This window comes from Pteropus medius, unplaced genomic scaffold (assembly GCF_902729225.1).
Source record: "Pteropus medius unplaced genomic scaffold, Ma_sr-lr_union100, whole genome shotgun sequence".
Taxonomy (NCBI): Eukaryota; Metazoa; Chordata; class Mammalia; order Chiroptera; family Pteropodidae; genus Pteropus; species Pteropus medius.
In genome coordinates, this window is record NW_024349519.1 from 2,757,692 (window position 1) to 2,901,870 (window position 144,179).

The window sequence follows — 144,179 nt, forward strand, 5'->3', positions numbered from 1 at the left end:
TTTGTCTACCAAGTTATCTCCTTTTCTCTAGTGTGTTTCTCTTGTTCATCTTGGCCTTTCTCTTTCATGCTGTCGTTTTCCTTAAAGGCCTAGTGACCAATAATTTGCTTCTCATGTTTATGAATATTGGTAAGTGCATGGATTGAGCTTTGGTTTCCTTTGTAATTGTGTTCAGTCTGGCTCTATATCGGTCAGAGTCCAAACAGGAAAACAGAAACCTTACTAGGTACTTCAAACATTAATATAGATCATATTTAATACAGAGATTCTTGATAAGATTTTTGGAAATTCTGGAGGAGCAAAAGTTACTCAAAGATTTCTTACCACAGGAAACTGCTACCATCTTCATGCTGAAAAGGGAAAATTTTACCCAAAGGCCAGGTCAGATGTGCTGCTAAGGCTCCTTCTTTTGGAGCCTAGTTGCCTGAGAGGGAGCCCAGTGATTTGATCTCAAGGGTTGGGAATGGGGTCTACAAATTCAAATGCTTTCACAGGCTTGGCAAGCCCCGTAATATATGAAGCAGGTGGGCCAGTGGGCATGAAATAACAAGGGTGATATGAACTGTGGCTCGCTGGAGAGTGAGCGCCAGGCCAAAAGGCATTTACATTTAATTTTTACAAAATATTATTCTTTTTAACAAAACTTATTTTCAGCCAGAGTCTATGTCTGTTGGTTTTCACTCCCCAAAATATTTTAAATATTTATCTTATTTTAAGATTAAACGAAGGCCTAATGTTCTACAGAGAGTGAGTTGTTTTTACTATTTATAGAGTTGAATATTAGCAACTTATATCTTATTTATCATTTTGTTATAATCATATATCATAGTATGATTTTTGTCATACTAGTTTAAGCATTTAGTTTATTCAGTTCTTTTGGAGGTATAGGAAAAGAATTCCATTCCTTTTAATATTTTATAGCCTGTTTTTGTAGCCCTGTCTGACAAACGAGCTGAAGTATCGTTATGATTTGGGTGCTTTCCAGATATGAATATCACTTTTCAGGCCATAAAAGGAGTGATAGGATCCTTGGCAAATGGACTAGAACTGACCGAACCTAGGATGGACTGACTTTATGCTGATTGAAGCAGTGGAGAAAAAAAAACACACACACACGAGAAAGCAAACTATCATACAATCCTTTGTATTTTTTTTGTACATTATTAAACTTATGGGGGGAAACTCATATCAACATCAAGCAATTATCTTTAATACTAGGAGAAAGGAATCAAGAGATTTTTGTGCCAAATACATGTCAGGAACTGTACATGTGTCGTTTTGTTTTTCTCAAATCAACCACATAAGGCAGGCATTTTAGCCCGTATTATGGATGGAAACCTGAGGCTTAGAGAATTTGAGTGGCTTGACCAATCAAACAGTTTTTAAGCAGTAGTTCTGCTATTCAAGTGTAAATTTGATTCCAACACTCAGGTTCTTTCCTGTACACCATACTATCTCTTTACGAAGTCAAGTTGGTGAGAAATTTCAAAAGACCTTAAACAAGTTCTCGAGAAAAGAGCATTTTTGAGAGCTGTCAATTTCCCCCTAAGTATTAAAAAGTATTAAAGTTTTAGACATTTTCCTGGTTCATTTGCAAGCAGAGCAATAGATGAGTAGAATTATTTTAACTTAACATCCACTTAGATAGCCATTGAGCCAAGTCAGGCATTGAAGATCACCTGGCAATCTTTGCTTTGTTCTGCAAATAGAGCAGTGATGACTCATGTGCAGAGCTGGTATTAGACCTAGTCACTCACACATGCACCCTGACCTGTGGTCCCCAGTGACTTACCATGTCTCTGAATGTTGACAGCCAGCCATCTCTAAAATCACAGCTAGGAATAGAAGGGAACCGAGAAACCAGATACTGCTCTCTACTTCCAGAACCCTCACAGCAGCATAATGGAGAAAAGAATAGGCCTTTAACAGGCAGCTGGGATGGCAGAGTTAAACAACCTGAAATGTAATTGTTCAAGGAGCAATTCGTCCTATGACCTGCAGTAAATAAGAGGCCCCTGAAACCTGGCAGCTCATGGACATGGTCTGGTTGTATTCCCTTTTAAGATCAACATGTTGATATACTTATGAGCATATAATGGACACTGCCTAATACCACTAATTGCCATGTAGTGTTAATCTTGGGCTTTATTCTTTCTGTGTGCTTTATGCTCCCTTAATTGGTTAATTAGACCAGCGCTGGCTGTGGAGGAGATAAATTAGCAGGTAAGTTAGCACTGTCTCCTGCATCTACTGGTAAGAGACTAGAAGCCCTACTATTCTATGAAGAACACAGCTCAGTTTTTCCTTAGCTACATCTTGGTTTGAAATTACGTATACCTAGAAGGCACTTCGTACTTATTAGTTTTAACTGAAAAGGTCCTAAATGGCTTCCCAGTATCTTCTCTTGCTGCTCTTTAATCCAGTGGTCCTCAAACTTCTGGCATGCATCAAAATCACCTGCTACCACCATGCCACCCTGAACGTGCCCAATCTCGGAAGCTAAGCAGGGTCGGGCCTGGTTAGTACTTGGATGGGAGACCACCTAGGAATACCAGGTGCTGTAGGTGTTTAAAAAAAAAAATCACCTGCTGGGCTTGTTAAACACAGAGTGCAGGATCCTCCCCTGGGAGCTTTCTATTCCCTAGGTCTAGGGTGGAGCCCCAAACTATGCATTTCCAGCAGGTTCCCAGGCGATGCTGATGATACCCGCCTGGGGGCTACACTTTGAACACTATCGCTCTAATCCATATATCAACGCTGCCCTAGAAGACAAAGGCGAGAGCAGTCCAGAGACCCAGCCTTGCAGGACTCCAGCACGGAAACTCGGGGCTTTGTGAAAAGAAACACCGAGGAAAAGCCAAACTCTCTGCTTTTTTTTTTTTCCTCTTCAAAATGAATAAAAATGGGAGAAAGCCACAATGACCCTTTACTTTAGTGGTTCTCAAAGTGTAGTTCCCCAACCGGAAGCATCAGCATCACCTGGGAATTTGTTAGGAATGCAAATTCTCAGGCCCCACCCCAGACTGGCTGAATCCGAAATTCTGGCGACAGAGCCCAGCAATCTGTGTTTTACAGGCCCCCAGGCACTGAAGTGGGACAACCACTGCTTTGAATCTATTCTCTATAAGGCAGTCAGAGTGACCTTTTTTTCATTGACCTTTTTTTATTGTTTTAATTATAGATTTACATGCAGTTGTAAGAAATAATATGGGGAGAGTCCTTGTACATTTCACACAGTTCTCGTCAATGGTAATATTTTGCAAAATTATAGTATAATGTCATAACCAGAATTTTAACATTGATATAAAATACTTATTCAGATCTTTGCAGTTTTACTTGTGGTAATGAGTATGTGTCTATGTGTATGTGTGTGTATATTAAGCTCTATGCAGTTTTATCATATGTGTACATTCATGCATCCACCACCACAGCCAAATTCCAACACCATAAAGATCCTTCAGTTTGTTCTTTTATACCTATATCCACAGCCCTCCCAAATAGCCCCCACCTTTCTCGTCCCTAACTCCTCGCAACCACTAAGCTGTTCTCCATTTCTCAAACTTTGTCATTTCAAAATGTTACATAAACGAAACCATACAGTATGTAACCTTTTGGAATTGGCTTTTTTTCACTCAGCTAAATTCCCTAGAGATACATTCAAATTATGTGTGTCAATGGTTTGTTCCTTTTTAAAAATTTTTTATTTTTTATTATTATTAAAAATTACTGGGGTGACACTGATCAATAAGTTTCAAGTGTACAATTCAACAGTATGTCGTATATATATTGCATTGTGTGTTCACTGCCCATAGTTAGATTTCTTTCCGTCACCACATATTTGACCCCTTTTACACCTATATACCCCCTGCCTTTCCCCTCCTCCTTTCCTTCTGGTAACCACTAATCCACTGTCTGTGTCCATGAGTCTCTGTTTGTTTGCCATGTTTGTTTGTTGCTTTTAGATTTATATCCCACATATGAGTGATATCATGTGGTTTTCAACTTTTCTGTCTGACTTATTTCGCTTAGCATGATTATCTCAAGATCCATCCATGTTGTCGCAAATGGCAGTATTTCATCTCTTCTTATAGCTGAGTAATATTCCATTGTATATATGGACCACATCTTTATCCAATCATCTTATTGCAGGACTCTTTGGTTGCTTCCATGTCCTGGCCACTGTGAATAATGCTGCTTTGAACCTTTTTATTGCTGAGTAGTCTCTATGGTAAATATGTACCGCAGTTTGTTTAATCATTCCTGTTGAAGGGCATCTAGATTGATTTCAATTTTTGACTATTAAATAATAAAGTGGCTATGAACATTCAAGTGCAGGTTTATGTGTAAGCATACTTTTTTATTTCTCTGGGGGTAAATATCTAAGAACGCGATTGCTATTTGCATGTTTAGTTTTATAAGAAACTCTCAAACTCTTTTTCAAACTATTTTTCTAAGTGGCTGTACCATTTACATTCCCACAGCAATGTATGAATGATCCAGTTTCTTTACATCCTCTCCAACATTGGGCGTTCTCACTATTTTTTGTTTTAGCCATTCTGATAGGTATGTAGTAATATCTCGTTGGGGTTTTAATTTACATTTCCCTGATAGCTAATGATATTGATCTCTTTGTGTGCTTATTTGCTTGCTATCTGTACATCTTTTTCAGTGACAATAATTTTATTATTTCGTTGTTGTTGCTGTTTTACTGTTGAGTTTTAAGAGTTCTTTATGTATACTTTGTTAAACATGTGGTTTGCAAACATTTTCTCCTGGTCTGTAGCTTGTCCTTTTATCTCCTTCACATAGCTTTCATAGAGCAAAAGCTTTTAATTTTTACGAGGCCCAATTTTTTTCATTTATGGAAAAATTATCCATAGAAAGCTTTTAAAACATATATACATATAGTGGTAAAATATACATGACATAGTGACCTTTTAAAATGCCTTTCTAGAGTGACCTTTTAGAACACAAATCTGATTATGTCGCCTCTCAGTTTAAAACCTTTTAAGAGTTACCTCCTACCTTTAAGATAAAGTTTACAACCCCTAATGTGGATTAAAACCCTTCACTATTCCACTGTGAGGCAACTCTTCTTGCACTTCAGCCAAACAGGAATTACTTTTAGTTCCTCTGAGGTATCTGGCTTTCTCTTTCTTCATTCTTCCTGGGAACATCTTCTATGCTCCCCTCACTTCTATAGTTCTTGCAGGTGTTAGCTGCTTTGCTGTGGTTCCCCTTCTATATATTTCTTAGCACTAACATCTATACTCAAAGTTCTCATCATGTGGAATTATAGGTGCACGTTTTTCTGCTTTCCCGGTTCTCTAAGCTCCTTGAAGGCAAGAACTATTTATTCATTGCTGTTTTTTCTTTGCTTGTCAAAATGCCTGCAGCACAAGGCTGCCAAGACCTAAGTAACTAACTGCCCAGATCTGCAGCCCTCCTCAGAGGACCACCCCACAGGAAAGGGAAACAAAACTTAACCAAAACTTTTACTCTGAAATTAACATCCCCCTTATCATCTCTGATCTGCTTTCAAAACATTCCACAATTACAAAGAAGCCTTTATTGTTGAGCACTTGTGTGGCATAGTATTCTGGCAAAGTGTTTTATAATTAGCTTGTTGATTATTTCACAAAACGCTTAAGGAGAAATATTCGCCCTCTCTCAGAGATCAGGGAACTGAGCCAAGAGAGATCAGAAAACTGCATCTAAAATCATGTGACAAATCATTAGCCCTCACCACAAAGTGTCTCTGTCTCCTTGGCTTTGACCCTGACATGTAACTGCTCATTGTACTGAGAAAATCCACGAAACTCAGGGGACACCCAGAGAGGTTTATCCAATAGAACTTTCTTTTTTGGACCATTAATAAACATTGAATGATCATTATTTTAAATGTCTGTTGAGTGTATGACTTGGACAAATACACGTTTACTTTTTAAATGTGTAATTGATATTCCTGTTTAAAGAGTCAGGTTCACTATGAGTCCTACTCATCATTAGTTTACTGAATAGTTTCTGGTTCATGGAACAGCCTCCGCAAATTAGTATAATTATTCCTACAGCTTCTATAATATTGAGAATAGTGAAAAATGTTCACAAATGGCACTGGTTCATTCTCCTTATTTTGCACAGTTTAATCTGAATCTCTTTTCTACTATTTGAGTGGAATTAAAGACATTCATCGTAACCCACTCACATTGTCAGATCAACCTGAGCCTTCAATAGTGGGCCCTTACAAAAGAAAGAAGGATCTACTCAAAGGCAATAGTAGGCAATAAAGAAAATAGTGGACAATCCCCCATACGGCCTGCTATTTTAGTTCTAAGGTAGTATATTCTGAGAGACTATACAGTCTCCTTTGAGGCAGCTGTGACTGGGACAAATGTAATATTAGAGCTCCTTCTTGGACCAAGGCTTGATTGTTCCTGGATCTCCATCCTTGCATTCTTATCCAGAAGGAGAAGACACAGGGAATAGGTCAGTCTCAACATCACGTGGACCAGTGAGCTAGGTACAGCAGCAGCCGCAGCATATCTCACCCCACATCCATTCATCAGAGCAGGACCTGCTCATCTCTGATCAATCTGTCCCAGGGCTATTGAGTCAGGAGCAGAAATTTACTTCCCACAGACTTGTTTTCTCCTAATCACACTCATAAACAGATTATAGGCTCAATGGTTTTATTTTGCTTATGAAGATAACAGTTAGCTAATAGTAGGATTTAAAAGATTCTTATAGTCTGGTTTTACTGACCAATAGAAAACTGTTGTTCATTTATTTACTCAACATATTCTTACTGAGAACTTCCTCTGATCCAGGCTCTATGTTTGGCACTGAGGATAGAATGATGAACAACATTAGCAGGACCTCTGTCCTCTTGAAGCTTACAGTCTAGTGGGGCAGGAGTCTAATATTAAACACTGATACAAGCACACACATACCTCTTTAAAGCCAGCCTATGTATGCGACATTGATCTGTTATAATACCATTTATATTTGAAACATTTTCCTTAAAAGATATACATACAGACACACACTCTCTTACACATAGCACATTATATATAAAACATTCTGTTGCAGTGCACTGTGGGTGTGTGTGTTTCCCCATGTCCAGTGAGAGCCAGCTCAGCCACTGGAGCATCAGGCTTAAGCAGCAAAATCCCTGAGCCTGCATGTCTTTCTTAGGATAGCAATATTTATGTTGCCTACATCCACATGGACTTGAATTCTGCCAATGACTTGAATGAGCTGGAAAGTGGATTCATCCCCAGAGCCTCCAGAAAGGAATGCAACCCTGTGAACACTTTAAACTTTGTAGGTCCCAGAAAGCCAGCCAAGCCTATTAGATTGCTTTGGAACAGTGAGATTATAATTAGTGTTCTTTTAAGATGCTGTTTTGATCATTTGTTACAGCAGCAACAGAAAACTAACACAGGAGTAAGGGCGTGAACACTAATCAAGAAATTATCACAAAATTCTAGCAAGAAATGTTGATGGTGTGGTCAAGGCAACAGTAGGAAGTGACTGATGAGAAGTGGTCAGATTCTGTACATATTTTGAAGGTAGAGCCTACATGATTTGCCATTGTGGTATACAATTAGGAGAAGCCAATGGTCACTTCAAGGTTTTTGGTTTAAGCAATTAAAAGAACAGAGTTTCCACTGAAATTGAGTCAACTGTGGGAAGAGAATTTTGTAAAGATGAATTTAGAGTGGTAGGTAGGAACTCAATTATACAGAGTTTTTTATGTTAAAATTTTTGAACATTATTTCAAAAATAAAGGGAAATTATTGAATACTTTTAAGTAGGCAAAGGTCAGAATCAGATTTGTATTTTTTTTTTTTTTTTTTTAAAGCACTCAGGAGCCCTCACGTGGTGAAACTGATGTAGTAAGCTTCATGCAACCAACCTAAGCAGGTAACTTACACATTTAGGAAGACCAGCAAAGACAGAGTCCCTCAAAGTGAGACCAAAGAGAGTCTCCTAGCTCCTTAGAACAGAATTTCTTAAATATAAGTAGTAAGATGAGAGACTGCTTCAAAGAAAAAATCCTCATAGGCGACTAGGATTTATTAAACCTATTTTAATTACAATGTTACTTAAATATGTAATAAAACTAGGCATAAACAATGTATATAGTTCTTATGCTACCATAAAACCAAATAAATTTACAAATTAAACACTAGGGAAAACACGTAACTCAAACTTAGAACATTAGCATACTATTACAGAAGATGTTCTTTTGCAGAAACTAAATAGCTAAAGCTTGATTTAGTAGTTGAAAGATATAGTCTCTCTTTTTTTTTACCATCAACAGTAAAAATGCAAATGTCTGTGCTCAAATGTGTTGTGAAAAGTAATGTTACTAACATCAAAGCTTCACTTGCTAGTAGTTCAAGACAATCAGATATCATATTAGTCAAATTTTACCAATGGACATCTTCAAATGGCATTTTTAATGAGGCACAATATGATAGTTCTGTAAAGTTCATTTCCTGACATGAAGATAATATAGCATTGCAACATCTTAGAAACATTCATTAACATGACATTATGACATTTAATAGTTTTGTTGAACATTCTTCATTATATATTTACCTCTTCACTTACCGCCAATGAACTATTATAAATAGATACATATGAAGGTAGAATTTATGTAATACACTACTTATAACACAGCACAGTCCCTTTTAAATTTAGCACGGCTATATGCAAAGAAGATATGGAGAAAAATGTAAAACCATAAGAATTAGAAAGGAAGAAACAAAATTGAAATTATTTGTAAAGGATGTGATTTTGTGCATAAGCACTGCAAAAGAAGATTCAGAAAACTGGTAGAAATAATAAAAGTTTAACAAAATTGCTGGAAATAAAAATCAAATATGCTGGCAGAGCCCTGTACCTGTCAGGAGGGGGTAACTTTTTCTTTTTCACACAAAGGCCTGAGGTCTTGGGTGGACAATTTGATATAGGGTGACAGATCAAGAAAATGTCCCTATCACACCATAGGGCTGGTCTCAGGAGGCCATCACTGCCACCTCCCTGATCACTGCAACCTGTAGGGTGACAAAGCAAGCACGGGCTCTGCCTACATCACTGGTGTTCCTGCCACCACTACCAGAGAGAGCATCCTCCGAGTCCCCGTGGCTCCAGGGTGGGGTGTGTTGGTGACAAATAAGTTACTTTTGGCTTTCACTTCAAAGGAGGTGGGGAAAGCAAGTCCCTGACATATTTCGCTCTAATAATGAACGCTTTAATAATATACCATCTGCTGAGACTCAAAAGGTAAGAAATTCCCCAAACGCAGGAAGGGGTTTCCAAGGCTAGGGAGCTAAGAAGAATACCCCAACACTTATTTGTTGTATCCTGTCTTTGTTTCTCCTTTAACTTTTGTTTTGACTTTATACTGGCATGCTAAAGTGCAGACAAGTGAGATGGTGCCTAAATACAATAGAAGACTAGAGGAAATCAGTTGAAAAAGGTTAGCCCATCAGTAAGGGAGGACGTTAACCAAAAAAAGAAATTAATTTTCCAATAATTGTACTGTCTTTCAGGCTACCGAGATTCATTCATACGGATCACCATGTGGTAAAAAGAGATATAGCAATTGAGGTGTTAGCTTAAAATGAAAGAACTGGATGTGATTAAGTTTAACTCAATATCTTATTTATTAAAGTTTAAACCTGTAATGTTATTGTCCCTTAGCCCCCACCGCCCCCACCCACAGGCCGAACTGCTACATATATGCTAGCAATATTGTATGTGTAGCATTATATATAGATATGTATGTAACAGTATATATATGTATATATAATGCATATGTATCAGTCTCCATTCTTGTGATTTTCTACTTTTCACTTTGCTTCTGTTTTCTCAATTTGTCTTTTATTTTACCTCTTTCCTTTCCCCCTTTCCCCCAGCACTATTAATTCAACCTGATATCATAGTAACATATATCTCAACCATCAGCCACATTTCCTTGATCTTGGTTCAATTAATTCAATAAATATTTATTATTTGCCTACTATGTGTTAAAAAGACATCAGTGACCAACAGATTCTCAAAGAAAAAGGCTTTACTTTTTACAAGCAAATACATGACACATATGGCCAGCTTAAGGTCATGTTCTAGGACTTAAATTTGGGAAGATTCAAGCAAAAATATGCATAGCTCTGCTCTTGTTTACATATTCCCTGTCTATTCTCTCTTTCCTACAACTCCTGTTCCTCCTCATCATCCTTCCTTTAAAGCCTCCTGCTCAATTCCATCCCCTTTCTGAGCAAGTGACCTCGCCTTCTACCTTTCAGTGAAAATAGAAGCTGTAAGGGTCACCCTCTCCCAGAGTCCCAACTTTCATACTGACATAAATAGGCGTGTAATTATTTGCTTCGCGTCTGCACATGTCTCCTGCTAAACAGAAAGCTCCATAAGATCAGAGAAGAAGCCTGTTCACCAGCATCCCTAGCACCCAGCACACAGTCTACCAGTGACTCCAGAGGTATCTGTTGCATAAAGAAACAAACATACTTCCTTCCTCTCATTTATAAGGTTTTTTTAAAAAAATAAAAGTTTTGTTTTTAATATAATGTATTATTATTATGATAGAAAACCAAAATAGGATCAAATTATATTAAAAGAAACGTTAAAGTCGTCCTCCCTGGTAAATTTCTCTGGCTCCCTTCCTCACCTCCTTTTCTCCAACTTCAGAAGCAAACTTCCTCCCTGAGCCCCAGATTTCATCCTCTTGCGTTCTCTTCTAGGAAGCACTTCTCCACGTGGACAAGTCAGGGAGGGGACCTTGGTGGAGCGGTTACTCAGAACAGCCAGGAGTTGCAACAGCTGAAGATGAGGCCAATAGTGTGGCCAAGGAGAACAGTGGCCTGGTGCCAGAGAAGCTAAATGAGTCATTGAATCTTAAGTGTGAGTGCAGGCTAAAGAAAATAAGAGGCAGAGTAAAAGGTGGAGAGAATGCAGCAGGAGGTAGGGAGCAGAAATGCAAGGCAAGACCAAGTCAGAGGGTCCAGAGCCACACAGATGGATGGAGAAGGGGTACCGAGAATGCATTTTATGTTGATTTGAGGGGAGCTTGCTAAGGGATGCACCAGCAAGTTAATGAGGGCTGGGCTGGCACCCTGACACCTCCTCAGAACTTCAACTCTATTAATTATCCTCTCTCTCCAGTACACTGGACATTTCCCTTTATTTTTCTTTCTCAGATTATAAATATGCTAAGCCTCTTTCACCTAAAAACAAAACAAAACGAACAGAAAACCTCTTTCTCAACCCTGTTTCCCCTTCAAACTACCCCACCCAATCTCCCTTCTGCTAATTCTGGACAAATTTCTTAAAAAAATAATATAGACCCACTTGATTATAATAGAACATAATCAGGATAATAATAATACTATAAACTCATTATTCTGTTAGTTCTGCCTTCTGTCCCACCGCTTTGCTGAAAACTGTCTTTGCCAAAGTCATCAATGACCTTCTCATTGCTATCATTAGATATAGATGACACGTTTTCATTTCTATCTGACTCTTTCTGGACTCTTTGGAGATCTGATGCTGTTGACCACTGCCTCCTCATTTGCTTCTCTGACATACCCCTCTGTTGGTTCTGCTTCCCTGTCTCTGCCTCGTCTTTTTCATCTTCTTTGTGAGACTCTACTTCTCCACTCACTTTTATCTATAGCTGCCTACGGATATCAGGTAACTTTGTGTGGTAGGCAACTGGCTGAATCTTCCCATTCCTGAGCAGTTAGTCATCCTGCTCAGGCACCATGTCCTGAAACAAAACCTGCTCTGTATTACTGTCCAGGATTGCTCCTATGTACTTTCAATTTTCTATTGCTATTTACACCAGCTCAGTGCTTCCTTTTTCTTACAAGAAAGCATTCTTGTCAGTCTTCGTATTATTGTGTGGTTACAGTTCATTAAGTAAGCACTTGCTATATGCCAGGAACTCAACTGGGTACTTCACTTTCACTTAGTTATTTATTAATTCAGTTATTTCTCTAGTCTGCAAATACTTACCGACTCTTACTATGGGTGCAGGCACTGTGGATATACACTTTTTAGTTATTACAATTAACTTGGAAGATAGCATCTTGTTATTTTATAGATGGTGAAACTGAGGCTGGGAGTTGTCCATCTTGGCTAGAGCTCTAAGAATAAGAGGCAGAACGGGGATTTGAATTCACAGTGCTTTTCATTTCACTAAAATACCTTCAAAATTCTATCTTTTTAAAATTTATTTTTATTTTTTTATTAGTTTCAGGTATACAGTACACTGGTTAGACATTTATATAGTTTATGAAATGATCCCCTCAATTACTCAATCACCTATCTGGCTCTACACATAGCCACTACAATACTATTGACTATATTCCGTACGCTGTACTCTACATCCTCATGACTATTTTTTAACTACTAATTTGTGCTTCTTCAACCCTTCACTTTTTCCTCTCAGTTTCCAAGCTCCCTCCTCTCTGGCAGTCAACGGATTGTCCTCTGAATCTGAGAGTCTGTTTTTGTTTAGTTTGTCCCTTTTGTTCCTTAGAGTCCACATATTAGTGAGATCATATGGTGTTTAGCTTTCTCTGTCTGACTTATTTCACTCAGCATAATAATCTCTAGTTCTATCCATGTTGTTGCAAATGGTAGGATTTCATGTTTTTGTGGCTGAGTAATATTCCATTGTATATATGAACCATAACTTTTTATCCAATCATCTTTCGATAGCCATTTAGGTTGCTTCCATATCTTGGCTATTGTGAATAACACTGCCATGCACATAGGCATGCATAGATCTTTACAAATTAGTGTTTTGGTTTCCCTTGGATAAATGCCCAGAAGTGCAATTTCTAAGTCAAAAGGTAGTTCCATTAAAAAAAAATTTTTTATTTTATTAAGCATCTTATGCCAAGAGCTTTTCCTTCCTTTATCATATTATACTAGAGAATCATTAGCCTATGGCCTGATGTTCTTTTCGAAACATAAGGGAGAATGATTTATAGCAATGAAAACTCAGAATTCTATAACTATGTTATCAGCATTATCACATTTGTTTCCACATGATCCAGCCAAGGCTACTTATAAATTATGCAACTTGAGATTTACTATTTATTTATTTTCTCTTAGAGCTTACAATATGTTAGTAGGGGGCAAGGAGGTGGGGAGACAATTAAATAAACAAGAGAATGTATTATTTTATCTGAGAAAAGTCCCAGGAAGGAAAAGAGTGCAGTTCTATATGAGCTAATAACAAAGAAACTTGACCCAGATTGGGGAGTCAGAGTAGCTTCCCTAAAGAAGTGATATGTGAGTCCAGATCTGTGTGATGAATAAAAATTAACCCTATAAATGGATGAAGAAGAGCTCTTCAGGATAAGGGAACAGCAAATGCAAAAGCGATGGGAAGAGGAAGAGGCATGATGCTTTCAAAATCTAAAAGGCCAGGGCATAGAGTAAGGGTAACAGAAGAGGCCAAGAGAGGTAGCCTGGGTCAGACTATGCAGACTATGCATCATTCTTTGTATCTGAAGAATCATAGTCCAGCAGGATGGGGTCTTATCATTAGATTTGTGTTCTGAGAAGTTCACTCTGGCTATAGTATAGAGAACCTGCTGGAGGAAGACTACATGGAGAATAGTTAGAAAGTTACTGCTGTAGTGTGAGCAAGAGATGATGTTTGTTTGGCCTAGTGGGGTGGTCACAGAAGAAAAGAGAAGTGAATCAATTTGGTACATATTTGAGAAGGTAGAATCAGTAGTACATGCTGACGGATTAAATAAGTAGTGATGGAGAATAAAGTGTCAAGTTTAAATCCTAGGCATCTGAGATGCCTAACTGAATGAATGATGATGCCATTTGCTGAGACACGGTTGAAGGTATGAACTTAGGAATCAATAGTGGAGTAGTTATAAAGTCTCGGGCATGAGTGAGAAATGTAGGGAAGAACTGGAATGAGCCTTCATTTAAAGAACTCACTTTCTAGTTATTTAAAGGAGAAACATTTTCTAAAGAAATTCATGTACTTCTTAAAATTTCTCTTAACCAAATTTTAAAATATTAACATCATTAAGAAGGTTAAAAAAAACTGCACCCATTTGGCCCTAAATACATCTGTCATGTTTTACTTATTTTTAAAAAAATTCCAGAGCATGCAAGATATAGGCATTTGTTTAAGTCTAGAGGTTGCTACATAGGTGTTTGTTATGTCTTTATTTTATATGAGTGAAATATTTCATAACGAAACAACAACAGTAACAATGAAATAGTCCAGGAAATAAAGCCTAAGCCAATAAAACATCAGGTCAGAAAATTAAGTTAAATACCAGAATATTAAATACCAGAAGCAGTTAAGGAAAAAATAAAGGATCAGAGATGTCACCAAGAAGCCCCAGTAGGAAAGGATTTAGGCCCAACCTTATAAGATGTACCCAGAAAGATTCTACTGATAATTTAGAGGAATTTCCAATATTGTAAAGACCATAACAAATAAAGTCTTGGCTCTATTTATATTTCAGGGTAATGAGAAGCAAGAAGTTGGCCAGTATTATTTACTTTGGCTGCACATAAAAGCCATTAACCTGGTTTAATGAATAGATGTTATTCTTGTGAATCTACATAAACAGGAATATTTAAAATTCGGAACTGAACTATGTCTGGAACGAGAGTAGTGATCCGTAAGTGATCCCTAATCAGAAACAGCTTTGGTGGTGCAATAGAATAATGAAATCACTGTCTCTCTCCCTAGTCACACCTATTACTACAACTACTATCCCTTCTTATCCACTACCCCCAAGAGGGGGCAAGGGGTGACTTTATGTATATATGTGAGATATTATATATATATTATATATGATATATATTTATACATATAAATCTCTATTTTTTTACATATAAATAACATAAATATAGTACTATATGATATTATGTTATATTATATATGATATCATATATTGTATCATACCATACGGTATTGTATTACCCTTGTATAGGAGTAAAACTGTATCTTAAAATAGGCAATAAATATTTATGAATGAGAGATTATACATTTTTAGGACATTAAAGTTTGTATAATGCCTTTATACACTAAATAGACATGCAGAAAGAAATGATGGGTGAGTGTATCCTTTGGGCTAATTTCATATTTTAAAAATTTATTTGTTCCAATTCATACAACCTAAATTGCTAATAAAATATTATAGTTTTACAAAGCACCTCCAGAATGGGATTGTTTTAACTAAAGTCTATTCGTGTACATCTCTTTGTTATATACTGTCCTTTATTCTTTTGTTTCATTTTTTTATTATTAAAATGGGAAAAGATACAAATTAATTTTATTGGCTATATAAAGCAGCACTTTATGTAAGTGAAAATAGAAATGAATGCTTTTTTGCAACTACTCGGGTTTCTATTTTCTTACAATCAGTTTTTTGTAGGACTGAAATGTTATGAGAAAACGGTCTGGAATGGCTGCCCCAGACTGCAGGTATGTGACCGTCTTCCAGCAGTTAGGACACTGTGGCCTTCCTCTCCCACCAGGGCCTCAGAAGTAACACAGCACTGTCGAATAATGCCCTTCTTCACCTTCAACCAGCCTTTGCCCATAGCAAACCCTTGATTTCCCACCTGCAGGATTAATCTCAATCCAGTTTAGAGGAATCTTATATTTGGGGACACTCCTTTCAGTCACCGGTGTACCCAGAGTTAAAAAGGCATTCCTACATTCTTTCTTCTATCTAGATTCTTCTTTGGGAACCTGCTACCACCTACTAGAATTTCCTCCTCTGCTACACCCCTGGCTTGGCTTTCTAGCTTCTCTGCACTACAGTGAGTTGTCACCAGACCCTTTACATACTGTATTGGGTCTGCTAGACCTGCCACCCTCCCAACACAGCCTTCAAAATCTGTCCCTGAGACCAGGGGGAGCCTGGTCTGGATGTTCTCTGTCTTAGTAGAAGCAAGAACCACTTGAAGAACCTCTTAAATATGTAGATTCCTGCTCATTGCAGAGATTCTGATTCAATAGGCCTGGAGTGGGATTAGGGAATTTTTCATAAGTACTCTGGAGAATTCTCATTCAGGTGGCCTTCCGGGGACGCTGCTTTGCAAAACACTGATCTGGTCCCAGGCCTCATACTGGTTGGCCCCATCCTGCTGAAATTTATTGACTAGGATTCTGAAGCAGGCAGCATCCATGTAACAGGTATGAACACTGAAAAACAAATAACCCGATCTTGTCTGGGACCTAAGCCATTCTCTGGCATTAGGAAAAGGCAAGAGCTGGCTTTCCAAATAGACATGCCTCAACCTGATACAATTTCAGGCATTATAAGATATAGCACAGTAGTTTCCAAACTTGCTCACAGATTAAAATGACCTGGGGTCTGTGGTTGAACTATAGATTCAGGGGCTACAGCCTGACATTACTAAATCAACTTCTCCAAAATGGAGTCTTGGAGTTTCTATTTTACCCCATGCTCCAGATGAATCTGGTGCAAACATGTGCGTGGACTTGTCAGTAATTAGGGTCTATAAGGGATACAGCATGTTCCTTCTTCGGTCCTGAAATTCCACAATTAGAGATTCATTCCTTTGGCTTAAAGGTTATTTTTTTATTCTGTTAATATTAAACATCTCTAGGAAAAAGGATTCCTTCAAATGCTGGAGAATAAGACTAATTAACATTGAACACTACCATGTTGCTTTGGGGAAGGTATTGAGATATGTTCCAATTATGTACCAGCTGGAACCATGCAGCTACTTCATTCTACATGTCATCATACATGCTTCTCAACACTGTCCTCCACCCACTCTCATTTAAAATAATTTTACTTATGTGTATACTTCCCTCTACTAGATTGCAAATGCTTAAGAAGAGAGAATGTCTAATTTGTCTCTGTCTTAGATATTATCTGGCATGTAAATGTTCAATAAATTGTTTCTTAATGCACAGAAGAGAGTACTTTAAATCTTCATACCTTAATGCCACTGAGTTTATCAGGCCTCTTCTCTGAGCAGGTTTTGATATAAAAAAAAAAGGGTGAGAATGTGAGGACACTGGGACATTTGTCCCAGCACACACACCAACCCTCATGGGGCAAGAGAAAGATGAAGACACATGAGACAGACTTCAAATGATCATCTTTTGTGCTGAGGTCAGTTCTAGAAAGGGTGATGCCTCTCTCATATCGGGATACCTCTTAGACTGCCATAATATAGCTCTTTTCGGGGCTTGCTCAGCAAGCAATAAGAGGAGGGTAACTCTCTGTGGGTTTGGTTTCAGTGGCACCTAAAGGCTTACTTGCCCTAAATATTTAGGCTGATGACACCTAAATAAGAACAAGTTTTTGATAAAATGAGAAAGGACAATAACTTTTGATGAGGTGTCCAGAGATTGGGATACTAGACCAGGGAGCAAAGTAGGGAGTTTGCCTTACTATATGGACAGAATGCTCTTTATAGTCCTGCAAAATATAGGACAGTGGGCAAGTATGCAGGGATCAGAGGACACTCAAAGAGAAAGCAGGGCAGTGTGTCAAAGTCAAATTTTATCCATTTTATTCTTCTAAGGACATCTTAAGAGGGGTAGGCTTAGGTAAAGAGAGGGGCCCTATGTAATGGAATGATTTTAAAATGAGAGCAAACAAAATATTATGTTTATGAGCAGAAAACTTAATTTGATGAGGATATTTGGAATTTATATTGGGAAACTAATGTCATGACCATCTCGACAACTTGTGTATGAACTCACCTTGGAACTGTGTGGCCAAGTTTACTTGGTGAGATTTTCCTTTTATGTTATAAGTTAAACTGCTAGCTTGAAAACTGGTTATGTTTAAAAATGTAACCTAGATCTGATGTGTGACTTTGTCCTTTACACATTAAATATTGCAACACATCTTTCCTAACATACTACATGCTGCAATATGTCAACATAAGGAAGAAATGAGAGGACTGACTGTGAATCTCAGCTTCAAATTGGCTTTCCCACTTTTTTGTTTGTTCGTTTCTTATTTAAGGGTTAAAAGAAACCTCTCTCTGTTTCATGGGCCAGACGCTCCTCAAAACGATTGCATGCAATGTCCCCACATGTGAGGTTCACTCCTTACTGACTCTCTCAGATGCTCTCTCCATTTTACAGTCTGGCTTATTACAAGAACCAGAACCTGTTCCCCTCTGAACTCTTGTGACAAATTGAACTAGCAGATTCCTCCCTCCCTGACCTCGCTCATCAGCAGAAAATCGGCCTCATAAAAGATTGCATCAAACCGGAACATTCCTTCCAGGGGCAAAGGAAGCAACACTGACAAATAGTGTACTATGATGTTTAGTGTGATGTGGCTGGCCGAAGGGAGGGCAGAAAAAGGGTCAAAAGCACTGTATTGGGGGTGGAGGTAGGATACTCTGTTATTCCTAAAGGATCAGGCAAAAGGTAGGGTAACTCTGGTTACCTCTAGAAGAGTAAATCCTATCTCTGCATGCCTGCTGACTCACAGGAGATCTAGCAACATGGACCAGTTAGCCATGGCTTTCACTGGTAGAGAGACGGAACTAGCATCAGGTTCCCGTGTTTATCCCATTTAGGAGACAGGAGTTTGTCTGCTTCTGGAGAGAAGGAGTAGAGAACACTGAGCAGAGACCAGGGCTTACTATCTAAGGCCTGATCCACTTGAGATGACTCCACCCCTCCTACCAAATCACAGGTGCCAACTCATGTTCTGCCTCAATGGCAGGCCTGGCTTTCCATGGCATATAAATATGCTAAAGTTGCTAGCTTCTTAAGAAACAACAACTTTCCTTGCACTCATCTTCAAAAGAGTCGTTTCCTAGGCAAGTCTTTCCCTAGGCCTAGTGCCTCCTTCCTTCAATGCAGTCTTCATCATTTTATATTTTTTAGTGTCACGCTTTGATTAAAATAATTCCTCCTACCAAATTATAAGCTCCACAAGGACAGGGATGTGCCTGGTTTTGCTCATGGTTCAGTCCCTAGCACTTAGCCCTTAGCCCTTAGAAGGTAACTGAAAAATGTCTGTTAAATCAGAGCATGAGCAAATGTGGATAGAACTAGCTTTTCTGAGGGGGAAGGTGGGAGTCGCCAGATTTGAACAGGGGACTACTTGTGGGCAGGCAGAATCCGGAGAGGAGAGATAGCTTAAATGAAGGCAGCATCCACAAAGGGTCAGAGCCTTCCTTTGTACAGTCAAATTAGTCAGAATTTCAAGCTTCCACCTTGAAAAGTGAGATGTGCCTCACTTTTCGGAACATGGTATATCTACATAGTCCTGCGTTTGTGGGCTATGGAAGTGCGATCAAGCAGAATGGCATGAACGAGAAGGGCCTGGACCTCCCACTTTGCTGAGAGCCTCAACAGAGAAGGGACTGGAAGAGTACTGGCCCCCCAAGTAGAATAGAAGATGGATTCCTCCTTGATCAGTGGCAGCTGCATGGAGTAGCCCAAAAGGTCCCAAGAGGATTAGACTTCTTCGACGTTTTACACAGGTTAGGAAGATGCCCCTCCAGACTGAAGTGCAATAAGGCCCTAAGTAAAACCAGGTTATAATTTTAAAGTCAATAAGTTCCAAATTCTTCTTCACAGCAATATTTCGATCTGAAATGTTTCTGTTGGATTAAATTCCACCCTGCTCTTTAAGAAAAATTTTACTCATCTTTTTAACTTCTCAAAAAACAGAGAAGCATCAACTGATTTACTCATCCACTTATTCATTTATTCATTCAGTAAATACATTTTGAAAAGGCATCTACAGAACTTACAGTCTCAAGAGGAACCATGAAAATGACCTATTACACAACGAGAACAAACGAAATAGTACTGCAGCACTGGGTCACCCAGAGGCGGGCAGATGATGGAGAATTAAGCACATGATTCTGACCTCTTTCACCCCATCCGCGTCCTACATTTGAAGACTAAAAGTTAAATGTTTTCATGAAAACTTGCAAGTCTTGTTTTATTTTAGATTCAGTCTTGTGAAGATTAGGAAATACATTAATAATAGTTTCCTGTTCTCCATCTCTTCAGAAGACAAGTAATAGGAAAGTAGGGTTTTGTTGTGGCAACAAGGAAATAAAAGAAGTGAATACCCAGAAACTGTGCAATTGTAGAATGTCAAGATCGCGCAGGACACAGGATCAAATGATCTTCCTTCCCTCTTGTACTAAGGATGAGGAAACAGGCCCAGGGAAATAGAATGAAGTTTTGGGGTAATTATGAGACTTTTTCATTAACAAATGATGTGTCGATAATCAGCATTTTCAATTTGAAAAAGGATATATGGCTTAAGTGCGTTAAGTAATTCATTTAACTCTTTAGATAACTCTATAAATAGGTACAATTGTCATCCCCAAATTACAGATGAGGAAACTGGAGCATGGATGGGTCAATACATTGTCTAATAATTATTAAACAGTTAATAAGTATCAGAGCTAGAAATTGAACCCAGGTAGTCTGGTTCCAGAAATCAGAAACCAAGCGTTTAACTGCACATGTTCTATCTTTGTACTTTGGAAAGAAAAAAAAAAAGTGTGTGTGTGTGTGTGTGTGTATAGGGCTAATTCTCATTAAACATGACTAGTTTTGATGATAAGCCCTTTTATTTTATTTTTCCAGATAAAGAAAATATAAAGTTAATATAGACATGAATAAGTTTCTAACTCTCTGAGGAAAGTCACCAAGTGTAAAATTTGCTTTTAGAGTAATTTGATATCATTTTCTCAAAGCTGCTATTGCGTTACCTGGCAATATAAAATCAATGTCAGTCTCTGTTCAAACACCAGTTGTGCAAAGCATGTCAGAGTAGCTGGTAGCCTGGCAGACTCAATCATGGATAACTTACCTGGGCATCAAAATGATAACTGGCAACCTAATCATGGTACCTGCCTCTTAACCTCAGAGAAAAAAAAATCAAGAGAAGGTACAAAACATCATTAGAGATAAATCACAGGTAACTTTATTTAACACCTCAGGCACAGAGAGTGTTTGTTATAATATGCAAATATAGGGGTTTACTTAATTCTTTCATTTACTCACTCATTCAACAAATGTCTGCGGAGTACCTCTGTGCCAAATGGTATGACAAACACTGGGAATAAGGAGACTGGCTGCTGAGGGGCTTGTAGTCTAGTAGGTGCCAAAATAGTATATTATGATGTGCTTCTGGAGCCTGGATGAGGGCAAAACTAATGATGGGACAGAATGGGGAGCTTTGGAATCACATACACTTAAGTTCTAAGTCTGATTCTGCCTTTTGCACGTTATCTAACTCATTCACTCTTTCTTTTCTCATCTGAAAAGTGAGGATAAAAACATCTCCCTTGCGGGGTAGTTGTAAGTACTAAATTCTATGTCCAATATATGCTAGTTCTCGTTTTCCACCCTTCTTCAAACTTCCCTAGGACTCCATGTCTCCAGCTTATCAAGAAGGAAAAGTAGCTGGAGGAGTTGGGAAAGGTTTCATTCACTTTAGTGGTGACATGTGAGCTGGGGCTTGAAAGATGAGTAAAAGGTGAAGTTCAGAGCCGGTAGCAAGGGCTTCCAGGAAGTGAGGACAGTGTGTTCAAAAGCATTAAGGCATGGGAGATAATGGCATTGGGGCGGAGGGGGCGGTCAGTGGTTTAAAATATAGGCTGTACAAGGGAGGTAGTTTACTGGTGCTCCGAGCATCAAGACGGAAAAGAAAGGTGGACACGACTGGTCAGCTGTCTGCATGTAGTGCCATTTCCAGACCAGAGAAACAAAAGCTGACCTCCCCAGCGCTGGGTGTTAAATACTATCACACTCTGCACGTTCTCCTCTCTGAACTATATCCAGGTGTAGTGTGGGCTCTGCTGGCCCTTTTCGTTTCCTAGATGGGACCTAGGAGTCTGGGCCCTGACATCTCAATCTTGGACACTAGAGTTAGATCTAAGATCCTAAATCAAGTCGGATATTTTTGTTTTGATATCCAGTATCTACTTGTTACATCATGTGTGAAACTGAGAAGGTGAGTGATCTATCCAAGTATCTTTTTCTTAGTGCCAGTAAGAAATAGTAGCCCATTTAGAGAACATTCACTAAAGAAACTCTACCATAAACATGTCATGGAATTACTCAGTTTCTCACAAAAAACAAATTCTAACTCATAGAAAAGAAAATCATTATACTGATATTAGAAGTTTATAGAGGCTTATGTAATTCTAATAAAGAGATAATTACTTTTATAGTAATTTTAAAAACCATTATTTTATAGCTAAGTATGCCATTTAGGGTTGGCTACATTGTAGGCAGAAAAAAGTAAGCAGTCTTAGTAAACAAAATGCTCAGAAAAAAGGAAGTTGAGCTGTGGAAGGGGAGACATTGAATTTGAAGTCAGAAAACCTGCTTCATGCTTCGTTTGTCATTTATTGGCTCTGTGTCTGAAATTACCTAACTTCTCTGAAACTCATTCTCCTCTCCCATTGGATGGGAAAAATGATAATACCTACATGATTGCCTTATTTTAGTATCAAGTAGCATAATATATTTAAAGGTGCTTTGTAACCTAAAGCCATTTTACTAATTCTAATAATTATTAATTGGAAAAATAACCTATGTTAAAAGTCTACTATCAAAGAAAAAATATTATACAAAAGCCCACTAAAATCACTGCTATCAAACTTTGTAATGATAATCCATAAACAAAGGAATTTCATTTGTATGGTGTTTGAAAAATAATTGTGTTCTATTTCTTTTCTAAGATGTTTATTTATACTAAAATTAGTAATAGCTGTTCTCTGGATCGTTAGACCTTAGAGACGTTCCTCCAAAAAGGGCTCATGATCATAGAGAAAAACTGCACACTCCATCTCAACCTAGAGAGACTGATTAAAACCTCTCACAATAACTTTTAACACAGTGTTTTCCACTGTGTTAAGTTACTGAAGCATAGAACTGTGTTTTCAAGTATTAGTTTTAGTTCGGAGAATATATTTTGGGAATATTTTAACATGGACTTTTCTTAAAACAAAAGCATCCACAACCAAACCAATAACCATTACTAGGACCAGTATGTTAATGTAATCATAGAGTGGAGAGCTTCAACAATTCAGCTTTGTCAAGGCGGTAGCAAATTCTAAGCTTTTTACTCTGTTGCATACATTTTACTTTCCTTCATCACTATGTCAGTTTGTAGCACTGTCTGAAAATAAGTCAGGAAAAGAACGTATTAAGAAATGTTCTCCATTTTTTGGATGGAGAAACCGAGTCACTAAGAACTTAAGTTACTTAGGCAAAGTCACACAGTTGGTAGGTGGTGGCTCTGAGATTTGACCTCAAGCTGCTCCAGAGCCAGGGAATGATCTGATGATAAATCAGAATGTGTTTTACAATGTGGTCCTGCCTTGATTATCATGTTGCTGGTTGGGAACGCTTCACATTCTTTCAAACACTGGTTTCAAATAAACCCTTGAGGATTGTTGGTTAGATTTTGCATAGCCATTGGTTCAAGTTTTTGACTGTAGCGCTGAAGACTGTAACTAACGAGTTGTTAGTTGGCTCATGTCACCCAGACATTACTTTGAGCTCTTCTAAAACTCCAATGATGTATAATAGCTACAACAGATGACAGACTTGAACTTTGTTCAGCACTTCGTTGCTTTATTGATGAATGCAACTCTTTTTACCTCACCTCACAACTGTTAATAATTAATATTAACTCACAGTTCTCTGGTAAATTAGGCAGAGAACCACTGTTTTTGATCTTTTCTGTCTAGTGAACACAGAGATGCCAAGAATTGATTAAATAAGCTGTGCATTAAAAAGTTGAGCAGCTGCACAGTAAATCTGCCGTAGAATTGCATTGATCCCATCTTCATTTGTATTTTCTCTGGAATGGCTTTTAGAAAGGTTGGTTTTACTTTTACTAAATCTCAGGTTAGAGAGAGAGAAATATCTATCTGTCTTGATCTCTCACTAATTCTCTACCAATCCTACAATTTTGACATTTTAGTAGCTTTACGAAAGACGCTTATATTTATTAAATAAGAATAAAATGATAGTGTAAAGATAATCTAGTTTCAACAAGTTTAAAGGAACTTCAAACTTCTTCTGATGTATTCTAATTTCATGAAATGGAAACTTGTTATGGCAGACTGAAGAGGTATACCACATTTGGTCATGCGGGGGATGACCAGCTTTCGTAAGACAAATATTTCTTATATACTCCTTTTAATTAATTAATTTGTTTTTAGATTCCAAAATGGTAACTCCAGTGAAGAAGGTATTTGTTGCATCATCCTTCTATTGAATTTTCATTGTCGGGTGGTTTTAGTACAATGCGATGTGCATGTGTGTTTGTGGGTTAATGTGTTTTTAATGTTCTTGACTATTACACATTATCTGGATGGATTTTTGTTTTTGTAATCCTGTTTCTTAAAGCCCTAAGCTGCTGCTGGTGTTTTAGTTAACGGGAACTGTAAATTAGATAGTTCTGGGTATGCGTGATATGAGGAAACAGTGAGGGTTGCCCATATGAATAAAATGAACTTGGATATTCAAGAATTCAGAAAGTAATTTGCGTTGCCTGGCGAGTTTGCTAAACTACGGGGTCAGATCTCCACAGTGAAATATTTTTTTCCCCTAAAGAATGACGTGTGAGTATTAAATAAACAGGGGATGGCGAACATATTTTCTATGTGGGCTTTTTTTGAAACAAAAACTTTGGTTAACATCAGAAAATGGTTTTAATGTAGTTTTCCTTAAAATGGTAGTAGTATCTTTAATACACAGACTTGAATTTGTAGCAATATTTATTATACCCTAATTCCTTCTTTGTATACATCAAAGATTATGCTTAAATTGGGATCCCAGAAAAAAAATTACTCCCACAAAAGCCCCCTAGCCATGGTCAAGTGCTAGCAAGTTATTCCCTGCATCCCTCTTGCATAAAGTGGCTTTAACTGTGAATGACAGGCTTTTCATTTGTACCCCTTTTACGAATGTTTATTTATTTATTTTTTCCTTTATGCGAAGTTCAGGTTTGACATCCCCAAACCCTGAAGGAAGTTTAGAGTCACCTACTGAAAAGACTCTTTTACTGACTTCAAAATGAAGATCCTTGCATAGAGGACATATCCAATAAACGTAACCTTGACTAATGAAGAAACTTAATCGTCCAAAAAACAAACAAACAAATAAACAAAAACCCAATCACACAAAGATCCTTGTTATTGGAGACCCAGGAAAAAGAGAGCAGGGGCTCGCAGCTCCCAGACTTGGCTCTAGGAGACAGCGGCCAACTCAGCCCCACCTGCGAGGATGCTTCTGTTTACATCTCAGGTTGCCGCCTGACGATTGGTGGCTGGGCTGGAAGGGAGGGTCCTCAGGAAACGCGACACTGGGGATGCTGCCCCCTATCACATGACGGAAATTTCCACTCTTAGAAAGGCAAAAAGAAAAGAAAGCAGGGTCTCTCAATTCACCCTTTTCCGATTCTTCCTCTGATCCCAATCGGGAGAGGGTAGAAAAAGAGGCGGGTGAGTGAAACTTTTTATATTATCTGTTAGACTTAAAGACTTGTCAATGTGAAAACTTGTGGCTGGATCCCTGGGTCCCAGCCGGGATGGGTGTGTGTGTGTGTGTGTGTGTGTGTGTGTGTGCGCGCGCGCGCGCGTGCATGGGGCCACAGCACACGTGTACAGCCCCGTCTCTCAACCCTCTGAGACTTAGGTTAGGCGTTGTCTTCATAACTTGTTGATAGTCCCAAATTCTTCTTATTATTTTTCAAAGGATCACACTTTGAGTGAGTTACTGCAGGCTAATGACCAGACTGACTAGAAATTAAATAAACCAGGGCACACGAAAGGAAAGGAGACTGGCTGGGAGGGCTCGAGTGACTCCCTTTGCAAAGAGAGGTGGCCGTGCCAAGGAGGAAGGAAGGGGGTGGCTGGGTTTGGGGGACCCCCGCCCCAACCCTGGATGCCCTCGGTGCGGGGTGTGGGGTTTGGGGGCATTGGCCCGCTTTCTCTCACCATGGCTGCGCCGCCTGCCTAGCTGAGGGGCGCGACCCGCTGGGAGTGTTGGCTCCGCGTTAGCTATGTATGGGGCTGGCAAGTTGTTACCTTAATTGCGGGACCGGTGCCGGTGTCCTCAGGGAGGGGACGTTGGGTGCAGGACTTAAAATAGACTGGTCGTCCCTGACAGCTGGGCTGCCCCGGAGGCCAGGGTTCCCCGGGTGGGGGCCTGCGGCCCGCGGAGCCCCCGGGGAGTGTCCTTCAGGGGAGGAGGAAGGCCAGAGCAGTGCTGGGTTGGGGGTCCTTGTCTCCCGAAGGGACCTGCTGGAGGACCGAGCCCGCAGTTCCGAGGGAGGCGTGCCGCGGGGTCAAATTGGGAAGCCTGGGGTTCGCTGGAAAGAAGGTGGGTGGTGTAGAAATGTCGAGCGCGAAAGGCAATGGAGTCGAGGGAACCGAGAGAGACGTCGGGGAAGAAAAGGGGTGAAGTCCAGGGGAGAGGGAGAAAGCGAGAATGATAAGAGGCCGGACCTCAGCAGGGTGGGAGTGGGAAGGAAAATGGAGAAATGAGAATGAGAAGGGAACGCGGACGCAGGGAGCTCCTGGAGGATGATTTGAGAGCACCTCCCAGTCCAGGAGAGGAGAGAAGTGAGCGCGGGGACCAGCCAGCGGTGCGCGGGGGACAGCGCTCGGCAAGGGGCTCTTCGCCTGGCGGAGGCGCAGGTGGCGCTGAGCCCCGAGTCGGTGCTGGGTGGGGATGGAGGCGCGGAAGTGGGGTCCGCGTGTCCCCTTGTTCCTCTCAGTGATCTAGCAGAGAGAGGTGGAAAGAGCGTCCCTTCCATGCGCGCCGGGACCAGCCCAGGACATGAGCACTGGACTGCTGATGGTTAGAAGAAAGGTAATGAATGAACTAAGCTGGGGAACTCAGGCCAGGGACACCTGGTCGCTGGTATGCCAGAGCGTGTGCGGTGGCGGGGGGCGGGGTGGTCGTGGTGTGAGGGGGCAGTAGTTGGGGGCTTCGAGATTGTTGGCGAGGACCGGGAGATCCCCAGGTCCTCAGTCCTCTGCAGAGCCTTTAGAAACCCGGGGCTCGTTCTACCAGAGGACAGTTGGCATTTGCTGTCTTTCTCAGCGAAAGTTGCATCTCGACCTGTCTCAGAGGGATCCTAGATTTCAGGAAAAGAGAGGAAGGAATGGCTGTGGCTTTGTAGCTACATGCGGACCGGGACCAGGCACTCCTCGCTGCTGTCTCCTCGCAGGGTGCCCCATCCCCCAAGGCTCCTGGACCTGCCGTCTTTGTTACCCACTTGGGAGAGATGTAGCTTCTCACTCTACAGGAAGGAGGGAGCAGCCAGGCCTTCACCGTGAATGGCCTGTTTCTCAATTTCCTGGTTTCTCATATTCATCTTTATTTGCTTCTGGGCAGCACAGACAATGATAGTGACTAAATTCTCTTATGTTGTAAAGAGAGCATCTACACCTAAATCACAATTTCCAGGACCTAGTAGCTAAGGCTACAGTTTGGGTTTGTTTCAGCTGTGGTTAAAGCCTTTTGTAGACCCTCATTTTTTTGGAGGGAGGAGTAGGGAAAATTAGCCCATGTATCCCTCCCCTCCTCCCCAAAGTGAATGAGCCTCCTAGTCAACAGAACTCTCATGCGGAACACAAGAAGCTGCAGTGTGTGTGTGTGTGTGTGTGTGTGTGTGTGGTGTGTGTAAAGGCCAGGCATAAAAGTAGAGAGAGAGAGAGAGAGAGAGAATTTGAGGTGTGAGCCTCTCATTCTAACAAATTAAGCAAGAGAAAGTCTATGTTTTGGGTAAAAGTTTATAAGGACAGAGGCACTAAAGAAAATATTCAATCTTCCCATATTACTGAATACCATACGTGTTCAGAGATAGGAAGCTTTTATTGGGCTGATTTTATCACAAACATCAAAAAGCAGGAAGACGGGTATAAGAGGATAAATAAGTTTCCAAGTGTAGGGATAGGAAGTGAGCTCTTCTGCCAGAGTATACAGTGGTCCAGGGAGGCTAGTCTCTACTAAATTAATGATTTTATACACACACACACACACACACACACACACACACACATATATGTATATATATACATATATATTAAAATATATTATATTATATATTTTATAGATTTATTTAAATATATATTTTATAGATTTAATATATATTTATATTATATATTTTATATATTTATAAATATGTAATATTTATAAATAGTTATGTATTAAATATATAATATATAATATATAATATATAAACACATATATATATATAAAATAGCCCGTATATATTACTAAGTGATTCTTTTCTGAAAACATTTACCCTTCTAAAGAACTTATGAGGTAGATTTTGCTATTATACCATTTCATAGATCAGGAAGTGGAGATGCACAGTGTGAAGAACACAGAACATCTTTGGAAGTTCTACTTGGACATCAATTATTCTTAAATGTAAATGAGCAATTCTCTCTCACTTTGCACTTTATCATGGGCAGAACTGGACAGATGACTTCTAGGGACCCAAAGCTGACCTCTCGAGCTATTACAGACTAATCCTATTCTAAGAAAGCCAATGACATAATCATGCAGCTAAAGGCTGAATCCTTGCAGCTTCAGGACTGGATTTTTTTTAAACAAGTGACATATGAGAAATGCATAGTATATCTATGGTTACCTAGCAGTTATCGAATGCTGAGAGCAAGTATAATAAATATAGCAGTTTATGGACTTCTGTGTTAAACGTTTTTCTTCTTTTATGTCATTGCCTTTGTTTATTTTCTTCAGTGTTTTTCAGGCATCTATTCCTTTTTTTCCTCTTATCTTTCATACTGACTACTAATATTTTCTAACTATTCTAAAACTTAAATCCTTCTTTATTTTTACTTTTTACATATCCAAGGCAATGATTTCTGTAAAAATCAAAGGTTTAATGAGGCTTAATGACTAGTTACATATTTTTAATATCTATCAAAAGAATTATATAAATTTTTAAAATATGTTTCTATGTATCACGTTCAGTCATCTTGCATGCCACTATTGCCTTGATGATATCTTGTCGGAAGGGTAAGGAGGGATGAGCATAGGGGAGAGACAAAAGAGAGGAAAGGAGGACTCTCTATGTCAGACTTTGAGCTAAGTCCTTTATATATGTGGATCAGGTCTAATCTTCACAAGATACTCCATAGGTGTTGGGTATCTCCATTCTACAGAGTAGGAAATTGAAGCCCGGAGAAACTAAGAAAAGAGCTAAGGGTCACACAGCTAGTAAGTGACAAGGCTGTTATCAGAACTATCTCCTTCTTATGCCAAAGTTCTTGCTTCCAATAAAAAGAGCAGTAAGAGAAAGACTACTAGGAGAACAAAAACTTAAGGGAAGCAGAGGCTTAGAAATGTGTTGCACAACAGAGTAGGATATGAGATGGGAGAATGGAAAAACCAAATCACTTTCATGTGACTGCTGGTCTTCCTTCCACTATTGTTGTAACGACTAAATTCCATTCATTCATTCCACAAACAATCACTGAGTATCATTTTCTCCAGAAACTATTAGAAAGTTTCTTTTATTTCTGTCTCTCTAGCACCTACCACAGTCCTGGGCAAATACTAGGTTCTCGAGAAATGTTTGTTAAATAAATGAATTAGTTTAGTAGGGGGAAGGCTAAATAAACAGTTGTACTAAAAGCATGTTAAGGTCCAGGGGAAAGTCAGATTTGAGCACTCTGCCACTAAATCTGGCTTAGAAAAGGGGTCAGAGAGCATTTCAAGACTGGGTGATGCCTGAGCTAGGTTTTGAAGCAGAAATGAAAGTTAGCCAGGCAAAGAAATGAAGGAAATGGGAAAGGATTCTCAATCGAGAGACCAGGCTGAACAGAAAGGAGAGGTTGGAAGCCACTTCTGGAATACAGGAAGTGGGGAATACAGGGGTGGAAGGAGGGGCTGGGAGGGAGGTGTGGTCTAGGAGGTCCTAGCACTTTCTCTCTGCAGGAGTCCCATAGCTTTCCCCCTCTCTTGAAGTTCAGAAGAGAACTGTACTAATAGGGAAGAAAATGACTGAATACAGTAAGTCCTCACTTTAATATGGTTGACAGGTTTTGCAACTTTAAGCAAAATGACATATAACAATAATTTTACCGTAGGCTAATTGATATAAACAAGAGTTAAGTTCCATTCAACAACATTGAATGAAAATACATTATTCGAGGACCTGCTATACAGGAATTAGCAATACATTTTATTATTTTATCATTTCATTATGGCCCTATAATAGAGAACTATAGTTATTAGATTCTTTATAATGTTAGTGTTTTAAAACCCATGTTCAAATAGAAAGACTAGACTTTGTTGTCCCCTGCATAGGAAAACCAAATTATTTTTCTGGTTCTCAAGGGTATAGTCTATTTTAGCATAGATACAATCAACACAGTCAAGAAAAAGACTTCCAAATAAATGCACTTCTGTGTTTTTCTTGAGAGGTAGCTGGGAGTGGGTATATGTGGAGAGGATTTCTCTCCTTATTTTAGGTTTTAGTGGTTTTATTTTTTATTTTAGTGTGTTATAGAGGAGTAGGAAGTAAAAATGTATTTTTTAAAAAATAAAGTGAGATGGGGAATGGAATAATAGTAAGGAATGTCACCCTCCTATCTCAAAAGTAGATGTTTATGCTAGTTAAGATTCTGGCTTTTGATAACAGACTTCGAAAACTTATTTCCAAATATCTCTCCTTTCATTAGGGATATTTTATACCAATTTTTTCATTCTTGGTCAGAGGTCTACATGCCTTGTCACCATTTTCATACTTACAAAATACTCTTAGTCGTATTGTTATTAGGAAGAGAATTCAAAGGGTAAATGAAATCTACAGATAACCCAAAACCTAATTTCAGTTAATAGATTAAACCCTCCACTTTTTAGCATTATATCCTTGGGCAAGTTTTCCAATATTTCTGAGCTTTAATCTCTTCATCTATAAAATCTGGATCATAATAGCATCTGCCTCATGAGATTAGTATGAGAATTGAATGAGTTAGACTAATGTAAAATGCTTAGACTAATGCCTGATACATAGTAAACACTCAGTGTGTGATAGCTGTTATTATTCATGTTATTACTTCTGCCACCCACAGCATTATTTGAAATGTTAACATATGCCTATACTAGATGTTCTTTTATAATGTGTTTTCCTTTAACTGTCATAACTAAAATGAAGGAAACAGAAGAGAGGAAAGGAAAAAGGGCTAAATAATACTTATGTAGGGTAGTTGAGCCCAGAGTAATGTCATTCCCTGTACTGTAAGTTTGAAATGTTCTCTTATTTCCTGTTGTCTATTTGCCCCTATTGCTCCTGATAAATCTAATGTGTTTCATCATTAAAATGAACGTCACCTCCAGTTCTCTTGTTTTTTCTCATTTTTATCTCTTTTGGCCACTGCTCTCACCCTGGTGCCTCACATAGTGCCTGGCATAAACAGATACTCATGCATGTTTGTTGAATGAATAAATGAAGAAAAATTTGTTTCTTTTTTTTTCTCACAATATATATTCTTCAACTAAACATTTTTTCATTAGAATATTAAAGGCCTTTAATTAAAGTGAATTTGTGCATTGTTTACAGTCAATCTGGATATTTTAAAATTAATTTATTTAAATCATTGTGCAATGTTGCACATGATTAAGCATGCGGGCTTGGGAGTCAAGGCATGTGGATATGAATCCTAGTTCCATCACAGAGTTGGGCTTCCTGGATTCAGATCTTGGCTCTATTGTTTGGACTTCTTGGGATCAAATTTTGGCTCTCCCACATTCTGAGTGAACTTGAGCAAGTCTCTTAACCTGACTGCTTAATTCTCGTCGTCTGTAAAATGAGGGAAATGGTTTCTATTTCATATGGATTTTATGAAGATTAAATGAATTAATGTGTATAGAACATTTAGATTCATACTTGGCACTTTGTGAGCATTAGAAGTATTTGTTAAATTAAAATTATTAAAAACTCTAGCTTTCTATATAGATATAATAATAGTGCCTACCTTATAGAATTGGTTTGATGATACTGCATGGCACATAATAAACACTCAATACATGTTACTATTACTCTTGCTATTTCTGTAAATCTTTATTTCTATTTTCTGCTATTAGGAGTTGGGGCCCTGACTTAGCCTTTTAATTTTTGGGTCCATTGAAAGTCTTATCGATTCTATCTTACCTTTCACACACATTTAATTTCGTCTACCCACCCTGTTTGTTCTGTCATTTCGCCTTGCGTCATTGGCGCCTTTTACATTGCATATTCCTCAGGACAAGGACTTTGATCTTTGTTTTGGCATAATTTTATAACATTGGGTACACTCACGATACTATAAAAATGTTAAAGAAGAAAAAGAAAAAAGACATTAACTCAACAAGAGACCACTTTGGCCGATAGCTGTCGGGCTGCTGCTCTGTCTGCAGTGTTTGCACTCCCGCCCACAGCACCTCAGCAATGGCTGGTGGCTAGTGGCTCCTGGCTCTAGGGTGACATGCACGTCCTGGTCAGCTGCTGGGGCGTGCGGGGCTGGGGAGCATGAGCTGGCTCTTGGAGCACAGGGAGGACCGCGGGAGGCCAACGCCTCGGGGACACAGCACTTCTCACAGGTTTGTCTGCTTTTGCTATGACTTCATTGAGAGACCCAGGCAAGTGAATGAGATGAACGTGGAAGAAGTTGTAAAAAACTAAAAGAAGAGGGCAGAGCGAGGGACTCATTACGGAGAGAGACTGTGGTAGCCCTTTCAGTTTTAAGAAACATTGCCTGCATGGCTACACATGCTATGGTCTTATTTTCTGCAATTTTTCCATATGAGAGGAATGTGGTATATGGATACAGAATGTTCTTATAAACTATATGGCCAAACTGACCTTGATTGTTAAAGTGATCTAACTAAAAGGATTTGTGTTTCAAGCCTTACTTTGTGAATACCTGAAAAGCAATCACATGGTTCAGAGCACTACATAAATGGAATGATTTTATTATAGTCCTGAGAACACATTTCATCACTATTTTATCCCTTCTTGTCCTTTGAAGCAATTCCTTAGTAACAGCACACTTAAAAATATATATCTGACTCTCTTTGGGGGCATGTGTTGCTATGCTATATTTATATTTGCTATACAGAGGAGTCCATACTGTTGGTTGCCATATATTTAACCTTTTTATTTTGCAGTAATCAAGATTTGCAGGAAGTTGCAAAGGTAACAGAGAGAGGCCCCCTATACTTTACATCCAGTTTCTTAAAATAGTTACTCAGACATAATTTTCTGACAATATCAACACCAGGAAATTAACATTGGCAAAATATATGTGTATAGTTTCTGTCATTTTACCACATGCAGATTTGTGCAGCCACTGCCACAACCGAGACACAGAAGAACTTCCACTGCACAAAGATCCCCTTGTGCTACAACTTTGTAGTCACAACCACCTCCTTCTCCCTACCCCTGGCAACCAGATGTTTTCCATCTCTATATTTTTATCATTTTGAGAACGTTACAGAAATGAAATCATATCGTATGTGATCTCTCTGCGACTGATTTTTTTTTTTTTATTTAGCATAATGCTCTTGAGCTCTATTCAAGTTGTTGTATCAATAATTGGGTCCTTTTATTGCCAAGTAGTATTCCAGTTGCTTGACTATATTTAGTAGTATAATTTTTTTCCCTCAATCGATATACTTATTTAGAATTTCAGTGGGATTAAAGAGGTGCTGAGACCATTTGGTGAGGTAAAAAGTGTGAGGACAAAATTTGAATAAGGTTTTCTTTTCACAGTGACATTTGTGTGTGATGGGGCAAAAGGATCTATATACTAGATCTTCATTTAATACAGAGGTCACTGGACGATTGGAAAGAAAAGAGATAGGGCAGAGAAAAGTATATATTTAGACAACAAGGTATAAAATCTAGCACCTTTAAAAATTTCCACGCCCATATAATAATCTATTCTTTGATTTTACTTTTAGGTAAGACAACTCAGATTTCTTGAAATTAGTGAAAACAATGTCTCTGCAATAGGGAACTCCTTGCCAGTCTATGCTCGGTCACATAGCTGGTAAGTCAGGTACACAGGCATGGCTGGAAATGACAGCAAATGGCTATTCAGTTTGACACACATCACAGAGAGTCAAAACAGCATCTTCAGCCCAAGGGCAGCTATCAAGGGTCCAGAGACTGTCAGTGTTATACTATTCTGTTCTTTCACCCCACCTGCCAGTGCGAGAAGCCTCTCCCAGAGGTGACTTCAATTAGGTTTTAAAATGAGAATATTATCCTTCACCTGAATGCTTACAAGCAAGGGTAACCTGAGCACTGTTGGCCGTAACTAGCTAAGGAAAGTATATCACTTCTGAAAAGTACCTAGAAGAGTTAGGTGCATCCCCTCCCTTCATCAGCACCCTTTGGGAAGCTCTCCCCTTTCCCCATCCCCCAGCAGAGGAGAGAACAAAATATCCACTACTATCTGCAAGTGTAAATACTTCTTTCAGTTTTTAGAATTTCACATTTAGGGCTTTCAGAGACAGATTGGTAATTCACAAATAACACAGGCTATCAGTAGGGAGCCCTGACTAAACCCAGTTTTAACTGAAGGCATTGCTCTAAATCTCCATTTTAATGATTTCTGTTACCAGAAAAATATTTCTTATCCCAAACCCAGCCAGAGAATAGAAGGTAGGTAGGGGATGCTATATGTCCGAAGGCTAAATATATAAAAGACTGACATAGTTAAAATAATTTATAACTCCTTTTATAGGCAAATTTGCTTTTTCTGAATCTTTTGAAATAGAATAGAATCCCTTGTGCTATCTTTATGATTTATTTTATTTTGTGTAAACAATAGATACCTCACATCACTTAGCAGGCTGTTCCTTTGGGTCCTATCTCCTGTGTGTGGACTATAAGGTGTCACAGCATGTGGTAGGGCACCTAACTCAGCCAGGTAACCTTGAGGGACTGAACACTTTGCTGCAAATCGGTAGACTGAACAAAAGACCCACTGAATTTTGTTTACTTCTCTGATATTATGCTGTTTACTTATTTGACTAATGATGACAGTCATTAGGGAGTGTGATAGGAAATGTAAACACGTAGACTATGGTTCTCAACACTGTAGGCATTGTTTTTTTAAGGGGTGATGGAAAGTTTTGTTTGTTTTCTAAACTTTTTTTAAGAGAAGAAATAGAGATTCGCAGAAAGAAAATTAAATAGAAATGCCTCGTGTACTATATCGATGTATCCAAATGTCAAGTATTAGTCGTACAATTATTTTCAGACAATTCTGTAGTACTGTAGCAGTATCCACACCTGGAAAAAGGGAACCAAATGCAATACTTTACATTAGTTTTTATACCAGAATTCCATAAAGTTTAAACTCCTTAACCTGGCAGTCAAGGTCAACCTCAGCCAGACTTAAACATTCCATTTGAGCTAAAGTAGACTTTAGTTATTTTGGTACTACTGGGGCCAAACCTCTGACCCCATTTCTTCTGTCTGGAACCCCCTCCTCTCTCTGAAGTCTTACCATTCTTCATGAACCCTGCTTTATTTGCCTCAGCTCTCCAGCTGAGCTCTCCAGTTCACTTCTATATTTCTTGAAGATGGTGATCTAGTTAGGAACAGTGTCCAACACAAAGTAGGTACCCAATGGTGATGGAATATCATTAGGAGCTGGGGTCTGCAGTCAGGCATGGGGGTGTAAGTCCTGGCTCAGCCAGTCACCAGCTTGGTCTTCGGGTAAGTTAGTCCATCTTTTTGAGTATCAGTGGCCTGACTCAAAAATGGGGGTAATAATAATAACTACCCCAATAGTGAAGGTATTACTCATTTGATAGATGTGAAGTGCTTGACACAGGGCTCTGCTATCATAAATATAATTATTACCAATGAGAACTTAAAAAAAAATGAGATTTCACACTCTACAAAATTAACAGAACTGTGGTCTGAGCAGAAATGCAGACCACAAAATTTGGTTCTCTGTGTCTCTCAACCCTTATTGCTGTGATAAGAAGAAAGGAACAGAATGCCTCTATGCTTGTCAACCAGAATGAGAGAATCTCTAGTTGCCCACCCACTGAGATTGGACACAAATAGATTGAACAGATTGAAAAAGAATGATTCTTCCCTTCTAAGATTTAATAGAAATATGTGTGGCTTGGCATACATTTTATTTTTGATAAGAGGTAATCAAATGATGAATGGATTTCTATAAAGAAGAGAACAAATGCTAGATATTAGCTTCAAAGAGTAATTAAAATAGCTTCATGTTGAGTCATCTATCCTTGAAGCTATTTACAAATACAACCTGTAGCCTTAGAAAAGTGAAAATTTCAACGAATTAACAAGTTGCTTGATCTATAAATACAAAAGTATTAGGTTTTCTGATATTCTCCTACAAATTGGTTGATGTTTCTCTGAAGCATGGCTTCAATCAAATCAAGGGCATAACAGTTAGCATTTTTTGGTTCTTTTTGGTTACACCGATGTCTAAACAAACCTCTTTTGTGTTTTAAATTACAGATCTAAAAATGATTGTTTAGACCACAACATGCAATTACAAACAGAACAACAATACTTTAAATAAATAGCAAGATAGATTGGGTTTGGAATAATGCTGTTACAAGCAGATTCTGATTTTATCCTATCCTGAGGCTACACCTTTGTTAAGTAATAATTACTTTTTGTTAAGTGATGGGAGATTTATGTGTGCAAGAATTTTAAAATAACAAACCCCTGAAGATGTCCTCAAAAATTAAGTGAGGTATATACATGCACATGGATATATACAAATTTCACAGTCACAGAAGAGGGAAATTCTGCTCAAAAGTCTTAGTTGTCTAGCTAAGAATATAGAAACACTTTCTGTTACATAATTAGGGAATGCAGTGTTCTGATTAAGAAGAAATAATACCTGCCATTGATTGTCAGTTTTCAAAGAATTAGAATACAGCAAGAGCCATTTTGAAGTTAAAATTTTATTGAATATAATTTAATCTTTCAATGTTTCAGAGTGCTTTAGGCTCTTCATTGTTAACTTCAGCTATGATGGCAAAACTCAAAAGTGCTAGTTAATAGAAATTTCTGATTAGCTGAAGAAATTTATAGGATCTTCCTTCTGCTTTCAAACTTTTGGGAAGAATATTTAGAAAAATATATGAAGTAGTTCTAAATTAGGAAGCTTAAACTTTTTTATTATGGAAAATTTCTAAAATATTCTAAAGGAGAGAATAGTATAATGAAAGTCCATCTTCATCCAGCTTCAACAATTACCAGTACTTGTCTGTTGTATTTCACCTATACGCACACCTTTCCTCCCTGCTACCCTTACCACAGTCATTACTAGATTATTTCCAAGCAAATTAAAGTTATCATATGATATGATCCATTCGAGATGCAGATGTATTGTAAAAAGATAAAGAAATCTTTAATAATAAGTATTATCACACTTTAAGTAAACTAGTATTTCCTTAATATTATCAAATTTCCAGGCAGCATTCAAATGTCTCTGATTATCTCTCTTTTTTGTTTTACCCTTTGTTTGAATCAGAATCCAGTCAGTGTTTACACACTTGTTGGTTGATATGTCTTTTAAATCTGTCTTAATCCTTAGGTTTAGCCATGCCTCATTTCTTTTTTTGTCCTTTTACAATTTATTTGATGATAAAACCAAGTCATGTTTCATAAATTTCTCATAATCTGAATTTTGTTGATTTACAGAACATTTAAAATTTCATCCTTAAACTCCAGTATTCTGCTAATTCAATCTCACAAAATTGCTTTTCTTTTAAAGAAAAATTGTACCTTGTCATTCCTTTTCCTGCTTCCTTGAGGATCCTCCAGCCTACATTTTGCTCAGTTTTGCCTGGTTTTGCCCAATCCTCCCTCTTACATCAATCTCCCATGATTTACCTAATGCCTCTTCCGATACAAATTGGCTGACCTGGAGTGCCCTTTCAATTAAAAAGTACTTTTCTGTTACTGGAATACACAGATATATTTACTAGGAAATTATATATTTGGGATTTGCTTTAAAATAATGGGGAGAGGGAGTGGTAGTTTAGTTATAATAGGATTGGCTATAGTTAACAACTGTTGAAGCTAGATAATGCATATGTGAGTTTTCACTATATTATTTCATCTACATTTGTATAAATTTGAAATTTTCCATAATAAGAAATAAAAATGAAATGCACCATTCTGCCTAAGCTAAGCAATGAAACATTTCACTTTTTAGGTCTATATTATAACACTTTTGCCAAGGATGATCAAAAAATCATGTCTAAGGAACAATGTACTATTTTTTCTCATTCTCCAAGTCTGGTTTGCCTAAAAATAAGTCAGTTTTAGAGTAAAAAACTCAGCATGTAAGTAATATTTATATTAAATATTATTTTAATTATTTTATATTATATTTTTATTATTTTATATTCAGTATTTACTATTTAGGTAATGAATTGGAATGATTGAAATGAGTTGGAATTGTAAGTTATGCAGAGGTGCTTCATAGGATTTTGTGATTGGTCTAAGCTGCCTTTCTTAAGGTTCTAGTGTGTGAGAACTCAATGACATACTCCTACAGTCTACCAATAGCTAATGAAGGACTCCTAGAAATGACCCAAACCATTCAATTATTCCATAAGAAAAGATGCTAGGATGGATTACGAAAGTCGCACTTACAAGCTTTTCTTGCTACTATGCCAGATGAACAGGCAGGTCTTATTTTCCAAGGTGAAAGTTAAAAGCAAACCTTTTCAAAATACCTGCCAACTTTTAACTTTAGTCTGATTTCTCTTTATTCTGTTCAATTACTGAAAAGACAGGAGAATTTAACATCTTATGTTTAAACTATCCACATATACTAGAAAACACTTTTTAAAGGAGCTTTAGCCTTTATTAATAATAATTTTCTATTACTTCATAGTATTATATTTAAGTAATTTATTTAATAGTTATTAATTTTTAACTGCAATTAGCTATGCAATGCCAAAATTTAAGACTCTAGAAACATTTTAGTGAACAAAAGATGAGAAGTTGAAATTTAATTGTATTTATTATTACCAATTTAAGCTATGAAACAATATCATTGGTGATATTTTTGCTTTTATGAGTGTAAAAGTATTTTACAGATTCACACAGGTTTGGCCCCAACCCTCTACATCATATCTTCCCCTTAAGTTGTTAAGTTACTCCACCTGGAATTCTCCTGTCATGTACTTTTTAGCAATTGGATCCTATCATCTGGTGAGAATTTATTCTACATGCAGTTCTCCGATCCCTCTGGGCTATTAAATACTACCGAGTCGCTTTTTAAAAAATTTTGATCAGAATTTAAATAAAAAGCCAATTGTTGCCCCTTTGTAATTCTCTCAATAAAGCTAATATTATATATGTATATATTTCTGTTTCTAGATTTGTAAATATTTTGCTTTACAAAAAAAATTAGAAAAACAATCAATAGCCTGTGTGGGTACATTTTTTTACTCCTTATTCTCCACCACAATTAACTAAGAAAAATAAATGAAGGCAACACATTTTTGAATAGGGAAAGTAAGGAAATGGTCAAGTGTGATAGGCTTCAAATTCCATGGCATTCAAACCCCCAAATATACCAAATATTGAGGCCAAAAAAAGACTCAGTCACCTGCCCACTTGACAATAAAGCACAGATCATTTTCTCAGAATAAAAATAGAAAAAAATATTTCACACTTGTTTTTTAGAAATAGGTATAGAGTAGTTTTGTTTTGGGTTCTTCAAGGTTTACTTTTAACTAATAAACTATAAGTATACTTAAAAAATATCAAGCAAAATAAAATAAAAATAAGGCATTTATATATCATGTTTTTTATAAAATGATAGTCATTAATCCAAATTCTTTCATTGCTATGGTTGTGTATTCTTTGTCAGAGTCACTGTAATGCATTCAAATACAATAAACTATTAAGATTCCTTTTGTAAATAATTTCCTTTTGGAAATATGCTAAGTATTTAGAAATATTCTTATGGTTTCATATGTAAATGTTACTCCTATATACATTTCCATGGTGCAGAATTATAATCTGTACCTGTACAACTAACATATTTTTGTATGTTTCTTTAAAAAAAAAATTCTCTTTATCTTAGAAACATGTATATGTTTTGTGTAGCAGTGGTTGCTATGGCAAGTCTGTATATTTTATTGGATACCAGACCAAGGTAGTGTTGGAGGCATCAAGACCATGTCAGCATTCCTGTTATAAATATTATCTATATTTTCAGGGTTTTCTATGTAGGAAATGTTAACTTCATAACAAGTTAACACAAGGCAATGAATACTGTCATGTGGCTGAATATTTTAAGAGTCCCACTAAAGAAAGCTATTTCTCCTGGGGATCTATGAATATTGTAAATAACAAAAGTCTGAGGACCATTCTTGGAATGTCTGTCAGTAGGCCTAGGAATTAAATTTGCCATCTTGTTTTCAGCCAAGAATATGGAAATAAATTTTGAATTGGGGTTTAGTTAATATATGATAACATTCTTCTGAATCAAAAATAATATACAGTTTAAGAGTAGGTTCTCATAAAAATATTAAGTACCTAGGCTACTTTATGTGGTTTACTGATTGAAAAATATACATAAAACCAACAACAGCAATTATTTAATTCTTACTAAATCCCAGGTCCTGTTCTAAGCTCTTTACATGTTATTATCTCACTTGCAGAAAAGTAATAAAGCATACATATGCCTTCTTTAGCTACTGTTCTGTGTGGAAGGAAGAAAGGAAGGAAGGAAGGAAGGAAGGAAGGAATAAAGGAAGGAAGGAAGGGAAGGAAGGAAGGAGAAGGAAGGAAGGAAGGAAGGAAGAAAGGAGCAAGCAATAGAATAAAAATAAGGAGACCTTAATTTACCAGTCTACTCAGTCTACTCAAGATATAAAATGAAGGCCATCTCCATATGATACATAGAGCTATAAAAAGAGAGTGAGATATGTATCCTGTAACCACTTAGAACTCTTAAAAAAGTTATTTCCTTCTCAAATTACTCAATACAGGAATACTATCTCTTGTGTGTTTTGCATCAATTATTCTCAAATAATTTCATTTGTCATAACACAGAATAAATGTAATTAGATAATGCAAAACTTTGAAAGAAAATTGTTTCTTAAACATTTTAGGTGAAAACTCATGTGCCACAAAGCTATTTATAACCTCACCTATTTCTGCACACTGAAAATGAACCTATATGTACTTAAATTTTTTCTCATGGATATATCTAAATATTTATGATAATGCACATAGGAACTGGATACTTTTATTTGCTGAAATCATAGGGGGAAAAGAATAAACAGAGCCTCAAATTTTTCACTAAGACTGAGTGATTTAGCTTCTCGAGGTAATCATAAAGAGATTTTTCTGTTAAGATGACATCTAAAACTGTTTCATTTTTTTGCCACATATTTCTAAATTCTTATATTAGTGTAATAAAAGTAAGTTATACTGGACATTAAAGAAACATTTAAATGTTGTTTCTTGTGACCAAACCATGACCAGAAAGCAGTGACTAAGATCCTACAGCATCTTTCAACAACTCACTACAGCTCATTTTCTCTATTTTGCATTATAGTTCTTGCTCCTGTTGATTCTTTTCATAATTGAGCATATGAGTGATAAAAAATCTTGTTTACTTAATGATTGTCCCTGGAAAACTAGTCTAGATAACTCTACATTGGACAATGAATAGTTCAGCAGACTAGTTATTATTATTCTACTACCAAATAGTGCTACTTATTAAAAAAAAAACGGAATTTGCCTTATAAAAATTAAACTAGGTTGTTGAGACCATCTGGATAGGTACTAATGACATCTATATTTATGTAATAAATATACTTCAACATTATTCTTTTTAGGAGGAAAACAGGGATTTATTCATGTCGATATATTTACACTTGTGTGAGAATAACTCAATGTTAGCAACCGGAAGACTAACTGTTGCTAACTATGTTAGCAACCGGAAGACTAACTGTTTGAAAGGGGAAGAGATGGAAAGAATGTAAAATACCAGAGTGAGATCCAACTTCCATTAGCATTATATTTATTCCCATTTGTACCTATACTACTCAACAGATTAAAGAAAACTGGTATATTTCTCAAATAGCATAGGAATATTTTATAAGAATACTAAAGATTTTTAAATTAATGTTCATTTTAATCTCTATGGAGTTTCTATTTTAAAACACCTGTGCATGTGTTTCCTTATCTAAATCTTAAAGAAAGAATTGAATTGAGCCTAATAAAGGATTTAACACTGCACACTTTTAGATGTCAGCTCAAATTATAAGCAGTCTTATCCAGGTTAACCTTAAATTAATGAGAAGTAGCATAGATGCATGTTTGTAAGACTTCCTTGTATTTGAGAGATGTAAAGATAGAAGATGCCCATCAATTATGAGGGTCCTGTTTGATCAAAAGCTGGATCAAAGAGAGCCAGTCATCCATTCATATTGCCAATTTATCCATGCGCTGATTCATGATGATTAAAAGGGTCTGAGATTTGAATCAGTTAAGATTAGTCCAAAATTATGTGGCTGACCAATTTGAGAATGAGTACTAAAATGCCCAGCAGTCTCAAATCCTAGAGTGTAAGCAAAATATAGGTCACTTACTTTGGCATTTGGAAAATGTGTCTTGGTATATCTTTGGGTCTTCATGTTTTGTTAATCTCATATTTTGTTAAAGAAAAATAACCCATAGAAAGACACATCAAACCCCTCCAAAATCTACCAGTACATTTGCATGTTTAAACACTGCCTCTGAGGACTGATTCAGGGGTAAATATGTACCATGGTGCTGTTCAGCTTCACAGGTTGGTTAATGTTAAACAAACACATATTGCAAACTATGTATTATTACATGGTTGTTTTCTGAGATTCCATGGGTCAGGGTCAAAAGCTGTTGTTTTCTAGCTTTTCTACAGCACTAATCAATAATTTAACAAATGAAATAATGATTTAATGAACAGTGACAATACACTTCTAAAGCAAAAGGTGTTGAAAGTAATTTAATTCTATGACCAAGTTTGCTAATGTCCAAATTGCCATATGAATGAATGGTAATAAAAAATACCTTTTACGTGTATAACACTTAAATATCCATTATTTCATTTAACCCTTGCAACTTCGTGTAATGTTTTTATGAGACCCAGTTTTAAAGAGAAAACTAAGTTCCAGAATATTTACATGACTTTACTTAATCAAAAAAGACTTATAAGTAGGTACCATATTAGGTTTTGAAGTTAGAGTTAATTTTTTAAATATTTACATGTAACCAATACTTATATAATGTTTACTCTGTACCAGAAACTCTTCTAAATGCTCTACAAATACTAACTTAGTTGATTCTAATAACAGCAGGTGCGGTAGGCATTATTATTATCTTCCTTGTACAGATGAGGAAACTGAGGCACAGAGATGGCAAACAATTCACCCAAAGTCAGACAGCTAATAAGTGATGGGAATCAGATTTAAGTCTAGGAAGTTGAGCTCCAGGATCTATACTAGTTAATCCTATGCTCTATTGAATAAGAAACGGTGTCTTCGAAGTCTAGAAGGGCAGACCTGTAGACCAATATGTTAGTTCAGCATGTAAGCACAACAACGCTTGTGGCCTAGAGGAGGGAATGATTAACTCTGTCTTATCTAAAGTCTCTAAGCTAGTAGGCAACAGAATGAGGATCACATCTGTATCTTTGAATTTGAACTCCAGTGTGATCTTCATTTCATAGGCAGCCCCATATTTGATAAAAGAATTTGGAATCACAGTGAGAAAACAACAATGCACTTATGGAAACATACATAGCATGTGAACCAAAGGATAAAAGCTGAGCTTCTTTGAATAAGAAAAAAAAAAGCACTATGATTCCTAATAGGCATAAATGTAAATATAGATACAGGTATGCAGATCTCTCTCTTCATATATGTAACATAAATATGTAATTTAACTTATATGTAGACACTGACAGAACTCTTGCATGTATCAGATCAACTGCAAAGCTTCCTAGTTAAGTCTTGTCACCATTCAGAAAAAAAACCAAGCCAGATGTTCGCCAGTAGAAGGAAAGCCTAAAGACATGGAAACACTCATGACCATCATCTGGATACATAATCGCTGTTCAGTGATTGCTAGCTAATTGAATTATTGCTTGAATGACTGACCAAAAACAGGAAAGAGGAAGAAAAACATAAAGACAAAAGACAATTCATTCTATTGTGCGCCTTTTAACTTCGATAAAAATTTTGATGAGAATTAGTTTAATTGAAATATTTAGAATCAGAATTTTATGACAACATATCAGAATTGTGTGTCCAACATGTCTCTACTGGACAACCACTTTGGTATTTCTTTGACCACTATACAAGTGTAGCTATCGCCTATTTACATTTCTAAGTTTTGTTGTCCAAACAGTGGCAAAAGGAGTTTCATTTGAAGAAAGAAGTAACTATTTCGCCAATCTGACCTATAGTCGTATTTATAAGTATATTTTTGGCACATAGTAGATCCTCAATAAATGAATGAGTGAATTTCACTTGCTCCTCCCAGTGGTCCTGTTTTAACCCAGCAATTATACACTTTTTTTTAAGTGAGTGATGGAGTTAGAACTTGAACCCAAATCTCTGGAATAGAAGTCCAATGCTAAGTGTTAGTATAACAAAGGAAGAAGAACCTGTTCAGTCGTTTAGATTCTTTGGGTGTCAGAAGATGTAGATTAGAAAGGATGAATAGAGACAGTTTCAAGACAAAAAAAAGTGAGCCTCTCAGGCTTCCTCTGAAAAAGCTAATGTTAAAGGTCTTAAGCAAGCTTCAAAGAAAATGTCATCAGCTTTTTAAACTCTGGACAAGGGCACAAGCAAAATTATGTACATAAATATGATTGTCTTATGCACATGTAAAAATCACCCATCATTATAAAGCAAATACCAGTTTTCCAGTTGTTACTTATCACTCTACACTAGACATTATAAAAAAAGAATGAGACTATAGGTGCATGAAAATTAAGACAATATTATTCAGTAAATTACTCAAAATTTACTATCAATCTTTACTTAGATATATTTTAAAGTAATTAAGAAAAGTTTAACTATGTTGAACCTTAAGTTCCAATTTAAAAATAATTTTCAAATATCTAGGAAGGACTAGAGAAAGTCAAGATTTCTGTAGTTAAAAATTCAATTCTTGTAAGTCTTGTAATTAGATGGGGTTTTTTTTTCATGTATTTTACATTATTTGAAGCAAAATACTTCATGAACCTGAACTTTTCTGTTCATGGCAAAATTATAATACAACAATCCTGTTGGTCCAAACACAAAGCAGAGACCCCAGCCAACATTAATAATCTTTCCAAGGACTCAGTGCAGGCAAGAATTGCCTTGTGTTACCCTGTGGTTTTTACTGTTTGCAGTATCCTTTATTATCACAAGTTCTAACAAAGCACATTTTCTTTACATAACTGAAATTTTGAGCTCTATGTGGCACCATCGGGCTGGTCTTTTTTATGAACTCATTTGAACTGAACAGAACAAAGAAAAGACATGGCATCCAAACGCCCCATGATCCCACCAATGTCCTCTCCTGTTGCATGTCTCAACATTCCAGGAACGACAGGTAGTCAAGAGCTGTTTCTCTTCTTTGCCTTGGCTCGTGCTGTCCCTCTAACATCCCATCTGCTCCCACCTCATTGCTCTTGGTCGGCTCCTGTTTATTCTTTCAGTCTGAGCCTAGCTGTTACCTTCCCCAGTAAGTCTCCTCTGTCCCTTTCAAGTTGAGTTGGGTGCCACACTTTTACCCCTCAGTTCTCACAGGCACTTTGCCCACGATATTATAGCATTGTGACCTACTTAAGCAATGGATTCCCTTGAGAGACCAGGGCTTCTTGAGAGCAGAGACTGTCTTATTTTTTTACTGTCTTTCTTGCCTTAGCTCCTACATAAAGGCTGGCACATAGGTATTCAATAATATTTACTGAATGAATCAATAAATACGACTCCTTATTGTGGTATAATAGAAATTGACTATCTCATAGCATTATGAAAAATTTTGAGGCTCCAAATATATTTTTTAAAAATCTTCATTTTCTCCGTAATATTTTGAGAGCTATTAGAGTGCTAATGGGGAAAAAATAATTCATCTTTCCAGAACAAACTGGACACGTATAATTTTACCTAGACTCTAAATAACTCATAAATGCCCATTCAGAATTGAAGATGTTTTAAGAAAGTTAATCTTTGCTGGTCAAGTACCCAAAATATTCTCACTAAAAATAAAGATTTAACTAGTGGCTAATGTCTGGGATTGATTAACAATAGTTACAAAACCTAAGAGATGAACTCTTTGTTTTTGTTTTTGTTTTGTTTTTTTAAATAACATTTATTAGTTTTCTCAGAGTGAAAGTAATTCAAACTTTTTAAAGGTTAGTTGGCAAATATAGATGAGAAAAAAATAAAAATTATCTACATTTTCACAATCTGGAAATAACCACTATTCATATTTTGATGTGTTCTTTCAGGCTGTGTTCTTCATATTTTGATGTGTTCTTTTCCTTTGCAAAAGTTTTTAGATATTAAATGCATAATTAAAAAAAACACAGGGATCATATTACTATTAGATTTTGTATCTTGCTTTTAAAAACTTATAATTTTGCCATGCCCTTATTATTATTTGAATATTCTTTGAACACGTGACTGGTAATTACTGCTTAGTATTCCAGGAAGGCCTGTCTCTATACAGGGACTAAAGCCCCTTGCACATAGCATGAGCATTCACACATAGCATGAGCATTCACTTTACCATTCACAATTGGCTCTGAACATAAGAAGGAACTACTGCATTTTAACATATGGCAGGATCCATCACTTAGAATAATTATTAGAATGTTTCTTGTTGCAATCTTTAAATAAATTCTAAATTATTTTATAGGCACAGATTGAATCAGTACCTTTAATAAAAACTTTCATTCATTCAACATTTATACAGTTCCTACTATGAACCAGGCATGGCCTAATATTAATCACAGGAGACAGACAAAAGAAATCATTTACAACTAATCTAAACTGGCTGTCTGGACATACTTGAATCCATACCCAAATCTCCTAAATATGCTATCTGCCCAAATGTCCCCCCTTTGTTGCTGTCCTTCTGAATGAGGTCAAGACATTTACTCTTTCTGAGTCAACTTTCCTATATTTAAAGAAAGACTAGCACTACCAGCTTTATACCCAGCCCTCAAGGAATTATAATTCCTAATTCACACAACCCATTAAGAACAAAGAGCTCAGTTAATTTTGCCATGCTGGGCACTGCTAACCCTTGTAGCAAAGGATGGGTACATCAGGTAATAAGCACTATGTGAGGAGTTCTGGCTGCATTATGGCCCAGCCCTGGAGTTGCTTACAGCCCTGCAGGGGAGGTAAATACCCCAGGCAGAAACCTGCCTCCTCATTTACTGAGGAGACCTGACTCAGAAAATCCTTCTTTGCAGGCACCAAAAAGTTCATTAGGAAATGTTAATGTCACTACTTATTATGTATCTCAAAATCCTTTGAAGAACACTTTATGGTGAACCTGCATTTGCTTTTTCGACATTCTGAATAGCATACTGAAAAAGCCAGCCCGAGCATATCGTTTGTTATTAGGGACACTAATTCTTTTACAGCATAAGTTTGTATTATCACCTTTTAAGAGAGCCTTCCCCGTTGCAAATCCTGCTGAGTGCTCTTCCCGCTCTCATCCTCATTACATCCAAGTCTATTGACTTGGCTTATTGGGTCACAGCTCGGGATACTGTTAGGGGTCCAAATTCAAGCAAGATGACAGATTTACAAAGTCCAATCATTGATGAAATAAAAAATCAGAACGCGTAAACATATTCTAGTAGGAAATTTGCTTTTTAAAGGAAAGAGATGGGTGAGAATCTGAAAGAGAGCAAAGGAAATTAATATGCTGTAGCCCAAAAAGAATGTAATTTTTAAAATCATCGATTGCTATTATTGAATTAGAAAGGCAGTTGACTCAACTAGCATTATATTAATATTGCATTCTATGCCAAAAAAAAAAAAAACTTAACAAGGTGATTTTGTTGTTTAGAAAGTGTAATAATAATTATTATAATTACACATCTCTTAGCAATGCTATCTACTCTAGCAGGGATTTTAAAGGGTAGGAATTATTCTCTAAAGCAAGCTTCTAAAAGCTCTAATTTAACATTTAGAATTTCAATACATCATTTAAGTTAGACTCAGCTGTAGGCCTCACAGACCTGTTTTCTTTCTTCACCATGATCTATCAGCTTAGGCAGAAACCAGGAATGAACTTGCAATACTATTTTCTCTGCGTCGTTTCAATGAGGGATCAGGACATGAAATTGACCAGAAGGATTTGAATTGCTTGTAAGGGGAAAAGTCAGAGAACAGAACATCATCAACATGAGCAGTCTCCTGTTCCCCCCCTTCCCCCACCACCACCATCAGCTGAGACTAAAAGAATTTTCTATTTAGGTCTGTGGTAAAGTCAGTAAATTTGTCAACCTGCACCAAACTTGTTTGCTAATTTTGCAACATAGTGGTTGACTATTCAAACATTTCCAAAATGCTCCATTGTATAACCGTAAAGGTGGTTTAGGCTGGGCTAAAGAGAGGGGGATGCCATCAACTAAAAGCCATGTCCTCAGCACGTGTAGGTCATTGCATTTCCCTTGGTCAGGAAAGTTTTTAGAACAGAAAAGCAGGGCCTCTCCCGGGAGCCTGAGCAGGGAAGTCTTTTGGGGCCTCGTATTCAGGAGGGCCCCAAATTTAGATTTTTAAAAGTTATCATCAAATGAGGTTATTCATAAAGTCATTTGTATTGTACGTATGTTAAGGTGTTATTTTGTTAAATGAGAAGATTAAAAATGTACTACAATTTAGTAATCCTGTTTTGGATTTTTAAAAATATATTTGGAACCTCAAAAAATAGAAGTGACCTAAGGTTCTATGGATATCTGAGAGGCTCTTCTAAGGGGAATTAGAAAATTGTTAATTTTTACTTTTATGTTTATAATTAATTTAGTAGGTGGCTCTTTTGGATAATATTCAATATTATCTCCTTTTATTCCTTATTTTTTATTCTGTAAATTGAGATTAATAATTACATAATCATGAAGAGATACAGCATAGCTAAGCTTTCATCACTTTGCAAGTGAGGTAGTAACTCAACTCACCTTCAGAATAACATGGAATTTTGCTATGTCAATGATTTAGGAAGATTTCTGTAAATTTTTTGCATGAATTTTCTTCTTTTTTAATGTAATCATATTAAGAGAGATGTAAATGAAGAATTTGGAGGGTCAAAGCATGACATTAAAAAAAATCACAAATTCTATTCATCGCTCTAAGCGTGAAGCACAAAAACCAGGGGGTAAATCCTCTGTTGAAAAGAAGTAATCAAAATCTTGTTTTTAATTGCGGTTGTGCTAGTGTCTTTCATTTTTAGGAATGACTTAGTAGGTCAGACAGACATTTATCTACTATACTATAAAAAGTTGTTGGATTAATGTGTTTTTTTTTTATATTTGGAAGCACTAATATTGGCTGTAGGATGAAGACAGATATATAATCTTGGGACTTGATCTGCTTTATTAGATTTTGAGTTTACTATAAAGTCTGAAAATGATAAAATGTAACTAACTCTTCTTGGAGAATAAGGCATGATAAAAACAGTGTGATGTAGAAAAATTAAAAAGAAACAGAAGCAAGAAAAAAGGTAAGTGACCTGAAAGGAAATTGAAGCAGGAGCCGTGTGAATGCAGATACAAAGGTAGTACCAAATTATTAATTTGGTTTCTTAGTCATCACTGTTTCTACTCATCTTCTTCCAATTTGGCTAAAACCAGATTCTACTTCCAAGTATTATTTTTTTCTATGACTATAATTAGAAATTTGGGTACAGTCATGATGAGAACAAGAAGTGTTCTCCCCAGTGTCTTCCCCAGTGTCATTGCAAAATGCCATGATGGTCTGGCTAAGAGATTTTTTTTTTTTTAAATTGTTGACCAATTTTGACTTGATCCAGCTGTACTTTCTCTTCAAAGACATTGTCGAAACAAGATGATCAATAATTTTTAAATATGGACAAGAAAAATTCTACTATAATGCATAAGTATGATCTGAATCACTTAATTTATTTTGAGCCGACAATTTTGTACTTTCAATAAATAACATATTGGAATATACATTCCAGGACCTTCTCTGTACTATTTGAAAATGATGGACACAGATTGATGGAAGGGGTGCTGAAGTCCATGAGTTATCACCATATATTGTCTTTCTCCATCTCTATTTTATTGCAAGTTTCTGTTCCTCATAGAATGATCACGTAAAATGTATAGCATGTATTGTTAGCTAGTGAAAGTGATAACTAGAAACAGTAGTACAAGAAAGAGTCAAACTACTGCTGACCCTAATTCAAATTCTTTCCATCTGCCTTTCCTTCTGCCATCATTCTCGGGCAGGTAAATGTTGCCAAAGCCAAACTATCAGTCAGCCTCCTCACTGTCCTCCTTGTCCTGGCCTCCATCTTTACCCCATCATCCCACTTGCACTGCTTCTCTTCTGATTTTCTTTAGAAACTTTCAAGAGATCCTCATCACTAAAAGTCTAGATTTCCTAGATTTAATGCCTATACCATTCTATTCTTCTATTTTTGCTCCAGAAAGTCTCCAGTGCAGCCAAACTGGTTCTCTCTGTTGCCAGAATATGTTTTTAGCATTTCTGCATTTTTCATCCAGGATGCCTCTCCTTTAACTCTCTACCTATTGGAATTTCACCTGGACTTTAATGCCCTCCTCAAGGTCCATGGGCTCCCTGAAGCCTCCTTGGGTGGCCTCAACCCCTGGGGACTCTTCTGTAGTCTTGGAGCATATTGTGCAATTCTAACATTAATTGTGTTACAGTCTGAGAAGCCAGGTATCCCTTTACTGGACATATCTTACCCCCTGCAACTCCCCTATACCTCTCTCCAGACCAAGTCTCACATACCTGTTCTTGGTGCCCCTTTATGAATTCCCTATGTGAAAGATCAGTTGAAGTGTTTATCTCATTGCTCAGAATTGCTTCATTATTCCCTACTCACATATTTTTCATTTTACTCATTTTGTAAAGTCTGTACATATTCTGGTCCATTACGTCTTTCTATGGTGATATTTGAATTAAATTGGAGCCTAACTGAATATGTTGTAAAAATCAAAAGAGTATAGATCTATTATCAAATATATATAAAATTATATCATGGTATAATTTTTAAGCAATATTCAGAACATGAAACTATAATGTTGTCTGTATTTTCCTTATGAAAGGAAAGTTACCATGAGTTTTGTCAAGACCAGACCATCCATTTCTTCATTAATTTTGGCATGTCAACTCTCTGTGGGGGTCGGGGAAGTAAAACAACAAACAATTTCCTAAACTATTTTAATTTAGCTAACTTTTGTTAAATTAGTGTTTGTATGTGTATATTTGATTTTTGAGTCATTGTTAGGAAGGTTTTGTGATAAGAATTTTGCAATTAGAGTAGGTTCAAAAGAAATATAATAGGACCCTTCATTGAAGTTTCCTATGTGTGTTTTTTATTTTAATTCAACATGGCAATTTACTATAATTATTTATTACATTTGAAGAAGAATAAAATTGTAGGGAAACCAAAACTATGAAATTTTTTTTTTTTTCATTTTTATTTTTTACACCTATAGCATCTGGTCTTACTAGGTGGTCTCCCATCCAAGTCCCAACCAGGCCCGACCTTGCTTAGCTTCAGAGATCAGATGGGATCGGGCTTATTCAGGGTGGCATGGTTATAGACTCCAAAACTATAAAATTTTAAAGAAGTAAAACTTTAGATATTTATCCATTTATCTCCATCTTATTTCATATGAAGATATCATAGTATAATATTCACATTTTGGAATACATTTATTCTTTTTCAGTTGACCCACTATCAAATGAGATTTTACTAGGATACAAGTATTTAATTTTCTAACAATTATTTCAGTTTTTTGCTTGCTTAATCTTATACTCATTTGGTAACTTTGCAAACAGAAAGAAATCTTAAATTGGAAAGATCACAATTAAATAATGGAAGTTATTTGAAAAGAAATATTCTTTAAATTTCTCTGAAACTAAAATTAGTGTATACTTGTTATCCCTTTTTTCCCCTAGACCATAATAATTTTTATCTGATAAGGGACTTAAACTAAAGGGCAACACTGAAAAATAAAGAACAAGTTAACTAAAAGGCAAATAAAAGTAAGTATATTGTATTAAAGTTAATAGACCAAATGAGCACATTTGACAAAGAAAAGAAAAATGGGACACCTCATCAATTGGACATTTTGTTTGTTTAATGTCTTGCATCAACTTAAGAATTTCTTACTCAAAGAACAATGTTTAATTGTTTCTTCTAGAAATAAGGAATTAATGCAACTGTAGTAATCTAGCATTTCTTCTGATTATCAGATTATTCATTCATGTTATAAAAATTTCTTTTCAATACATAAATTTTCAGTTTTAAAAATTAAAAATATATAAATTTCTTAATGTATAAAAATCTATTGAAAAGGCAAAGAACCCTTAATTCTGGATTGATTTTTAATGTTTTTCTCACCTCTCTTTCAGAATAAGTCTACTTGATACTTTTCGTAACAGAGTAAATTATTCGCCAACACATTTTAACTCTCTCTGATATGTGGAAAGCCAAGTAGATTTTTTTGAAAGGAGGAAAATGTCTGTTTAAATTTTTTTAAAAAACTCCAAACAGAATTCTGCTTACTCAGCACACCTCTGGAATGGTAGCAGTGGCTGACAGGGCTTATGATTTCCAACCTCATGCATGGCACCTTGAATAACTTAGTGCTATTTGGAAGTGTCTGTCATTCTACAACATTTTCTCTAAATAAGTCAATAATTCAAAAGAAAATAACTCTTATGTTGTATAATTAATATTTTTTATGCATTTCGATTATAGTATTTCATTTAACAGTCTGACTCCATAACTATATTATTGTTGTTTTACTTTGCCTTCAGTTCATAAATCTTTGAAAAATGACCATTTCAAGATTTATTAGTCAAACAACCTATAGTATCTTGATATAGAACGACACTACTCAAGGTAGAACTTTCAGTAAATGAGTATTTTGTTGTATAAAAGCCAAAATTCTAAAAGCAAATAGAAATTGGTGTAACCGGTGTTTAATCCAAATGTAAAACAGTAAACTGATTTAGCTTCTCTTTTTTTAAAGAGCTGACGCAAGTTGGACAGAGGGAGGTGTTGGGACGAGGTGGTGGTGGTGATTGGCTTGTCTCCCTCACGCCCACTGGTCTTTAAATCATTGTCTAGATGCCCAAAGTTTCATATAAGTCAATTCTGTTTTAGAGTTCTGCTATTCTGAACAGTTCCAGAAAGACTGAACAGTACTGGAGGAATAATTAAGGTAAAGTTCTTTTTACATGGATATATGCAGTGTTAAAATAATGTTTCCTTTCTTCTTTTTATGGTGTTGACTATTTATTACAAATTAAAATGCTTGAAAATACTACTTGGGTAATTTTTCTCATTAAAAAAAGATCAATTTACTATAATGTCAGACATTGAAATTATTTACCCAGATCCTGACTGCAGTGTTCTTTTGCAGATAATTTTAGGTTTGAGCATAAAATTAGGGCAGAGGATAATAGGAAAGGAAAACATGGCAAAACTGGCAGGCAACAAGAGTTTAGTTATTTACATCTCCTGATTAGTCACTGAATAAAGTGAAGAGTCAGCATAATTTGTCTTAGGAAAAAATATAAAGTTTTAGAAGTACATTCTCAATGTTATGACACTAAAGATTTTCTTTATCTTGAAAACAAAAACACCCACGAAAATTTAGACTAATCAAAGAAGGAACATTATATGCAACAGATGTGAAAGGCTGTGTTACTGTCAAATGAAAAAAAGAGTCATGTTTCGCCTTGTCTTCTTATATGACCATTTTAATGGAATATTTGTAGAGAAAATTTACTAGAAGAAACTGAGAAATTGAATAAAATGTAAGCATAGCTTTAGATCTTGAAGGACTAAAATCAAATATCTAAAACTAGAGCTATGACCAAATTTATTAATCGGACGGGGAGAATTCTCAGTGGATTTAGGTATTTTTGTATTTGGAGCATCTTACAGAGCATATGGTGATGGTTTTAATTAAATGCCCAGGTGATAACAAAAGTAAAAGTGCTTCATAACTCAGTGAAAAAATATTTGCCCTGATGATATATATTGTATTCACAGACAGTTGGCTGAAAAAAAGCTTTATTTTTGATAAACTGAAGAAATTGTCTAGAAAAGATTTCCATTTGTTTTACCAAGGCCAAGTTTTTCCAGTTATTCAGATGTATATTAAGAAAATATTTTGGGAATTTTTCTGCAAGTCTTTATATTTATACTCTTAGGAAGTATATCAGTAACATTTAAATACTGAGACATATAGTTTTGAGGGCTAAACTCTAGAGTTTTATTTAACCATGTTATACAGTATGCTTTATGGATTATTGAAGCTATTATTTGAAATATATGAGTTACTTTAAAGAAAGTGAAATTATTTATTTTCTGGGAAAAATAGTACCCTAGGGGTGGTTTACTATTGGTTATATAGAATGCAGACATTTTGGAATTTACTATATCCACATTTCATTATAGATTATTAAATATCATGTATTAACATGTATAGCATAAAGAGTTCACTATGTGAATATCATCTATGCTACATATCCCTGTACATTTGTGGAAACTAACTACTGTTTGGAGAAATAAGAAATAAATTTTGTGCAAGAATTTAAGATGTTTCTTAATGTTTAAGATGACTAGAGAATCTATGTCACCTAAAAGCAGAGCTAGAAAGTTTGTAAGCAAGACAACATATTCAGATTTTATGAATAGCCCTTTATATCTCAAGTGGTTGCTTTAATTCTTATATTAGCAAGCATGTAATATTCTTAGCAAAAGGAAAAGACCTCAGCATAGGGTTATTTATTTTAACTTTTCTGGTTCTCCCTAGATATTATTTCTAAGCTGTGTCTAAGCAGAGGAAAGGAATAAAAATGCTAACACATTAGCACCAGCAATAGGGAGTCATCAAGTAAATACCGTTCTGCTGTTATTGGCAGTTTCTTTTTTAGGATGTACCTCAGACTGTATGTAGTGATTGCTTTTTAATAAGTTAATTTCTGTGAAAAAATCATGCCAGAGACTAACAAGCCATCTGACTATCAATGTGTGACTAAAATGGCAGTGTTGGGGAAATTGTTTAAGAGAATTTAACATAAAAGTAATATTAGATCGTTTTTACTGTCAAAGTTATGTTCATATATCTCAGATACATGTTGGATGTAGATTTAAATCAGATCTTTGGATCCAAGGTAATTTAGCTTTTAGAAGTTTCATGACCAACTATATCCAGCTTGCTCAACAAAAGGGTAAATGACATATGAGCCTCTCTGCTACCTAAATCTAGTTTTCAGAGTAAATTGGTCACAACTGGGTTGGTATGAAAGACAAAATAGGTAGGGATGGTGGGAAATGCTCTGAAAATGTTAGCTCCCTTTTTACTTTTACTTATCAGGTAAAATAAATGTTTGCAGTAACTAGGGAAGGTCATAACTTTTGCCTTTTGACTCAAGGACAGTTTTGCTTTCCAGATTTGATGTCTTTCTTTGAAGTTAGACAACATAAGTAAAAATTTGAGAGATCTGCTTTTTTGAGAATTTCTTATCCTGTTTCTTAGGTACCTATTTAAACAAGACATTATAAGGTTTAATAACAAGAATTTGGATATAAAGAATCAGTAGTTAGGATATTTAGATATCTCTTAATAAATGTGATAAAACAGTCTTCTAATGGTGATAGTATTCTAAATATTTTTATTTCAAGTTTTAATTTTGCATCTTCATGAATGGGTGAACTGAAGCAATAGTGCAGAAGACTACACACTGGAATATCTAGTCTGTTTCTGAAAAATAATTTTGTATCACAGAGAAACTTAACTTCATTGGAGAGAAAGGCTAGAGTACACACAGTTCTGTCAAATCAAATTTGATTTTTCTATTAGAATAACTTTGAGCATTTGTTGTACAACAAAGCTGTTCTTTCTTCTGGTAACCAGAGGAAAACATTTCCATTTCTCTTTGAAATTATAAAGGAATAACAAGATTTCATACTTGTTTCTGTAAAGGAGATCATATAAAGTTGCACTGGTCTTAGTAGAATATAACACCCAGCACTGTGCTAGACGTTGAGAATATGTAGAGTCTGCAAACCTGGCATCATTTCCACCTTCATGAAGCTTTCTGCCTAGTGGAAGAAATAGGTATTTATCAAATAATGACACAACTAAAAATGTAAATGCAAAGTGTGATAAATACTGGATGATCTAGTTTAGATGTGGGCCTTTCTGACCATGTGACATTTAAAGATTTTTTCCAGGTTCTTTTAGCTAATTTTGAGAGACACCTGGGTTAAGAATGTGGGAAAGAGCATTCCGGGCAGAGGGAACAGCATGTTAAAAGATTCTGAGGTGGCAATGGGGACATGAAAGAAGCCTCATATATCCAGTTGGTAAGGGACTAAAAGCAGAGGACTAAAGAGCTATGTCTGAATTAAAGTATGTAGAGCCTTACAGCATATTAGAAAATCTCACTTTATTTTAAAAAGCGATGAGAAAATCATTTTGGGGCTTTAGCAAGTGGTCATTTGGAATAACATAATGGTCATGGAAAAAGAAGTAGATGAATTTTAAATAAATTTTGAAAAAAGGATTGATAGGACTTGGTGATAGATTAGATTTGGGAAGGGGGATTCAGGATAGAGTAAAGAGAAAACAATAAGAAGTTTTAAGCAAATGAGTGGTATGACATAAATTTTGTTTCCAAAAGATCACTCTGGTGGAGTCAGGTAGGCAAGAGAGGATTCAAGGACCTCAGTTAGGATTGTTACAATTGACAATGTAAGAAATGATGGTAACTTAGGCAAGAGTAATGGTGGAAGAAATGGAAGTAGACTAATTTGAGAAATAGTTTAGTTACTTGTAAAATCAACCAGACTTTGTAAAGGACTGGATTCCAGTGGTAAGAAAGAAAAATTTATAATAGAAGACTGGTATTTCTGGTTTGTGTAGCTGGATAAAGGGTGACAACATTCTTTGGATGGGAAAGATTGAAAGAAGAGGGAACTGTCACAAGTTAGATTTTGGACACTTTTATTTTATTTTTTAAAGCAATTAATTATTTAATTATTTCATTGAAGAAATTATTTTAATTTTTTCCCCATCTACCTTCCCCTCCCTCCTGCCCTCTGACGCATTGATTTTAAACCACCTTTGAAATATACAAGTGTATGTATCAATTAGGCCATGGGACACATGGAACTAGAAACCAGAGTAGAGGCCTGGGCCAAAGATGTAACTTGAAGAGTCCTTGGTGTATAGTCTTGGAAGTAGATTGGAAAAAGGAGGACTTAGGACCTAGCCTTGAGGAATTCAAGTAATAAGACAAAATGATGTTTTTTAAAAGGAAAAAACCCACAAAATTCTGAAAAATAATAGTGGGGTCATTAACAAAAGAAGTTTTGAAGAATCCCTAGAAGCCAGAAAGCAGATAGAGCTGGAAAAATCTGTGAAATAGAAAAATCTGGGACCAGAGGGTACTCAGTAGCAGTTCAAGTCAATATATACAGAGAGGAGGCATGGGTCGTGGGAAACCAATGATCATGTATTCACCAAAGACCATTAGTGATTAACTTAACCTCCAGCTGCTTTGTTCTCCCAGGAGGTTGGAGGGTGGGACTGAAAGTTCCAACCCTCTGATCACATGGTTGATTTTCCTGGCAACCAGCTCTCATCCTTAGGAGCATTCCAAAAGTTGCTTCACTAACTTAAACTCAAGTGTGTCTGAAAGGGACTCCTTTCACCTTTATCATTATTATTTCAGGAACTGGGAACAAAAACTAAAAACTAAATATTAATTTACTGTATTACATTAGTAGCTCTACCTGGAAACCAAGGATAAAGACCAAATATATATATCTTACTTTATCACAATATCACACAGCAGTTCAAATTTGTTAATTTGGATATGACATCAAGGAAATATCTCTGAACACTGAACAGAAATAGAACAATTTAGCAATATAGATTAAAAGGTCTAATACTGACTAAAGCAGTTTTTGGAGTAAATACAGGGGAAGAAACAGTTTTTAAATAGAATATTTTTCTGATTAGAGGAAAGATATGTCTCTTAATTAAATGGGTTCCCCACGTGCAGAGTTAGATAAATTTTTAAAATTACTCATACCTATTTACATTCTGGAGAAGTTTCTGATAATGATAAGGAGAAAAATTCTAAAGTCCTTCAGAAGGAAAAAATAATCAAAGAAATGAGAGTCAGACTCATCAGTGGAAGCCAGAAGTCAAGAGATAAGTGTCTTCCACATTATGAAGGGAAATTATTTTGAATCTAGAATTCAAACAATCAACCAAGTTCGAGGACAAATTAAAGACATTTTCCAACATGAAACAACTCAGAACTTTCGTTTGCAAACATGGACACATTGTGCGAAAAAAAAGTTATTCAAGGTGGTATTTCAGTACAATGCAAAACAAGTTGAAGAAAGAAGATGAAATGGCATTCAAGAAACATTGGCACTGACGAGAACCAGAAGATGAAGGAGCAAAACATTCAAAAGATAAAAAAGTATGGAAAATTCACTTTTTAAGTTTGAGTAATATAGGATCATATTTCATTTATTATAGTCAAATCTACCACTTGGCTCTTCGGGACATATTATTTACACAGTTATAATGTTGTAAGTCCTGATTACTCATTTTCAGTGATTAGTAAACAACCTGTAGAAAATGATGAGATTTGTTTTACAGAATAGTATGAAAATAATGTAAATCTCAACATTGTAAAAGTATTTCATTAACTAAAACAATTAGTGTGTGAGAAAGGAGAGAAAAAGGTATGCTAATTTTTTATCTTCCATAGGTACCTGTTGAGTTGATAAACCAAAGTCAGAGAAGTTTTAGTGAGTAATTTAAATTTAGAATGATTAACTTTAAATGAAGAACTTAAAACATAAACTGTCATTAGTGGTTGCTGCTGGGAAGTGAAATTGGTCTCTGTGATGGGTGAGAGAACCTTTTGTAGTTATTTAACACAAGTTTCTATTTTTCCTTTTAACCATGTCTTATGCATGTCTTAATTCTATTCTCTCTTGTGACTTTCAAGATTTTTCTTTTTATCTTTTATGTTTTATACTTACACTACTTCATATTAATGGATATATTCATTTTTCCCCTCCTGCTTGAAGTACTGTCTGCTTTTTTTAAATCCTGAGAACTATTATCTTTTTCAGTTCAGAGCAATTCTCTGCCATGATGGCCTTCTATTTTGTCTCTCCCTAGTCTCACAATTCTCTCATATTAGAATAACTATTGGAATATGTTTTAACTTCTTATTCTTATTCTCCCCCAATGTATTTTAACTTTATATTTTTCTTTCTTTATTTCTTTTTGATGTAATTTGAGTGATTTCCACAGATCTATCTTCCAGTTTCATTACTCTCCCTTCAGCTAAGTTTTCTTTATTCCAATTACTGCGATTTTTGTTTTGTTTTGTTTTGTTTTTTGTTTGTTTGTGTATTTTTTATAGTTCCTTTTTGGCTCTTCTTCAAACCAGCCTGATCTTTTATAATGTCCTTATTCCATGGTTGCTATTCATCATTTTGAATTTTTTTATTACTTTTTATTTATTAATTTTAAAGTCTCTTTTAAATTGATTTGCTATTTGTAGTTACTCATGTATGAATCATTTCTCATGCCTATCGACATTCATCCTGATGAGTTCCTATATGTTTTTTGTAACTTTTCGAATTTAGAGTGAGAACTCATCTGAAGTGTGAGTTGCCTTCCACAGATGTGATGCTGTACCCCTGAATTGTGTAAGCATTCCCAGGTGGAATTTTTTTCCCCCCATATTTTTCAGGAGATTTACAAATTTCATGAACTCTGAAACAATTTTTATATTAGTTTCCCTGATCAGCATTTTTTGTACCAAATGAGTAGTGCACATTTCAGAACCACACCTTCCAAGAGTGATCGTATTTCTCCCAATATAATGGTTCATCAAGAATTGAATGATTTAATAGTAAAAATTTCAGAAGAAATTTTATCAACAACATTTATTGCACTTTTTTTTTCACACAATGCCAGTCCACCCCTTTTCACTTTACAGTTGAGAAAAATGAGGTCCAAAGAATTTAAATAAGTTGTGCTGAGATCCAATGAATTAAAGGTGAGCAGAACCTAAAACCTGGATCTCTTCGTTGTTAAAATGCATTATAATTTTGTGTAGATGGTGATTGATGCTGATTCAAAGATAAATCTGTACTTCCTATTGTTACTATTCTTAACTTTGGCTTCCTGATGCAAGTGCCTGTAAAGTGACTCCCTACTCCTGGTCATATCCTGTGTTGCATGTTATCAAGCATTTTGGTGGTGTTAATTCTTTCATGTATAATTAGCAAATGAAAATGGTCATCTTCATATGTTACTGCTAGTAGAGATCTGCATTGGTGGATCTTCCTTTGTCAACAATTTATTTTTCTCTTCCTTTCTCTTAAGTCATGCAAACTGCTTACAAATAACTAAAGCTTCTTGAAGATTGCTGCTTTGTCTTAAGAGTTATTCCCGCCACCAGGGTGAACCTGCCTCTGTTCATATACATGGGCACTCCATAAACATTTGCTGATTTGGCAATTTATTAATAATTTTTTTCTCTTCCATTTTCCCTCTTTGTGTTGGGTAAAGGAAAGTTTGTGGGCATATTTATGTAAAGTTTTCAGGAGTATACTTACTTTCCAGGTCTTTACAGAGAGCATACACAAAATAGGTGATGCATATTCATTTATTTCATTTAAAGAAAATTACAATGATTTGTTTTGTGTTCTATTTGCAGAACAGAGAGTACTGGACACCAACACAAAGTGGAAGAACCTTAAGCTGAAGGTACAGTATATTGTTTACACTGAAGGAGCTCGTGTGTGGACAAGAAAGTGCTGACAGCTGAAATGGATCCTGTGGAACTGAGAAATGTCAACATCGAACCTGATGATGAGAGCAGCAGTGGAGAAAGTGCTCAAGATAGCTACACCAGCATGGAAAATTTAGAAAAGGCAGCAATGAGCAGGTACGAAGTTTAAAATGAACAGGTTCTATGGAAAAATAAGAAAGGAAAACAAGATTCTTGTCAGGAAGAATTAGATTTATTTCCTATTTGAGAGACAACAATGATATTGATGTTAACACATCAACTACCTGATCCTGAAGTACATATTATTATAGCATTTATATGTCAATCCTTTGGCGACTAGTTTAGAATTGAAGTTACAATGTTCCCATCCCCACTAATAATATATAATAATTTAAATTATATTAGCCTATCACTTTTCTTATCTTTTGGACCATTCTCTTTTACATTCCTCTTCTTTGACTATCCTCTCAATGTTGCTACATCTCCAGAGTTCTGTAGGGATAGTTTTCTAAATGCGTCTGATTCGCAAGCTCATTCATAACTGTGATGGTTTCATCCACTAAAGGTGTCTTCAGCTTGTTAGACTTCTCCACTGAACTCCAAATCATTTATATCCACTGTCTACAATACATCTCTACTGGATGACTCATGTTTGAATTGCCTCATTTATAACTAGATATAGTCAAACTTGTAATGCTAATATAGAACTTTTACAATTCCCTTCAAACCCGGCTCTTCTTCCAGTAATCCCCATCTGGTCAAAAGTCATTATCGTTCTGTAACTCAACCAAAAGAACCTAGTTGTCAACTTTGGCTCATTCCCTCCCCCAAATAGCACATTCAATATTTGACTATATCTAATTGGTTCTACCTCATTAATGCTTCAAATGCACCCTCTTCTCTGTATCCATTGTATTGTGATCTTACTTTAGGCTTTCATCCTCTCTCACCTGTCCATTAGAACAGCCCTAATTTGTCCCCCTGTCATACATTTTGTTCAACAACTCTACCTCCTTAAAAAGTAATCTTTTACAATTGCAAACTGACTCATGTGTCATCCCTGGATAAAGCCTTTCAGTGACTCCCCATTAACTATAAGATAAAGATGAAACTATACATTGCTTGGCATGGAAGGACCTTCATGATCTGTCCCTGACCTAGCTCTCCTGTCTTGGCTCTTGCCAGCTCTCTGTTGTACCCTATTCTCTAGCCTTGTTGAGCCACTCACAGCTCCCTGTGCCTTTATGCATTCTGCTCTGCCTGCCTGGAATGCCTTCTTGGTGTCACACAACCACCTTCCCTTTATTCTCTATCGACTCTACTCATCTTTATCTCAATATCAGGTCTCTTATGAAGACTTTTTCCAGATAGAAGCGGCCACCCTCTCCTTTGTGCACTCTTTTTCTCTATCCAGATATGCACAATGCCACTACCACAAGTTAATGGCTTCTGTGGCTCCAGCACATATCACACTGCCTAGTATGTAGTAGGTACACGATAGTTATTTGATAAGTAAATTAATTTCTTAAAAAAGGTTATATATTACAAATTATGCATGACTTAAGACACTCAGAAGGTTACACGTGAAACTAATATAATATTATATGTCAACGGTAATTGGAAAATAAATAATTATTTTTAAAAAGATACTTAGAAGGGACTTTTTGACCAAATCAAAGCCTGAAGTAGAAACTATTATCCTCAGACAAGGATGTCTCATTTCAATTACAATATCCAGAAAAGGCCATCAGGAGGAAGCACTGTTCTTCCTTTAAGGAGTCAGTGCAGTAAATTTTAGGGTTGTTGGATTAGAGAAGCCCTGGAGATGTAAATTATAGCACTTTCTAGCAGGAAAAAGAGTGTGATAAAACATGGGGCTTTGGAATCTGCATAGTAATTGCCTAACTTTGGAAAAGATATTTATCTTCCTTGAGCTTCAGAGAAAAATGCAGAATGGCAATCTAGCACCTACTTTCCTGAGGATAAAATGAGTACCTAGAATATAGATGATACTCAGTAAGCTTTCGTTATTCCTCCTCTATTTCATCTCTCAGTATATTGATCCAAATCTGAGGGCTCTTTTGTTTCTGAGAAGGATGCATATAGATATGAGCTCTGCAGAGGTGGCCAAGCTGACGAGGACACCATCCTAAGAACAGTCCTTACAGAGCCATTCCATTTGTTCCTCCAAAAGCCATAATGGGAAGAACAAGAATGCTTTTGTTACACTTCATACAACATGTTCTGGACAGCTCACAGGGATTTACTTTGTAACTCCTTCCTCAAACACAAGTCATCATTTCGCAATTTTATAATTATTTTTAAAAGATGGGTTTTGTTTCTGTTTTGGTTTGGATTGATCCCTTAAATGTAAATTTTTGAGAAATTCAATGTAATGCATCTATTTGAAATCATTGTACTTGTGTTTTCAATATATGTTGGGTTTGGTATCAAAACATTTAAGACAGTGGGCACATTTTTCATATTTTTTATCCAGTCTTGGCATGTTTTATGACTACAGCTCATCCCATGCCCAAATAAGAACATGCAAATGCCTCATAAAAGAAAATCTAATTACTTTCACATTCTAAATTTTAAAAACTACTCATGGACTAAAGGATTCTAGTTTATTGCTTAAGGTTAAAAAAATTAGAATGTTGGATATTCCAGAGTTCAAATCCAGAAGACACTTTTGTTTTTATAATCCTTATGCTCATTTCATCTTATTGTCTCAGATTCCAATTATGAATATTATATACCAGTCTTTATATAGCAAGTATATTAACTATAGACTATTTAAATACTGCACAAAAAGGGGGTGGGTGCAGAGATGGAAGAAGGCAGCATCGGAAAGCATGAGAAATAAGAAGAGAATGCCAGGAAAAGTTTCTAACTTGTATGTGCACCGTAAGGTTCTAGAAAACCCACTCTTTGGGTTCTAGAAAAGCACATAAAACTTTGTGATTTTGTCTTCTAGTTCTATCTACGCCTAACATTGTTCTCTATTCTCAAAAAGTAAACTTGTTACTTTTCTTCCTCACAAAATTATTTTCATGATTAGTTCCTATTATTAAAGATAATTTGTACAGATCTCTTATAGTTATTTTGTACTTTTTAAAAAATTTCTAAGGGTTATTTGAATAAAACACTCTCCAATTACTTAATCTTACTATCTTGTGCAAGAAATGCCCCCAAATTGCCATCTATCTGATTATAAAGCACTTTTAAGAAGCATTCATAGTTGAGCATTTCATATGACAGAAAAAAAGCCTGTGTGATATTTTATAGTGTCAAAATACAATGGTGGCAGCTGGACTCATTAGTCAAGCCTTCTGGAAATGTGGCTAGTACTAGATTCATATCCTCAAAACCCCTGACATGCAACTGCAGGAGCTGACCAGTATAGTTAAGGGGTGCGCAGCTTCCAGCCTGAGTTCACATAGACCACAGTCACAACGTTCCATTCATGAATAGTGACATTTTAAAGTCCTGCTTCCCTCTCAACTCTTCTACTAATTCATTGGCTTTTTAAATGTTTTTCTAGCTTTGTCTATTGTCTAATAACCCAAGCACATTTTCAGAGTAATTAAATACACGCACATGAAAATAACCAAACACAACACAGAGCTACCATTCAACCACTTCCCAGCAAGGGCTATGTGAATAAATTGGTGGAGCAGAAAAGTACCAGTTATAGGGCCCTGCCTGGGACTGCGTGGCACCATGGAAGACCCTAGACTTGCAGTCTGGTGCTGTGGGCATGCTTCTTCACTTATCTTAGTCACAGTTGCCTCATCTCTAGAGCAGGGGTGTGAAAGACCCTCTCATTGGGATATTTGAGCATCAAATGAAATGAAGATCACAGTGCCTAGGCATTTATAAATATTTATTGAATTAATAAAATCATCTGATTATGATGTGATAGTAGTTGAGAAACCTCAGTCATGACTCTGTAGCCTTCCTTTGGAAAGTCTCTAAATGGGAACAAAATTAGCTCTAATTATTTTCTTTCTTGCATAGTTAATGTGGAGAGGAGAAATGTGTCTTTAAAAAGTTTCAATTAAAAACAGTATTTTCTTCTTTTACAACTTCCTCTCTCCCTCCCAAAGTGTGTTCATAACTGGAGCTCAGTCTTTGGTCTGGAAGGAACACTAGCATGAAGGAGGAAAAGGAAAGAAAAGTTTTAGCTATCTTATTTTTCCTCCCCTTATTCAGTCACTTAGATCACCTGAAACCTAAATATAATTCAGAGCATTTACTTACATGTTCTTACTTTCTTATTTTCCCTTTTGTATGCGTGTTCAGTCAATTTGCTGATGAAGATGCTGAAAGTCAGAAATTCCTGACAAATGGATTTTTGGGGAAAAAGAAGCTGGCAGATTATGACGATGAACATGTAAGTGAACCTCTGCTTTCAGGCAGTAAACAGGACTTGAGGGTGTCTGATCTACCTAGCTCTCTGTGGGAAAACAGTGTGACTGAAATTTTCCAAGCCTTGATCAGCACATTCTTTGTTTATTCAGGCCCTTACTGGAATAGGGGCTTGTTTTTCCTGTTCGCCATATGGCTGCATAAATCATTTATGAAATTTATTTGTTTTTTAAAGAAATCATTCTAACCCAAATGTAATCTGCAATCATACATGCTTTCTCTTCTTTATACTACTCAACCCGTGTTTTTTATTTTTACTGAGACCCCTGCTAAAGCCAAGCACTACATTCCATTGAAAATTACATGCTTTTATTGAAGTTGAGTCAATAAAAAGCTTTTATTCACTGTGATTTTATCTTAGTCTTCAATCTTAGACTATAATCTCCTCCAGTAAAGATAATATGAGAATAAGAATAATCCAAAAACGGTTTATCCTTTGGCAAATATTTGCTTATGATGCATTCCTTTTCCTTCAAGCATCCTGGAACCACCTCCTTTGGAATGTCTTCATTCAACCTGAGTAATGCCATCATGGGCAGTGGAATCTTGGGTCTATCCTATGCCATGGCCAACACAGGGATCATACTTTTTATGTAAGTGAATGGACATATCCACATTTGGTTCGAATCCCGCGCATGCCTGGTGTTCTTTCAATTCACAATCTAAAGTTTTATCTTTGTGAACAGGAATAGTCTGAGAAAGTATTAGCATATTCCTCTTGCTTTTTGATAAAATAGCAACCTGAGGAATAATCAGAGCAGTCTAACCATAGTACCTAATCAACCATCCCTAATCAAATGGCAGAAGCTTCATGTACTCAACCACCCAGTGATGGAGCAGCCCCACCAGACCATAGAGCCATTTTAAAAAGTAATTCATTGTTCAGTGCTTACTTAACATAACTTGGTGTTTAGTAGTCAAAAGATCTTTCCCAGAAGCAAATCTGTCTTTATGATACTCTTAGGGAAAAGACCCCATACCAAACCAGGTTTACAGAGCTCTGTATGCCCTAGTCCCATGTCACACTCCATCCCCTGTGTCCCTGGGCACCAGATATACTGGGCACACTGGCTTCTCTCCATCCCATGATGGTGCCATGTTTCCTCTCACCACAGGGCCTTTGCACATGACCTTGGAATCCTTTTCCCTTTCCATCTAGTTAACTCCTTATATCTCAGCTCAGCCTCACCTCTGTGCTGCCTTCCCTGTGACCTCCATGACTGGGACAAACCACTTTATTATACTCTCACCAGTTTTAATATTTCAGTATAATTGTCTGATTCATTTGATTAATATCTATCTCCCTTGCTACACTAAAATCTCCAGAGAGTTGAGCCCATGCTTGTTTTTATTCACCACATGTCTGTCCCTAAGACCAAGTACATTGCTTGGCACAGGGAATATTTGCAGAATGGCACAAGTTTATTCTTAAACCTATCCACTTTAATCAAACATGGTCAAATGCTCCCTAAGGGTAGTAATGTCACATAGCCGAACTAGAGGATGGATACTGCATTGTTTGTGACAGACAGCCACAGATGTTTGTGAGCATTATGTACTGCCTGGTATTTTCCAAGACACAGTTGGCAGCACTGGAATTCTTCACAGGAATAAAGTCTAATGTTAGTCAGGCATCAGCGTGAATGCAGATCATAATCTCTAATGCAATGCTAGAGCATTAAATAACTGTCTAAGAATGCAACATTTATATTACAAATATATGCTATTTATGTTCTGAACATCACTAATGATTAGATAATCACACAAATATTTGAGGGCTAAGGATCAGGCAGGACTATAAATGTTTACATCGTGTTAGTGCTTTCATTGAAATGTTTTAGTTACGATGTTTTTTAGCTGAGTGGATGTCTACATCAACTTTACTTTTATAAACCATATTTGAAATAAACTAGTTTTTAATCCTCTTAATCTTAATGGCTAAAGATATTCATATGTATAGTTGTATACTTTTGTAATGTACACTATCTCTAAGTCAAAAAGACTATCTTCTTATTATACACATATTATTAAAATAATTAGGAAATTAGCATAGATCATTGATGAATAGAAAAAAGAAACTTCCCCAAGTCCTAGAGCCACAGATCATTCTCATGGGAGGAGAATATTTTACTTTTAAAATCAAGGTCCTCATTTCAGTCTTGCAAACATGTAGCAAATTAATTTGGCCAGAGCAACTAAATTACTAGACAGTGTGATTGTGTTTTTTGTGTCTAAGCAGCATAGATTGGATTCAGCCCTCTTCCTTAATTCACAGCAAGTGACACACGATTTCATTGGTATTACTCTTAGTATTTTCTGCCAAAGCAAGCCTGTATTTAGAATACAGGAAATGATCATTATTTTTTTCAGGGAACAAAAATATGTAATCTGAATTACATAATTCTTTAAAAACAGGTAAGTTATTAAGACATATGGAAAAATACATAAACAAGTCATTGATTAGGCAGTTCTGGCAAACATTTTATAGAAAATAAGAGCACAGTATAGTTAGAGTAGCTATAAAATTAATAACTCATGGTGCAAATGTACATTTGCAACCCTGAGTTCAGCAGGAATTACCAAAGAATATGATTAATTGTAGGGAAAATGTTTAGTGTGCTCTCATCATGTAAAATAGAGAAAGAATACGATTTAAAAGAAAAAATTCAGGTAAAGTTTAGTATTATTCCTTAATTTATTATATAGATACTTTTATCTACACTTATTTTTGCTCTTTAATTCTTGATTCTGGAGAAACAGTGATCACTATCTACATAAAGAAATCATACATGCACGTGAGTCTGTTGAGGGTCCTGAACCAGAAATGATTTTTTTGAATACACAAAAGGAATTTTCCTGCACCCTATTCTTACCTTTCTCTGTTTCTCTATTACACAGGCAATTGCCTGATCCTCTAGTTCACAAAGTGTCTTGTCGCCCAATGGGCCAGATCAGTTCAAACATTGCACACATTTTCTTTTCTATTTCAGATTTTAGATTAAGGTTTAGTCATACTATTGAATAGCCCTTCAATTATAAATGTTGTTGCAAATATCAAGCAAATATGATGTACACGGATCCGTGTACTGAGGAAGTAGATATAGTATTTGCTAATTTTGCTATACATTTAGCATCCAAGTTATGAACCAGATTTTATTCCTGGATAACACTGGGGGGGAAAAAAGATATGTTACGGACTTCAAGTAGTACGTTTTGGTACATAAAAAATAGCAAATTCCAATTCTGTGACATTAAAAAGTGCGTGTAGAATTCTTAAAAGAATTTCTCAGCTTCCCAAAACTCCAAATACTTTTGTTAAGTTAATGATTGAAAAGACCAATGTGATCATTTATAATATCTAATGTTATTATGTCTTATTTATTATAGACACTTTATTTTCTTCTCTATTCCCTTAACAGAATCATGCTGCTTGCTGTGGCAATATTATCACTCTATTCAGTTCACCTCTTATTAAAGACTTCTAAGGAAGGAGGTATGTTAAGTCCAAAATGTTCTATTTTGATTCTCATTAAAGGGTATTTCAGTCTATAGCTACATAACTATGCGATGATTTGGGTCAATTTCACATTTCATTTTCTTCTGACTCCAATGACACGATCTCTCAATGTTTTTAGTTATTTAGGTGACTGAGAGGAGTGAAAGTCAATTGGTTCAGGTTGAAGCCAAATAGAGAAAGAGATTTTTTGTAGATGATGTAAATAGCAGTTTTGACTTGCTGCACTGAGCTAACATGAATGAAGCTATTTCTTCTTGTCTGAAGAACATTTTAACATATTAGTTTTTGAGATTGTATCTTTTGGGTTTTATTATTTCTTTGTGGTATATTTTTACATATTTGATACTCCATTGTAGAATTATATTACAGAAATATTTTAATCATTAAAACAATTTTTTAACAAGATTATTTTATCTTTGATTGTAGGATCTTTAATTTATGAAAAATTAGGGGAAAAGGCATTTGGATGGCCTGGTAAAATCGGAGCTTTCATTTCTATTACAATGCAGAACATTGGAGGTAAGGGGATATAGCTTTCAACAGGCTATTTAAATTTTCTAAAGAATGTTTAATATATAAGAAAACTCTTATGATAATACATAAGTACTTTAAATACAGAAAAATAGCAGCTTAGCAGTTTTTAAATTAAAAAATAACAAATTTTAAATAGACTTGCTGTCCCTCTTTAATTAAAAATAGCAACATGTAAGAATGAAATACTCTATAGAACCCTACCAATTGATTTCTAAAATTAAAATATAGAATTAAACCTGTTTTGATTTCAAATGCTGTATGGCTTTAATTATTACTTTAAAACATTAAAGGATTCATGCTTACTTCTGTCACTGCCAGACAGTTGAAGTTTCATGTATATGATTAAAAGTACTTTATAAAATTGAAAATTAAGTATCTGAGGGGCACGGCCAAATTTTGGAGTCCTTGAGACACAGCCCTCACAGAGCCAGCCCACCGGAGATAGTTCCTAAAAGTTGTGGTAAGGCAAAGTCAGGCTAGGTATCAGAAGCATTATAAACCACAGATTCCTTCATTCTACAGATTCTTATAATTCCTATTGTATTATAATTTCCAGAATAGAGCTTATTTTTAATAGTGTTCCGGGTGATATGTTTGCTCATCAGCTTCACTGGTCTTATTATGTGTGTCTTTGACCCTCAGAATGCATCTAGACCTCTATGTCAGATGTCCTGCTGGCTCTGTGCTCTTGCATGGCCCAGACTATATCCACGCATAGTGGCATTTGTTTCCTCTCCTCCTACCCAATCCTCAAACCCGCTATTCTATTCTTTTGTTCTTTCTTCTCTCACTGAACAATACCAGCAGTATCTAGTTTCTTAAACCCGAAATCTGGGTACCAGCCTAAATTTTTCCCTCCCTCCCTAACCCTCAACGTCAAATCAAATACCAAGCAGCTCCTGTCTCGAATCTCTCCTCTCCTTTCTATTCTCAACACCACAGTTTAGGTGATCACTATTTCTTCTCAAACTGTTGCGGTATCCTTCTAATTGGTCTCCTGCCTTGAGTTTCCTCTACTCTCACCTCTAATTTATCCCCCAGATTAACTTTCTCAAATTCAAATCTATTCTTGCTTCTCCAGTGCATAAAATTCTTCCTCATTATTTTCTACATAAAATTTAAACTTTTTGGCCTCATACATAAGGGTCTTCATTATCTTTCCTCCGCCTACCTGTCTGATACCTTTCTTACCAACTCTTGTATGTATGTATGTATGTATGTACATATGTATGTATGTATCATCTATCTATTTATCTGTCTATCTATCTAACATCTATCTATCTGTCTATCCTCTATGTGTCCTGCATCATATCATAACAAACTATATTCAGTTCCCCTATTCTTGTAGTCCTCCTACCCTAACACACACACACTCACACATTCTCTCTCTCTCTCTCTCTCTCTCTCTCTCTCTCTCTCTCTTTCTCCTCTCCTCCTCCCCACCCCAATTCATTGCTTCTCCAGGCTTTTAGGAACTAGTTCCTCCAGGCTCCCTTATCCCTCCTTGTAGATATCTGGTCCGTTACTGTTTTATATAAGATATTTTAAAACCCTTGCATAGATAATAGACTTCTGGATTCTGATGCACCTGAATTTGAGTCTGTTTCTGTCACTATCTGTGACCTTAGGAAAATCACATTACTCCTCTGAGTCTAATTTTCTATCTATGAAAATGAGAGTAATATTCCATCCTCACAAGGTCATAGTGAGGATGAAATAAGACGAATATAGCACAGAATACGGATTCACTATGTGGTTCCTTCTTCCCTGGTTCTCAGGTTCAATATCCATATCTCTGGAGTCCTTCTAATTATTTTTTAAATGGGCATTTTTATAATTATAAGACAAATACATGCTAACTGTGAAAAACTAAAACATTACATAAATATATAAATTATAAAGAAATGTTTATATAAGTCACCCTTAGAAATAACTACTCCAGGTTTTCCTTAATGCCAAATTTAACAAATATACTGTTACTGTTAAAATCAGATCATCTTGTAATATTGATTTGTAGTTTGCTTTTTTAATGTAACAATATACCTTGAATGTATTTATATATTATTCTTTTCAGTGCCTTTCAAGTTTTCCATTGTACAAATGTACCATAATTGGTTTACTCAATCCCTTATTGATGAAGTTAGATTGTTTCCAGTTTTTCATTATTACAAACAATGATGCAATAAATAAATTTGCACAGAAATCTTGCAAAAAGGTAACTCTTTTTGATATAAAATCACTGGAGTCATTTAAGATTTCTGGGATGCCAGAAATTTCTTTAATAACCTTTATCCAACTATACCTGCTACTGATAATGGATTGTTGGTAAACAGAAAAAAAAAAATCCAGGTATATCTTAATGATTTGTATTTGTTTCTTTTCATATTTTTTATATATTAAGACTATAGTCCTGGGTAGAATTTGGCAGTAATGCCAGGATTATTTCATTCATTTTCCTGGTTTGGGGCCACAAGCAGATAAACCTACAAAATAGACTGCTTTACACTGGGCTCATATTTTCAGACTTATCAAGATTTAAAGGATCGAGTGTTTCATAGGATCACTTTATAGTTGATCTAAGTTACTTGTTTGGACAACTGAAATAATCATACATGTATTTACCCCTCAATTCAACAGGCTGAGCGGCAATAGCACCATCTGTTGCTCAAAGTATAGCTACTAATATGCTTCTAAATGATGGGATAAACTATAATGTGGTCTCTCAGTCAAGCCATACACGCAAAAAGAAGTGTGGTTTTAAGGGAGTAAGATGAAATTTTATACATCATTCCTGAAAATGCTCTCACTTTAGTTACTTCATACGATTAGTGATTATTTTGGCCTAATGGAAATCACTTGTATTTCTGCATTTAGCAACTTCACACTTAGAACGTTTAATTTTCTCAATCCCCTGAAAAATTAACATTTACCATAAATGTTTCGACACTGGAAGAATAGTGTTGACACTACCAAGACAGGTCTGGATCATTCTGAACTTTCGAAGACCAAACACATTAACAGTGGTAACATCACTGAACGTCAGCAATTAATAGCTCTCTAAAATTGAATGATACCTCACTGAGCCAGTTAATCAGAAATATGTCCTCTGTTTACACTCTGTAAGATTTAGCTTTAGTCAAGGTCTTTGTAAAGATTAACCAAATAATGTTTGCAGAAGACACATCACGTATTGTAAGAATCATTTCACTTCACAATAAGAGAAGAAACACTGGCCCCAAATCAGGAAACTTATATTTTGGATGTGGTCTGTCATTTTCAAGCTGTGTGACTTTGGACGTGTCATTTAAGCTCTCAAAATCTCCTTAGCTGTGATAATGACATACACTTGCTGTTTCATAGATGATTTCAGATGATTACATGGAGTTAACGTGCAGAACCAAACAATGTGGAGAATTATTATCACTATTATTACTTTTGTTTGAGGTTGAGGAACTATCTTTAATGTTCATTAATTTAATATTAATAGTTCAATTTGCAACTTAGGTATCTGCTTTAAATGTCTGTTAGCAAAAATTCACCAGAAGGATGAAGCATACAGTTAAAGCTATTAATGCAAAACTTGTCAGTTTATTTTTAAGTGACTCTGATGTTGCATAAATCTCTATAATTATAGGCAAAATTGTATTATGTATATGTGTATATATGTATATATACACACATTTTTTCAGGGAGAGGATTTATAGATTTCATTAAGTTGTCGGAAGAGTACATGATCACACGTATATCACTTATCAAGATGTTCAAGAAATGTTGCCACTTTGAATGATTTCTTATTTGGCCAAAGGGGAGAGGCTAGGATATAGAGGGGAAAAACGTCATTGACATAGTGGGAGAAGCTATTGCCTCTGATATTTTTTTATGAATCCAGTTTAGACAATCAGTGGTCTGAGACTTTGTGTGTCCCTCAGGGAGATTACAAAGGAATAGACTGGCACCCACCCGGGGAGAGCCAGAATGACATGTAGTACACTTACCTCTGCCCTACAGTTCTGGCCTCTCCCTTCCGGCCCACACCTTCTGTTGCCAGACCCTTCTCCATGTTATAGACACTAAAACTGGCATGCTCAGTACAGTCTATGATGACTTATAACTAATGAGGGGAAAAACTTTCAAAGTACAGCTTCACTGAAAACCTCAGAGCTGGATTTAACACAGAATCAGCATTGATACTGTTAGGAAAGTTCCATACACAAGAGCCAGAAGGCCAAATGTCTATTTTTGAAAAGAACTTGGAAGCAGTACAAAATTCACAGAGTGGCTTTCTTTTTTGTTCGGGGGATTAGATGCTCGTCTTAACTGAGAAGAATGTATGTCTCAAATGCAAGAACTTCTCCCAACTTGCCTGTGACTTCAGTGCTATTCACACTACTAAACTGTCATGTTTCTCATTTTTAGCAATGTCAAGCTACCTCTTTATCATTAAATATGAACTACCTGAAGTAATCAGAGCATTCATGGGACTTGAAGAAAATACTGGGTATGTCTTATGTTCTCTCTGAAATGTCAAGTGATTCATCCTAGCTGGTCTTTTCCAAACCCAATGTTCTGGTTCTTCTTTCTCTTCTAGAGAATGGTACCTCAATGGCAACTACCTCGTCCTATTTGTGTCTGTTGGAATCATTCTTCCACTTTCTCTTCTTAAAAATTTAGGTAAAGTCATTTTTAATTTTTATTTTTATTTCATATTCTAATAGGTTATCTGATTGTAAATGCCATATTCACCTTCCAGAATTTCTCTGCTAATTCCTAGGTTACCTTGGTTATACCAGCGGATTTTCTCTTACCTGCATGCTGTTTTTTGTCAGTGTGGTAAGTGATTTATTGACACGATTCTTGTAGCTTGGGGAGCATGAGATGTTTTTAGTGCTTGAATTAGTGTTCTCTTTTGTGCTCAAGCACTTCATTAGCATGAAATAGTTCTCATATCACAAGTAATTTTTTTTGTATTCTAGCTTGGAATGTGAAAAGGATAGTCATGCGTTTAAAAATAGTTGAGTTAGAATGTCAAGGTCATTGCTAAGAGTATGTTTTAGGCACATAAAGTATATTTGGACAGAAGGACCACTTCAAGCAGGAACATGACAATAACCCAGTATTTAGAAAGGTGGAGGTAATAAAAGGGAAGAGCCCCGAAGAGAAATGAGTAGGCAACAGAATTAGCCATATCTGCATGAATCAGCCATTTTCTCTTACACATTCTACCCATGAAGAGAGGGTGACCACAGTGGGATTAAAGAAGAAATCCCTCTCCTCACCTCCCCTCGCTCTCTGCCAAAAGGGAAAGTTTCTTATAATATCCTGGATGCCAAAATGTATATAGTATTACCCCAAAGAGATAAAGGGGAAGGAAGTTTTTAATAACCCATATTATTATTATTAGTTTAAAGAAATAAAAGATATGACTAGAACAGGAAACAATCATCTTTGTCATGGAAGAGTATGAACGAAGCTTAGGATGGATTCATGCAAAATGCTATCCTGTTGACTCTATAGGGGAGGACTACCAATCATCATTCCAACTCTTTCTTTAGTACAGAGGCTTTGTTGTCCATTGGTCTAAAAGGAATCATGGGCAGAGGCCTCTCATCTCCACCTCATAAGCCACACATATGGATTTTCATTTCCTTGTTCTTCTCAAAGGGTAACTTTTTTTTTTAATCACTGGGTCTAGGTGATTTACAAGAAATTCCAAATACCCTGCCCTCTGCCCATTCTGGATCACAATGTTGGAAATCTGACATTCAACAATACACTTCCAATGCACGTGGTAATGTTACCCAACAACTCAGAGAATAGCGGTGTGAACTTCATGATGGATTACACCCACCAGAATCCTGCAGGGCTAGATGAGAACCAGGCCAAGGGCTCTCTTCATGGCAGTGGAGTAGAGTATGAAGCACACAGTGATGACAAGTGTCAACCCAAATACTTCGTATTCAACTCCCGGGTAAGTGAGAGGCCTGGGCCTCTAACGAGCCTAGCAATGTGGGCTCTGAATTTTTATTCATAAACTGAGATGCCCTGGGATTACCATCTGTGTTGAAATGCTAAATATGTGGTGTTGTCTTTGTTTTTCAGGCGGCCTATGCAATTCCTATCCTAGCATTTGCTTTTGTATGCCACCCTGAGGTCCTTCCCATCTACAGTGAACTTAAAGAGTAAGGCAGCTATCATTTTAACATTCTAATTTGCTTTGAAAATGGGCTCATATGTTCAAAGTTGCTTTATACAGAAGCACAGTTTATAGCTTTTTCTTCAGAGAAAGTTTGTTCTACAACTATTCTGTAACATGCTTTAACCAAAAAGGTGTGAATCAGTCCCATCATAGCACTGCCTTATCTATTTCCTTCTCCCCTATTCCTTCACCCTAATTGTCCAGGGAAGAGGTTCAGGGCAGAGGAAGGTGGAGCCAATGGCTGTAATGGTTTTGGCAGGCATGGGGAATTGAAGTTTGAATTTTAGCAGAGAGAAGTGACATCACCTGAACTGGAAATGACTCCACCCATAAAAACCAAAAATTAAGGTTAGGGTGGCCACGCTAAGCCACTGATGTCACTTGTGGTCAGTTCCTAACCCTTGTCTAGGGACAGAGATTTGCAAACATCTGGCCTTTGTTGTCTTATCTGTACAATAAAGACACTGGTTAGACAATCTTGTTTCTAATCGACTCTCTGAATCATTAATACTTTTTTCCCTTTGAGGCTGTTGATGTCTACTTGGGGATGAATTGGATCTGAGCCTACTATAGCTGCTTCCCTCTTTACCTTTAGAAGTCAATGTCATATAGTAATTTTCAACTTATTTAACCCAGACATCAACAACCTCAGTCTTCATTCTCACTAAATAGTAATAACTTTCCCCATAAATTCTGATTTACTTTATAAAAAAATTTTGGAACATTTTAATTATTTTGATGTCTTTGATTTACTTGGAAAATGACATGTAGCAGTTACTCTAGCGGCCTGACGATATTGACTTTAAGTCACTGAGTGCCTTCTAGAATGGTTTCCAGAAGCTGTCCAGGTAATACCAACCACCCTGGTAATAATATGCAAACTCCTGGAAGTAAGGCTTTGCTGATTCTAATATGTTCTTGTCCTCATTATACTCATCTCACTATGAAATATGAAGGCTTTCTACATTAGGAACCAGTTTGATCTTTATGTTAATTAATTCTTAAATACTCAGCACAGTGGTCTGAGTATTTAAGTAATCATTAGGAAAATGGTTATTTCTAAGACCGAAGTAGTGTTTTTAAAACATGGAAACAAATCCTCCACGGCTAAAGGAAATTTAAATAGCTATGTTTCTGCACTAGAAATGAAGTTTCATAATGAGCAACATAGATGCATGTTCTTTCATTATTTAAAATTTTTAAATTCTAAATAGTGATATATTCACAAATTATAAAAAAACTCAGTGTTCTTTTTCTTTTCAGTCGGTCCCAGAGGAAAATGCAAACCGTGTCAAATATTTCCATCACGGGGATGCTCATTATGTACCTGCTTGCTGCCCTCTTTGGTTACCTAACCTTTTATGGTAGGTCAGTCTGTCAAAGTCATTCTCTTTGTGCAAATCCTAGTTGGACTGATCATTAACCTGGGTAGGTATAATTATTTTAAATAACCTCTATAAGCAGTATGATCTATTGATACAATTACTTATTTAACATGCTATTTTAGACTTGTCACTTGACCTAAGAAAATGGGACCTGAACCAGCCTAGCCAACAGGTTACAACAATTTGCGAATTCACACATATTTTATTTTTAAAGTCTCTTAAATTTAATTATTTTCCTTCAGGGATAGATAATATTTCCTTGGTTTGATTCTCTAGTCCATCTCAACCTAGAACAATGAAAGTGAATTCAACTGCATGTTGCAAAGCTCTTTTGGTGGAATAACTAACTACCAAGCAAATGACAGAAAAAGTACAATGTCATTGAGTTGGTGTTGTCAACTCATTTATCAGTCAATTTGAATCTAAGGGCTTGGAGCATTAGGCGATTTTTTTTTTTTTGCTTATCCCATTTTATTGGGTTATAGTGAATGTTTTCCTAAACAAGAGCACATAACAGAATTACCTTCATTCTTGGAATGTACTATCAAAAATGTATATATATGAGTATGATCACATTAGATTGTGCCTAAAATATTTCTTCTATGACATATTAACAGGATACAAAAGGAGTAGGGTTGCCATTTCCTTCCATAAGCATGGCCCTATAGACAAATTTCAGGGGATCATCCCACTGGTCAATGTGAGCGACATAAATATATTTTTTGTATAAACTTCAATTGATTGCAAGATAAGTTAAGGAGGAAAAAACTGGAGGAAAGGGAGCACCATTATTTTTTTAAATCCTGTTTTGTTTTGTGATGCTTCTATAGAGCAGAGATAGATTTATCAGAGGGCAAATGAGCTAGAGAAGCCTCTTGGCAATTTCATGTTAGCTTCTGCAACTTTATAAGCTTCAGAGTCCCTTTTTTAAAAGCCACACAGCTAATAAGCTCACAGACAGGGTAAAAACAGAAGTGTCTGGATTCTCAGACCTGGGTTTTTCTACTGTACTGTGTTTCCTCCACAGACCATTGCCATAGGCAACCAGGTCGACTTGACAACACCAAACGAACTCTTTTTCTTCTTCCCCTTTGTAGGAGAAGTTGAAGATGAATTGCTTCATGCTTACAGCAAAGTGTACACATTCGACACCCCTCTCCTCATGGTACGCCTGGCAGTCCTCGTGGCAGTCACACTAACTGTTCCCATTGTCCTATTCCCAGTAAGTACATGGAGGTTTAGTGAAAGAATCCTGCTTTACCCTATGGATCAGTACACATGTTTTGACTTGACGTAGACTGAATTATAGTGTGAGTGAGCAATTGCCATGCCTGAGGACATTATTATTTTTATACAGCATTTTGGAACCACTTAAAATTGACCATTAAATATGGAGATAGAGCACATGTTTTTAGATGTTAAGTATTTTAAAGTGTAGGAAAGAAAATCATGAAATTTATTTTTACTTATTTATTTTCCAGCTTTACTGAGGCCGAAATTTGTTCTTAAATTCAAATTCAAAAAGCAGACCTTGAGCTTCTGTGTTGTGAATTAGTAGAAATGAGTAGGAATTCATATAACTTCTGAAACTTGAAAGTCAAAACCACATTAACTTTCAATGCACATTGCATTTTCACCATTTTTGAATGTATTTCATCTTTTCCCCAGTTTATTGTGCCACAGTAACATCCCAAAGTAGCCGTATTTAATCTGATTCCTTGAAGGCTAGTGAGAAGGGAATTCATGTTAAGTAAATTACATCCTAGAACCAGATTTCTTGAAAATTTTTCGTTATTCACCATATATCTCTTCTACTGCCCCCAAAATGACACATGTCTTTACTGGATTGCCTCTTCTTGGCATTTGCCATTGGCGTCAGTTTTTCTGGGAATCGCAGAACAGGGGTGGTCATGGAGATTTGAGCTGCATGAGTTAAAACCACCACCTATAGAAAAACATAGATCTGCACTCTCCTGCCAACTCTTCTCCTTTCATAAACACTGAATTTACTCATTCATTTTAGAGGAAAAAATAAGCAACCAGCACTACCCTGTACAGAATGTTCCATAGAGGGCCAAGCATATGAGGACTACTCATATAATGATAACTGTGGTCACTTTAAATGCAGTTTGTGTGCTGAAATATTTTTTGGCACATTCCTTTTTCATGAGTGCATGAAATCAGATCTTTATTACTACGTTGGCTAATATTTAACTCTTAAATAATGTCTTGCCTCTCATATATCTGAAAGTATTCAAATGACATGCACACAGCTTTAGCCTAAAATCAACTCCATTGTGGCTACAAGGCAGAAGACAGCTATAGACAGAAAGTCTTTTCCAGGGTAAAATTTCCAAGTAAACAGCGTCACTGGGCGAAGAATATCAAAAGCCCTTCTTTTTGTATGTTAGGATATCACTAACTAAATTTTTGTACACAGTAGGCATTCATATCATTGTTGAATCAAAGCATTTTACAAAAGAAATCTGTGATGTGCTTCTGTATTGCTTTATTCATAAGCCTTAAATATAGTGCTTTCAAGTCATGGTCTCAGGGGATTAATGGACTTGGCTGTGGTCACACAGCTTGTCGGTAACAATTGAACTAATGAGGGGCTCATAACATGACACTTATGGCTGCAATCGTGGTAATGGAAAGTGAAAGTCAGCCTTTCATTTACTGATGACCATTGCTCCTTGACATTAAGAATGCAGACATCTGCATGGAGCATTTCCCCCTTCTGACAGATAAAGCACTGGCATAAGTCTGACCGTTAGGGATGGCGGTGACTTGGAAACATCTCCCATCAGAGGTACAACAGAACCAAAACTGACCATTAGAACCAAATTTCAGAAAAATAGTTAACTGCTATCCTTCATTATGTATCTTCACCCAACCTTAGCATTTATGGAAACATTATGCACGTAATTCTGCTTTGCTCTTACAATGTTGTGAGATGATCTGCATAACTGTCCAAATTTCCCCCTGGGGAGTAAGTCCCTGGAGGTTAGAGATATGCACAGTGACTGGCACAGGATGAGCTCAGCAATGTTTGCTAAGAAAGAAAAACCATCTCCAAATGAATCTTGTCTTTTCTTGAGAAGTACAAACTGCTTTTTCTAACAAAAGCATAGGCTCTTCCCCTTGCTGACATTTGCCACAAATTCCAGTTTGGGGGACGATCTGGGCTAAATGAACCAAGCCTCCATGGATCTGATGGATGACATAAAAGCAGGCCCAGCCTCCCTGTCTCTGTCAAGTCCCACACAGCTACATTGACGCTCTTCCCCAAAGTGATAGTGGTGTTTTTGTTTGTTTCTTACAATTTAGAAGATTTTCAGTGTGTCAAATGCTGAGTCACAGCATGGTTCTCCTGTCAGGTTTCTCTGAATTAAGAAACTCTTGAACAGTAAGGAGTCTGTTTCCTTGGCTTTATTATCCCCACATATGAATAATAAAACAAACAAGCAAATAAAACCTAATCTGGATTAAAATCTGTCAGGTTTAGGTATTATTTTATATTCTCCTCCTTTCAATAAATAACTGGGCTCTCTTTCTGAGAAGCCTAGGAAGATATAAGAGGGGTTTTATTGTTGTTGGATAGTTTTTCCTTCGATTAATCTATTTATTGTCTTTCTTTTTTCCAGTTAGGTTAGTTTTTTCTCCTTAGTAAAAGGCCCATAGTGATAGCTTGAAATGTTTGTTGAACAAATGAATAAATGAAGTGAATAAGAAGCTTTTTCATTAGCAACCCAACATTTCTTTTCTCTTTCTTAGTGTAGGAGGTGGGTGATGTGGGGCAGGGGTGTCTATCGTGGGACTACACTTCCTCCCCAAGGACTGACAGTGCCGTATATTTGCTTGTGCTTCCCTTTACGCAGTAAAATTCACACAACACCATGAAAAACAGAAGAACAAATAATCCTAACGGGTTTATCAAGAACACAGAGGCTTAAATTCTACTGCCACACCTTACAAAAAAGAGATAATGCCTCAGATTCTCCAACCACTTCTATTTCATTTTACTATAGTAAAATCATTCTTTTCATGTATGTTGACTTCAGATCTCCTGTTTTGAAGTTTATGTAGATATAGGCATAGAAATATGGCAGATGTTGCTATGAACTGGAATAGAATAGCGATCCTTAGGTATTTCTAACACTCTTGTCTTAAGCCATCCTAAAGTGAAACTGTGATTTACCCCTAAGTAATAGAATTAATTTTTTTTTTTTTTAGAATTCAGAACCGAGCCTTCCACTTTCTACTCTGCCTGCATATTTCTGACTTTCACACTGGGTCCCCGCATTATAGCATTGTACCTATAAAGAGGCTTATGTGCAGAACAGTCTCTCTGGAAATAAAAGTTTTTTTCTAGGGCTGCATAGAACTTTTCTGGAATCATTCTGGGTCAGAAGCCATGGCTGTTGCTGGGGACTTCTCCCACCCACAGCCACATTTCCAAATTCTTATTAATTTGTGTCTCTAGAGAAAGAGCACTTAGATAAATGAATTGGAGGCAACGCTTTGTGGGTAATAAGCAGAGTTGCCTCTATCCTGACATAGGCAAATAGAATTGCTGAGGCTCTTTTGATCCCAAGCTCACTCCTCAAGGCAGCGTTTTAACAAGGAACAACCAGCAAGCGTCCTTCTATTCTTCTCCACCGCCCACAGCCTGCTATCTCCCTGTTTGCCCTGTTGCCTTCTTCAGGAATGCACTGGCAACTCTGTTTACTTTAATTTCTGTTTGGGTTTTGTTATTCCTTACTCACTATGGGAAGCAAGCTTTCACTATTTACCTCAACTATCATTCCTGTGAACTTTCTGTCTCTAACATCATCAGGCCAAACCTGAGTCTTTCTGGGACCCATAAGGCCTACAGAAACCATTTATATTCAGAGGCTGTATACATAGAGGATTACTGCTAACTCAGCTTATTGAATTAAATGCATTATTTTAAGAAAGGACTAAAAAGCACATAGATGTGACCTCTGCCTGAAAACAACTTGTATTCTAGTTGTTTATTCTATAAATTTAGCACTTTCAAACAAATTCTTAAACACTGCATATGTACCATAGAAAGCTTATTTGAAGCCTACTAATTAGACCAGTTTGGACAATATCAAATAATCATGAATTGTAGGGCATAATATAGAATTTATAGGCTGCTGGGGAAAACAAAATCAAAACATTTACTTTCCTCAGTCCTACTTTTCAGAGTGATTTTCATAATTTTCACTAATCCAATTTTTAAAATCTGTTACAAAATCACTCTTAAACTATTTCCAGAGACTATCTGGTTTGCCATTCTGGAAATAAAACTGCCTCTTAAACCTGAACAGATGGCTTTAATTTTTGGTGGAGTGGTATGAAAGGAATGTCATATTAGAAACTGCAAGCAATTCAGCTCTAAGTTTTTGTCATTAATACCTGTGTTTTAAAATATATTTTACATTTTCTTTTAAGTAAGTTATGATCTCCATAACATTAAGAGACTTCAAAAGTAAAATTTTGAAGTAAAAATCAATCCCAGCATTTCTGAAAATGTGAAGTCCCAGCTTAACTGAAGTGCTCACTTATTGAAAAGCCGGTAGATTAATTCCACTAAGTCAAAAGTGTCCTCTAAAAGATTCCAAAGATAAGACTATTTTCAACTTGGTTAAGCTGTTCAAACATAATTGGCACTGCCTCCCTCTACTCACAAGGATCTCTTTATCTGATTACATCAGAGTAACTTAGGCGGCAGCTGCAAATGGAGCCTCTCTTGACCCTTCGCCTACTTATTTCAGCCACTAAAATAGGACTAAAATCTGTCAAGGATCCTGGAGGGAAAAGATTCGTCCTGTTCAATTTAATTCAACATTTATTGAGTGTCTGCTGTGTGCATGACCCTAAGCTAGAAACACTGAGGAATGTTAAGATTATTAGGTCCTGTTCCTTGCCTTTTGTGCATTTATATCTATAATTAAGGGAAGGAATAAAAGGGAAGAGAAAAGGATAAATACAAAGAGTGTCATATTCTTTTAAATCTGAGGTGGAAAAAATGTTCAGTACAATGCAAAATTAAGAAAAACCCAGGTTTGTAAAAATTTCATTCTCAGCCCTGTGCAGATCAATTCAGTGCTTGCCCTTAATACTTAATCCAATCTGATGAGACATGATTAGAAATCAACAGGGGTTTTACTGAATCTCTGAATTATGTCTGTTATCTATTATTTTATCTCTTTCTGACTGAGATCATTTTGAAGAAAAAATTCTGAAAGCTGAGAAAGTGGGCACAAGCTTTATCTCTAAGGGAAAATAACAGTATCTCAAACATCAAAAATCATCATCAAGGTTGCACAACAATATAAATTTACTTAATACTACTGAACTGTATACTTAAAAAATGGTTAAGATGGTAAATTTTATGTTATATGTATTTTACTACAGTAAAAAAATTCTCAAAAAATCAGCAAATCAGCATCAAGATCTTTTCTGGGAGAAAAAGGAAAAACAAAGAAAATGCTCCAGAGCAATGAGAATATTTGAAATAATAAAGGCAAAAACAAAGCAGTGACCTTGCCTTTGAACTTTCTTGTTGCAGATTCGTACATCAGTGACCACTCTGTTATTTCCCAGAAGACCCTTTAGCTGGATAAGACATATCCTGATTGCAGCCACGCTTATTGCACTTAATAACGTTTTGGTCATCCTTGTGCCAACTATAAAATACATCTTTGGATTCATAGGTAAGTTTCAGAAAGGCTTTTACATAGTCATCTCAAGCTGATATCTCCTTAAATGGTTGACAATGAGCCAGGGTTGGGAGGTCAACGATCCTCTGTCCGTCTCAGGCTCACAGGATTCCTATTAGTCCAGTGGGGCTCCAGCTGGTCATCTTCCCTCTATCCCAGCTGACACTGGAAGTTATTCACAGGATCAGAAAATGTTAGCACTAAAAGCTACTTTATAGGTCATCTAGTCCAACTGCCTTTTCTGACAGATGAGGAAACTGAGCCAGGTAGAAGTCAAGTCATATACCTTAGAGTTGGCCCAGGATTTGCACTTAGGTCCTAACTTTGCATCAAAAAGTAAGGAAGATAGATTTTATCTACAGGATGCTTGCCCTCTCAGATCTGTGAGTATCGGCTGAGCATTAAAGGTTGTCTTTGGAGGAGGAGGAGATTGATTTTGTATTATTTCTCTTAACTATTAAGGAAAATATATTTAATTCCCTTGATGGTGTATCTTAATATATTTCATTTTTCATTCTGTTGATTTGAGGGATTGCTCCAATTTTAAATACAATATAAAACTTTTAAAAATTAAGTGTAAGCAACTTGAAAAGTTAGAAGTGGATAGGAAGGGTGTGTGATAAGTTCAATCTCTTTAATCAGTGTTTATAGTATTATTAATTTCCTGTAAATCTGTAATATTCAGTCTTTATTGTTTATTATATGTTATATATACTCAGTATGCAGTTATGATGTTAGGAACATTTTAATTTTCTTTATAGACATATCTTTGAATAAACAAACAACATGAGTTTATAGTGCATTCAGTGCTAAGATCAGGGTAGCTTCAGATTTGGTATCTTTAAAGTGCCTTCAGTTTCTGCCTTGCTGAGTCAGACCTGCTGTATAAGACATTGATCTGTCCTGTGTTTCTCTCCTCAGGGGCTTCTTCTGCCACTATGCTGATTTTCATTCTTCCAGCAGCTTTTTATCTTAAAATTGTCAAGAAAGAACCTCTTCGGTCACCCCAAAAGGTTGGGGTAAGTAAGGCTTGCAGTTTCCCCCATTATAAGTTTCTCTTTTACTACTTAAACTAGGAAACACACATGATTCAAAGAAATGAATTTACGAACAAGAACAAGAAAATCAAAGATGAGCTGGAATTCTCCAGTGGAGAGAAAGGGGGTTATATTTCTGGCACTCAGACGATTCCTGAATTTTTTCTCTTCAAATATCAAATATCTTGTGTTGAGTCCTTCCTACCTGTCAAAGGCTAATATAGTTTCCCCGCAGGCATATGTGTACACCACTTTCCACCACACAGCTATTGCTATACTACCTATGGGAAATTAGGCACCCTAGCAGTGTTATGAAATAGTGGAAATGTTTTAGTCATATTTGTTAGGTTTGTAAGGCCAAAAAAAAGATGTTGCTTTTGTTTTCCCCTCTGTAGTACCTTGTCCTCTGATGTGGACTAAGATACAGAACAGAATCATCCATTTTCCAGCTAACCTCTTTAGATATAAAATGTAGTTTTATTAAACTAGAGAATGTGTATTTCTTTCCCATAATAGAACTACAGAAACATATACTAGACATAATAATTCTTTTCAATAATTAAATATTATCAGTGTCTTCTTAATAAAGCCTTATATTAGGGCTTGAAAAAATGCCTTGTATTGAATTTTGTCTGGGAATCATTCACCTCTTGGGATTGTTCAGGGACTTCAGGACAATTTGGCGTCAAATGCTCCTCTCATCTCTCATCTCACCCCCGAATTTCCACAATATGCAGGCCTTCTTACTTGAACTTTTAGAGCAAGTTATTTGTCCTGTTTATGATCCATTTTTAGTTTTATCAGATGTAAAAATGAATAAAATTATATCCTAGATTATTTCTAGTGAAAAAAATTTAGCTGCTGCTTCCTCATCTATAGAATTAAAAGCTTGATCCGTGTGGTGATATATAAGGTTGCTTTTAGTATTAAAATTCTAAAATATTGTATTATACACACACATACATACACACACACACTTTGCTTTTTTTTCCCAAGGAATATACAACATATATTAGGCTTTCGTTTTTGTTTGCTTTATAAATTTTGATCATTTTATATCATACATATTACTCTTTTTATAACCTTCCCCTTTTTATCTAAAAGATTATGAGCTCTCCCTAGGTCATTAAATATTTTTCTGTCACTTGATTTTTAATGATCGCAGGGTAGTCCATCATTTTGATGTAGCAAATCGATGGACCATTACAGTATTTTGAACATGTGAGTTAACTATCTCCACTGAATTCACTCTCTTTCCCTAACTAGGGTTCTAAATTGACTGACCTACTAGGCAGGACATCTGAACTATAAAGGAATAATACAATTCACTAGGCAAATCAGATTGCTGCCTTAGGTAAACAATTTACTGTTTATTTACTTAGCACAAAGTGTGCTAAGTAAGTATGGTTTCTGTGTCCCCTAACAAGTTCTCTCTGACTTACAGGCTATAATTTTTCTTCTGGTTGGCATCATCTTCATGATTGGAAGCATGGCACTCATTATAATTGACTGGATTTACAATCCCCCAATTCCCAAGCATCACTAACCCAAGGGAAAAAATTTCCTTTTTCTACTAAAAATGGTTGCAAATTATGCTCCAAAAGACATGCACGTTATCTTGATTGGGATGTTATTTATAGGAAATAACAAGAGAATTCCAAAGACATTTACTAGTAACATCACCAGGCAACTTCGGAAAAGAAAAATCATCGTTTTTGTGAAGAATGATTGTTTATGTGTTTAAAGTCTGTGGTGCACATTTCTACCTAGGTTTTACTAGAGCAGTGTGAGAGGATTTTTCCTACTGTACAAGCAGAATAAGGGTAACCATGTGTAGCTCATCAGATAATACCCTTTCCCAGCAAAAAAAGTACCAAATACTTGTATTCTCAAAAATCAAACAAAAATGTCCTGGTGGCAAAGCTATCACCACTTAACGCCTTCTCCTAATCTTACATCAAATACTCTGGGTCTATTTAATAACTGAAGCAAAGGCATGTCCTATGAACTGTCCCTGTAAGGTACGTGAATGATCAGACACCAGGCTAGTACATCTTATTGTCAACAGTAAAGGAAAATTTCACCCATCCTGTCTGTGACATTGAATTAGTGATTTCTTTATTCAACAGATTTATTTTGTAAACTAACAATAATAGAGAGGGGTTTTATTTAAATTATAGAGCAACAACAAAAATAATGCTAATAGCTAAACTACTTGTTCTGGAAGCATTTGCTTTTTAATGTTATTCCTAGTCCTCTTGTCATACCTATATCTTTGAACAATGCTCTCCCTCTCGTCTTCCATTCTCATTCAGAATTTTTAAAGAGCCACGATTTATGTGGAGATACACTACCCAGTATTGTTTGATACATTTTTATTTGACAAACATTCAGTGCAGGAAACTGTGATTGCTATATGTTTATATATATAATCTTATTCTGTAGACATCAGAATTTTAATGTATGGTACATTTGATTTTTATATTTTACATGTGTAGTTTTCTTTCTTTGCAGTCAAAACATTTATATTATTGGGGGTGGGAGTGGGGAACTAAGTTGATGGGCTAAAAATTCATTTGTATGTATCTGTCTGTTGGGGATATTTTAAATTTGAAGCCTAAGTTATATATAGTTCGGTAATGCTCTTCTTCATTGTTTACAACAATATTATAATCAGTTACAAGAAAATAAGTTCCTATTTGCAAATAATTATTAAAACTAAGGTTGTTCATTTAACATGTATAAAATGGCATTTAGCTCACGTTAGCTTGCACAGGTGTTTGATGACATTCATTTACCACTTAATACAATATTGAGTGGTTCTTCATAAAAATAAAAGTGCTAACACAGCAAAAAGAAGCAAACTATTATTCTTGCTCACTTCTACGACAGACATAAAATGGATTTAAAAATAAGTACTCACTGCCTGTAATTTCTGGAGTTCACTACTTTTTTTCTCAAATCAGTAGCAAGAACATTTGTTATATATTTTAAATTTTAGCAAAGCCAAGTATGAAGTATAAGTATGATGATATTAAATCATATTTTTATTGTTTTTCTAGAATGTGCATTGTTATGGAAATTGAGCATTACTAGAAACTATCATAACTTGTGGGTTGTCATTATTGGAAAAAATTTGCCAAGTAGCATCTTTCAGATATATTGTCATAATTTAAAGAGCGTATCAACATAGCAAGTGGAAAAAGGTAGCTTCTAAGTGTTAAAAAAAAAAATTTAATCTGAATATATTTAAATGTAAATATCAACAAATAATCCAAAAAGTGGAAAACTTTTATATAAAATCTATATATATTTTGAATGCTTTACATTTCAAATGACTGACTTGAAAAAAACATGTGTAATTCTATAAATATTCAAGAGCAATACTAATGTGCCAAATAATAAAGCACCATTTTTTCCTCACAGCCATTTTCAAGATGAGTTCACATAGACTGCAGGGCAGACATACATACGGTTTCTCGTACTGGCTAATTTAACCCCATTTATAAACAGATGAAAATTTTATTTTCTTATTTCATTTATAAGATGGTTCAATGTACTGGAAGGCTTTTTTATTACAGAAAGTGTATATTGGTATACAATAAATAAACTCTTCAAATGACTCTGATGTAGTTTTCTTTCTGTTGTTGAAGGCTATGAATTATTTGTGCAAGAAAATTTTTAATCTAAATATAGTTTTCCTTATTTTGGTATATGTTTCATTTTCATTTTTACTCTTGACATATAACAAACATCTTTAGCTGTCAAAGAGAATAGTTGACATCTTATTTTGGCAAAATACACAGCTAATTCTAAATCATTTTTATTTATGACATTATATATATATCTCCTAGAATAAATGTGGAAGAAATGAGTCTCTTTGTGGTTAATTAGGAAGAATTCATTTGGGATGGAAGAAGAGGGACTAGAAGAAACACGAGAGTAGTAAAATAAAGATATGGAAGATTTAGGAGCAAGGAAAGCAACATGGGAGTGCTAAGGATTGGGTAGAAATAAACTGTTAGTGGGAATGATGGGTCATATGGTAAGTGTATGCTTAACTTTCTCAGAAACTTCCAAATAGTTTGCTAAAGTGGTTCTACAATTTTCATTTTCACCAGTAATATATACAAGTCCCAGTTGCTCTGTATCCCTGCCAACATTTGACATTGCATTTTATACTTTATAGCCTTTCAAGTGGGTGTGAAATAGTATCTCATTGTGATTTTCATTTCTTTGATGACTAGTGTTGAAAACTTTCATGTGCTTAATGGTCATTTATGTTTCCTTTTGTAAAGTGTCTATTCAAATATTTTGCCCATTTTTAAAGTTAGAATGTTGGTCTTTTTATTGTGGATTTTCCAGAGTTATTTGGATATTCTAGATACATGCCCTTTGTCAGATAGCAAATGTATTTTTTCAGTCTATGATATGCCTACTCATATTCCTAAAGGTGTCTTAATTACATGTTTCTGAGGCTGTGTCTTTATAACTTGAAGTCCTGCAATTTCTGTCTTACTGAGATAAAATTAATTAGAATGGTATTGCCATAATTGATGTTTAGATTTTCAAATTTGGAAGGTAAGCATCTTTTTTGTTCTTTTATTTTTTTGGGGGGGGGTGTATATTTTTTGCCTTATAGTTAGCTTTACTTAATGTGCGCTAATCTAGTCATTGTTTTCTACAGATATTTGATTAAAAATAACTTTTTCTAAGTTACTTTGGCTCTTGATTAGGAGACCCAGTACTCCCTAGAAGGCCCAGGACATCAACAACCATTTCTGGCTACTAGTAATCAACTTTATTAGTTTTCTGAGCCCTTGTTACAAACATATATAAATGAAACAAAAGAAATTACTTCATTCGATTCTTATTTACCAGATTGGAAATTCTACCATTTTCTCTTGACTCTGCATTTTTCTTCACATGTAGAAGCAGAATGTGTAGAGCCTTTGCTTCTGTAGCATGCATCATCATGACTATCTTTTCCCAATAAAAAATTTTGTACTAATTATTTAATAGACAGTGTTGAAGAAACTGGTTGAAAAAAGAAATCAGTCGAGAGCCTTTCTTTGCACCATACACCAAAATGAAAAAAAAAAAATTCAATATGAAAGCCAAAACAACCAGTTGACATTTTAGGAATAACTATTTGATAGCAGTCTGTGAAAGTAAAACACAATGGAAGAAATCACAGAGATCATGATGAATAACTGCATAACAGTGAAAAATAATTCTGTACTTTAAAGGATAAATTTTAAAAAACTAGCTACTACAAAATAATACCAAAATATCCTTAATGTGTGAAGAGATAATAAAATCAATAAGAGAAATACTAAGACTCTAATAGAAGAATGGGCAATGGACACGCAATCATAGAAAAAAAAAATGATTGGTTATTGAGTATTTACAAACAGTTTTACTTCACTATGAATCGAAGACATGCAAGTAAAAACACAAATACAATTGTTTTTGCCTATCATATTACTATGATAAAGAAAAAGTAATATTCTGTTTTGGTGAGTATAGGGAGCTGAGCACTCTCATTCAATGCTGGTGGCAGAAATCTTGGCTCAGCTTATCTGGAAAGCATTCTGACAATACTTTAAAAGATCCCTAAAAATGTTTGTAGTAGGCAGAATGGCCCCCCAAAGATGTTTACACCCTAATTTCTAGAACCTGAGAATATGTTACTTTACATGGCACATACAGCTTAACAGATGTAATTGAAGTAAAGAGCTTAAAATAAGATTATCTTTAATAATCTAATCACACAAATCCTTAAAATCAGAACTTTCTTCGACTGAACTTAGATTCAAAGCATGACAAGGACTCAACCTGCCATTGCTGGCTTGAAGATGGAGGAGACCATGTGCAAACTGAGAGGAAAATGAATTCTGCCAACAACTTAAATGAGCCAAGATGATGACTCTCCTCCTGAGTCTCTAAGTAAGAGCTCAGGGCATCAACACTTTGATTTGAGGCTTGGGAGGCCGTAAGTAGAGTACTCTGCTGAGTCAGCCAGACTTCTGTGAAATAATAAAGGAGTGCTGTTTTAAGCTGCTAAATTTGTGCTAAATTGTTATGGCAGCAATAGGAAACTATGAAATACAATGATCATGTCTTTAAATCTACTAAGAATCCAAAGAATCCAAAAAATTTTCTAAGAATCTATTCTTAGGAAATACTCAGAGAAATGACTTGCCTTTTATGTACTAATGTATTCTTTCAGCATATAATGGGTTACAATTTTGAAATAGTACAAATGTCCAAAATTATGGAATGATTTAATAAATTGTAATATCTTCATATTCTGAAATATGATGCAGTCATTAAAATGTTTTAGAATAATCACTAACGAAATGAAAAACTATGATATAATATTAAGTGGAAAAAGAACAAGAATAAATCCTTTATTATCCCAATATAAAAATGCCTGAAATAGAAAAATAGAAATAGAAAAAAAGGAAATAGACCTAAAATGTTAAAAGTAGATATTTGTCTTTTCTGTTTATTGTATCTATATGAGATGATAGATGTTAGCTGAAACTACTGTGGTAATCATTTCACAATATATGTAAATCAAAGCATCATACTGTATGCCTTAAACTTATACAGTGATGTATATCGATTATTTCTCAATAAAGCTGGTGGGGGAGTAGATATTTGTAGGTAGGAAAATAATGAGTGGTATTAGTCTTCATCTTCACACATTTCTTCACTGCATTTTCTAAATTTTCTATGCAAAGTATATACTTTTATAGTTAGGAAAAATTTTAAGGAAAAGTTTTTCTGCCAATTTATATTTTCTGGAAAAAGAATTAAAGCATGCTGCAATTTCTATACATTTTTATATTTTCAGCTGAGTCTAAAGGCAGAATTGAATGAAAATGCAATTCTCAATTAGGGAACAGTCACCAATCACAGAAGCAGACAATGAAAGGATGAGGCAGACTCTAGCCAGAGGTAGGGCTGGGAAGAAGTGGAAATGAGTTGTTGATAAAAGTGGTGTAGCATAGCCAGTAAACAAGGACTTGAGTCCCAGATCCATGATTTGGGCAAGACATTAAATTTTACTGAGCATTAGTCTTCTCATTTTTGTTGGAATTATTTCTGTGTAATGCAATTCCTAAGATTATTTAGCATTTAGATTGGAATCATTGGAAATATCCGAAGGTCCTTATGACATAGTCACATCTCTAGTACAAATGCTTAGCATTAGTCATAAATAAGGGATCATCAGAGAGTTCCCAAAACTACCTTGTGGTAATGATTTTTGCAGCTTGGTCTGAAAGTGAGTAGACATGTCAAATGCTTCTGAGGAATACTCTCTTATTACTCAGGCTTAGTAATTTAATGGACAAACATTTATTCAGGAAAGACCATCTGCCAGATACTGCCCTAGGCACAAGAATACAGAGTAGTCCTCACCTTTAAGGTGCTCACAGTCCACGGGATTGGGTAGATGTATACAGATGATTACAATATAAAATGGAAAATGCTATATGATATACCCAGTATTCCATGGAGGCTCTAGGGATATTGCTCAAGTCAGCCTTGGGGAGAGAGGAATAGTCATGAGATTTCAAGGAGTAGATGCCCCAATCTGAATCCTAAGGGACGCATTGGAGTTATCAAGCAAAGAGAGGGAGAGGTAGAGTGAGAAGCATGCACAAAAATATGATTACTCTAATTGACACTCTCACCCCATATACACTCAAACACATATATGCATACATTAGATTCCTTTTTCTGCTATAACAAATTACTACACATGGTGGTTTAAAAGAACATATTTTATTATCCTACAGTTAGCACCAGCAAAGATCAGTAGAAGCCTTGGCGGAATCATATAAACCAAACAGAACAAGTAAAACAACAAGAATCCAATGATTAATTATAAATTATCTTGAAACAAATAGGACATCTCAGCAAAAACAAAGAACAAACAAACAAAAACCCCTAGAGTTATAGAAGAACCAACTGGAAATTATAAATCGAAAAATATAATAAAAATTTAAAGAAAATTCACTGGATGTGCTCAGTGGTAGAATGAAGATGACAGAGAATGGAATCAGTGAACTTGAATAAATATCAATAGAATTCACTCAGTCTGAACAACAGAGAAGAGACAGAGAGAGAAAGAGAGAAGGGAAGAAAAGAACAGAAAAACTAGGCTGTGGAACTGTGGGACAAAAAGAAAAAAGTCAATATTTGTATTATCAGAGTCCCAAAAGTAGAAAGAAAAAAAAAGAGCTTGGAACCAAAAGACAATTTGAAAATAAAAGTCTGAAAACTTCCCAAATTTGGCTAAAGTCACCAAGCTACATATTTAAAGAGTTTAGTGAATTCCAAATAAAATAAATCCAAAGAAATCCACACCAGATCAAACTTCTGAAAACTAAAGACAAGGAAAGAATCTTGAGAGCATCCTGAGAGACACAATATATTATGCATAGGGAAACACTAATTTGAATGCCAGAGGATTTCTCATCAAAACATGTGGCAATCAGAAAGAAGGGGTACATCATTTTTCAAGTGCTGAGAGAAAAGAATTGTCAACTTAAGATTTGTATTCAGCAAAACTATCCTTCAGGAATGAACGGGAAATAACAACATTCCCAGAAAAAGAAAAACTAAAGGAATTGTTGCAGATCTACCCATAAAGACTAATTAAAGAACAATCTTCAAACAGAAAGTAAATAAAAGAACAAATATTAGAGCATCAGGAAAGAAGAAACAGACAAAAAGACCAGAAATCTGGGTATATTCAATAAACTATACTTTTCTTCATGAGTTTTATAAATACATTTTCTGATTGAAACAAAACTTATAATACCATTTGATATTCAAGGTAATGAATTTTTTTAGTGGAGAAGTTAGAGAGATTTAAATAGAAGCGAGGTTTTCACAATTTGCTCAAGGTGGTAAATGTTAATACCAGTAGACTGATAAGTCACATATTTATACTGTAATACTCAGAACAACCACTAAAAAACTACATAGAGGTACACTCGAAAACACTATACATAAATCAAGATAAATTTCTCAAAAATATTTAACTAATCCACTGGAAGCTAAGAAGTAAGAGCCAGAAGAAACAAAGAGAAAACAAATACTAAAATGTCAGACTAAAATAATATCAATAATTACCTAAATGTAAGTGTCTAAATACAGCAATAAAAAATAAACAGAGATTGGAAAAATAAATAAAACTCATGACCCAACTATATGTTGACTACAATAAACTCATTTCAAATTGGATGACATGGGTTGAAATTAAAAGTGGTGAAAAGATAGGCACGCAAAAAAATTAACAATAACAGAAAAGCAGGAGTAGCTATATTAATATCTGATAAGTAGACTTCAGAAAAAAATTATTAGAGACAAAGAGGTATCCCTATTACATATATAATAATACAAAGGTCAATCCAGCAGAAAGACATGCCAGTCTTAAGGGTACACATACTGAACAGCAGAGCATCAAAGTACATGAAGTAAAAACTGACAGAGCTGAAGGAGAAAGATAAATCCACAATTATTGTTGTAGATTTCCACACTCATTTCTCAGAAACTGATAGAACTACTTGACAGAAAATGGGCAAAAATATAGACTATCTGAACAACTATCAACCAACAGATTCTAACATATATATCTTGAACACTCCACTATCACAAGAAGAGTACATAATTTTTTCAAGCACCCATGGGACATTCACCAAGATACACGTATCCTGGGTCATAAAACAAACCTCAACAAATTTAAGAGAATTGAAATCAGACATAGTGTTTTTTTCCGACTATAATGGAATCAACTAGAAATCAACAGCAGAAAGGTACGGAAATTAAATAATCCCCAAAGAAAAAGTATCAAAGGATAATTTTAAATACATAGAACTGAATAACTTTACAAAACGACATATCAAAATATTTAGAATGCATTTAATGTACTGCTGAGAGGGAAATTTATAGCACTAAATGCTTACATTAGAAATGAGAAAAAGTATCAAATCAATAATTTAAGTTTCTACATTAAGAAACTAGAAAGAGAACAAAATAAACCCAAAGCAAGCAGAAGGAAGAAAATTAATAAAGATAAGAGCATATGTCAGTGAAACAGAAAATAAGAAAACAATAGGGAAAATCTATGAAGCAAAAGCTAGTTCTTTGGAAAACTTAAACAGATAAAATTGATAAACTTCTAGGAAGACTGACAATAATTAAAAGAGTAAAGAAAGCATTGTGTCTCGGTTTAATTGGCAGCAGTTTTCCTCTTCTAGTACTAAATAAAATAATGGTTCATCTTAAAATTTAAAAAATCTTAAATTTAATAAAAAATTCTTTTTGTAAAAAAATCTTATTAGCCTTCTGTGGCTAAAAAGATGTGGGGCTCATTTTTTTCTAGAGTTTCTGTGCACAGTAATACAAAATGGTATGGTAACCATCACTGTGTGCCACTCTAAGTCTAGGATGGTAGTATGTATGTGTGTGTGCGTGCATGTGTGTATGTATGTGTGTGTGTGTGTGCATGTGTGTGCGCGTGTGTGTTTTAGAGGTGGGATTGAAAGAGTCAGGCCAGACCAAAAGAGGGTTATCAAAGGCAACCAAATAAAACATGAACTCACTGAAATCTGAATTTTTTCTTCAAATCAGTCTAATTTTAGTCCAATTGATTAGTTTAGTAGATTCATAGGAAGAAAATATTATATCTATTTTACTAAAGGGAAAAAGAGACCTCAAGAATGAAGGAATAATAGCAAAATGGTTGCCACACTGCAGATGGCCTCCTGGTCTCATAAGTGCCAAGCCTGGCTGCGGCAGTGTATAGCTCTAGCAATAAGGCTCCTGGACAGCAATCTTTACTCTTAGTTTGATATTAAGTTTAAATGTCACTAAGCTGGAGTTTTTCCACCAGTTTTACTTGGTGAGTAAGAGGTTATCTACTGGGCTACAGCCCAAACTTCTGTTCCTAGATGTATAATCAGCATTTTTTTAAGCCTGTGATAACTCGGCAATTTAAAGAGAGCCAAAAATAGTTGCCATTTTACATTTATCTCTTTTTCTTAGGGTTCAGAGCTTGGCTAGTCACTGATGGGTTTCTGGAAGGGAATAGCTGCTAAGATGACAGTAGTCCTCACCTTGCTGTGCAGGAAAATGAAAAGAAGACAGACTATGTCATCAAATAATTATTTATCTGTGGAGGATGTTCATCACATGGATCACTTTCTGTTTAATAATGTTATGAAATGAGATACTCTTTAGTAGAGCTCCACATAAGGATCTTGGCTACTTATTTAGAATGAGTTAGCCAAATTAAATTATTTTGCTTCCAACTCCAACTCTGCCGATGAGAGAGTTGAAAAATCAAGAACTGAGGTTTCTAAGGCCTGAGGACTAGACCCCACGTCCTACCAGGTGATGCTGGGAAAGCACATCCCCGCATCCAAGCCCTACCCACAGAAAACCCAAACGGACTGAACTGGACCCTCCACAAATGGATGTGAGTCTATGAAGGAATCTCCAGGTAGAGGAAAATTTATCAAGTAAAAGTTGTAAAATTGCTGGATTCTTGTGATATTTTAAAAATTTCGCTGAAAGACAAATTGCCTCACAGTTGGGGCAGAATCTTGTGTTAAAGTTGAGAGCTATGACATAACTTCCTGGTTTATATAACTCTTCACATCCTAGCCCCATGTTTCTCTTATGCATGCACCCGTGCGCATGCGTGTGCGTGTGTACACATACACACAGACACACACACTGCTGCAAACTGAATGTTTGTATCCTTGCCAAATTCATATGTTGAAATGCTAACTCCTAATTTGATGGTATTTAGAGGCAAGACCTTTGGGAGGTAATTAGATGTAGATGAGTTGTTTCGTATTGATCTCAGCCTATCACTAACCAATTTTGTGTCCGGACCAGTCCTCATAGTTCTTATTATGACTGTGAGATGAACTTCAGCAATAAACTTCAGGAAACTTTAAAAAAAATAAAGGTTTATTACTCACAGAATCAAGAAATTACACAGCACACCTGGGGCCACACAGTGACGAGGTGGGGTGCGGGGGAGAGGACATGAGGGTTTGCTTTTATTGAAGTTGAGGGCGGGGACTAAAATTTTGCAGGTTCACTCTTTGTTCGTGAATTCAAACCATAACAGCAGGAATTTAAAGCATGGGAAAAGGAAAAAAAAGTAGTGCAAAAGGTCCCTTACTAAAATAACCAAGATATCTAAAACAAAGGAGCGTCAGTGCAGGGAGGTGGCCTGGCTCTTTTTGTGTGGATGGCAATGTGTTTATTTGAGAGTGCTATCTTTGAAGTAGATACTTCTTTGAGATGGATGCCTTGGCAATCAAAGCTTATGTCAGCTACTTGCATTACAAAACCAAAAAAAAGCAACTGTCAGGTCTTAGGCTACATGAGGTCAAGCGGATGGGATGGGGACCCCATAATGGAATTAGTACCCTTATAAAAAGACCAAAAGAACAGGGCTCTCTTTCTTACATGTGGTGATCTAGCAAAAAGGCAGCCTTCTGCCATCCAGGAAGAGGGCCCTCGCCAGATACTGAATTTGAGGACACCTTGATCTTAGACTTCCTAACTCCCAGAACTGTGAGAAGTAAATGTCTACTGTTTAAGCCACCCAGTCGATGTTATTTTGTTATGGAGGCTAAAGCTGAGACACACACACACACCCCCATCTTACTGCACCATGTACACATATACTCACTACACAACACATACATGTATACATGTATACACATGCATACAGATACATGCTTGTACATACCATATCGTGGATATATACACACCACACTACACACAACACATGTACACATGCCTCCTCCTTCCCCAACCCACACATATATAGCACTCAATACTATGCCCTTGATCTACACTAATTTTCTATAATTCTCCAAGTATGCCTTGTCCTCCATATCACCTTTCAGGCCTTGACTCATGCTGTTGTCTGTACATGGAACATTACTCTGTGACCCTCTTCATCTGGTTCATTCTTCCTCATCCTTCAGTTCTCACCTTAGATGGCTCTTCCTGCAGAAAGCCTTTCTGACGTCCGACATCCCCTTTCTCCTATCCCAACTGATTAAGATCCAGTGGAGTATTGCAATTGTTTTGTACTGGCTTTCAAGATCTGCACCTCTTTATAATTCCGTTCAGTGAGAACATGTTGGTAACTAGAAATTGGTTGGAGTCTTTAGACCACGGAAATTGACAAACACTGCAATGGGGGAGGGGGGTTTGTTTTGTTTTGTCTTTTTGGTAGTCAGTTATTAAATACTTACTGGCTTACCACTGCTTATATTCCTCTGTGATTTTCCTTTAACATCTCATAATTTCCCTTTATTTGTATTTAACACATACTGCACTTATTGTTTCCTTGTCTATGTATCTCACAAGACTATAAGCTCTGGGAGGGCAGATCCTGCCTGTCTTGTTTACTTCTGGTTCACCCAGTGCCTTGTATAATAAGCTACGATGACCTCAACAAATATTTTTGAATAGGTGACTAGATGACTTCTTGTTGTTCTTCTCCTCCTATTTGACATCTGACATGGTCAATAACTAACTAATTGCAGCCCAAAAAGCCATGGGAACATGGCTATAGGATACCTCTGTTCCAGGTAACAATGAACACCTTTCAGAAGCTCAGAGTCAATCTCAGGGCAGCATCTTTGAGTGGAGAATTCAGTCCCTTCAGGATGATACCACTCTTTTATGCTCAGCCAACTTTTAAGAAGGTGGAGAAGGTAAAGCACTTAGAAAACCATAAGGTGTAATTCAGAAGCAAAACCCTGAAAAGCACTTCACCATCTTGTTAATGCCTGAACTTACCTTAAGAAGAGAGAAGTCATTTGTTGTCATAATCAGAGAGAGATATGACATGCAAATGTTCCATTATAATAGCATATCTTATTTCAAATTCAAAATTAAAGTAAAAAATTCCTATAAAATCTTTTTTAAATGTGAGCTTTGATGAGATATAGGGGAAAGGAGCCAAGAGCTGGAGGATGTTAATTGCCTAAAAATAGGGTAAGGAAAACATGGTGAATAGTCTCCAAAGATGGTTGCCATCAATTCTGCAACCACCAACACTGCCCATGTGCCTGTCATTCCTCCCATCAAGAGGTAAAGTTCCTTTGAATCTGGACTGGACTTGAGACTTGCTTGACCAAGAGAACGTAATTGAAATGACTCTATACTAGTTCTGGCTTTTTAAGAAGCCTGGAAGATTCCACTTTCACATTCTCTGTGTATCCCCCAGGAACTTTTTCTATATTTTCATGTGATAAATAAAAATATAAAATTGTTTTGTATCATTTTTAAATGTAAATTATATTTATTCTATAACTTTCTTAATATAACTTTTTGAGATCTATTTTTGTTGATTCATATAGATTTAGTTTATTGCTTAAACTACAGTAACTTCATTGTATAACTATATTTTATTTAACTATTCAAGTAACAGTCATTCGTTCGTAATTTTTTCATTATTACAAAAATGCTGCAGTAAATCATGAAAATCATAATTCACATCTCCCTATATACATGTGCAAGTGTTTTTCTAGCTGAGTCATATAGCATACACATCTTTAATTTACTAGAAACTGCCAAATTATTCTCCAAAATCACGGCATCAATCTATTTTCTCACCAGTAGTATATGAGAGTACTCATTTACCTACAATTTGATAACTCCTTGATATTCTCATTATTTAGAAATTGCCTTTATGATGGGGAAATACAGTATTTCATTATTTTAATTAGCATAAATCTGACTATATATTTAGCAATATGTTTATAACCATTGCTTCATCATTGGAAAGTTGTTTATATTTTTTGTCCATTTTTTCCTGTTAGAATGTTTCTTTTTTTCTCATATTAATCTGTATTATCAGTTTCTTATAGACATTGTGCTGATGTGAATTTTAAATGACTTAAACAAAGTCTTCTGATGTCAAATATCTCAGTACAAGTAGTAATTTAGTAACCTGATTTCATAACAAGGGAGAATATAATTATAAAGCAAATATTCATAATAATGAAAAGATAGGATAGAAAACCACCTAAGCAAGAACCTTTTGAAATAAAATGTTACTTTTTGAATAGTTTGTTCTGAGGTACTTAAAACCATTAACTTTATGTAAGGAAAATCCTCTTGCTCCATATAAAGTTACAGCTTAAGAGTTTACTTGAGTGTTATGTTTTTCTTTTCATAATCTTCCGTGGAAACATAACATTAGTTTTCCTAATTTCCATACATTAGTCAGTTAATTTGGAATTTGGATATTTTATAACTTCTCCTTAATGCTTAGTGTGATGTTACTGCTGTGAAATTAAAAGCATGCACTCAAGAAAACAGTATGAGGAGTTATCCTGAAATACAGTGTTGTTTTTTTTTTAAATTTAGCTTTTCGCAAGTTATGTGACTGGAGATATAAAGAAGATAAACAGGTCGAAACAATTTCTTGTTGCTGATTTTCTCATAATTAATACCTACCTTGTATATTTTTAGCTTTTCACAGCACATTCATATAGCAACATAACCTGCATAAGAAGCTCATAACTTCATGAACTACTTATAGGATTCCATGAGAAATTCGTTTTCCAAACATTCTTTGACTCCTTGAAAGAAATTTGTAGGAATATGATCTACCAATCGAACTGGCACTGATAAATCTCTAAATGTGCCCCTAACCATCAGAACACCGTCGACTTTTTGTCTAACATTTAGGCATCATGTTGTGCTCATCCAAAGAGTCAAGTTCTCAGCTGTTCTTCCTGCTATGACAACCTGCTGTTAGAATAGGATCTGATACTAGTCATTTACAGCTATGATTGAATTTAAGTCAATTGTTTCCCTATTCCTGGAGTATTTACATATAAAGTGTCTCTCAAACTGAAATTTAAAACTCTCATTTTTTTTGATTATGGTAAAAAAAATAACATAAATTTTACCATCGTAACCATTTTAAGTGTACAGTGTTAACTGTGTCTTCATGTGGAGCAGAGCTCTAGAACTTTATCATCTTGCAAAACCAAAACTCTGCATACTGAACAACTCCTTTCCCCCTTCCCACAGCCCCTGGCAACCGCTATTCTACTTTCTGTTTTTTCGAGTTTGGCTACTTTAGATACCTCATATAAGTGGAATCATGCAGTATTTGTCTTTTTGTAACTGGCTTATTTCACTTAGGATAATGTCCTTAGGTTTAATCCATGTTGTACCATATGACAGGATTTCCTTCAATATGAGTGAATTAGAAATTTTTAAAAATTATAAAATTAGAGACCATCGAAAAGTGGCAAATGGAAGCACATAGTAATAGGTGTTTAATGGTCAATTTTATCAGCCATGAAGTCCATATGGTCTGAATTAGGCAAACCTTTCCTGGGATTAGAAGAAGAGTTGGTAGACTGATATGCCTTTAAGGCTCAAAATAAATGGACTACTTATTGCTTTCTTCTAAATGTCATAGAAGAAATAAAAAACAAATCCTTAGACGCAATAGAAAACCAAAAAGCTGACATTAGCAGACCAGAATATTAAGGAATTTCTGTCTGATATAAAGCAGATGGACTGGACTTGGATGCTGGCAAAACCTAACAGATTGTGGGAATGTGCTTTCCAGGCAGTTGCCTATAGCATTTGCCCCAAGTCTAAAGTCCTAAAGATACCTTTTCAAATAATAGTATTTTCATCTAGGGAATGTTTTCATGAGCCCTGAGGCTGGAGAGAGAAATAGGGTAATGTCTCAGGTCACTTCTGGCTTCACTGTGGATGTGGAGCCCCGTACTCAGAAAATAAGCTTCTCTGGACCTCAGAAGAAGCCCATGCATCACACAGGCCCACCCACTATAGAGCCAGTCCCCAGCATTTGAGGAAAAAAGAAAGCAAGTCAATGAATGAAATAAGTAGAGGTATTATCCTAAAGGGAAGCACAAGTAATTCAAGAAACTAAATAAATCCTAAAAAAATCATTTACAGAAATCTGAGAAGTCAAGAAAATTATATCTATTAAATGAGAAGGGAACAGTATGAAATTCAAGCATGTCAACACTAAATAATTCTTGAAAGTTAAACTCTGGTAGCTAAAATCAGAACTCAGTAGAAGGACTGAGTAGAAGGTTGGAGAAGACTAGAGGCGTACTTAGCAACCTGAAAGCTTAAACTGAGGACTTTTCCAAGAGCACAGAAAAATAAAAGAAAATGAAAACTATGCGAGAAAAGTTAATAAACATAGAGCTCTATCCAGAGGTCTAATATTTATCCAATAAAATAAGAGAACAGAGGGCAGGGAGGAACAAATAAAATCTAAGAAATAATGAAAGAAATTTCCATGTGCTAAAAAAGATGTGCACATTCAGATCAAAAGGGCTCATCATGTGCTTTCTGCAAATATTATCAACACAATTTGGTGATTTTTATAAATTTCAAGGATAAAAAGAAAATGCTACAAACTTTCAAAAACAGAGAGAGAGAGTGGAAGGAAAGAAAAATTAGAAAGGAGTTAGAATGAATCTGTCACCAGACCTCTGATTGGCAAGTGGTGAAGCTAGCAAACCATGAAGAAATAGTCAGAACATTCTGAGAGAAAAGGATTTGGAAATTTTTCCCAGCTGAATTGCCAAAATGAAGATAATTTCAAACATGCAAGCAATTTAGAAATTTTGCCACCCACATAACTCTCTGAAAATATTATTTAAAATAAAACTATAATCCAAGAAAGAGAATTACATGGGACACAAGAAATAGAATAAGAGTAGAAGAAATAGAATGAATAACCAATAAAACAGGGAAGACAAATAATTTCTAATCATGCAGCTGTAATATGTACTGCAATTGTTGAGCAAAGATTCCTAAAATAGAAAAAACAATTTGAAAACAATTTAGAACAATAGTTTCAAAAGACAAAGAAAGAGGGGGAGGAGGGAAGGGAGAGAAGGAGAAGGTGAAGGTGAAGGAGAAGGAGGAGAGGTGAAGGAAAGGAGTGGGAAAGGAGCAAAATGATACCAAAGGTCTGGTCTTGTATAGATTCAAGGGAAGTCTGGAGGAAGGGTGCAATTCTCAGAAGGGTGTAAATTAATAAGCAGGACCCCTGCCCCATTGTCACTAAAGATTCCATTAAGTTCTTAATTCTAGCAAATATCACAATTTATCAGAACACCAAGAACCCTTTAGGACAAGAGCAGATGCTACATATCCTGGTATGACATTTTCCCGACTTCTTGTTTGTTTATAAATAAGTTGTCCATTAACTTTATTATCCAAATCTGGACATGCCTGAGAGTGAATGAGGCTATTAACCTGATGGATGCAGGGACAATATGCATCAATTAGGACTGTTCTAGAAAACGGAGATATATGTAAGGTAGTGACTTGTCAGTCACACTTCCTACACTGGATAGAGACCTGTCAAGTTGGAGGAAACAGCTGGATCCTTGCTTGGCCGCAAGTCATTTATGGGTTTTCATCAGCATTGCTGAAGAATTTACATTACTAAGTATGTATTTCCATGGAAAGGAGGGTTTGCAAATGTTAGGATCTGTTAGTTCTTGAATTAAGCTCTGTTAATGGCTGTTCTTGATGAGAGTTCCCACTCTGCCAATCTGTTTACTCCTGAAGTGGTTATATCTAACAAAGAAGGTGCCAAATTTGAGGTCTATTGCAACCCTTGTTTACAATAATCATTTCTTCACATTCTAAAGCTAGGAGGCAGAGGCTGTAAAACGCTCCTTTGAAGGGACTTAAGAGGTAAATTACTATCTCAGCATCTGAGAGCTTTGCACACAGTGTCCATATGGGTTGGTTTTAGCTCGGGAAAACATAAGGAAGCTCGTGTAGGTAAAAAGACCATCAAACAGCCTTATTAAACCCAACTGTGCTTGAAGTGCAGGAAAACAAAGCAACTAACAGCTGTAAGGGCCCAGGGGGCCAGAATCAGGGTTTACCACTCAACAATCTCTCTCTACATCTTGCAAGTTTTAAACAACATCTTTACAGGTGGACCTTTCCCAGATATGGGCTTCCCAGGAAGTAGGCCCTGGGAAGGGTCTACAGGTTCCGGTACATCCTCTCAGACTTGGAAGTGTTTATTCTCTGTCAGTGTACCTCTACTTTCTTGCTGTTTTCAAGGTCCTGTTTTTAAAAAGCCACATTTAGGTTACAATTAAAATTGGTCCAAATACAAACATGTATGTGATGAATAGGTGTGTAGTTCTCTTTCAATTTTTCCTGGGTTTTTCTGGAAAATCAGTCTCCAATCTTGTTAAGCATAAGTACAACTAAGTGTGAAACTGAGTGTTAAAAGAAATACAAAGTTGAGCATCTAAAACAACTGGGTTATTTTTACATATAATATTTATACTTAATATAATATATAATCACATGAAATTGAACCTAATGTTCAGGATTGATTTATTCTTCTTACAATGCTACAGCATTAATGATAACTCTCTATGTTTTTCACTCAAGGGTAGGATTTAGATAAAATAAGTCCACCTTGCAACATTTGCAACAACATGGGTGAATCTTGAGTACGTTATACTAAGTGAAATAAGTCAGCAGAGAACGACAAATACTATATGATCTCACTTATGTATATAATCTAAAAAACAACTCATAGACACAGAGAACATATTGGTGGTTGCTAGAGGCTCGGGGTAGGGGATGGGAGAAATGAGTGAAGGTCGCCAAAAGGTACAAACTTTTAGTTACATATACAATAAATAAGTCTTGGGGATGCTGTACACCATTATGACCATAATTAATAATATTGTATTGCATGTTTGAAATTGCTAAGAGAGTAGATATTAAAATTCTTATCACAAGAAAAATTGTGTAACTATGTGAAGTGATGCATGTGTTAACTAAACATTGTGGTGATCATTTTGCTATATACGCATATATGAAATCACTATGTTATACACCTTAAATTAATACAATCCTATATGTCAATTATATCTAATAATACTGGAGAAAAAATAGGTACATCTTGGATCCCATCCAAAGGGGTTTAATTCTTGAAATTTTAAAAGAAAATCACTATAACGCAAGATGATCCTCAGAGTATGCTTAAGCATGTCCATTTTTTTTAAATTAGTAAATAAATGAATGTGAGAATTCACATGATGTCTACTATGTGCCTGGAACCATTTTAAGTGCTTTACAAATATTAACGCATTATAGTGAAGTCAAAAAGACTTTACTCTAGAAAAAGAATAATGTGAAGTGTTTCTAATAATGTAAAAAAACTCTATTCTTAAGGCAAAAAAGAAAGACAAAGAAAAAAGGGAAGAGCAAGTAAGAGGGGAGGGAGACCAGAGAACTGAGAAACAGAAACAGAAAGATGAGGAAAGGAAAGACAGAAAGTGGAATTTTTTTTTCAATAGGAGAAATAACTAATGAAGTGAGTTAATGATGAGAGAGACAGTATAAAAAGTTACTCATTAAAAACTAATTACCTTCCAGCATTGGTATTTGGGGAAAGCATTTTATTAAAAGCACTATATTGGTAGCAAAAAAGAAAACAGTATGAGTATTTAATACACGGGCGAGGCATTTCTGCTAAATGAAGGCCAGATGATGTCACTGTGTACCTTTTAAGAAAAGTTTTTCATATTCTGAATGAAGAGAAGGGATGAGAGCCTTGAGTCATATCTTAATGCAAGAGAGCTTAGGTAGGGCGATCTCTGAAGACCCAAACAACACCACACTCACTTTTCACATTGCAGTGTAGCCAAGGAAAACAATTATTCATCACATTGAAATAATTAATTTTGCATATTATGGTTTTTACAGCTTTGTTGATTTTTAGCATATAAATTGATTTCGTTCATATATTTTGATAGGAATTACGGGCCATAGTCTATAACTAGTTTTTCTTTTTTTATATAAGAAACATTAAGATAAAAACAATTTAAGGTCCAAACACTAAAGAAGAAATAACAGTACTTTTACTCTAGCTCTTCCAGAGAAGAAAAAAGAATAACAATTCTCGATGCATTTTCTTAGGCCAGTATAACTTTGACACCAAAGAATATTACAATAAAAGAAAATTGTAAATCAATCTCTCTCATGAACAAAGATGCAAAAATCCTCCACATAATATTAGCAAATATTATAAAAAGAGATTTTTCACTAGTTTATGAATCATTGATATTCAGAGGCATGAGACATTTATATTAGAACAGTACTATGTAGCATTTATTAATTGTTAATATATGTACATTTAATGAGAAGAAACTTATTTTAAAAGTCAACAGCAGCATTTTTTTATTGAGAGAATTATTACTTTTTTAATTCGGCAAACACCCTGACAAGCCATAGTTTTGGAAGGTGGAGGTGTGCAACAAAGAGAAATTTCTCTCCCATGAATAATAAAAATAAAATAAAATAAATATGAAGTGTCTTTGGTAGCCCAGGAAAGAGGATATGAGGGGCTAGGCTAAAAGAAACAGAGATGAAGAAGTTGAAGCTGAAAAGGAGAGAGAGGCTAAGTAACTCGGCCATGTGAGACAAAGCAGTGTCCCGGAACACATTCCTGGCAATGAGAATATCCAAAGGACTTTCAAAAACAGGCATCCCATGCTTTCCACAGCACACTGCGGTGCTGTGGCAGAAGCTGCTGCTCTATGACCCTCTCAGCCTTGGGTAAAATTTTTCTAACTTGCTTTGTGATGAAGATACTTTGGGGAAATCTAGAACAAGAGGTCATGGTCTACGTTTGAACCAATGAGGTAGGAAAAAAAGAGAATAACCACAAGATGTGAGAAATCAGTGGAAGAGTTTAGTGAGCAAGGGCGGCTGTAATTCACAGGAGTGTACACAAATCTGGGGAGGACACTATAGATAGGACCTTTGGCCGTTTTAATTTTAATATCAAGAACAAGATGTTTCTTTGAGATGATGACATTTGGGTTACACAGGTATGAGAATACCACCAGTTTCTACCACCTTTGCCTTGACTTCTCTATGTTCTTATACACAGGATAAAATGTAAACTAAGCTCCTTCTTTTCTTCCTCCAGTACTTTATTGGTGATGGCATCATCAGGTTTATGTATTTCAAAGCCAATCCTCTTTTCAGCCCTTTGGAATTAGAATAAGATAAAGAGGGCTGCATCTTGAAACTCTTTTTGCAGCCCTTGAATGGGTAGATTGTCTTTGTGGCTCTTAGGCCCCTGCTTTAGAATGAGAGAGGAAAAGTTGCAGGAACTGAAGAGGAAAGAACGTTTTCACTTTTTCGTTTTTTTTGTTTGTTTTGTTTTGTTTTGTTTTCTGTAACTCAGGATCTAGCAATGGTGGAATAGACATGGTGCCTTGGGCTTATCGAATTACACAGCTGGCACACAACAAACACAGGCTAATTAGACACATTTAAGTAAAAATATGGCATATGATAAAAGAAAATTACCAAACAAATTATTTTCTTTTACAGGAGCCATGCAATATTCAAGTGAAGCTGCTTTTGTGGTGTTTTAATGCATTTTGGCACATTTAGGTTAGGATGTCTCTTTGTTCCTGAGCTGGTTCGCACTCGCCCGTGCAGTCGCAAGTTGTGCTAGATGCACCTGATTGGAATTAACACCACATATTTTGAGAACTTGTCATGTCTGAAAGCAGGAGCTTCCTCTTCTGGTGGACCGAGGCACGTACTTGCTTGTTTCAGCTCACTTCTTCCTTCCCAAAGGGCTTAGCAACTCAAGGAAACTGACAGCTCATTATTTCAGAGCTTGGAAGAAGTGTTGGAGTTGGCAAGCATGGGCCTGTCTTCCCCACAAAGGCTGCCTCCCAGATCCTCTATTTCCTGTCGTTCAATTACACAAATATTTATTATCGTCTTAGGTACAAAGGACTAGGCCGGACACCCATGGAAGGAAAAGGAGCATGACACAATTTCTAGTCTCAGAAGTCTTATTATAGGGGCATTACACAAATACCCATATGATAAGGTATGATAAGTTTCCTGAGAGATGCACAAAGTGCTGTGTGGAAGGAACAAGGAAAAGAGAAGAAACACTTAGTGCCTGCAGTGCCACTGTGCACAAGTGCTGTGGTCAGTGCAGCTCTGCCCCTTACCAGCTGATGGGGAATTCATCTCACAGCCTTTTCTAACCTAATCTTATGTCAAAGAGTTGGATCAAGGATTAAATATTTTATTTTAATGCCTTTCGTACAGGACCCAAAAGATAGTAGAAACTTAGCAAATGTTAATCTCTTTTGCTTTGATGGTATCTTTAAGATGAATTCTCCCCAGAATGGGTGTGAGAGTTACAGGCAGAGATGGGCATGGAAATTTTACGCAGAAAAAAAAAGATCACAATAGGACACAAAGAATAGATTTTGTTCAGGAAAAAGTGAAAGCTCCAGTTTTGTTATAAGAAAGTAAAGAGATGGACTTGGAAAGGTAAATTGGGGCCATACTAGAAAGGTAGCAGGATCTGGAGAGGCAGGGAGGTGTGATGGGTAGGCCTAGGCTTTGGAGCCAGATTGTTTAGGTCCCACTCCTGGTTCTGCCATACCTGTTCACCACGTGACCCAGAGCTAACTATCAGTGCTGTGCTCCTTCACCTCTAAAATGAAGTTAATACAAGTGCCTTTGCCACACAGTATTCCTGTTATGTGGATTAAAAGTGTTAAAATTTGTAAAGCAATTAGAACTATGCTTGGCACACAGTAAATACCCAATAAACACAAATTAATTCTTATTAGCAGTTTGACATATTTATCATGAAGTGTCGCGGCTAGAAGGCATGCTCAAATGCTTACTGTTTAGAGGAAATTTGTTCTACTTCCTCTAAGGTAAATGAGCCTTTGTGATCTGAGAAATGGCTCTGCCTCCTTACCTTATCGAGATAATATGGAGGCATTTTAACAAATGATAATGAACAGGTATACTTTGATAAAGGCTTTCTGTACCTTGGATGACACCTGTATGCCCCTCAACATCATTATGTTTCCTACTTCCGTCCCAGTAGGGAGACTGCCAGCTGTCAACCTTGAACCTCCAGCCAATAGCAGACATCACTCCTTCTTGCTTGCTAGTGATTGGAGGATCAATTATATCATGCTGGACAGAAGGATGACTGGCCAGAAACCAGCTTGAGTAAAAACTGTTTATGTTTTGGGGGACTAAAAGCCTCACCTTTACAAAGAAACTACCAGAGACTTTAGGTTCAAAGATTAAAATCTGCCTATATAAGCACCAGCCCCAGTCTCTGCTTGGCTGCATTCCAGAGGCTGGATGGATGGAGGAACTGCCTAAGAAGGGCCATTATGGAGGCCCTGGGAGGCCTCTGAATCTCTTTCCCTCAGACTTTATCTTCAGCTGGCAGGCATAGTTGTGGGGTAATGTTGTGTCCTTTGAGTTAAGAACATGTATCACCTTTTATGTAAGGTTGGAATTAATACTTTTGCTTTCAGAAAACTCATTGAGTGAAAAACTCAATCCATATATTTTGAAGAAGAGAAATTATATCCAATGCTAAAACTGGTGTCTAATCCCTCAGCAAAGGGAAGAAATTAGGAGGAAAACCGTGTGTGTGTGTGTGTGTGTGTGTGTGTGTGTGTGTGTGTGTACTATAGCTCTGTGGTGAAGTGGATGAGGGTGAATTTTGCAAATTCACAATAGGCATAAAGTACTAGATTTATTAGGGAAACAAGTAATATGAGGAGATCTGAAGACCCCTACTCATCTTATGATATAAGCTGGAAAGTGGACTTTTTAATGGAGGGGCAAACACTTTTGTACTCAGATGCTGAATTTAAGTGCTTGCCGATTAGGGGAGCACTACGAATGCTAGCTGCTCAGGACCTGGAGACCTTGAGGGCTTAGTAAATTAGCAGCCCCTCCTGCTGTGGGAAAGAGGCCACCAGTTCAGAGGCCGCCATGTTCTTGGCAAGTTGGGTTCAGGTCCAGCCCCTCCTACTGGGAAAAAAGGACCTTCTGTCCCAACCAGCTTGTTGTTAACAATCCAGAGAGCTCCTGGAGAACCACATCCTGGGAGAATCGCAAGTTTTGATCAGAGAATGAGAGTCTGAGCTGTGCTCTCTCTCCAACAGCAATGGAAAGGTAGATTGAGGAGGAGGAGGGGCTGAGGCAGGGGCTGTCACAGCAGCATTCAGGGGCTGTCACAACAGCATTCAGGGGCTGTCACAGCAGCATTCAGAAATTCATGTAAGCTGCACCCATTTTGCTCTGGATATTCAAGATGGTCAAGGGTCCAAAAACCATATCCTCAGAAAACAGTTAAAAATATTTTAGAATGTTTAGCTGAGAGAGGCTAGATTTAAATTTAATAGTTATGCAGAAGGAAGGTGGACTTATTCAGTGTAATTTCAGATAGCAGACCTGAAAATAATGAGCAAATTTTGCATCAACATAAAAGCAAATGAAAACACAATTTGAGCTGCCCTGCAATGAATAAAGTGCTACCCTTCAGAGGAGTAAGTCCCCCATCACTGGAGGTATTGAAGCAGAGATAGGCTATTTGTCAACTATTATGTAGGTGAGATTTCTGCACTGGGGATGGTTGAAGTAAAATTATAATCATATACTGTAATAAAAGTTATGTAATAAAAGAATGGCTTTGGGGCCATTCTTAAGTAAAATAAGGGTTACTTGAACACAAGCACTGCAATAGCAAGACAGTAGATCTGATAATCTAGATGGCTACTAAGTGACTAACAGGCAGGCAGTGTATACAGTGTGGATACACTGAACAAAGAGATGATTCAAGTCTGGGTGAGACGAAGTGGACAATCCAAGATTTTATCATGCTACTCAGAAGAGAAGACTGATGATCTTAGAAGGCTTGGGGGCATAAATGGAGTTCAGAAATTGGTGGATTTTTAGGGTCATAAGTGAGTTGACATCATTTGTTGAATCACGGTTACTTGATTAAGACTTGTTGATTGGTGGCACACTCAGAAGTATGCTTATTTGAGTGAATTCATTCTTGATTGATTGATTTACAGAAATGAGAGGCTAATTGTGATTGGTTGGGTTTACAAAAGAATACTTAAAGAGGCAAGTTGTAGTTGATCTATTTAATGGGTTTAAAATTGGTATGGTGGCTATTCGTTTCCATGATTACAGAAAAAATTGATCTTTTCATAAGTAGGAAAGTAGGAAACTTTGTGAAGTAGAAAACCTCAGAGGTGACTTCCAATGGTCCCTGACTCCTGCTATCATGCCCTTGTGTAATTCCTTCCCTGGAGTATGGGCTGTATTTAGTGACTCACTTCTAACAAATAGAATGTGGCAGAAGTAATGTCACTTCCAAGATAAAGTTATAAATAGACTGTGGCTTCCGCCTTGTGTGTGTGTGTATGGTGCGGGGGAGGGGGGTTGACTTTTTTCACTTATTTTCACTTGGATCTCTCACTCTGGGGAAAATAAGCTGCCATGTTGTGAGCAGCTCTGATGAGAGGCTCATGTGACAAGAAACTATCTGAAGCCAACAACCAGTAAGGGCCTGAGGTTTGTCCACAAACATTTGGGTGAGCTTGGAAGTGAATTTTTTCCTAGTTAAGTTTTGAGACGATTACAGTCTTAGCTGACACCTTGACCTAGGTCTTGTGAGAGGCCTCAAGACAGAGGCACCCAGATAAGTTGTGCCTGGACTCTTGACCTGCAGAAACCATGAGATAATAGATGTTTGTTGTTTTAAGCTGCTAAATTTGTGAATAATTTTGGTTTATTACACAGCAATAGAAAAGTTATACAGTGTGGGAAGTTTAATCCTCATTATTTAGCTTATGATTTGTGAGTCGGCTGGATAGTTCTTTAGGACTAAACAAGTTCATCTGATCTTTCCTGGGCTTCGTCATGCATCTGTGGTAAGCTGGTGCATTTGATGGTGACTGCATGATCTGGAATTGCCTCACTCACATCTGATGTTTGGCAGGCCATTGGCTACGACTCCCTAATTCTCCTCCATCTTCTACCAGGTTAGCTGTGGTTGTTCACCTGGTGATCAGTCTCAAGTTTCTAAGCCCAGCAAGAAGACAAGCTCCAGTATGCAAGTGCTTTTCAAGTCTCTGTTTGCCTTAGGTTTGCTAATATTTCATTGGCCAAAACAAGCCACATGGCTAAGCCATATTCTAAGGGTGAGGATAGACACTAGCCCCTCAAAGTTAGGACCTATAATGCCACATATTAGAAGTGTGTAGCTACAGTGAGAGGAAGAATTTGTGGCCATTTTAATTTAACATATGACAAAAATAATATTAAATGTCATTTCCTTTTTTCTTCTATTTCCCAAAAAAGAGATGAACAGCTCAGGCATTACTAAGCATTTATAAATAAACTGAAAAAAATTCCTAGAAGAGAAAGTTAGGGAAGTATAGGGCTGCTTTAAAGAGGAACATACCATTTGGATAAGAAACAATAAGTGGAGTTCCTATAAGTGTCTATATATACATGTTTGCAAAAATAAGAAAGCATGTACAAACATGATCCTGAAGTCACAAAGATTAACTTGGCCTGAACATCAAGAAGCCCACCTTCCAAAGGGATCTGGAACATCTCTCTCCCATTAATAAACTTTAGGAATTTGCATTGCATTGCAATCACCTCATTTCAGGAATACGTGGTGAGTTTTCTCAATTCAAGTCTAAGAATGTGTGTCACCTCCACATTTAGAGCCTAAGACTACAGAAAGGATTCCAGTACTTCACTCTTTAGTATATGCATCTAATCTATTGGTATCTTTAGGTTTTCCCCCTAGTTGATAACGTAACTTTAGTGATGCTGTAATTGCACATGGTACTCTGCCAAGGGATCCAGCTGCATAGGCGCATTGTAAATCGTGATCTGAGTCATACCTGTTTCTCAAGTTGATATTGAAGTTCTCACATGTTTTAGAACTTTGTTGATCTGTTTTGTTTTCTTGGTTCTTGTACAATCAACCACTCATACTAGTTATTAGCAAACCATATTAACCATGTCCATTTGACCATGCCAGCTTCCATCCTAATACAATGGCTTTTCCATATGTATTGTACTCATCAGTGCAGAGAAAACTGATATGCTTCAAATGCTTTATCAAAGCCATATGCTAGTATTTCTATAGCAAACTAGAATTATAAAGGATTGTCTTAATTTTTCTTCACAACAACCATACAATGTTTTATTTAGAAAAAAAAAAAGACATTTTATACAGCAAAGATTTTATTGTCACAGGGTATGGCTTGCCCAGAATCACTCAACCAGTGAATGGAATAATTATAACCACACTCAGGTCCTCTGGCTCCGATCAACCTTCCATAACTATTCTGCTTTTTTATTAAACTTATTCTATGAGAACAGCATATGAGGAATACAATCTCTGTGAGTGTTTTCTGTCTCTCAACAATTACAGAACCCAGTAGACCTTCACAGTTTAATTACTTGTTAATTAATTATAACAGTAGGCATCTTTAGGGTATGGAAAAATCACACATACTTACAAAATGCATCATATTAGTTAAATCCAAGCCCAAACAATAAGCAAGAAATTCCCGTGGTATGGGAGAAAAATATTTTGCACACTTCGGTTTTGAATTCAATATAAACATGTGTATACATCTGTCATTTATATTTTCTTGAATACTCTCAGCAAACTTTCATGTTTTAAAAAACATATTATAATGATATGAAGAGACTTGTGCATTTGTGGAGTGTCTTATAGTTTATAAGGCACTTTTGAACACTTTCTTTAATCTTCCCACCAAATTACAAGATAGGCAGATAGCAATTGTCCCCATTGTACAGGCATAAAACTGATACTCAGAGAGGTTAAGATTCCCTTGAGTTTAAATAATTCATAGGTGCAGGAGGCAGCTCACCTCAGAACATTAGAACTGGAAGAGCCTTCCTTAGCTATTACAAAGGGCATCATTTCTCAGCGTGGCTTCTGTGCCACACTGGTCTTGTGAAATGCTCTATAAAAAGTGGTTCAGTGCTCCAATAAATTTAAGTAACACTGCATAGTATATTCCTTACTTGAAAATTACAATACATATTGGCATAACAAGGCTCTGAGAAATATTACAGGGGTTTTTTTTTTTAAGGTTAATTTTGTTCAACTTAGATTTTTCCAAATTGACTTAAGGAAAGCTGTTGAAAAATGTTGACCTAGGGTAACCCCTACATTATGGAGATGAGAAAACTGTTGTACAAAAATATAAAAGAGCTATTTAGGATCACATGATTACTTACATTAGAGTTACAAGTAGAACTCAAATCTTTAAATCTCGATACAATATTCTTCCTTTATACCCCACATGGCTTCTCTATACTTAAAAGCTTACTTCTCTATTCCAGGAAAAATAATTTGGTTGGTCTTTATATCCAAAATTAGAAGCATATTTTAAATAAAAATCTTATAAAAAAATAAAAGAGACAATCTTTAGTTCTTAATTCCATCTTTATGCCATCAAAATAATTTTGGTGGTGATAATGGCAGCCATTCTTGTGTATTAAACATAAATACTTCTTAAAGTTTTTAACAGACTTGCAAGTCAAATGTTTTTACAGATGAAGACAGTGAGGCTCAGAAATAAAATAACTTGAGGAAGATCATCCACTTATTAAAACGAGGATCGGATGATTTTAAGTGAAGTATATGTGACTCCAAACTGTTCAAAAGTAACATCCTAAGGTTCTCATTTCTTTTGGAAAAGATTCATGAAGTCTATTCACTCTTTATATTATAAAAAGACTACTGCAAAGAATTTTAAAGAAGCAAATTGTACAGGCAGAAACAAAACAATAAAACCTAGTCATAGATTTAGCAGGCTGAAAACAAACAGAATATATGAGAAAGGAAAAAGTAGGTAGTCATAATGGCAGTAGAGACCACATACTTTCTCTTTTTAATGCCTTCAATTCTGCAATAAGTATTTTGAAATATAGAAATATAGGACCAAAATCTAGAAGCACTTTTTAACTTTCTTTATGCTGTTAACCAAACTAGCAACAATTGACTCATTAATGAGGTTTGTCAGAGGATCAGAATTTCAGGCCTAAAGAGCCTTAGAGACCTTAGACAATTAATCAGGACTCAAAGTCCACCTATAACATCCCAACAGCTGGTCATCCAGCCTCTATTTGAACATCTCAGGGATGGGAGGCATCTTAAAACCTCTGGAAGAAGGCCATGTTTTTATGAGACAACTCCATCTGTATGAAGTTTTATGACTTGACTGTATGCTGGTTAAAAGCAAAGTGCATTTCTATCTTGCTCAAACAACATCCCTAGTGTCTGGCAAGATAAAATTAATCACTAAGTATTTTTTGAATGGTTGAATGGTACTGACATGAAATATTTTTTTTTTTGTAATGTTTATCTGGTTATTCTAATTCCGTTCTCTGAGCAAAAGTTAAATGATTTACTCAGAGGGTATCCAACTGGGCAAGGTGCTCAGAACCCAAAGCAAAATCTAAGTACCTTTTCAAAAAAATTGAGATATAATTCAAATACCATAAAATTCATCCCTTTAAAGCATACAATTCACTGATTTTTAAAATATTCACTAAGTGGTAAAAACTACCATTACCTAACTCCAGAACATATTCCTCACTCCCTCAAAAAAAATCCATACTCATTGGAGGATATTCCTCTTTCCCCTTTTCCCCCAACCCTGGCAACCACGTTTTGTTCTATGATTTTGTCTATTTTGAAAATTCCATATAAATGGATCATACATTATGTGGCCTTTTGTGTCTGGCTTCTTTATTTAGCCTATTGGTTTCAGTACTCATCCATGTCGCAGCACGTATCAGTACTTCATTTATGACTAAATAATTCATCACGTGGTTTTACCACATTTTGTTTATTCATTTATCAATTCATGGGCATTTGGGTTGTCTCTACTTTTTGGCTCTAATGAATAATGCTGATATGAACATTCATGTTCAAGTTTTGTACATATATATGTTTTAAATTGTCTTAGGAATATAACTAGGATTAGAATTGCAAGGATGTGTGGTAACTCAAGGTTTAACATTCTGAGGAACTGTCCAACTATTTAACAAAGCAGTTGCATCATTTTATAATCCCACCAGCAGTATATGAAAGTTCCAATTTCTCCATATCCTTATCAACACTTGCTTTACATTTTACTCTTTTTTTTTTCTAAATTAAAGCAGCATTTCAAAGGATTTTGGTATGCATTTGCCTGATGACTAATGGTGTTAAACACCTTTTCATGTGCTTATTGTCCATCTGTGTATCTTCTTTGAGGAAATGTCTATTCAAATCGTTTGCCTATGTTTTAAAATTGGGGCATGTTTTTATTGTTAAGTTGTAAGAGTTCTTTATATAGTCTGAATATAATTCCCTTAATGGATATATAATTTGTAAATATTTATCCCATTTTGTGACTTGTCTTTTTAGTATCTTGATATTCTTTGAAGCACAAATGTTTTTCATTTCGATGAAGTCCAATTTATCAATTTTTCTCTCATTGCTCTTGCTTTGGGTATGTTATGTAAGAAAGCATTGCCTACTCGAAGCATGGAAATTTACTTTCATGTTTTCTTTTAAAAGTTTTATAATTTTAAGTCTTAAATTTAGGTATATGATTCATTTTCAGTTAATTTTGTATATGGTATGATGTAGGGGTCCAACTTCACTCTGTTGCATGTGGATATTCAATTGTCCAATCACCATTTGTTGAAAATACTGCCCTTTCCCCACTGAATTGTCTTGACAGTCTTGTCAAAAATCAATTGACCATAACTGTAAGAGTTTATTTATAGATTCTCAATCTATTCTATTGATCTATATGTCTATGTGTATGCAAATACCACACTTTATTAATTATGGTAGCCTTGTAGTAAGTTTTGCAATTGTGAGCTTTTAAAACTTTTTCTTTTTCGAGATTGTTTTGATTATTCTTGGTCTCTTGCATTTCCATATAAATTTTACAGTGTGTCAATTTCTAACAAAAAAAAACCTAGGATTTGATAGAGATTATGTTGAATCTATAGATCAGTTTGGAGAATATCATCATCTTAATAATATTTTGTATTTCAATCTATGAATATGAATATCTTTCCATTTATTTAGGTCTTCTTTAATTACAATATTGTTTTGTAGTTTTCAGTTTAAAAGTCTTGTACATCTTTTATTAAATTTATTTTAAATATTTTATTTTTTAATGCTATTATACTGTACAAAAATACAATTAATTTTTGTATATTGATCTTGTTTTCTGCTACCTTACTGAACTTGTTTATTAGCTTTAGTAGTTTTCTTGTATATAGAAAATATGACATTTTCTATATACAAGATGTCATCTGTAAATAGAAATAGTTTTATTTCTTCCTTTACAATGTGATGTCTTTATTTTTTTTTCTTGAATAATTGCTCTGGCTAGAACCTTCAGTACAATATTGAATAGAAGTGTTGAGTTCATCTTTGTCTTTCTTACTCTTGATCTTAGAAGAAAGGCTTTCAGTTTTTCAACTTTAAGTATCATGTTAGCTATGGAGTTTTTGTCCATCCCATTTATCATGTAAAGAAAGTTCCTTTCTATTACTAGTTTGTTGACTGTTTCTATTGTGAAGGAATATTGAATTTTGTTGAACGCTTTTCCTGCACTTATTAAGATGATTATGTGTTTTTGTTCTTTTTTTCTAATATGATGTCTTACACTGATTGATTTTAATATGCAAACTCAATCCTTCATTCTTGAGATCAATTTCATTTGGGTGTGGTATATAATCTTTTTATATATTGTTAAATTTGGTTTGCTAGTATTTCGTTGAGAATTTTTGTGTCTATATTCAAAAATATTAGTCTATTGTTTTCTTTTCTTGGGATTTCTTTGTCAGGTTTTGGTATGAGGGTAATATTGGCTTCATAAAATGAATTGGGAAGTTTTCCCTCCCCTTCTAGTTTTTAGAAGGATTTGTGAAAGTTTGCTGTTAATTTTCTTTAAAAATTTGGTAGACTTCACTGATGAAGTCATTTGGGCCTGGACATTTCTTTGTGGGAGGGTTTTTGATTACTAATTCAATCTCTTTAATTAATAGAGACCTAGTGAGATTTTCTATTTCTCTCGTGTTTCTTTGTGTCCTAGGAACTTGCCCATTTCATCTGTTAACTAAGTTATAGGTATACAATTATTCCCGTGTAATTGTTTTTATTTCCATAAGGTTTCTATGTCCTTTGTTTTTCTATTAATTTTATTAATTAGAGTCTTATTTTTTTAACTCTTGGTACGTCTAGCCAAAAGTTTGTCAATTTTGTTCATCTTTTCGAAGAACCAACTTTTGCCTTTGTTGATTTTTCTTTATTGTTTTTCTATTTTTTACTTTTTTCTGCTCTAATCTTTATTATTTCTTCCTTCTACTTGTTTTTTTTTTCCTAGTTTCTCAAGGTTGTAGTTTAAGATATTGATTTAACTTTCTTCTTTTATAATATAGGCATCTACAGTTATAGTTTTCCCTCTGCTCATTGCTTTGGCTGCATCCCTAACTTTTGGCATGCTGTGTTTTCATTTTCATTCATCTTAACTTAAAGTATGTTCTAATTTTTCTCATGATATCTCTTTGATTCATTAGTTGTTTAGTAATGTACTGTTTCATTTACACATTTTTGCTAATTTCCTAAATTTCTGTTGATTTCTAATTTCATTTCACTGTAGTAGGAGAATATACATTGAATTATTTTAATCTATTTAAATTTATTTAGATTTGTTTCTTTTTAGTGAGCACCATTATATTAAATATCATGACATCTTACATTAAACTTCCTAGCCAAGTAGATAGTTAATGTTTGTGGAACTAAATTCATAAAAGTTTCCCCAGGTATCAAGTCTAATACAGTGTTTTAAAAATCACAACTAATATTTTTCAAAAGATATGAAGATCCATACTATACATCCGTATTACCCATACTTAACTGATTATCAGTATCTTCTGGGGAGTATTTAAAAACTGGTAACCATGCTATAGTTAGGTAATACTAATGGGGTCTACTCTACATTGCCTCACCCTCAGAACTGCTAAATAGGAGCTCACCTCTACATGTGTCACCAACAAATCCAGCAACTAGCCATTTCTAATAGGAGCATTATATTTTCCTTCTCATAAATATTGTCCTTAAGGGTTCTGGAGTTATTTCTAATTTGCATCAAATGACTTGTTAAATGCATAAAACTATAGACTGTTATTCAAATTTGTCATTGACACATTTTAGAAGAACAATATTTTGATCTAGAACATAATATCAAAACATTTAAAGAAATATTTATATAGACTTTAAGAAAATTTTAAACAAATCCATAAAACTTTCTTCACAACTGAAAAGTAAATGTGTCGCCATTGCCTTTACTATATTAGTAAATAGAGAAATAACAATGGAAATAGACTGAAGAAAATTGAATTCTGTTTGGGATATACTTGTTTTTTTAATCTTTGAAATTTATTTATTATAGAGACATTGATTAACAAAATCCAATAAGTTTCAAGTGTACAACTCAACAGTAAGGCATATATATACTGCATTGTGTATCCACCGCCCATAGTTAGATTTCTTTCTGTCACCACATATTTGATCCCTTTTACTCCATCTACCTCCCCCTCCTCCCATCCTCTGGTAACCATTTGTCTACTGTCCACGTCCACGAGTCTCTGTTTGTTTGTTGCTTTTAAGTTTATATCCCACATATAAGTGATATTATGTGGTTTTCAACTTTTTCTGTCTGGTTTATTTCACTTAGCATGATTATCTCAAGATCCATCTATGCTGTCGCAAATGACAGCATTTCATTTCTTCTTATAGCTGAGTAATATTTCATTGTACATATGTACCACATTTCCTTTATCCAATCATCTATTGTAGGACACCAGTTTCTTCCATGTCCTTGCCACTGGGCATAATGCTACTATGAACATCGGTATGAATAAATCTTTTCTGATAAATGTTTTCAAGTCTTTGGGGTAAATACCCAGTAGAGGGATTGCTGGATCACATGGTAGATCAATTCTTAGTTTTTTGAGAAATCTCCAAACTGTTTTTCATAGTGGTTGTACCAATTTGCAGTCCCACTAGCAAGGTACGAGGGTTCCTTTTTCTCCACATCCTCTCTAACACTTGTCCTGTTGATATTAGCCATTATAACAAGTGTGAGTTGGTATCTCATTGTGGTTTAGATTTGCATTTTCCTAATAGCTAGTGAGGTTGAGCATCCTTTCATATGTTTGTTGGCCATTGGTACGTCTTTTTGGAAGAAGGGGACATACTTGTTGAATGAAGTAAAATAGACCCCAAATTCTTTAGGTAAATCCTAATTTCAAATATTCTTCCCATTGGCTCCCCATACTGTTGAAATGTTCTAAAGCCTTCTACATTTTAAAGTTTGACTATATCTCCTACACTGTCTTAAATAATGGATTGTTAAGTCATATCTCCTGTTCCTCTGTTTAGAAAACAGTCACTACTTTATTCAGAGAACCTATTTTCCACCTTGAGAGAAAACATTAATTTTGCTTTTATTCATTTTAACCTATATTACAGAAAAAGCTTGAAAATATATAAATAAAATAAAGGAAATCATAACAGAATATAAAAAGAAAACCATTTAAAATCACCAAAAACAATTTCATTTCCTTTACCACTGCCTCTAAGATGTGGAATTTATAAGAAATTATTCCAGTAAAAGTAATACAACTGAATGTTTTTCAATATTGTGATTGAAAAAGCTATTCTCAAAGCTTTTTCTCATTTCACTTAAATTTGTATAGAGACATTTTCATGAGCATAGAAACTGATGTGAATGCTTCTGAGTTTGGTTTGAGCATGATGCATAATTCTTTTCCATCACTTTGCAGACATCATAACTGATTGTACCATATTTATGTGTCTAATACCCAATTAAGAATTGCTGCAAAAGGAAGGAAGGAAGGAAGGAAGGAAGGAAGGAAGGAAAAGGAAGGAAGGAAGGAAGGAAGGAAGAAGAAGGAAGGAAGGAAGGAAGGAAGGAAGGAGAATAAAAGGAAGGAAAGAAGAAAGGAAAAAAAGAAGGAAAGGAGGAAAGTAAGGCTACTAGGATTCACTGCAAGCCTAATTGTTAGGCTCTTTTACATGTTACCCTAATTAAATTCAAACTTCTGCAACTTACAATCACCATTAATTATAAAAGAACTAAATTAGTTTTTATGCTACATTGAGTGCAGGATAATATAACATATTGATCCACAATAAGAAGCATAGATAAATGAAAGATAAATTCACTTAACAGCTGAGTTCTAATTTCCACCATGGGACTTCTCTCTAGTACCATCTTTATAACTTTCTTATGTTTTAGGGTATTTTTGTTTGTTTGTTTTCACTTTTCTATTTTGAAATAATTTTAAATTTACAGAAAACTTCACAGAACTATTACAAAGAACTCTTTGATAGCCATCACCCAATTTTTCCATAAAAGTGTGATCATTTGTCTTACTTGTTTTATCATTCTATCTCACTCTCTCACTCCCTCCTCTAAACACTTCAGAGTATATTTTCTAAGAACATTGGGAAATTTAGCATAATACAATACTGTTTTCTAATCTTTAGTCTTTATTTGCATTTCTATAATTGTCCCATTAATGCCCTTATAGCATTTATTTCTTGGTCCAGGGTCTACTCCAGAGTCCATTCTGCATTTAATTTTCATATCTCCTTAGCCTGTCTTTGTTTTTCATGACATCCACATTTTTAGCCTCTTTTTTTTAAAGAGACAAGAAAGATGAAAATGTTTACTTCTCTTTAATAAACTTTTAACATTAATCAACTTGTTTATTAAGTGCTATATACTCCTAAGATCTCATATCTATAGGACAAAACAATATCAAACAAAACAAATGTTTAAAAACTGGTTACTGGTAACATCAATCTTTTTTAAAAATAAGTACAGTGGTTTTAAAGAATCAGATTTATAAAAGGCTCTGCCTAAGGCTAAATTGATTGTAGATGTTTTGTTGTTGCCTAGAGACTAAATTTATTGATCTAGTTTTCATTCTTTATAATTAATGCAGAAGATAGATGAAACTAAGTGAATAGGGAAAAAAATATTACATGAACTCAAAACATCCAGATTTCAAGGTCTTTTGTCATTGGATAGTGATTACTAAGAGAACTCATAGAACTAAGAAGAACAAGGGAAAAAAATCATCTAGCCTTACTGAAATATTTTAAAGGAGCTAAAAGAAGGTGGAAATATTGAGCTAGCTTCTAATATAATAGTAGGTACTTAACATAAATATTTATTGGACTAATAAAAGAATCATGAAAACTACTCAGAGAGTGAAATGAGGCTAAGTGCTCTAAATAAGATAAAATATATAGTATTTTAAAAGATAAATAAGATATGGAGGCAATCTAGGTGTTCATTGATACATGAACAGATAAAAAAAGATGGACTATTACTCAACAATTAAAAAAAGAATGAAATCATGCTATTTGTGACAACATGAATGGACCTAGAGGGTATTAAACTAAGTGAAATAAGTCAGGAGAAAAACAATACCAAATGATTTCGCTTATTTGTGAAATCTAAAAAAAGACACAAAACAAATGAATGAACAAAAACAGAAACAAACTCAAAAATATAGAGAGCAAACTGATGGTTGCCAGAAGGAAGAGGAATAGGAGGATGAGTAAGGAAAAAATATATAAAACTTTATTGAAAGAACTTAAAGAAGATTTAATAAATTGAGAGACAACACATATATATGGATAAGGAGACTCACTATTGTAAACATGTCAATGATCCTATAATTGAGTTACATATTCAATAATACTTCTAAAATGTACAGGAAAGAGAAAACAGTAAAGAAAGAGAGGCCAAGACAGGTTTAAAAAAGAACTGGGCTGGGGGACTTGCTCTATCAAATAACAAGACTTAGTCATTAAGTAATTTAATATTTAAGCATGGAGATACACCAATGGGAAAGAATAGAGATCCCATACATAGACCCATCCATATTTGGAAACCCGATATATGACAGAGAGCTGACACTGAAGATCTGTAGGGAAAGTATGAATTGTTTAAAAATGTTGCCAGATCAATTGATTATCCAAAGGAAAAAAAAATGAAAATATATTACAATTCCTACCATTTAAAAAATATCAAATTAAAAAATGAAAAAAAATAAAAATAAAAAATATCAAATATATTTTTGAAAGTGATTCAGAAGAGTTGGACTCTAAATATGAAGTTTCAGGAATATCTCAAGCAATTTATTTTGCTTACATGTTCCTTTTTATATAAGCATAAGAGGGACATATGATAACATTCTCTCTGTAAATAATGCTTAAAAGGCTCTTTTAATTAGCATCAATTTAAAATTCTAAATGATAAGAAAGCATAATTGTATAGTTTAATTGGCAGTTTTTTCCTTGGGATACATAAAATAATGTGCATTTTACAATCGATGGCTCCTCAGATTAGATGAAATATATTACAAAGGTGATTATTTATAAATTTAATTTATCCAATCAGAAGGGTTTGCATACGGTGGAATTAGGGAGATGGCATAAGCACAAAGTAATGTCTAAGCAGTGGAGATGTATGTGTGAAGTTGAGTCAATGTCAGCCATAGAGTTTAAGCCCGGCAAGTTTTCACTTGTATAGTGAATAAGCAAAGTGACAGTGAAGCATGACATCCAAGCGAAGAGAAAAGGAGTTTAGAAGGTGGATTAAAAGAAAGCTACATATCTGCTGTGTTTTTCATTTCAAGTTAGCCTAGGGGAATTGCTCACTTCTAGTCCACCAATTTGGGCTAACCACAAGCACTAGTTATGAGAAGCAACCAAATATCTGTATATTTCTAACTCCCTCTTTCACTTTGTTTCTACGTTTTTTGTGCCTCTGTGTTATCTCCCCTACTAGACATAAGTCCCTACAGACAATGACAACAGTATTTCTTTTGAGTCCGCACCCAGCAAGTGCTGAAAATACAATAAGCAGTCAGTAAATATCCCCTGAGAAAATTCTCTGCATTGCAACCGCTAAGTTCAAATAAATATGATCCAAGCAGCTTTTACCAAAGATGTCAAAAAGAACCTCAAGAGATCCAAATTTTAATTCACTTTTATCAATACTAAGTAACAATTACTTTTCTATAATAGCTAGTTGAAACTTATCTTCCCATTTTATAGGTATGGCTGGGATGAAGGCATCATTTTAATTCATATTTTATAGACTCTTGTCTTCAACTGCTAATATAGTCTATAAGACTTCTAGTCTCTTATAAAATCTCTACCACCACACAACTATTTCTGGGCCTCTCTAGTAGGTGGCTCGCCTATACTTAGTAACAAATGTTTTGCTGACTGCTACTGTGCCCCTCTTGTCTCCCTGCAGCGCATCTTCCAGCCAACACCATGCTTGGTGGTGTAGACCTTAAACAAATAGCCAAAAAATTTCCCTGCAAAATGGGTTTATTTGGAGACAACAAAGAACTGCAATTCAGGACATGTGCAAACCACGTGCAAATCCAGAGAAACAAAAAAGAGAGGAACACTCTTTTATGGACTTGGGAGGAGCTATTATAAACGAAGAGTCCATTGCTGGAAACTGAAAGTTTGAAGTATGGTGACTTTCTGTTGTGATCAGTAGTGTGTGTTGAGTAACTCATGTATTAAAGTTCTCTCGTCTAGCCTTCCAACTCCATTTTAAATGAGATTTCAGTTTATTAATTTTCACAGTGGATACCACCCTCTCCTTCTCAGAGTAGGGGTACCTATATTTTATTGTGTTCACTTGGAAAGGACGCAGATCTCTCTGTCTCCTTTGGGGTCATATTGTGTTAAAGAACTATTCAAGCCAAGCTGCCAGTGCACTAATGTTTTAGAATTTAGAGAAACGGCCTCTTCAGTCTTCACTTTGTCCCCTTCTCATAATAGCATCTGGTTATCTATCCTCTGGGAGCTGGGCTTAGAGGTAAATCCCCAAAATGGATTCAGTGATGTCATTAAAATTGCCTCTCCCTTTGTACTTGATAAGATTCCTTGAAAAAAAAAATCTCTTTGGAACTTTTTGACAGATTTTCTTTGGTGTCACCAAACTATCACCTAAATTAGTTGAACCAATGGCCCTTAAATATACCTAACTGGATGGGGCCCCTGAATTTTAAATTAGCAATTTTAATTTGGCTGTTTTGTTTATAATGCAAAAATGACTGGCTTTGTTTCTATATATCTCAAGGACTACGAGGTTACTTGTGCCAGGATGACCCAGCCTGTAAATGCCTGGCTACTCGAGCTGAGTCAGAACAGGCCTCTTATTAGAGAAACTAAAGGCCCTTTTTACTGGACAGCTGGAAGCATCAAGACTGAGCTACTACTGTTGCACTTGCTGAGTTACTTGGGAGGCAGAATCATCTAATTTGCTTCTAAGTCTATGCTTTCTGTGGACAAGCCCATGCATTTAGACTTGCATCTAGTTTTTCTTCTTAAGCCAAAAAGTTAGTCCTTATTTAGAGCACACCACTCGTTACTGGATTTACCTTCTTTGCCTGGCTTCTCCTAGGAGGCTCCTCAGCCCGCACAGGCAGGCTTTGGTAAGCCGTCACACCACTTGGCAGGCATGCCCAGGTGTGACTAGAGTTGGGGCAGAGGTTTACCAAAGCTACGATCCTTGCCTCAGTGAGTTAAGATATGATAGAAGGGCACGCACTCAGTTATTTTAGCTAGTTGATTTCCTATCAACTATTAAAATCTCAAAAACACCCTTCTAAAACTTCTTTCTGTGTTAGAAATGCATTAAAAAGTCGAAGATATCCAAGCATCAGAGACATAAGTGTTATAAATAGAACAGTTTATTTGATAATTTTAGGATTACCTATGATAATGCTCTTGGTTTCCACCAATTGTATTAGCAATGCATATTTTACAGGTAATTAATATTTCCTGTGGGTAATATTTCATTAATGAGACTTGCAATGGATGAAACAGTATTATTTATGTGGCTTTGAAATTGCTCATATTTATACAGATATTTACATTATAAGTTAAATATGGTTTTTGAATTCAGGTATGTAGTGACTTAGATGAATGTAGACTCTGTGTTGAAATAATGAAAACCTCAAGAAGGATGACTGAAGCAGTGTTCACAAAGTTGTGTATGTGAAGCTACATGCACCATCCTTACATTTAATATTGTTTAGTATTCTATAATGACAGCTAATCATGGCACGTTTCCAGGGGTTAAAGTGTAGTAGCAAACTATACAAATATATCTACCAACACCATTAAGTCAAGAAACTAAGCAAGATTTCATATGGTAAGTACACAAATGAGAGCTGATTTAAAATTTTGCCCTAAGAGACTACAATTTTTTTCTTTTAAATTGTTGAATTGGAGTTTCTAAGCCCGAGTCTAACGAGTTGACCCTCTACCTCCCTCTACTGGAAGCTATTGTCACTCAGTGGTCTAAAAAATAGATAATAAAAAATCCCCTTCCCAAGGTGTTATGAATTATTTTGAGAATTCCAATATTCTCCTTTTGCTCCCAGGCAGTATACCTTGCCAGTGCTTGTTATCTTGATTACACAATTTCTTCATACACTCTGGAAAAGCATTAAACAATTCATCTCTGACCTATAATTCTTATTGAGGGTACATGTTGAAGAAAAAGATGAGTTTTTAACTCTGATTATGAGTAGACTAATAGTTCACTTACTTTTTTCAATTACTGTAATTACAAAAAGAGATACCGTGTAATGAATAATTCATTCATTTATTTTGACAGACTTCGTCCAAGGCATTCAAACAACTTTTTAGATGTATTTAACTAAGCATGCCATTTCCCTTCTCCCTTCTTTCCCTCCACCTCTCATTTCCCCATTCTGCCCTCATCTCTACCCGACTCCATCACCCCCAAGAGCTGCATCCACACACCTTCTCAGCCAATGGTCATCACTCTCTTCCAAATCAAGGTGGAGAAAAAAAAAATTAATATCTTAACCAAGTGCATTAGATGGTGAGTAGAGAAGAATTTGGCACCAAACCATAAACGGGTTGTTTGGTTTTATAAATTACAACTTTCTTAGGGCATTTAAGTTAATTCTATGAAACTCTTGTACAATAAGACCTCTATTTTCATAATTTTGTTTCAAACCAGCCCCTTTTAATAGTCCATGGCCTGCAGTTGCTGTACCAGACCTGTGGGTAAGGACCGACTCAGAGCTTAATTGGTCAGTCACCAACTCCTCTTTTAATGGCACTTCTGGCATTTTCTTAACCTGTACCACACACAGCCAGCCTCCTTTACTTCAGATGAGTCCAGTCTAAGCACAAAGTTATAGGACATACAGATTCAAAAACATAAGCACCATATTGCTCCTCAAGCCAGCACATCCATCAGTATGCTTATTCAAAAATATGTCTCTTCTAATCCCCTCTCAAATCACTGCCAAATGTTTCAGCTTTGACTAGCTGCTGTGTTAATGGTGTCTTTATTTCCAGAAAAATTCTTTAAAGATTAGGTTATATGATATAGCATTAAATTAATAAGGTTAATCTTTTTAGGTGGCCAATTTGAATGTTTGATTACTCTATAGTCACATATTTCTCATCTTCTGACTATATTAAAATCTCCAGCTGACTGGCAAAGGCACATTCTTCTCACAATGGTGGCAAGAGTACAAGAGAGCAAATGGAAATATCCGGTGCCTCTTAAGGCAAACATTCAGAACTGGCAAACTGTCATTTATGCCTCATTCTACGTGCTAAAACAAGTTGTGTGACTGAATCCAAAGTCAAGAGATGGAGAAATAATACTCTTTTTTTTTGTAATGGGTGGAAATATAAAGTCACATGGGGTAAAAAATTTATGTAAACCACCACAAAGTCAAAGGAGAAAAACAATACTATCACCTCAGTAAATACAAAATATGTATTTGAAGAAAAAAAATTCATCTCTTTTAGCAAACTAATTTAAGAAAGATATTTTTTCCCATCGTGATAAAGACTATCTTGATTTTAGCCATTATCATACTCAATTCTATGAAACTAGAATTTTCACTAAAATCAAAAACAATAAAAATACAATTTATCACTTATCACTTAAATTATAGCCAACTCAATAAAACTAAAGTAAAAAAAAAAGGAGATTTTAATATAATTCCTTTTTGACTCGATTGGGTCTATTCCAGAATTTGTAAATTTTCATATTTTAAAAAAGTTAATTTACTATATATCCTATAATAACAGAAACTGATGCAGATTTCTGTAACCAATAATATTTCTACATAAAAATGTATGAATATTAACACAAAGTGTAAACATAAAGACTATAAACAGCCCCACATCCATTCAAATTAGATTTTAATTCCAAACTTAACAAACTTTCCATTTTCAAACTAAATTGCTGATAAGAGATTGTGAACTATGATTAAAGGAGAGATCAAATTATGATTACTAGTAGATGGTCTGTCTAAAAAAACCCCTAGAGAATTAACACTCAGCATACATAATGTAAAAGATGGTTTTCATAATGGAAATAGGACTTTACGTAGCAATTAGCTTAACAGGAGCATGTAATTTTTTAGAAGCAAACTTCAAAATTTTACTAAAGAACATGAAATAAACTAAAAATAATTGTAAGTAAATCCAATTTAACTTGATGGGAAGACTATATGTACATATATATACACACACATATATATATACACACACACACACATACACACACACACACTCTCTGTAGAGTTATCAGTTCCTTCAGATTAAAATTATTAAAATGTATATGTTTAATAATATTCTACTCAATTTCCCAATAAGGATTTTTTAAAATAAATTTGATAAAAGTAATTACAAATTTCATCTGGAAATAAACAAGAATAAATAACTAGATTTTAAAAAGGAAAGAATAATAGAACGATTTTCATTATTATATAATATTAGTTCACTAAAAGATATATAAGCTTTAATAATTTAAAAAATGATAACATATAGAAATAATGATAGAAAAATATTCTCCTTTGTAGCTCTTAATAGAGTCACTTTGGGAATGCTCAAAAATGGATACACTTGAAGATAGCTTTTATTTTGTGACTTTTGCCAAGAATATTTCACTTTGTAGACCTAAGTTACTGACTACTGTTAGTTCCTTCAACCTACAGTTTTTATCTTTGTTTAGTTTAATTCAAGTACTGTCACCATTCATCAAATTTCCTTTTTATTCTTCATCTTGAGAAATTTTTAATTTTATATTTTCAGAAAATATTTGAGCTGATATCTGGATATCAAAAAAGTAAACTCATGTAATTTCACCAAACTTTTATTCTAGACATGTATACCTAAAATGCTGCTGATAAGAATAAAATATACAGAAAAGAAAATATCACTCTGTACAAGATCTGTTTCGTGATCTATTCCCCTCCAGAGTAAGAAATAAAGGTCTCATAAATGTCTATTCCAGATTTTGGAAAAATCTATTGGACCTAGGCCGTTACCATTTGCCTACCCTGAGTGCTTGGTAATTGCTACATTTGTCAGTGGTCAAACCTCAGTTATTGGTAATGTTTATCTATTTTTGTCCTACCTCTTAAGAATTTTTCTCCTGTTATAAAGTCACAGTTCATCCACTGGAAAAACTTTATCATTTTGTGTTGCAGATCAGCAAAGCTCCATTTCCATTCTTGTTCCAAATAGCTGAAAAATTAGAAAAACTCATAGGATGGGACATTGGCAAGGCTTTTAAGAATTTCAGCTCTCCTTTGAGATCCCAAGTTTTTCTGCACTCAGCATTTTGCTGCAAGCTGAAATCAAGGTGACAAACTGCTACAGACTGATCTACCGTGAAACAGGAGGCATCTACTAGACAGACCCCTATGAGCAGTCTCCTCACTGCAAAGATGATCTAGCATTGCCCACGACTTTAAAAACAATGCATACACAAGTTTCCATCTGCACTGCAAAACATCATTTTTATAATGATAATAAGTGGCATCATGCGAAAGAAATAAACATTTGTGAAGTAAAGTGCTTTTCTCATAAGTAAGGTTTGTTTGTTTTAAAATTGGAATTTAAAATATCCTGATAGTTTTGAGCAATGGACTATTCTAATGAAAGTAACTAAGTAAAGATAAATACTGGCAAATAGGCCTAAAAACTGTTCTAGTAAAGAATGAGGGAGACGTGTTTTATTAGCAGTAATGTGGGTTAAATAGACGGCAGGGCTTGAGTCAGTGGTAACCTCAGCATGAGTCAACAGCAACATGACCTTACACTCAGTGGAGACATGTTCTGACCTCACCAAGGAAATTGTCGTACAAATTTGGGAAGAGGGCATACATGTTCAGTCTATACAAAGAGGGAGAAGAGACCATTCATTCTTTTAATGTCACAAATGTTCAGTGTCCTTTAATGTTCAGTGTCCTGCTTTGCACTAAGTCACCATTGTCACCATTTTGCTCTCAATTTTATTATTTTCCTCCACATTACTTTCTTTCAATATATTGAATAACTTTAAACATTTCCCTTCTATAAATCTTTAAGGATAACCCAATGTTAGCAGATGACAAAACTGATTAGCAAGAATAAAAAACCTGACCTTGAATATTTTCTTTTTCGTACAAAACTATGTCTTAAGGGCCTAGAACATAGCAGGCACTCAATAAGTATTTATTGAGTGGATGGTAGAGTGGTGGAGCTAGGAATTAAACCTGGATGTCTCTGGGGTTAAAGATGAAGCCAGTTCTCTTCTCATTCTATCCTGTGGCCTCCCAGTGCTCACAGTCAGGCAGATCAGGGGTAACTGAAGTGTGACAGAATACACCGGGCCTCTGAAAGCACCTTACCCGATTGCCTCTGCACTTCCCTTGCAGCTAGAAAATGGCTATCTTCTTAGAATCATGAAATATAGAGTTAAAAAACAAAAGAAAAACATCATGATAAATGCTCAGAAATTTTAGTTTCAAATTGTGTCACTTAGGCTCCCTGAACTCAGTTTTCTTATCTGTATAATGATGTTATTGGTCTCTTACTCAGAGGGTTACTGACAGGACATACTACCTAACATTTAGTAAACTCTCAGATTTTGTATTCATTATAAAACACTTAAAAAAAAAAAAAAGGTCTATATGGATCTCACAGTCAATTTGCTGTGCCAGTTTGTTCATTAATGATTGAGACAAGTTACCACTAGAGGACACTGAACTAGCAGGAAACTTAGAAAAAACTAGACTGAAGGAGACTAAGATGTCAGTATTTGAGCTATTGGCTTCTCCCTAGTGGATGAATTGTTGAACTGCAATTGTTATACTCTTGTTTGGGAGCCTTTGGTTAGGTGGCAGCATTAGTATTTACAAGTGTGTCTCATCACTGTTACAACAGCCACAGAAAGATAACAATCTCCCTCTGAATTTTCTAGGTTTTAACCACGATGATCCGAGCTCTCTCTTAGAGTTTTCCCTAATATTTTTACGTGGAAAATTCTGGCAGCCTCACTGTATAAGTTTAACAGGAAAATAAAAGTAAGTTTTATTTGCCTCGCTCGTGTAGACTTTTTTTCTGACTCTTATACAGGGGAAGATAAAATCTCTTAGAGGTACTGGGGCAGGCGTTACCAGGAAAGGAAGTCAGAAATGAGAACTTGAGGTCACCCACAATATATGTTTTTAACACAAGACAGAAGCAAGACAGAAGTATTCACTCTCTCTCCAAATGAATACGATTTCTAGAATTTTCTGTTTTCGATTGCAAAATCTTTAACAGTGAAGATGGGATTCTGTGACCTAACACTTAATTCAATAAAGGTCCCATTTCCAAAGGCTGATCCCAATTAGAAGCAGCATGACTGTGTACTTTATTACACAAACTGAGACATTTTTTAGAGTGAAAGGGGGTATTAATAATAATTATGACAGATAAACATAAACTGATGAGTTTGTGTGATTACTTTGTGCTTGTGTTTAGAAACTTTCCAACTAAAAGTTTCACTATCTTAACATTTTACCTGAAAAAACTCTCCTTAGAAAATTTCTTTACATAAAAATTATTTGTGTTTATTCTATACAAACAAGACTACCTTGGTTCCCATGGCAAGTTGGTATCTGCCTCTTTAGAGATGGGTGAAGTGTTTCTTCTCTCTCTCTCTCTCTCTCTCTCTCTCTCCCCCACCCACATGCACCCACCCCTTCTTCCCACATCTATTAGCCTTGAGAGCCCTTTGTTTAAGTAGGGTCTTTCTGGCAGCTATATGTCTTTTAAAGCCTTCTTCCTCTGACCTCCATCCCGACCCCACCCCAGGCAAACTCTGCACAACAATGCTTGTCTTCTCTCTGTAACCTCTTCAAAATTCTTCTATGTTATTGTCATTTCAAAAAATGGTTTTACTAGTTTTTTATTCTAAACAATACTTATAATCCATTTCTGCAAGAATGAAAATGACATACCAATTATTCAATTAAAAAGGAAAAATTTGTCTTTGCTTGTTTAATATGAATATAGGAATAGAGACAGAGCTGCTCTGTTGAATAAGTAGATCTGGCTGCAGGAGATGAGAAGCAGATGCTCCTGGTTATAGATGTATGTATGTAAAGTCACAGATGTGCTCACCACCAATTGGAAATTTCCTGTGAGCAATATATGCACAGGAATATCCCCACTAAAAGGAAAGAGCATTATGAGCACACCCAAATATTATACATTTACATTTTAATGACTAAATGAGGAAGTAGAAAGGAAGCAATGGGGCAAACAGCGGGCAGAGAAGACCACACACAACGTCTATACTTTGTTTTCTCTGCTTCCTGGGTATGCGGTAAACAAAAATTAAAATATTTGTTACAAAAAGTCATCTTAACTCTTCAAACCCCTTTCTGATCACTTCAGGTGGGAGGTGACATAGATGTGTGACACAGAAGTAAAAAATGAAAATAAAAGCTTCCTGTATTTAAAAAAATAAAGCGTTTTAAGGTTTCTGAGCTATGTCTTCTCCTTTTTGAGTAAGAGATATTTCTACTTTTGTTTTCACTTGCCCATTTGTTCAAAATAGAAAGTTCTAACACAACAACAATTTTAAAAAAAGTCACTAGCTCAGAGATAAAAAGAGCTTCAATTAGGTGGTAGCTGTGTTGTGAGCAGCTTGCAACCAGCATTCCAGAAAGAGTCCAGCAGTCTGCAAGGTATTTTTAAAAACAGCCCCGATTTCCCTTTAACTGCCAACCCCAATCATCCATAAATATATTTATTATATGATTTCATCAGTTGTTCAAATAACAACTTGTATATATCATCGTTTTAAAAAAATACCTAACAATCAGGTTGGTCAAAACATCAATGTAACTTGTACACACACTTGGTCTCTCTCCTTTCCTCTTTGCCCCAGAGCACAAAACGTTCAGTGAGCAGGACCCGTCATCGTTTCTCCAGGGACCCTGAACACTAGACTTCTGTTTGTAAGTTCAGTTCCCAAACACTTAGAACACTCAACCCACAGTTAAACCCTATTAGTTAATTCGGTCTTCATGAATACACCATACACAGCCCCTAATTTTCTGGTGAAAACAAAGTTAAACAAAAAGAAAGAAAGAAAGAAAGATTCGCAAATGTTTTCCTCATAAATAAAAAGGTGGTACCCATAAAACCCTTTTGTTTAGAGGCACAGAGGTGGTCAAGAAAAAAAAAAAACATCTTTCTGAGCACTAAAATACAATTTTTGCATCCAAACGGGGTAGAAGGTTTGATGCCAGGGCATTATAATTATGAATTAGCCGATTTCTCCTGGGCCCCACTGAGCATGAGGAACATTTGGCCATGTTCGTGTCAATTTACCTGAAGTCATTACTCAGGAAACAGGCTTATGTTCCTCACTTAGCATGTTCTTTTTAAAACATTGGGGTGGCTCCTAAAAGAGCCTTTTGTGAAGTAATGAAACTTTTACTAGTGGTGTGAATTTACCACTAACAGCTAAATTCCTTTTTCAGTGTATAGGATTTCCTCAAAGCAAAACACCCTCATTCAGTGATTTGATACGATGGACACACCACATTAAATTTCTGGTAGAATCTAATAAGTCAAAGAGGGAAGTACAAATTCATGACTGTTTGTTCCTCCTTATGAGGTAAGGAGACTATTATTTCCTCTCTTGTAGTATGTTCACCCTTGGCTTGCCTATTTCATCTCATCTTGTAGTAGTCATGTCCAAAAGAATGACTAAAAGTGGAATTAGGCTCACTTTACATCTTTAAATAAACTACAATATTTAAAATTAATGTGATTCTTTTTGTCATGTTTATCATGTTGGAAAAAAAAAACCCTGAAATTGCATGCATTGTGTTTATGTCTAGTTTAAGCCCTCATATGGAAATGTTTATATGAGTGGAGGTACTTTCCCTACCTGCAGTCAGACTGGCTCTGCACCCTCCAACTGGAGTGTCTGAGCACACAAAAGGGTATGAGGGTAATTCTGATCTAGGGTTGATGCAATAATCCAAACAACTAACACACTTTAACCATTCAGCCCCTAACTTTCCTTTAATGACTCCAAAAGGCAAAAATTGACAATCCTATTTGATTGCATTTTGCCAGTTTACTGTTCATTCTATTCTGCTTAGTGTATGTAACAGCTAACGGTCCTAACGGTGTTTTTGGCTGTAATGAGATACTAAGTGTATGTGGCCATCACTTAACAGGCATGCCTATCTGCAAAGGGACAGAGTTTCTATATATGGGTCATAATATAAATGACATTTCATGACAGTTGTGCCTCAAAAGTGGGTTCTTCCTTAAAAAAAAAAAAATCCTAGAAAAGTCTTTTCCTATCCATTATTGTATAGAAAATTCAGATACTACAAATTTGTTGGTGAAGCTGTTTTTGCTTATGAAAAAAAACAAATATGTGAACATTTCTGACTGTCTCCATTATAGAATTTCCCTTTAAGTCCCAGGGCACTATATGTATTGGTTTCTACGGCATAGGCTTTTCAAAGAGAGAACATACCCCAGTTCTGAGGAAAGGATCAGCTTTCTCTTACAAGAACTGAGAGAGCTAAAAAAAACAATCCCTTTATCTGGAGCCAATACTCTTCACTCAAGCATATTATTATTGTAGTAATCATTTCATTACGTAAAAAAATATGATCAAAATTAAGTTAGGGTGTCTGATAGGCTGGAGCCTTCACTGCTTGGTTTCACTCTTCACAAGTCTAAATTTGACCCAAAGTTCTAGGAGATTAATTTAAGATACCTGAATGAAAACACACATCCTTGCTGATTTTACAAGCTTTCCGGCTACATTGACCTGGATCTAGTCTCACAGAGTTAAAAGGATCCTTAAAGTTACATAGTCCTATGGAGAAACTGAGGCCAAGATAGGTGAAGCAACTTGCCAAAGGTCACAACCAAGAAGTACCAAAAACATGTCTTTTCTGCCTTCTAGTTCAGGACTCCTCCCATTACACCATATTATTATTATTTTGGTTGACGTTCAATTAATGAACCATGGCAATGTGCACTGACCCTGTATTTTCACAAATATTCTAACATTCAACAAACTTACATAAAGCATATCTCATAACCAACTAGCATTCAGGGAACTATCGTCTTGCAAAAAATTACTATTAGATAAATGAAACCACCTAATTTTCTGACATATATCCTTTCAACTAAAGCTCTAAATCTAGAAGAAATTCAAGCACAAAGTAGGAAAAATTAATTAGCAGGGTGGGCCTCATTAAACATAGGAGGCCTCAAGGCAATTGTTACAAGGGGTGGGTGAGAAAGCAGCCAATCAAGAGTGCCCACTGAGAGGCAAAAAGTAGCACAAGAATGGGGCAGAGGTGAGACATTCAGAGCCAGAGACCCACCCCTGTGCTCAGGTTGACTGCCCAGCTTGGGGAGGGCTAACAACCCTCAAAATAGCTCTGCCAAAAGCTAGCAACAAATACGATAATGCCTGAGAACATTATTGTTTTGAATGTCTTCAAATTACTAGAAATTTCTAAACAATGTCCCCTCTTCAGCCTCTACCCTCAGGCATTATATAATCCACAGTTATATAACTTCTCTGACATTTCAATAACCTTTTTACATTTCACCAAAATATATTTTTTCCCATTTTCCAAGGTGAATTATAAAAGCATCTTAATGTACATGACTCAAACATTGAAAGTCATGTTGCATTTGAAGACACTACCCAAGTCAACTCCTAACACCTTTTCCCCAGCTACAACAAAACTCATGAACCTACGGACACACACACACACACACACACACACACACACACACACACCATTCCCCAAAATACGTGGAGCCTTACATACAACGAAAAAATCAAATTGGAAAAAACAAGAAGGTAGTTTGTGTCCATCCAGTATAGAATCACTTAGATCAGATCATATGAGTGAATTCATCTCTCGCCAGGGTTTACAGAACACCAGTGGGGGACCAGAGCACAGTTATCACTGTGGTAGCTGTCTTCATCAGGACACTTCAGTTCTCTTTTTTAAAACAAACCTACCTACAGGGAATTAAACCTAAATACCACATTAACGTCTTTAAAAAATGCCAATACCAAACATCTAAGGGAATCCCTCCGTCCCAGGGCATATTACTGACCAGTTGCATGAAATTACTGCCTGGCAGTGCCTGGCTTTCTAGTAAAGAATAAGCAGAACCCAGTGTTCATGCCCCTCAACAGAATTAAGGAAGGTTAATTCTCACAGGAAACACACAAGTCTATCCTCTCATTTTACAGGTAAAGAAACAGACCCAGGGACAGATGAGAGAGGTCCTGGCTCAAGTTGTTCTTTCTTCCATCATTCTGTTTGAGACACAAATCAAGGTGAAACAAACTGGATTGGGATCTTTATAGTAATGCTACAACCTTGCAGGTATTTCCCCAACTTTATCAATGAGCACTCCATTGACTGCGAATAATTACCCTGGAAAACACAGCCCTGGACCATACCACAAGGTTTGTAATACCTGTCTCTCCCAAACTCTAGTTTTTAAGTGTTCCTACTGTGTGCTTTTAGCCCCCTCTGCTTTTCCTATAACAGGACTTATCAAGTTCTGTTTTAATGGCCTGTATCTGAACTCCCATTAGACCACAAGCTCCATGAGGGCAGAAAACTGTCTCATGCACCATTGCAGGCCTGGACATAGCACTGTGCTTGTTCAATAAGTTCACTCATTCATTCAACAAATATTTACTGAAGACCTACTATGTACTGGGCTCTGTTCTGTGTGCTAAAGATACAGCATGGAACAAAAAGATCAAGTCCCAGATCTTGCGGAGATTATATTGCAGTGAAGGTGCACAAGATGTCATTCAGTTGCCCATCTCAGATTTACCCTGTTTCCATGTGCATTGGCTTCCAACTCTTAGCTGTCCCCATTCCCAAGAGAACCATTCTCAGCGAAGGGGCACTGCCTCAGTGAAGAAATCACAATGCACTCTCCCCACTCTACAGCTAATGCCTGAGAAGGTACAAAGGGCCAGCCCTTGGACTCTGCATGCCATTGATGGACCAAAAACTTCCTTCCCAAGGCTAGCCTTTCCCTGAAACCACATCATTTGCCTAGCTGCTTCCCCTCATGCTGTCCTGCTTCACTCCCTTTAGTAAAGGTTTTTCCTAAAGAGCATTCCCTCAATATGCATTTGAATCCTTTCAGCTTTTGCTTCTAGGGAAACCCAGCATAACACAGAAGAGAAGACAATGATAAACAAGTAAAGATGTAAGGGTATTCCCTGTCAGATTGCAATTACTATTTGGGAGAATAATATAGCAAGGGATAGAGGAAGGGGTAGTGAAAAGAGTCCCATTTGGTTAGGAAAAGTTTCTCCAATAAGATGACATTGACAGAGACCTAAAGGAAATGAAGTCGTGAGAACTGTGGAAGTCTAGGAATAAACATTCCAGGCAGAGGGAGCCTCACACACTGAGGAGGAGCATGTGTGCTTGTCGTGATTGAAGAGCAAGGAGGAAGTGGAACAAAGCAGCCAAGGAGGGGGATGGTCGGGTGGAGTCATAAGCAAATGGTTGGATGTCGGGATTATAAAGAAAATTGTAACATGGCCTCCTTCTTTCCACTGCAAAGTCATGGAAGTACCAGAACATTGAAATAAGAATAAGACTTGTATATGAAAAAAAATGTCATCTCATAAGACTGAGTCTCTTATAAAGATGACATGGACCATGAAAAAGTCTATATGCGAACTTTATAATTCTATGATGAGGGTGTAAGATTATATTTATACATAATATTATATGTACTTAGTAGAGGTGGACAGATAAAGGAGAATAATAAAGGAGAAAGTAGAGTATTCCCTTTCTACATTTTTAATTTGTTTTTTTCTCTTCTTTTATGCATTCCTATTTCCACCTATATTCTGTTCTTCCTAATCTGAGGTGTGACTTCTTTATATCAATTTTGAATTATTATACTATGAGCCATAAATACATTTCACTGCTTTGATGATATTAATGTAAAATATTACACAGCCATAATTTGGATAAGGAACTGAATCCTACTTTTTCCTTCTCCTCTTTTCTCTTTCCCTCCCTTCATTCTCTTCCTTTCTCACCTCTTCCTTTTTCTCTTCTTCTTTCTCTCTTCTCTTTCTTCTTTTTCTCTTCTCCTCTACTCTTCTCTGGTACTCGGAAAATAGTTGCTTTAGTAAACAAATATAGATTAGTGCCATATTTACTCAGCGATTGCCCTTCCCCTTTCTGTTGCCTGACACCAGGCTGGACAATAGCCACCACTCAATTAATACAAACTATTATTAATAAAGAGCAAATTAGAACCTAGAGAGTGATGCTCCAAAAAAATATATTAGGCACAGTCTGCGGTTACTTTGCTTATCATCATTCCCGATTTTCTATCTCTTTGTGGATAACAGTCCTCACATAAAGAATGAGGTGCCCTCTTGTGATTCCACCGCATATGTATCATACTTCTCATAATGACTGTGGCCAAAAAGAATGATGTTTTCTATGTGTTCGGCACTGTGCTGATCAATTTACATATAAGACTTCATTGAAACTTAGAACCCTGTGAGATAGTCATTACTATTATCTCCATTTTACCGATGAGAAAACCGAGACATTGCAATAAAGTAACTTCCTCAGGGTCACTCATGTAGTAAGTGACACATCTGGGGACGGAGCCAAGTTCGAATGAGTCTAGACTGAAGCTCTCAAGTTCCACTCTACACTGCCCTTCAGTTCTACTATTCACAACTTTTTGCTTCTATTTTCATCTATCCTACTTCCCCCCAATACTCTGTGAGTTTCCTGAGAGTAGGACTGTATTTCAGTCATCTTTGCCTATCAAGCACAGTGTCAGGGATCCAATAAATTATACTTCCATTTTCCTCATGTGAGTTCTAAACCAAACAAGAGATCAGACAAAATAGTAAGGCAGATATAGATAAAAATATCAGCTTCGTGTCTGAGAAAGACTACGCCAGAGGAGGCAGCTCAGTGTATAGAAACCATGAGCTTCCTGATGCCAAACCCCAGGGTTAGCCATGCTGACCCTCTCAGTCATGGCCAGTGCCAGGAAAACCACAGGCTTCCACTCTAAAATGTAGGATTTGGAAGAGCAGATCATAATGTGTAGGGAGAGAGAGAAAGGGCTGATCCATATGTGGCTGACCAGCCCCTGATCTCAATATTATCAAGAGGAGAGCACCAGGAGAGTGACTAATGGAAGTCTTTTCGGGAAATAGGAAGCCCAAGCCAAGGAGGTTCCAACTGCCTCCTCTAACCTCAGAACCTGGAATCCAATGTTCTTGAATTATTTAGGCAGGAAGGTTGTAGTAGGGATAAAGGATCACTTTATAACAAGCTGTGCCATGTAACACATAATTAATTAGCACTCTGAAAGCGGAGGGCCCAAATCGAGAGCAGATCTGGGAGATAACACAGGTTTCTTAATTCTTGTGTCAAGTGTATAGTCAGCTGGCTCACAAAGGGCTGCCCCTCTTTTAAGCTCAGATTTTTGTTGAGTACCAAATTGTGCTTAATGGGGGCAAGGACATCCTGACATGTCTTCTGGGCCCTGGGGATGGGGCACACACATACATCCCAGCTAGCTTGGAGTGGGGGCATCATGGAGAAGAGGAGCCTGCATGAGACCCAGAACATGCTGCTGGCCAGGATGTGGGCACACATGTGATACTTTGTGCTGAGGTGGCAGTGACATAGCCCTCAGCTCTCAGAGAAGGAGAGGAGCGACGAGAGCAGAGAGTTCCACTGGTTGCTCAGGATGCCTCACGCTCCCACCAGAAGACATCAAACTGTGCCCACATTCTTCCAAAACAGCAGAGTGTTTATAGAATCTCAGATTCTTCTTGCTATCATCCCACTCGACCCTTTTCTCCAATCATTTCATTGAATTCATATGTGTCAATATTTGTACTTTGGGGGGTGGGGTGGGGAACCGAACCCATAAGTCAGCCAGCCAAAACAAAATAGCATAGCCATGCACAGAATTTGAGTCTTCTTGGACAGACAGTCTGTACGCAAAGATAATAATCTTTTGCTTGAATTGTCTAAATTGGCTCTTCTAGCTCTAAATATATTCAATTTGGACCTTCTAAATTGCTCTGGCTCTATTGACCCAAGGGACTTATTCTCTGTTGCCAAATAAGATGTGAGAAATGGACACAATCTCAAGAATGAAAAGTTGGCACCCTTTCACCAGGAACCCAGCCTGGAACCCTGGATTTTGTTCAAAGATCCATTTGAAAGGACTAGCCAAAACTGTTTTATCATTCAGTTATTTACTTCCACAGACATTACTTTAGAGATTTTATCTTATTCAAATCATTTTGAAGCTAACCATGTAATTGGGATTAAACTAAATGCCAACAAAAACCCCTTGCCCTGTACATTACCATTCTAATGCAGTCTAAGCCTGTGCTCCCTGGCGTGGTGGCGAAGAGATTCTGTAAACGGCTTCATCCCTGTCTATTCTAGTTTGCTCTGCACAGATAAAATCAGCAGCCAAGAACCAGAGATTTCACTGGTGGCCTCAGCTCTATCACAAATAACCCAGCGAGGATCAGGAAACACCAGACCAAGGATGACTCAGTAAAATCCATTATCTATGGGAGAGACATCAGAATAGGTCCAAATGACAGTAACGTTTGTTTAGAAGGAGCACGGGTCTATAAAGTGTTATCTCTGGACCTAAGCTGTTCAAACAAAAAGATAAAATCTTGAAATAGTGGTTAAATTGATGTAATCTACTATGAAAGGTTCCAACTCTGTCTGTGATATCATCCAAGGCCAAATTAAATCAAACGCTATGGGAATGATGCTGTCTCTGCCTGGCCCTGTCTAGACAAACACAACCACCTAAAAAAGCACTAGGGCCTAAGCCAGTTGTCAACCAGAGATAATCCCTAAAATCATGGGAGCAAGAGCAAAGCTGTTTCCCTACTCACCCTTCAGCGAGATAACAAATGTCAGAAGGCTGTGGGTGCAGCTCATGGGGTTAAATTTCACATACCTGTTAAATTCAGGTAAATAAAGGAAACTGATGGCATTCCTCTTTGGCTTAAGAAAAAGAGACATTGAATTATTTTCCCTGGAAGAAACTGCAGAACCTGGATACCATGACTTTGAAGATACAAAGAAGGAATTGATATCAAGGACAAGTGCTAGTTAATGAAAGAGCAAGTTTGGTGACAGAAAGTAATTTACCATTTTTACTTCACCAAACTCTTCATATTGGCTTTCTCTTGCCCACCGACTAAAGTGTTTTTCAGAGAGTTACACAGATATCAGAATCACTTGATTATTAAAATAGTTAGTCTTGTATTCATTATCCAGATTAACTAGTGACATTGATAAACTTTGGTTTGTGATTCTTTAGTTTACTATGGAGTGGAAATCAAAATCACGACTGAAAATGTCAGAGAGGGTTACATATTTTCATCAAGAATATGGGCACAAAATTACTTGTCTTTGGAAATAAGAAGCTTATCTTTCAAATAATTTTTTAAAAATTTAGAGTGATACAAAATAATTTTTAAAGTCAGTATCAATATTAGTAAAAATAAATCAACAAAGGTAATTAAAAGAAGAAGCACTGACAATAGATATTTGAAAGAAAAATGAAATAAAAACTTAGAGAATAGATTCAAGCTTTAAGGTAAAGTGTTGGAGGAACTAATGGGAAGATATCAATCTCTGGTACCTCCTCTTGTTTCTTAGCCATTCCCCTCCATGAAGGACACCTAAAGTACCTTTTAACAGCCGAGATTAGACAAATTAGAATAGATTTTTTATCCTTGTTTGTCTTAAAACACAAAGAAGCCAGTATAGAGATAGATACTTTATCCTACAAATATGAGAAACAGCTATGACCTGAGGTGGCAAACATGACCCATAACTTCTCTCTTTCCCTTTGATCCCTGGGTTCTTTTCTGCAGAACATATAGCTATCTCCTTCTCCCATCTCAACCACAGAATAGAAGTTTAACCACTTTTCTTGACACAGTTTCCAACAATCAGGTGCTTTTTGGCCTCCTAACTCCACTAGGAATTTGCTCAAAGACAGAAATGTTGTGTTCCAGTCTTCTTGGTGATATGGATGAGAAGAGCAAGCTCTTAGGAGATTGGCACTTATTCTAAGAACCATTTCTCATGCAACCTGCCTCATACCTGTCTGAATAATGGACAAAACTAAACTTGGTGCCCGGTTTTATGGGAAACAGAATTTCGCAAATGACTCCTGTGGCGTCCTCTCTCATATACAAGGGAGGCAAACTTTCTCCTAAACTTTTATTTGCATACCAAAGATGCTTGTCACTTAAGTACACTTACCACAGACCAATCGAACTTCTAGAAATCAACCAATGACATAGCAGCTTCTGCCCTGACAACTCTGTACTCCACCTCCCTTTGCTAATATTATCCTTGCACTGAGTAATTAACACCTTTCCTGACTTCAGTACAAACTTTCCCAGTCACAGTCACACCCACCACTTCACCTGGCTTTTACTTCAAGAGATGGCAGAAGCCCAGCTTCTCTAGGTTTATTTTAACTCCAGCAAATGTGTAGCATTGGTGGGTTGAAAGAGCCAAAGCTGGTTTCTATAAGCTACCGACTGACATGTCCATTCCTCCCAAAACTCCAACTTTTGAATGGTTTGAGGAGGGCAAAAGAGAATGAAGGATATGAAACTAACTTAAAGCTTGGCCTTTGTGACAGCCTCTCCATCATTTCACATACATTGAGTTCTGAGGTCTGACAGTTAACTTTAAGGCAGGGCATGTGTGGGAACTGGTGGACAGGCTCTGAGTGCAAATGAGAAGTGTTTCAAGGTATACCTCATTGTAGCTGTCCTGCAGAGACTTTGCACAGAGCCAAAGCATAGCCGTCCTTGACTCCAGCACAGATGGCCCTTCCCTTGGCTCTACCTGTCAAAACTCTATGCTTCCCCTTGTTCTCTTAACACTCCTCTACATGCCTACGACCACATGAAAACCTTCCTCTGCTCAGCCTCCATCACATTTCGTATTGCTTATGATATTTTAAATATCCAATTTACATTATAAATGTATAATTGTTTAATTTCCCTATTAAATGGTAAAAAGGCAAGAGCATTTTTTTAACCTTTTGATCTGTTAGGAACTCAATAAGTATTTGTTACACTGAGCAGAGACAATACGCTTGGCCTGACACCAGTCACTGATATCTTGCTAAGATTAATGTTTATGTCTATTATTCTAAAATATTTGAAAGCCTCAAGAAGAGATATTCTAATAGATCCTAGTGAAAAAGTATTTGAGCTTTTGATTCTAATAGATCCTAGTGAAAAAGTATTTGAGCTTTTGTGTTTTTCTTTAAAAAAAGAAAAGATTATTTAGTCCCAAAACCTAGCACTTAAGGATTTTCTTATGTAGGTCACTAGATGTAAACGGAAATATGTAATGTGATAAGGCAACATTTAAATTATTAATAACAACTATCTGTGGTAGAAGAGAGTGATTTTTTTTTTCTGCTACTGAAATGTACATGCTGTCCTCTTGGAGGATGGTTATGTAACATGCCTTTGAAATCTACTGGCCCTACCTCAAAAATTAAGTGTTTAGTGGTACAGAGGCTGCTCGCCAACCTGAAGTATCTTAAGTTTCTCCTTCTACCTCATCCTAAGAATTGCCCAGTCATTTTCATCAGGTTTTCATTTCAGAAACTCATCCTGTAGCCCAGC

General features: G+C 36.0%; 1 protein-coding gene across 4 annotated transcripts; it reads left to right on the forward strand.

Moving 5' to 3' along the window:
- Positions 1-25,416: 25,416 nt before the first annotated feature.
- Positions 25,417-88,613, forward strand: SLC38A4 (solute carrier family 38 member 4). Of its 4 annotated transcripts, none has more exons than XM_039882213.1 (17): positions 25,417-25,524; positions 53,469-53,526; positions 61,082-61,312; positions 65,462-65,552; positions 66,065-66,180; positions 69,007-69,080; positions 69,531-69,623; positions 74,055-74,136; positions 74,227-74,309; positions 74,410-74,468; positions 75,331-75,606; positions 75,738-75,817; positions 77,098-77,198; positions 78,317-78,441; positions 83,803-83,947; positions 84,875-84,972; positions 86,435-88,613. In XM_039882213.1, exons 3-17 carry the CDS (start codon positions 61,194-61,196, stop codon positions 86,534-86,536), a joined length of 1,644 nt encoding a protein of 547 aa, XP_039738147.1. In that variant the 5' UTR covers positions 25,417-25,524; positions 53,469-53,526; positions 61,082-61,193; the 3' UTR covers positions 86,537-88,613. The 4 variants fall into 4 exon arrangements, with proteins under 4 accessions (XP_039738147.1, XP_039738149.1, XP_039738146.1 ...); XM_039882212.1 differs by lacking the exon at positions 25,417-25,524 and adding an exon at positions 32,404-32,644; XM_039882215.1 differs by lacking the exon at positions 53,469-53,526.
- Positions 88,614-144,179: the final 55,566 nt, after the last annotated feature.

Excerpts from the sequence above, each read along its gene's own strand:
- SLC38A4 (XM_039882213.1), top strand. The coding sequence starts at position 61,194 with ATGGATCCTGTGGAACTGAGAAATGTCAACATCGAACCTGATGATGAG. Across the intron at positions 75,607-75,737 it reads ACTTCGTATTCAACTCCCGG|GCGGCCTATGCAATTCCTAT; the intron begins GTAAGTGAGAGG and ends TTTGTTTTTCAG. Across the intron at positions 78,442-83,802 it reads TTCCCATTGTCCTATTCCCA|ATTCGTACATCAGTGACCAC; the intron begins GTAAGTACATGG and ends TTCTTGTTGCAG.